This window comes from Diospyros lotus, chromosome 7, assembly GCF_014633365.1.
Source record: "Diospyros lotus cultivar Yz01 chromosome 7, ASM1463336v1, whole genome shotgun sequence".
Lineage (NCBI taxonomy): Eukaryota > Viridiplantae > Streptophyta > Magnoliopsida > Ericales > Ebenaceae > Diospyros > Diospyros lotus.
In genome coordinates this window covers 29,413,688-29,515,241 of record NC_068344.1, presented here as the reverse complement: position 1 = coordinate 29,515,241, position 101,554 = coordinate 29,413,688, and the positions used below count along the sequence as shown (strand labels likewise).

The following is a 101,554-nucleotide window of genomic DNA, read 5'->3' as shown; positions in this document are numbered from 1 at the left end:
AGAAAAGTCCAGTCAGAGCTACCAACCAAACCACCCTACACCCCAAACCACCCCGACGATCGCATCTACATTTGTAACTATGGCTGCTTTGATTACACAGAAAATAAAAAAAAAATTGCACAAAACAGTGAGTTCATATCAAAAACATATTTTTAACCACGATAATCTGTTGAGATACCTTAATATGTTCTCGGGCCATATCAAAAACAAAATTGCACAAAACATTGAGTTCATCATAAACAAAATTTCACAAAACAGTAAATAAAATCATCATCAATGAGTTCATAATAAACAAAATTGCACAAAACAGTTAATAAATAATGAAACAAGAAATTGAAACAAAACCAAAACAATACTCCCTGTTTCACTCCAATGAATCGTCGGCGATGGAGAAGACAAATGCGGAGCTTCAAGGCTCAGATCAATCGGTCCAAGACCCACTAAGGTGAAACCAAGAATCAGTCCCAATGCTTGGTTCTTGTTTGAGCAGTGATTAGTGGTTAATTTTATAAAAATTTTGTTATAATTATATCCTTCTTTTGATCTTAAAAATAGTTTAAATTAGATATTAATATATATTTTATGGTTATATGCAAGTTTAAATTGAAAAATGAATGAAATGAAATTTTAAAGTAAAATTTAATAATAATAATAATAATATATAAAATTATATATAATACATATACATCATTATATGCATTCATGTAATATATATAATATAATATAATATATATATATGTGCCATGTGTAATACATATATATAATATATAATTTATTAATAATATTAAATTATTTTTATTTTTTTTAGGCATGAAGAATTAAAGCCCATGAAGACTTAAAGTCCATGAAGAATTCAAGTCCATGAAGAAATCAAACCCATGGAGAAATCAAGCCCATGAAGAATTCAAGTCCATGAAGAAATCAAGCACATGAAAAATTAAAGTCCATGAAGAATTTAAGCCCATGAAGAATTAAGCCCAATTTGAGCAACCCATGGAAGATATTATTTGGAGAAGGCCCAAGGATTATTTTTAATCCTAATGAAGATTAAAAATCAATTTATAGAAATCTATTTTTATTTTTTATGTGAGAGCTTTATTAGGTGTGTTTTTTAGCTAAAATCCACTTAACTATTAGGTGGATATTATAGCTAAAATCCATTTAACTTTATGAATGCTTTATTAGGTATGTATTTTAGCTAAAATCCATTTAATATTAGGTGTGTATTATAGCTAAAATCCATTTAACTTTAAGTGTGTGAGTGCCCATTAGATATAATTATGTCTAGTTGAATAATTGAAATTGTGTGGTTTGTATTGCATCTTGTGGCCTATAAATAGATCACTTGATTGCATTTGTAAGTGTGATTATTATTCTTGAATCAAAGTTTAGTTGTTTCCTTATAATTCTCTCTTTGAGAATTGTTCTTGTTCTTTCCCCTTTTCTTTAGTATTCTCTCTTGTGATCTTACTTCCTTCCTTTCTTCTTTTAAATTCTTATGTCATTTATTATTACTTTATTATTCACCGCCTAAATGGCCGGTTAATTTGTGCCTTTAAATTTCTGCAATTTTCATTCTTGTCATTTAATTGTTCACCGCCTAAATGGACGGTTAGTTTCTTGCCTTTAAATTCTTGCAATTTTAATTCTTGTATTTTAATTATCTACCGCCTAAATGGCCGGTTAGTTTCTTCTATTTTAATTCTTGTCATTTAAATTCTGTTATTTAAATTATGTCATTTAAATTGTTGTCAATTAATTTAATAGAGATGAGTAGCTAAATCTAATCTTGGGTTAAGGCAAGGACAGTGTCTAACGCCAATGATTCCCAAAGAAAGCTACGCTTTAAATGAGTAACATTGGTTTAAACTTCAATATGAGTGTGTTTTGATTATTGAAAAATCACTAGGTTTGGATTGGAACGTAAGCCTAACTTAGAGCTTTCATGTCACGCATGAGAGTTACTAGAACTGGAAACGCTATCATACCCAAACCCGGATGATTAATTTAGTTGTTTTGTGTATTAATTGTAATTGAATTTATGGTAGTTTCTTAAATTAGAATCCCGCATATCATGTATGGGGATTGCTTAAACTAAAGCTATCATTATCTTTAATTGCATTTAATAACAAATCCTCATATCTGAAATTAAATTAATGTTGCTAATCTTTTATGCTAATATTTGAGAATCAACGGGTTGGCACTGAAATTGTCTTAACTCAAGTACTTTCCAATTTCATATTCTCACGTTTAGTATTTATTTCAACTTCTGTCTTGCTTTATTTTCTAGTATTTGTTATCTAAAAAAATCATAAAAAATCATGTTATCAATCCATCTAAATGCGTGTGCGTGTGTGTGACATTCTTTTTTTTCTTTTGCCATAAATAAATCTCTCAGTGGACGACCTGGACTTATCCAGAAAGTATAAATTTAAATTTGAACTACAACTGCACTCGTACACTGACGAGTATAAACCTCTCGCCTAAATAAATAAATAAAATATAAAATTTTTATTGTGTTTTGTTTTGTGTTTTAATTGCAGGGTGAGAGTGCAGTCAAGCAGCTGGGCGAAGCCCGCTTTCCTCAAAAACAAGATAAACTTACCTGGGCCATCTTCTTATCAGGCCACCAATTAGTGGATTTGGACCTCTCTTTAATCTATCAATCCTGGGCCGAAGCCTATGATAGTTTTAACTTACTCGATCTTCCATCATTGCCTAGCACCGATCCCAAATAAGCTAATTCCCGAACTTACTAAGACTGCAAAAAATATGGAACATTTTACTAAAGTCAAGTATAGAAGGAAATACCTTGGTTTACACCATTCAAGTTGACAAGGATTTGGATCTGAAATTATGATTAATCATTCTAGCAATCATCAAATTACTAAGGAATCAACAAAATTAGTAACATATCAAACAGAATACAAAGATTAGTAAAATGTTACTAAGCAACCTAGGAATCATCAACTTATTCAAGCAATCTTAACCACAATGTAATAGCAAAAACAATAAATATGATTAAGGACCAAACCGCTTCACTTACTCTTCAAGGCAGCCTCTCTTTGAGCAAATCAGGGTTCATCAGCTCTATGCCCACCTCGTCTTCCTGGGGTCGTCGAGGTGGCAAATAAGATGGCATAAATGGTTGACCCATTGTATAAGTCGGAACCCAATTCACTCCATACGCTGCATTCCAAGGTTGATAATTCGGCCCCACCTGCAAATAAGATAAGAAATTTTAGTTTAACTAAAATAAATGAAAAATATTTTAATATTGAAGTATATGATATAAGAAGCATGCACCATCAACTGTTGTGGTTGTGGGTATGTAAGTTGGGTCAACACAGGATTTAATACTTCTTGCGTTGCTTGTATTACGGCTTGTGCTGGTTGTGTATTATTTTCCATTGACCGCTTTCCTTTGCTCGCCTTCAAAGTGACATGTGCAAAAAAACAGTATAACCAATTATATGATACTACTAGTAGATAATAATAGATAACTAAAATAGAGTTGCAAACATACTTTCCGTTTAATGGTATTCGTTTCCAATGGGCCCTTTTGACGAAGTTTTCTAGGAGCTCCCTTTGTTTTTGCGCAATGCGGATCCAAAATGGGATTAGATGATGTCCTTGCAACTTCGCCACAATCAAATGCGATTTGAACACTGCCTTGGGAAAGGATATTATTGTCAGAACTTATGCTTCGTCTCGATATGCTCGTATTGTTCATTTGATTTTCAAGAAACTCCATTACCTCGCGGGTTCGTTCCTCATCATCCACTACTAAATTTGCAACCTTGGCAAATAAACTTTGCAATTTATCATATTTTACCTGCTCAGGAGTGCTAACCCAACCACTGTAATTGATCTTGACCCTTGTGTATGCTCTACACACATCTTTCCTCCATCTCCTCAAGATATAACTCTTAGGAATCATTTTGACATTGTTTCGAATTAATACAGAAATAACATGTCTGCAAAGTATTCCTCGAAACTCGAACAAGTGACAGCTACAAACAATGCGACCAATCTCTCCCTCAAACATCACCGTAAAAGTCTTCCTCTTTGTTGTTGCGTTAAATATTATATCTTCTTGGACTTCATACCTAGTTCCAAGACAAGTCAGCTCGGTAGAGATAATATCACAATACACTTTTCCAGTTAGCTCTTCTTGAAATTCTTTAAATTTGGAGATTGTGTAAACCTCTTGGAACTGTTTCTCTATACAATACTTAGTTGCACACGGTACCATATGTGAAAATGACTTAAAATCTGCCTGGAATTCCTTTTCAACTTTGCTCCTCAAGGCCCGCTCATACTGTTCAACGAATAGCTTCAACGAGGTTTTTGAGTTGACATATCCATCAAAAAATGCATTCATACTCTCACTCCGTTGCGTTGTTGACATCCCAGCCTAGAAACTTGTTCTCAAAAAACAAGGTACCCACCGACCTCTTTCTCTGAAAAGCCCGGACAACCAATCATTGTTGTGCAATGTGTACATATCAATCAATGAATGCCAACCCCGTTCAAATTCTTCCGGACTTTGCGACTCATAGACCACTTCGTGCACGGTCGAGAGTATTGAACCCTTATAAGGGTGGCCCCCAAATTTTTCAGGCAACTTCTTAAGTATGTGCCACAAACACCATCTATGTCTTGTGTTCGGAAAAACAATTTGAATGGCATTTTGCATAGCCCTATCCTGATCAGTAATTATACCAATAGGTGCCTGACCCTCCATGCACTGAAGCCAAGTCATAAACAACCAAACAAATGTCTCGGTATCCTCACTAGATACTAAACCACATCCAAATAACGTCGATTGCCCGTGATGATTCACACCAACAAAAGGGGCAAATGGCATGTCATACTTATTCGTCAAGTATGTGGTATCGAATGTGACAATATCACCAAATTCTTTATATGCCTCCCGACACCTATTATCAGCCCAAAACACATTCTTCAATCGGGACTCATCGTCCAAATCCAAACTATAGTAAAAACCAGGACACTGTGATTGCATTTTTGCAAAGTAGGCTTGTATTGCAGCTGCATCTCCCTCCCCAAGTCTTAATCGCCTAACTCTATCAATATAGTTTCTACAGTCCTGCTCAACAAATGATAGATTCTCGTAACCACCCGCTTCAACGACAGCTGAGTTGTAACTTTTGTGCATTGGAATACCAGCTAGGTCGTTTACTTCAAGCTTTCGTTTCACTTGTTCACTCAATTGTCGATTACATCGATACAACCTAGATTTTGATGGACTTGTTTTGTGATTATGCTCCAAGATTACCCTAGTAATTTTCCATATTCCTGTCACATCTGACGCAACTGTAATCCTAGCTAAACACCCTATTTTAATGGTTGGTGTAGGCTTCAAAGAGCTACTTGTTTCACTGCTTCTCTGACCTTCTCGACTACAAGCATATGTCACATATTTTAACAACCCATCATCACCCTTTTTTGAATTCCTTTTTCTGACAGGAAAACCCACAGTATAAGCATATGTTTTGTAAAATTCATAAATCTCGTTGTGGTCATTAAATTTCATCCCTACTGTAGGCACCATCTCATTGCCCTCTGATGTGCATTCATTGTCAGCCCCTACTTCAATCTCAATCTCATTATCAAAAACTACTACATTCTCTTCTTCATCATATGGACATTGAACTAAGAAAAAAATTCATCAGCCTATTGAATTTTAAATAAATAATTTAATTTCCCTAATTCAAAAACACAATTGTAATTATAATCAGAATTACAAAAACACAACTGTAATTACAAAAACACAATTGTAATTTCCCTAACTAATAATCAGAATTAATTATACTAAGCCACATTCTTTTGTAATAATGCTAAATCATTGATATAATAAAGGGCAGATTATAAAAACACAACTGTAATTGTAAAGATTAAAGACTAATACAATCAAATGAATGAAATTATTCCTTATCCATTTTAGCAAGAACTAAACCACAAACAAAATTGGTTTTTATTTTTTTCTCCTCTCAACCTCAAACGAATAATTGATGCAACTCATGATAAGTTCATAAACAACCTAACAAGCAACAAAAAGACTCGACCAGGTAAGCTTGAAGACAATAATTTTAATGCAAAAACATCAGGTCTCAAAAATCGACAGTTTTTTCCTCTTTTCAGTGAGTTCATCATAAACAAAATATCACAAAACAATAAATAACATCATCATCAATGAGTTCATCACAAAACAGTTTTTTCCTCTTTTCAGCAAGTAGACCTTTTATATCTAAATAAAATCGACAACAAATCTCTTTAAGCAAAAACCTCTAACTAGTTTAAGCAGTATCGAGTACAGCCCTTGACAAACTAAAATCAAAGATCAGTCCGAAGAAACCAACTAAAAGTCCTTGACAAACTAAAATCTGAAGGAAGAAACCGAAAGAAGAAACCTTCTGAGGATTATAATAGTCTAGCTTACCTTGCTCTGACATCGGCGAGGAAGAACGGTGACGAGACTGAAGATCAGTCTCCATCGCGGAAGATCGCAGAAGATCGGTCTCCATCGTTTGCTGGAAGTACTGGGAAGAACGCGGAAGATCGATTTCTATTGCGGAAGGTTGATCTCGATCATCGAATGAAGGTCTCGATCGCCGAAGGAAACGTCGCGGCTAGATTGAGATCGTCGTCGGTAAGGTAAGCGCTCTCTCATTCTTTTAGTGGGATATGTGCAAACGCAAGCTGAAGGAAGAAAAGTCGATCTCGGTAAGCCCTCAAAATTTACCCCAATATCTCGCGATATTTTGACAACCAAAATATGGCGAGATATCTCTTCTGTAAACCCGTCGGTAAACGCGTCTGGCTCTGTAGAGGGACTCTTTCACCTTTTAATTAAAAAATAAAAAAGACTCGTGAGCTTAATTGGCATAGCCCGTTTAGCTGATCCACGTGGCAATGAGTTGGCTATACGTGATTCTATTAATCCTGAGATAATTGGAGAAAATTGAAGTCCTTTTCCTCATGATGGCTGAGAGGGGCAGTCCTTTTCTGCAATGACTGCATCGCTTTTGTATTTTTTCGATATATATTTATATTTATTGAAACTATCATTTTTACAGGTTTTAATATTTTATGTAATGTTTAATATTAACAATAATTATTCATTAATTAATAAATAATCACTAATAATTTTCTAAACATTAATACAGAATGAATAATATTAGGAGTCATCAGTCATTGTGAGACATCTTTTCATTTAAAGAAATTACAAAAAAAATTTATATCATTATCTCTTTTTTATAATATTTTATTTAATAAAAATATGATATATATATATGTCAGTAATCGTAAAAATCAACATTATTCATATAAAATATGATATAACATATCAAAATTAGGTGCTGAAATAACGCGGGCGCTAAGGCTTCTTACTTTTTTATGTCATTAATGATGACACTCCAATGTGATTATCAACCATCCATTATGTCCCATAGACTACCCCACAGCGACCTCACCACTCTCACCTTCAAACATGGTTGCCTAATAGCCTCTCAATAATAACAGTATATTTTTCTTGATTTAAAAATATGGGTTCACATATAAAAATTTCACGCAGATTTAAGTTTATTAGGAATTATTCTAGTGATCAATAGAGAGTAATAGACAATTTGAGTTTTTAGATTTGATGATGGTATTTGGGATCGACCACCACGTGCCACTTCTGCGACTGAACCTCGGGAATGGTACCTCGGACTTGGTGATGTCGGACATCGGGTGTAGAACCTGCAAGACAATGGAGTGGCGGGGCTAGGATCCCCCGGGATGAACTCCGACACTCAAATCAGTAGAGTAAATGCAAATAGAAGTAAATGAGAGAACTATAAAGCTTGAATATACCTGGCGAGAGTTCTTGTCTTTTATAGGCGAACCCGTTTTGGGTACCCGAGATGAGCGGGCACGACTCCCGAGAATCCCGGTCAAGTTAGAACGGGTCTTGCGGTTCGGCCCGAATTTTCCGGGCTCCGCTCCGGAATGTTGACTTGCCACGTGTCGGTCTCTCAGGTGATTCGCGTGGCAGGTGAGACTATCAGCGCGTAGGGATATTCTAGTAATTTCAGTTGATGCCACATCAAGATTCAAATTCACTTTTTATGTATTAGATTTAGATTTATTTTTTATATCAAAGATTCAAATTTATTTTCTGTGTAATTATGTAAATTAGATTCAAATATATTTTTCATATAAAAAATTATGAGACCGAAAACTTCAGCAAGGAAGGCATCCCAAGTTCACGCATATTTAATTATATATTTATACTATCAATTTGATATTCCTTTTGCAATAATAAGACATAACATTATTATTATACATATACATGTGCGCGCCCGCCGAAAGTAAAGTTGCAAGTGGTGGCTGTTGAGTTGTCAGACTCAAGAAAAGTAGCCTCATCTTCTTTTTAGTTTGGTAAATTACACTTACAACCCAAGCGGTTTGACAAAATTATAATGACATTTTTTATATTTGAGAAATGATACAGTAATTTTTGTAATTTTATAACTTTAGTTATATTTTTTAATTATTATTAAAATTATTAATATAATAAAAATGTTATTATATTTATTTTCTTTTTTCTTTATCAAACAATTGATTAGAATTTAATTATATATCGATCTTTTACTCTCCATAACTTGATAATGATTTTATTTATCATATAAAGACATAAGAGTCAAAAAAATAAAATGTTAAAACATTTTAATCATATTAAAATTTTTAATTTTTGTAAAGTAACAACATAGAAAAAATTAGAGTTAAAATTGTAAAATTAAAAAAAGAATTGTTATTTATTAAATATTAAGAATTCACCTACTTCTTTTTTATCAAATCATAAGTGTGTTAAATGTAATTCACACTTTTAATTTAGATTTTCCAACTCATTAGGCAACAACTAGTTGCCTATAAAAAGAAATCCTCCATTTCCTTATTTTTTTTTTTTTATTTTGTCAACTTCCAATTGCACATTATATAAATGGTCAATTTGTTCTTATTTACTTTGTCTTTGCCTTGGTTCTTTAATACATTATTATTATTATATATATATAGTATAAAATATCATCACAACAATATTGTTTTAATAATTTTTTTATAACTAGCTAACGAATTTTCTTTTTCAACGTGTGAATGGACAATATATCACCACGTAGTTTAGTAGTTAAGTTGTTAAGATTGAAGAAATTTAATTTTAATAACATCATTTCAATATTTGATAAGGGTGTTCAAAAAAATCGGTGCATCGCGAAAATTGACAAAATCGAACCGAACCGATCGATTTTTTTTTTGACGGTCGAAAATGGTTTGGATTCTGTTCAAATCGCGCGGTTTGCGGTTTGGACAGTTGGCGGTTTGGTTTTAAACCGAACCGCCCAAGAAAATAAAAAAAAATTATAAAAAAATATTAATTATAAAAATATAATAATTGGCAGTCCCATCCTATTTATTTTTACCCTATTTTGTCTTTATTTTTTGTTCCTATTTATTTACATTTAATTGTCTTTATTTATCAATATTTGTGTCTTTATTTATCATTTTAAATATATTTTTTTAGTGATTTTAAGTAGCATCTCAAATCGCGGTAAACCGCACAAAATCAAATGCGGTCTGGTTTGGTGTGGTTTGGTCCAACCCAAACCAGAATGCGTTCTGGTTTGGTTGAAAAACCGCACTAGCGATTTTACGTGCTGAAAATGATTCAAATCGGTCAAACCGCATCGCGAACACCCTTACTATTTGGCAAGATTTGATAATCCATTCATTATATAAATCACAAATTTAATAAGATGAGATCACAGACTTAGATTTTTAGGTAAACACATAAATTCAGTCCTTAATTTTTATATTTTTTTTCTTTAATTGTAACACTCTTAATTTTGCTTGATTCTAATTACACCATTGAACTAACAAATTTCATGCCATATGAATATTTGTATAATTTGGAAACTACAATTGATATTTAATCGTTTCTAATAACTTGAAGTTTATTGTCTTGAGATTTGGATTAATCATACAATTTTATTGTCAATGTTAAATGAAGACATAATTTAAATATTTAATACTATTTTTGTTTCAGTTTTAAAACTTCTCAATCTTATCAAACTAAATAATATTACTTTTGTCTTGCTCCATCTTCTAACAAAGATGATGACGACAACGAATGTGCAATGATTGAATTAGGAATTGGGATACGGATTGACCCGATTCTTCTAGTTTTAGTGGATGAATTTTGGTATTATAGAAATATTTCGTTTTAAGAAAAATAAAAATAAAATAGAGAAATTAAATTTATCTCTTCTTATAATTTTGAATTTTTTAATATAAATAAAATCTATATTATTAATACTAATATCCCATCACTTTTTACTAGGTGAGGGCAATCACATATATTAACGTTGATTAAGTATTCATATAATATAAAATTAATTAATTTAAAAATATAACTTAGACTAAACAATGAGGGTGACATGATAAGACTTATAAACTGCAACCACCACGAAAAGAATCATTTTCTTTTGAATTAATAAACTTATAATTTGAAAGCCATAAGCTACAACCACCAGGAAGGCATTTCTGTAATTTACTTGAAATTTAGAATGCCAAATTGGGTTATTGATCGTTAATCAACATTATTGTATTAACTCCGCCGGAGAAGCGCCGCCGGCCCCATTCATTTGCGCCACTTCCAAGGGACGTCCCTTTCGACCTCTCTCTGTCTCTCATCTCTCTCTCTCTCTATTATATATATACACACACACATTACATACTCATTTCGATCGTCGATATATATTAGACATTTTAGAGTGAGATATAAAGAAAGAGAAAGGAAGCATGGACACGCCGGGCTCGGAAACGAGTCGGACGTCGGGTCGGTCGTCGGTGATCGAATCGATAAAGGGACGCGCCATGGCAGGTTTCCGGATCCCCAAGGAGGAACTGAGGCGGAAGATCACCATGCCCCAGTACCTGCGCCTCGCCATGCGCGACGCCATTCAATCCAAGGACCTCGACGCCGGCGACCGCCACTACGCCTCCATCGCCTCCGGCGGAGAGGCCGTCCCTCCCCCTGATTGCCCCCTCGTCGTCTTCATCAACTCCCGCAGCGGCGGTCGCCACGGCCCCGAGCTCAAGGCCCGCCTTGAGGACTTGATGGGCCCAGAACAGGTCCTCTCTCTCTCTCTCTCTCTATATATATATATATATATAGATATACATATTATATTGAATGTGTAGTTCTGCTTACAAAATTCCGTCTTTTATTAAGGTGTTCTGTGCAAGATGTCATATTTGCTTTTCTGTTTTCCTTTTGTTTCTGTTGGATATTAGTACTGATGACGTGGTTTATTTTTATATAACAGAAGCGAAACTGCTTCTATAAACTATCTGCGTGGAAAATTAAGAGTTAAAACTTTTTTGAATTTTCCTAAAACGTAAATAATATCATTGTTGTACTGTTAAGTTAATCTAAATCAATTCTGGGCTTGCCTAGTGGTCACATCTTAATAAGAAACTATTCCTGTTATCTTTTTTTAATTTTCCTCAAGTAAGTTATTTATCCAAATTTGGCTACAACTGAATCAAGATGCTGGGGGCCTTATCAGCTTCATGTTGTTGATCACCATAATGTATGAAATAATCTCCTAGATGGGAAGTGGGGACAGTATGTGGTGGAGCTCCGTACGCCAGCCTATTTATGTGGCATGAATACTGTAGAAATCGGTATAGATTGAATAGGAAGAGCAATGAAATTGTTCTCAATTGATTATTATAGACACTGAATACATTTCCTATTAATAGGGAGGAAGATTACACTATAGAAAAGTTATAGGAAAGGAAAAACAAATATATTGTACACTATACAAGGAAACTAAGGATACAATTATAGAATTAGGAAACTTCTTAAATCAGGATCTAATCTTGGAGAAGATATCTTCCTTGACTTTAGGAAAGTTAGCTCATGTTACTCTAATCTCTGTGAATCACCTAATCAATCATTCAACACCAATCTTCGTGAATCATTCAACACTCCCCCTCAAGCTGGTAAATGAATATCTATCATTCCTATCTTGTTTACAAGTTTTTCAAACCTCTTAAGAGGTAGGTCCTTTGTTAGTACATCAACAATCTGATTTGCTGAAGTAACAAAGGGTATACAAACCTCCTTAGCTTCCAACTTTTCTTTAATAAAGTGATGATCAATCTTAGCATGTTTGGTCTTGTCATGTTGGACAGGATTATGCGCAATGCTGATAGCGGATTGATTGTCACAACACAACTTCATTGGTCCATTGCTAGGGATTTTCAGGTCTTCCAGCACTATCCTTAGCCACAGTAGCTCACATAGACCAAGGGCCATTGCTCTAAACTCAGCCTCTGCACTAGACCGAGCCACCACACTTTGTTTTTTGCATCTCCAGGACACCAAGTTACCTCCAAGAAAGACATAGTACCCTATAGTTGACCTCCTATCCACCAATGAGCCCCCATAGTTAGCATCCGTATACCCTACAACTTCCACTTCCTTCTTTGGTCTAAATAACAAGCCTTTCCTGGGAGTTGTCTTAAGGTAGCATAGGAGTCTCCTCACTAGTTGCATATGTTCCTCGGTGGGATCATGCATGAACTGACTCACCAAGCTGACAATAAATGTAATGTCAGGTTTGGTGCGAGATAAGTAAATCAGACGTCCCACCAATCTTTGATACCTTCCTTTTTCCACAATCGGACTGTTAAAATCTCCTAGCTTTTGATTAGGCTCTAAAGAAGTGCTTGCTGTCCTGCCACCAAGCATCTCTGTTTCCTCCAGCAAGTCCATGGTATATTTCCTTTGGGAGAGAAAAATACCATCCTTAGAGCAGGCTACTTCTATTCCTAAGAAGTATCTAAGCTTACCAAGATCCTTGATGTCAAATTCACGAGCTAGGTCCTTCTTTAGTTGTTGTTGCTCCTCAATATCATCCCTTGTAACAATGATATCATGTACATATACCAACAAAGTTGTTAGACTTCCTTTCTTTGAGTGTTTGATAAATAGGGTATGGTCTTCCCTACTCTGCCAATACCCCATGGTCTTCATTGCTTTTGAAAATTTGTCAAACCAAGCCCTTGAGGACTGTTTTAATCCATAAAGGGCTTTCCTTAGCTTGTAACAATGTTCAAAAAGGTTGCCTAGGTGCCGCTGAGGCGTTAGGTGGTCCTTAGCCATTGCGAATACTCGCAAATCGGCACCCCTAGGTGCTGGGCTTGATTAATTGGGCCCAATCGGCGCATAACGTGCGTGTTTGGACTTATGCTGTTCGGTTGGCCACATGGCCAAGAAGACGCGACTCAACCGGTCGGCCACATCAAACCCACGACCACGGTGAATGCACGAGGAGAAAGCGGCCACGACGAACAGAAGGCAGAGGGCCGCGACCATGGCCAATGGCGACGGGGAAAGGTTTGCACCGATTAGCCATGGTAGATACCCACATCGAGATGTGAACCATAGCTTCGCCGACGGTTTGATTTAGACTCCCACTGGCTGCGATACTAATCAAATTTGGAACTATCGACCATGATAGATGTGAACAACGGCGATCATGGAGAACCACAATGGATCTATCCATCCCACCGATTGCCACAGATGCGAACGACCTCTATTGACCACTCTCCCTCTCTCTCTCTCTCTATATATATATATATATATATATATATAAGAAAATTCACAGTATATGAAAACAGGTTCTATATGAATATGTGTTTGGTTTGATACCACATGTTAGAGAAATACTTTTACAAAATATATGAAATCTGCATATCATATAGAACACCAAAAGATTAAGAAAGAAGAATACCTCTAAATCCATGATTAGTGATAAAATAACATCAAATTACATAAAAAAGTTAAAAAAAAAATAGTTTTCCTAGCTCCTAGGCGCTAGGCCCCAATCTGGCGCCTGACTAGCACCTAGCGTGATTTAGAACACTAGCTTGCAAACTTGCCCTGTAACACCATTATTAAAACCCGAAGATGGTTCCATAAAGACTTTCTCCTCTAGATCACCATGTAAGAAAGCATTTTTAACATCCAAGTGCATTAATTGCCAACCATAACATCTAGCTAAGGATAGAAGAACTCTTACTGTGGTCATTTTAGTCACTAGAGCAAAAGTTTCCAAGTAATAAATGCCATAGGTTTGTATATATCTCTTGGCAACCAATCGGGCTTTATACCTCTCCAAAGTAACCATCTGCATTGTACTTAACATTGAACACCCATCTATAGCCCACAAGTTGAACCCCTTTTGGTCTAGGCACCATTTCCTAGGTTTGATTTTTCTCTAGTGCTCTCATTTCCTCTTGCATAGCATATACCCAATTCTGATTCTGCAATGCCTCTTCCACAGACTTAGGAATGACTATAGAATCAAGGGAAGATAGAAAACACTTGTGCTTAGGTGACAAACGATGGTAGGAAATGAAATTGGTTATAGGATGCTGAGTGTAGCTCTTAACTCCCTTTCTAATAGCAATGGGCACGTCCAAATTAGTATGATTAGTGTGCAAAGGGTCATGAGACTCAGAGGATTCCATACCTGACCTTGAGGAGGAAGCTGGTCCTTGCCTAGCACATGGGATAGGTTTACTCCTTCTCTTGTACGCATAAGGTGATCCTTTGAACCTTAGGAGACATTGCTGAATCTGGTATAGGATCAGGAAATTCTTGGGATGTTACTTTGTTAGGATCTGGAATAGGAGGGATAGGCTGAGAAGAACCAGCAAGGTTGGGTGGAGTTTTGGACTGAGGTTCATAAGAGAGATTATGAGATGGCTGAAACACTAGTGATTCCAAACGTGGCAAAGACTGGTCACCACTTACGCTACTTTCCCCCTGGTGACCAGAAGTACAAGAAGGGTAAAAAGGCTGACTTTCAACAAAGGTAACATCTTTAGAAATAACAAATTTTTGAGCAAGAGGATAGTAGCATTTATAACCCTTATGAGTAGATGAATAACCAAGGAAGACATAGTGGAGAGCCCTAGGATCAAACTTGTCCCTATGTTGTTTATACACATGCACAAAGGCCACACACCCAAACACCTTAAGTGGAAGAGGAGAATGAAGATTGAGTTCTAGAAAGTGATTTGTAAGGCACTGAAAAGGACTAAGATGACCTAGCACCCAAGAAGGAACCCTATTAATCAAATATGTGGCAATTAACACAGCCTCACCCCAAAAGAATTTAGGCACAATTTTGATGCAAGAGAGCTCTAGTCACATTTAGGAGATGCCTCATTTTTCTCTCAGCAACTCCATTTTGCTGGGGGGTATCAACACAAGAGGATTCATGGAGAATCATTTTTTGTTGAAAAAACTGATTTAGGTTGTGATTGAAGTAGTCTCTTACATTATCAGTTCTGAATTTTCTAATGGATACCCCAAATTGGGTGAGAATCATCCTATGAAATGATTGTAGGATGTTACTAAGGGCTGATTTGTCTTTTAACAAATAAACCCAGGTCATTCTAGTGCAATCATCAATAAAAGAGACAAACCACTTAGCCGCAGAACAGTTGGGAACTTTAGAAGGCCCCCATATATCAGAATGCACCAATGAAAAAGGAAATAAGGATAATTTATTCCTGACAGCATATGGAACTCTATGATGTTTTGACAACACATCACAGTGAATATCACTAAGATTCAGACCATGGAAGAGATTTGGAAACATAGTTTTCAATAGGGAGAAAGGGGGATGTCCTAGTCTAAGGTGTTGAAGCCATACATCCTTTTTGGTAGAAGCTGGTTGGGAAGAACATGCCAGAATGGGTTGGTCTCCTGTAGATGATTCATAGGTCTTCTGTAAGTAGTACAACCCCTTGTGTGCTTTAGCAACACCAATCATTCTCCCCGTGGCCAGATCCTGAAACATACAGTCATAGGGAGAAAAAATCACACGACAATTAAGGTCTTGGATAAGTTTTTGCACTGAAAGAAGGCTGGTAGAAAGGCTAGGGACATAAAGAACATGCTGTATTTGAAAAACAGAGTTCAAACACACTTTTCCTTGCCCAATAATACGAACAGATTGACCATCGGCTACCGTAATGTTTCTGGAGCTATTTAGAGGTTCATAGGTCTAAAAAAATCTTAGGTTAGGGTTCATATGATTGGTAGCTCCAGAATTCAAAATCCATAATTCATTCCTAGTAGTTTGAGAGGCAATAGAGAGATTAGAATTAAAGCACATACCTGCTTGAGCTAGAGAGCATGAATCTCCTTGAAAAGATTTCAGGAAGGATTTTAACTTACTGATCTCCTTGGCATTTAACTCCCCTAGATCAGGAATGGCAGCAGCTTCACCTTTTTCAGCAATCTCTTCTCCTTCTTTGGTTGACAGGTAGACTTTTGAAGGATTTTTGGCTTGCAGGTTCTTAAATTCTCCCATTTTACTTAGGACAGCTTCTTTACCATGTAATTTGAAGCATCTTTCTTGTGTGTGTCTTGGCTTTTTGCAGTAGGAACACCACACTCCTTCCTTATTCTGTTTAGGGAAAGACTGATCCCTTCCTTGTACTGATTTTGACCATGTCTCCTGCACCCTATTAGAAACCATAGCAGATCCTTCCACATGATGATCATTAAACATTGCTACCCTTCTATGTTCCTTACTTTGAACTATGAAATAGACCTTGTTTAAAGATGGCATTTTCTCATGGCTAAGAATCTGTGCTCTTACTTGATCAAACTCAGGATTGAGCCGACCAAAAACTCCACTATTCTATCTCTTTCTAGCATAGAAGTTAGAATAATAGCATCCTCACTACATACCATCTTAATATCTTGATAGTGGTAACACTTGGGATCAAATTTAAATTGAGTAAAGTTAGAATTCCTTGATGGGCTTTATCACTATAAGGCTACTTGCAACATCTTTCTTGCATGAATCAAAGGTCTTCTCCCTTGCATCACTTGTTCATTGAGAGTGCATGTAACACTTCCTCGATTTTGCTAAAGGAACCTCCATATTATGTTACATGGACTTGTGTATACCCATTGGATCTGGCGATGTACCTAGAGGTTGGACTTGTCAATATTATAAATTTTAGGACAAGGAGATATGTGTCAAACATAGGATAGGAGTACTGATATATGGTAATGGTAACTAGTAAGTAGGTAATTTGAGTGATCTGATACAAACATATATTTTAAAAGGCTAAAAGCAGATTAATAGAAATAATAAATCGAAATAAATTGTTATTTTTTAAATTAAAAAGAGATTAAATACATAAAAACGAGAATTAACACAGACTTGAAAATGCAAGAGTCCGAAACATATCCCATACCAATGCCAATGTCATGTCGTGCCGACAGCAATACAATGCCTGAAAATTCAGAGTTCGTGTAACATAGCCTCCACATGAGCACTTTGCTATTGCTAGCTTACTTCAAGGGTGCTCATGGAAACTCTTGAGCTTAGGTGAAGGTTCTTACAAGGGAAGGCTCTTACTGATTTGCTTGTTATGGTAGTCCTCCTAATACCTTCTCGACTGCTTCTTAATGGATTGCTCGTCATAATGCTTGCAGATTCCTCAACTCAATAAGATAATCCCTCCACCTAAGTACTTTTCCTCCTCTGCCTCGCGGTCCACAAAGCCCTAAAGATTTTATTTTTTTCCTGATAAATAACAATATATGTGAAAAGAATGATCGAAGAAGGGGTGAATCCTATACAAAAGAAATAGAACAATCTACCTATAAAGGTAGATCATCAAACTTAAAAAGATTTTGGATGTAAAACTAAATGCTTCCTAAAAGAGGGCACCCGTAGTGTATGAGGCTCCCCACTTCGCAAGAGTGGAGAGATGGTTGTATTTGTTTGCAACCTTCTTCCTGCTTTTTTATTTTTTGCAAAGAGAGTATTTTCACAAGTCAAAAGCATGACCTTCGAGCTATAAAGGGGCAACTTTATCATTGCTACCAAAGTTCATTCCAAAAAAATGCTCCCTAAGCCATGAAAAACAAGAAATGAGAATGGTTCCTTTAAGATGGAAAACTGATTCTACAACATCAAGTGCTCTCAAATTCCTCCTTTGACAAATATACTAAAAACTCAAAAATGGATAATCTTCCTAGCTCAAGATTGTCACCTATTATGGCATGCAGAGGCACAACTTCAATACTCTAAAGAACTTAACAAAGAAGTTTGTGTCGCCCCCTACACTAAAAAGCGAGAGTACAAAAAAGCTTCACACATTGTAGCCCCCTTGCAGGAAGTAGAAAATTTTCCATTGAGTCCCTATGCTTTTTGTATAAAAGCACCACTTAATAAGACCTGACCTTCCATTATCAAGTTATCATAGCATTATTTTGGATGTACAATGCTAATTTGGTAGTAGTTTTCGTTTTAGTTTGAAATACAATAACATATATATATATTTCATTAGCAATAGAAACAACAATAACAACAATAATATATGGGGCTTTTATCCCACTATGTGGGGTCAACTACGTAAATTCTAGCATGCCAGTCATTTCTATTTTTGATCTTATCTTCTATAAGGTCCTTGTAATCAACATCATACTCAGGTATCTCTCACCAAGTTTTTTCTTGGTTTTCCTCTACTGATTTTGCTAGATACTTGTTTTATTTCATCAACTTTTCTCACAAGAGCCTCTATTGGTCTTCTTCTCATATGACTAAAGTATCTTAATTGTGTCTCATGCAGCTTATTTTCAATAGGAGCCACTTTGACTTTATTTATATTACGGATAACCGCATTTCTAATTTTATTTATTTTTTTGTATGGCTACACATCCATCTTAATATCTTCATCTGCATTATACAAATATTTTGCTCTTGTTGGTGTTTTACTGCCCCTAAAATTTAGTGCCATACAATAAAACAAGTCTTATAGATGTCTTATAAAATTTTTGTTGAAATAAAGAAAAGTTGAAGATTTGACAGTAAAGAAATTACAGCCCACTCGAGTAATCTGCCAGCTCATGCCAGCTCATTCCAATAGCTGGCAGATTTACTCGATTAGGTTGATTGAATATAGAAAATTCTGCAACAGCTCCTTGATTCCAATTTCCTATTGCAGAAACATTCATTGTACAGATAATGTTTCTTTTTTCTGTCAGTTTCCTTTTTTGTATAGTTTCCTTAGATGCTTGTTGACTTTGCAGTTAATTTCCTTATAGAGGTTCCGGGATTGACCTTAAAATCCCATTGTAAAGTTATTCTGAAGTGGAGAAAGAAAGAACCAGAAGATTCCCACAATTTTTCTTTAGTTTTACTGGAATTTTGGTTTCACATAAAATGTCAATTTTTTCCATTTTAACTTTCATGCCTTAATTCTATAGATAATATCCTCATATCTCCCTATCTTTTGGATGATTGATCCAAGAGCTTTGAATTGATCTTTTCTTGGTATGGCCTAATCTTCCAATTTTATCATAACATCATCCATAAATTATATTTTCACTAAAATAACATTCCATGTATATAGTTTTTCTCCTTATCTCAAGCTTACTATTCATGCCTTCTTTGGTGTCATCCACTAACATCCACCAACACTATGTCATCTACAAATAGCATAACACCAAGGCTCCTCTTCTTGTGTATGTTCAGTGAGTTCATCCATTATTTGGGCAAAGAGGCAAGGGCTTAGAGTAGATCCTTGATGTAATCCGATTGTAATTGAAAAAGCCTCAATACCTCCACATGTTTTGGTACCTGTTTCTACTTTATTATGGTAAATGTCTTAAATAAGCATACATAAGAATTTCAAATGCTTTTCTTCTCTAAAACCTTTCATAAGATTTCAGTAGGAACTTTTTCATAAGCTTTTTCTAAATCCATAAAGACCATATGTAAATTCCTTTTGTTTATCTCTTTACAGTTCCATTTATTTTTTCTTCTGTAAATAAGAATTATATAGAACAAACACAACTGGGGCATACCCCTAGTAGAGAACATAACTACATCACAAGCCAACGCAAGGAAAAAATAAGGACGGAAAATATCACCTCAAACACACGAGGCAGGAAAGAGTCACATAAGACAAAACACATGAAAGCAACAGGACCATGGAAAGCTGCACCATCGAAGCTACAAAGAAAAAACAACGAGACCTCCCAGGCACGACACGCCATGGAGAGAGAACACGACCAAAGGCATAAAGATGGGAGAGACGATCAAGCACCCAGACATGAGTGGAAACAGGAATGAGGAAGCCGCTAGAAATGAACTAGGGCAATGCTCTTAAGGGACTAAGAAAATTGCATGGAGGCCAGCCTCACCCAAACCGCCTGCTGGATCTGGTACGCAAGCTGGCCCGGAGGCCGCTCACTATCTCGAAAGCCACGGTTGTTATGCTCGCGCCATATAAAGTAAACAATTGCCTAAAGAGTAAGTCGGTGAGCCACCATCCACGGGGATCTACCGTGTAACCGGTAAGCTGCCTAGGAAACACCTCGCTCCCAACTCATCCAGGGCCTTCTTTACAGTTCCATTAGGTGCCTCAACAAGTATATATAGCTTCAATTTTTACCTACCAAGCACGAAACCAAATTGGTTTTCAAATACCTTGGTTTCTAGTCTTAATCTTTGCTCAATCACCTCTCCAATGTTTCATAGTGTGGCTCATTAGCTTGATTCTTGTATCAAGAATTATAAGATCATGAATAAAATTGTAAAAAGATCATACAAAAGGATGAATCCAGCTTCTACCATGAGAGAGGGAAATGAATTAATCTTTAAACCAAAAATAGAACTTTCTCTACCCTCAAAGCTCTCCTATTTCTTTCGATCCATATGCTCTAGGAAATAATAGAAGAAAACATGCTTATATTGTATGTTGCTTGAACCCTTTGCGAGTCTACCTCCAAAGTTGCAAACAATCAGAAACTAAGCTTATTGTCACCCATATATACAAAACTTCATACCTCTCTTGGCCATTGAGCAATTGAGGAAATGATCCATAAGTTCACCACGCTCCTTGCACATAAAGTACCAATCAATAGCTATCTTATTAAGTTGTCAGAAGTAAGAGTAGCATTTACTGCTTGCTTGGAATCCTAAAAAGCCTGGAATTGCAATTCCAATTCCAATTCTAAAGTTTTAATGATTCTTATGTTTGGAATAAAAAAATGTAGGAATTAGAATTCCATTTACCCCAAAACTTTGGAATTAAAATTCGGAATTGTTAAAAAAGAATTGGAGTTCTTAGGCCCCCACTTATTTATTTATTTTATTTCCAGAAATACCATTCCCCATTCTAGTTATATATATATATATATATGATTTTCTCATCGTCATAGGGGCATTTTTATATTCTCTCTCTCCCTTCTCTTTTTCATCTTTGTGATGTTAATCTTCTTATCTTAAAAGTTGTGAAAAAGGTACATGTCAAAATCATTTGTTTTGAGCATCATATTAGTTAACGTTTTGATTTAATTATTTTAATTTTAATGATGAAATGTCATGGTTATATATGTGATGGCTATGTAATATAATTTTTGGTCTTTTTTTTTTGACTGAGAAATCTTATTTTTGGTACTTAATTAATTTTTTTCTATAAAACAAGAGTATGTAATTCAGTGTTATTTATTTTGTAGTGAACAATTAAAAATAAAAATCAATTGTTTAATGTGGTATGTTAACTTTTTTTATTGGGTTGTTAAGGGTACTATGGTCAAACTACTAATTTGATTTTGTTTCCATCTTGTTCCAAACATAAGAATTGAAATTCAATTCTAATTTTTATTGTTTTGTTCCAAAGGAAATAATTAGAATTCCCATTATGTTGGAATCATTTAAACTATAGAATTAGAATTCTGATTCTATTGGAATTGGTTCCAAACAGGTTGTTAAGGTGTTTGTCCAAGTGAAGAAGGCAGAAGGAACATCTGTATTATAGATATCATTCTAAGGTAATTCAAGTCTCCCTTTGTCACAAAGAGTATCAAGAAGGAACAAATCACAAAGTTGCCCCTGTATTGGGCACATAGGCTCCAAATACGTCTGACCTCCCTTTAACTAACCAAGTAATAGTTATTAAGCAAACCATTTAAAAAGTTGTCATTGGGTTACCAAAAAAATAAAAAGTCATTGAAGCAAAATTTCTGTCCTAAATACTACCTCTAAAATGTGGGAACCAAACAAAATCCTTAGGCAAGGGGGAGAAACACTTACTAATAGGCATAGTGTAAGTGATCAAGGAGTAGTAACACATATAACTGGAGGAAACTTTGCAAAGAATTCTATTATATTAATGGGTTGCTAATTTCTTATGGACACAAGCCAAGAGAGGTTGTTCAAATGAAAAAAGATACCTTAGGAGATGCTCTATTTCTCTAGGAAAGCTTCCAATCCTTTGTCACAAATGGCCATATGCAAAGAGCAAAACATGCTCCATGACGTGATGGTTGTCAAACTCATAGTCCCTCTCCCTACCTTTCTTCACCTCCATTCTAGTTGAGGTTGGCTCATTATCAAAGAGTAAGACCATAAAACCTTGCCATGTATCCTTATATTGATGCTTGAAATGGGGTGGTAACCTCCCTGACATGACATTGTTTATAAATAGTGACCTCTTGAGTCTCAATTTTCTCCTTTGGCGAGTTCAAAGTTCAAACACTCTTTCCATTGCCTCTTTTGATTGCTTTAAATCTACCCTTCCTTGTGACCCATCCCAACTTAGCACTCACCACCAGCTCCTACTGTGATGCCTTGAAGAATTTAAACTTGAGATTTAGTGTAATTGGTTCTAAGGGATGAATTTGAGACTTGAGTATGAATTACAACTGATGAAGTAATAAAAAAAATAATCTAGTAGTAAAATAGTATTTTACACCTTGAGCTAGATGCCAAACCAAGATGCTCAAAGGAGGTTTGAAAGTATGCTAAGATGTCTCAAAAAAATTATGGGAATAAATGGGCAAAACTTAAAAAAATGTTCTTTTATAAATAAATTAGTGAGTGAGAACAACCTTAAATTGGACTTGTGGTTGTGGACTAAAGCAATGTGGGCCATCATTATCATATGGTTTGGAGGATCTCGATGGCCCAAAAAGAGCCCAAATGTTTAAATATGGACATGGCAAAATTGTTGCTGTTAGAAATCTAGAAATCTCTCCTATAATTGTTTCCTTCCTAGGAACATCTCTATTTCCTTATTTCTAGAGTTTCCTTTTTATTAGTATAAGATTATGTTTCATAATTTCATTATTGGTATTTTTTCCCTTATTTTTCCTCCTTGATTGAGTTAACTAAGCCCTAATTATTTGGGATTGGTTTCATAAATTGGAATCCACACTTGTAATAAATACCTAGTGTACCATTTCACAATATAATACAAAAAAGTATTTTTTTTCACATGGTATTAGAGCCACCATCTGTAGGCTCTTTCTTAATCAGCCTTCACTACTAATAATCGGCCTTATCGCCATCTTTTTTCTTTCTTTGCGTATTCTGCAACTTGCCAATAATTGGCCTTGCCTTCTGTGCGCTTGCCCTTTTTTCTCGGCTTGCCCAACATCTTTCTTCTCTATTCTTCTTGAACATCCATAATCGACCTTTTAGAATTTTTCTGACGATGGATGATTCAAGAAGCATTACCTCCACACCAACTTGGCTTGTTTCGTAGCCTTCAACTAATTCATTGAATGGAGAACTTTCGAGTATGAGAGAGTACTGACTTGATAGAAAGAATTATATTCAGTGGTCACAAATTGTGAAGACTTATCTTAAAGGGAGAGGAAAGCTTAGCCACCTGGAAGGAACTGGAACCAGCAAAGAGGATTCCAAGTTTCAAGCTTGGGCTGGGTGAAGAATATTCCATGATAATGTCATGGTTATAGGGCCTGATGGAACCTGAAATCAGCAAAGACAAAACGTACTCTAAAAGACAAAACGTAGCAGTCATATTTGAACTCAATACGAAGATTTCAATGACAAAAAAGATACTCTTTTAGTCATCAAGTACTACAATGTCATTAAGGGAATTTGACTTGAAATAGACCACTATCAAAACATACAGATGAAACGCCTAATATATGCCAATACTCTTCAAAGCCATATGGAGAGGGATCGGATATTTGAGTTTTTGGCAGGTTTGACCATGGACTTTGATTATGTTCGAATTCTAATACTAGGAAAGAAGCGGCTACCATCATTAACTAAAGTTTTTGCTATAAGAACTTAAGAGAGTTGATGAACAGTTATGCTTGAGACCCAACAAACAGAAGGGTTAGCCATGGTATCAAAAGGGGATGATGACAGTAGCGGTCTTGGACAAAATAAAAAGCTAGATTCAATGAAAACATCAAGTTGAGATGGGTTATGGTGTACTTATTGTAAGAAGCCATGACACACAAGAAAGAGCTGCAACAAACTCCATAGAAGGGCCCAAGTTCTCAATTGGACTAGGACCAACCTCAAGCCAATCTAACGAATGGAGAAGGAACTCCTTCTCAAGAGAAGCCAAACTTTGCTAACAAAGAACCTTGTCAAAGAGGTGGAAAAAATAATCCAATCTTATTGATTCAAAGGCTTAAACAACCATTATATACACGCCTATCACAATAGGCAGTTTCCTAAGTCTAATTAGGAACTTTCCTAATTAGATGATTCCTAGACTACCTTAGGAAATATATACAAAAGGAAAGTATGTACAATTGTGAAATTACAGAGCAAATACAAATCAAAACAAATCAATCAAATTCAATCAAATCAGTGTGCATATGCATGATACAATTAGATTAGATTAGGAAAGGCCTAAATTAGGAAAGTAGGGCATCTTCTCGTATTTCTAACAAACCTTTGCAAAGGGAAGAGCTTGATAAAATCAGAGCCTTTCTTGACTCTCTCTCTAAATCTTCTAATGTGTGTTCATTAGCTCAATTTGGTGAGTGCCTAATCTCTGAAAACTCCAAAGTTTCTGATTATCATGACTTGTGGGTTTTTGATTTAGGAGCAACTAATCATATGATTCAGGAGCAACTAATCATATGACACATAACTCAACCTGTTGTGACACTAACAAACCTTCCCTTGGTAACAGAAGAATCATTATTGTTGATGGTTCTTATATTACTATTGCTGGACAAGGACATATGTAAGTCCTTAACTCAACCTAAAAGATGTTCTCCATGTTCCTAAGCTCTCTGCCAACCTTCTCTCCATCACTAACTAACCAAAAATTTAAATTGCAACATTTTTTTTTCTTGCTAACCATTATGTTTTTTAGGACCTAAGAACGGGGAGGGATGATTGGATTTGCTAGGGAACGGAATGGGCTTTACTACCTTGAGGATTCAAGCAAAGTTCGGTTGGGATGATGCTCAGTTGGTGCTCTCTAAAGCTGTGTCTCCTTCTACTCATCCAATCTTTTGAACTCATCTGAAATTTAGGATGTCCTACTTTTAGTTTACTCAAGAACATGTTTCCTTTACTTTTCCAAAATGTTGCAATTGATGATTTTTATTGTGATATTTGTTAACCTGCTAGCATCATTGTGTCTCCTTTTCTTTGAATAATAAAAGAGCGTCTAAACCTTTCTTTTTAATCCATAGTGATATGTGGGGGCCATCAAAAGTTGCAAGTCTTACAGGTGCTAGATGGTTTGTGTCATTTATTGATGGTTGTGCTTGAACTATGTGGTTGTATGTTATGAAAGAAACATTGGAGGTTTGTTCGATCATTTAGAATTTCCATAAAATGATAACTACTTAGTTTGGGATATCAATCAAGAGGATTAGATTCGGATAATGGAAGAGAATATTTTAATTAGAATCTTGCAAATTTTCTCAAAAAAGAAGGAATTGTCCACGAATCCTCTTACGTTGATATACCCTAACAGAATGGGATACCTGAAAGGAAAAATAGACACATTCTAAATGTCACTTGTACCTTCCTATTCCACACTGATGTCCCCTACACACTTTTGTGGAGAAGCTCTTTTGACTATTGCCTACCTACTCAATCGGGGTTCCCTCTAAAGTCTTGAGTAACAAGAGCCCCATATAGGTATTATTTGAATTCTATCTTGATTTTTCACTTAGTCACGAAATACCTCCTAGTGTCTTTGGATGCATTGCCTTTGTGCATGTACACAATCAAAATTGAAGCAAACTTGACCCTAGAGCTCTAAGATGTATCTTCATTGGGTACTCCAACACTCAAAAAGGCTATAAATGTTATCACCCATTGATCCATAGAGTTGTTGCCACCATGGATGTCACATTCAATGAAAAAGAGTCTTATTTCCATTCCTCCAATCCCTATCTTTAGGGGGAAAATTCATCAGGTAATGAAATCACTCAACCTACTTCACTTGTTGATGAACCCGAATTTTGTGATTTAGATTTTCCTATTGCATTGAGAAGAGCTAGTAGGAAATGTACCCATCATGCCATCTCCTAGTTTGTTTCACTTCATAGACTAGCACCTCAACACAAATCTTTATCACTACTCTTGATTCAATTGCTATTCCCACCTCGGTAAGTGAGGCTTTAGAGAATATGGATTGTGTGCAAGCTATGAAAGAGGAGATGAATGCACTAAAGAAAAATAACACATGGGCAGTTGTGACTTTAGTTGTGAGGAAGAAACCAGTAGGATGCAAATGGGTCTACACCCTCAAGTATAAGGTAGATGGAACTCTTGAAAGGTATAAGGCAAGGCTGGTCACTAAAGGGTACACTTAGGGTGTGTTTGATTGCACACTTTTTCCATAGAAAATTGTCAATTTCCACACAAATTCTAGCTTTTGAGGTGTTTGATTGGCCAAAATTTTCAAGTAATTTATTTTCCCACTTTGAGTCACGTGATACCCAATTGCCACTTTTGCTGGAAAACATTTTCCCATGGGGAGGGGGGGGGGGGGGGGGTGGAATAGATTTTCCAGAGAAATGGAAAATCAACCCAACTAAAATCTTGAGCAAGAGAGAGGGCGATCGAATGAGAGGCAGGGGAAGCTATGTAGTGATGGCGACAGGGGAAGCTCGGCAGTGATGGCGATGGGGGAAGCTCGGCCAGTGACGGCGATGGCGATAGGGGAAGCTCGACAGCGATGGGGGAAGCTCGACGGCGATGGGGGAAGCTTGGTAGCGATGGTGACAGAGGAAGCCTGGTTGCGATGGCGATGGGGGAAGTGCGACAACGATGGCGATGGGGGAAGCTTGGCAGCGATGGTGATGGGGGAAGCTTGGCTAGTGATGGCGATGGCGATAGGGGAAGCTCGGCCAGTGACGGCGGCGATGACAGTGATGACAGCCCTTCCCCTTCGTCTTCTTCCTCATCACCGTCCTATTTGCAGCCATAATTATATATATACGTATATATATATCTATATGTATGAAAATCAAACACCGAAATTGAAAAAATTTAATAATTTCTAGCTAGAAATTTAAACCAATCAAACATGTTCAATTGACATTTTCCCTGGAATTTAAATCTAGGCAATTCAATTGCCTAGAAAATATTTTATTTCCACCCAAATTCCATGCTAGCAATCAAACGCACCCTTAGAAAAAATGAATACGGTATACGTATTGCTCTCCCTTATAGCTAATTTTAGTTGGTGTTTGTAGCAATTCGATGTGAAGAATGCATTCTTACATGGGAAGCTAGAAGAGGAAGTTTTTATGGAGCTTCCACTAGGCTTTGACAAGAACTTTGGAGTTAATCAAGTGTGCAAACCAAAAATGGCTTTGTGTGGTCTCAAACAATCCCTAAGAGCTTAGTTTGGAAGTTTCACAAAAGCAATGCTTGGAATGGGCTATAAGCAAAGTAGGGGAGGACCACACTTTGTTTATTAAGCATTCAAGTCAAGGTATGGTTATTGCCCTTTTGGTGTACATTGATGATATAATTGTGATTTGAGATGATAAAATAAGAGTCCCTCAAGAAGTGTTTAGCCCAAGCATTTGAGATCAAGATCCTCGGCAAGCTCAAATACCTTTTTGGTATTGAGGTGTCCTAATTTAAGAAGGGCATCTTTATATCTCAAAGAAAGTACATTTTGGATCTCCTCAAAGAAATTGGAAGTCTCAATAGCATGGTAGGAAGTACTCATTTCGATTCAAACTACAAAAACAATGGAAAGTGAGAGAGTAGTGTGATCGATAAAGGAAGATATCAGAGACTAATGGGTAGACTTATATATCTATCCCATACAAGGCTGGACATAGCTTATGCAGTTGGAGTGGTGAGTCAATTCATGTGTGACCTTAGAGAAGAGCATATGCAAGTGATCTTTAGAATCCTCCATTATCTTAAGGTATATCTAGTGTCAAGGCCCGCTTTCGGATATACCCGCTAGCATAGGACATCCGAAAGAAGGTCCTTCCAAAATGGAATACAGAAACCAACATAACGCAAAAGCTTCATATTATAAACGAGCTCACTCCTACTAGGAGTAATAATCATTCATACAACATTTCTTAAGGCTTTAAAAGCCATACACTTATCAGAATAAACAAGGGCGCCAACAACATACAAAAATAAGAAAAATGCTATTGGTACATCATTGTGTACACTTTGGACTACACAATGATGTACCAATGTCTAAAACGCCCTCATCCAAGGCGGTGAGGAGCAGTGAGACGCGGTGAGGCGAGGGATATTTATGTCATTTATGTACATTATGTAGCCCAAAATGTACATAAATGATGTACATGTCAAGAAAAGAAGAAAAACCCAACTTGTATTAAGATGCAGCACAGGCACAGCCTGCCTTATGTAGATTTAGGAAACTACACAGCCTACCTTATGCAGATTTAGGAAACTACCAAATCTAGGAAATACCAAATCTAGAAAGAAATAAAAGGAAGGTTACAACAACCGAATATAGAAAGAAATATACAAAAAAGATACAAGACATAATATACAATCAAATCACTTAAATAAGGAAAGCAAAGTAATTAAATAAATCTCCCACGGACTCCCGTGGATATGAAACAATATGAATTAGCCCCATAAGGAATATGAATCAGCCACATCTTCTAACACTCCCCCTCAAGATGGAGTGTGGATGTCATACATTCCCATCTTGTATAGAAGCTTGTGAAATATGCTACCCGAAACCCCTTTAGTAAATAGATCAGCAAGTTGTTCGCCGGTAGGAACAAATGGAGTACAAATCAAGCCACCTTCAAGTTGCGCTTTAATGAAATGTCGATCAACTTCAATATGTTTAGTCCTATCATGTTGGACAGGGTTATGGGCAATATTGATAGCAAACTTGTTGTCACAATATAACTGCATAGGAGCTGTCCAACGGATCTGTAAATCTGCCAAGATTATTTTGAGCCACAACAACTCACAAATCCCCAAAGCCATAGATCTAAATTCAGCCTCCGCACTAGATCTAGCCACCACATTTTGCTTCTTACTTCTCCATGTGATAAGATTACCACCAAGAAATGTACAATAACCCGAGGTTGACTGTCTATCAACAAGGGATCTAGCATAATCTGCATCAGTGTATGCTTCCACAGACATGTGACCACCTTTTTTAAATAAAATGCCTTTACCGGGACTACCTTTAAGATAATGAAGAATACGATGTACAGTCTTAAGATGACTTTCTTTGGGGTTTTGCATAAATTGACTAGCTACGCCCACGGGATAAACAATATCTGGCCTTGTATGAGAAAGATATATGAGCCTCCCCACTAACTGTTGGTAGGATGCTCAATCAACAGCCCCTTCTTCAAGGTCAGCACCAATACGATGATTTTGTTCAATTAGAGTATCAATTACTCTACAGCCCAACATACTAGTTTCCTGTAAAAGATCCAGCACATATTTTTGTTGTGAAATAAAGATACCCTCCTTAGATCGAGCCACCTCAATACCCAAAAAATATTTTAGATTGCCCACCTCTTTTATTTCAAACTCGTGAATCAAGCATCTTTTCAAGGCATCAATACCGTCTTTATCATCTCCTGTCACAATAATATCATCAACATATACTAATAGAGCAGTGAGTTTACCCGTTTTAGAATGATGAATAAAAAGAGTATGATCTCCTTGACTTTGTTTATAGCCCAAACCAAGCATCACCTTTGTAAACCTCCCAAGCCAAGCCCTGGGAGACTGTTTCAGCCCATATAGGGCTTTCTTCAATCGGCATACAACATTTTCTCCATGATTAGTCAATCCGAACCCAGGAGGAACTTCCATATAAATTTCTTCTTCTAAATCCCCATGTACAAAAACATTTTTAACATCAAATTGATACAATGGCCAGTCTAACATAGCTGCTAAAGACAACAAAATTCTGACAGTATTCATTTTTGCGACGAGAGCAAACGTCTCAATGTAGTCCACACCATATGTTTGTGTATAACCCTTGGCCACTAATCTAGCTTTGTACCTTTCAAGAGAGCCATCTGATTTATATTTCACTGTAAATACCCATCTACATCCAACAGTTTTCTTTCCTTTAGGTAGCTGGACCAAATCCCAGGTTTGATTCTTTTCAAGTGCAGTCATCTCCACCTTCATGGCCTCCTTCCAATTATCATTACTTAAAGCTTCAGATAGATTCTTTGGGATAGGGATGGAATTAAGGTTGGTCAAGAAGGCCTTGTGTGTCGAAGACAATTTAGAATAACTGAGGAATAGATGTAGGGGATATTGAGTGCAGGCTCGGGTTCCTTTTCTTAAGGCAATTGGGATGTCCAGGTCACCCAAAAATGGGTTAGATGGCTGAGTGTTGCTTGAAATAGGTTCTGGTATAGCAGTAGAGACTGTAGGTTGAAGTAAATTAGGACTCTTGGGTGAATCAGGTTGAGGGCTGTACTGATCTACACAAGGATTAGATGATTCAGCATGCTTAGAGATAAAATCGGGACCTTTTCTCCTTGAATAGACTTGCAGTGGGTGAGAAGAAGAGTGAACATTCTCTCTTGGAACTAGATTTAAGAAATCTTGAGGATGATTTGAAGGAGAAGAAGAAATTGGAAAATTTGAGAAATAGAATTCCCTTGACTGTTCATCCAATGAATTGGTCTCCCCTTTGATATCAGTCATATCAAAATATGATTGGTCCTCCACAAAGCTAACATCAGCCGAAACAAACAGCTTCTTGGATGGAGGATGGAAACACTTCTAACCTTTTTGAGTGGAGGAATATCCAACAAAGACACACTTAAGGGCTCTAGGATCCAATTTCCCTCTATGAGGAGAATGATTATGAACAAAAACCAAACAACCAAACACTCTTGGGCAAAGATTTGTTGGACTAAATTCTGCGAATGCCTTAGCTAGAAGCTGAAGAGGACTTTGGAGGTCAAGATTCCTAGAAGGAAGCCTATTGGTGAGATATGTAGTTGTCAAGACAGCTTTTCCCCAATAGCATTTAGGCACATTATTGTGGAATAACAAGGATCTTGTAACTGCCAACAAATGACCATTCTTCCTCTCAGCTACTCCATTTTGCTGAGGGGTATAAACACAAGAAGACTCGTGAATTATGCCCATCTCTTGAAAGAAAAGAGATAGAGTTTGGTTGGAAAAATCTTTGGCATTGTCAATTCTCATTCTTTTAATTCCAATACCAAATTGATTCTTAATCATGGTATAGAAATTAGGAAAAATGGTGCATATTTCTGATTTGTTCTTTAGTAGATACAACCACACAACCCGGGTACAATCATCCACAAACAACACAAACCATCGAGCACCTAAAATACTAGGAATAGAAGGACCCCAAATGTCACTGTGAATTAAGTTGAAAGGAAGAGCACATCGAGTATTATTAAGAGGAAATGAAACTCTTTTATGCTTAGCAAATTAACAAACATCACAGTGTAAATCACTATTATCTAATCCCTTGAACAAAGAGGGATATATAGACCGAAGAACTACAAAAGATGGATGTCCTAGGCGAAAATGATGAAGCCATAAAACATCTTTATTGGATTTAGCTAAAAAAGATATAGGAGAAAAATGTTTTCTATCACTCAACCCACTAGACTCTTCAAGGTAGTACAGCCCCTCTTTCACCTTACCATGCCCAATCTTCTTCCTCGTGTCCTTTTCCTGAAATTCACAAAAATTTGGATAGAAGATGACACGACAATTAGTGTCTTGGGTCAGTTTTTTAATAGAGATGAGATTGGTGTAGAGTTTTGGGACATGGAGAACATCTTTCAGAATTAGGTAATTGTTATCAAGGATATCCCCTATTCCAGCAACAGTAGTTAGAGATCCATCAGCCAACACAATCTTTTTAGTACTAGGGCATGGTTTGTAGTTTAGAAATTTGTGTGAAGAATGGGTCATGTGGTCGGTTGCACTGGAATCAAGTACCCAGTGTGATTTAAAACCTAAATCTGAAGCATTTAAGCAACAAGAATTGAAAGTAATACCTGTGAAGACAAGATTTGAAGCACTAACACCTTGTTCTTTTTCAAGAGACCCCAATAGGTTCCTTAACTTCTCAATCTCCTCCTGTTTGAGCCCCATCAATCCTATTTCTTTGCCTTCTGTATGCTCTTGGTCACTGTAGTTGGTCATATGAGATGGCTGTTGACCATTGGCAGTGTAGGCCTGAACCTTAGCCTTAAGTTGTTGTCCTCCTTTTGTTGGTTTCCCATAAAGCTTCCAACATTTATCAACTGTATGCCTTGGCTTCTTACAGAAAGTGCACCTCAAACTATCTTTGTTTGTGGTCCAACTTGTATCCATGAATCTTTTATCTTCTTTAGTCCCTCTTTCACGTCCAACTCCTTTTAGAGTTCAATAGAGCTGAATTCTCCAAGTGACCATGCTCAACATAACTCCTCTTCGACCTTCTTCTGCACGTATAATAGAAATTACTTCATTTAAGGAGGGTAGATCAGGCTTACCAAGAATCTGAATTCTAACAGCATCATATTCTAAATTTAGTCTAGCCAAGAAATCATATATTCGCTCCTTCTCTACAAATCTCTTTTGGACTGCTGCATCTTCACTGCATTTCATTTGGATGCTCTGATAGTGATCCAATTCTTGCTACAAGGTCTACAACAAGTTGGAATATTCGGTGATAGACCGATTCCCTTGCTTGGTTGCTGCTGCCTTGGTCCTAAGTTCATAAATCTGAGTGGCATCACGTACCTTCGAATAGGTAATCTTCACCGCCTCCCATATCTCCCTTGCCGTAGTTAAGAACATAACGGTATCACTAATCCCCGGATTCATGGAGTTCCATAGCCAAGACATGACTAATGAATCTTTTTCATCCCATGCACCATACATAGGATCATTCTCCTGCGGTCCAGATCCCTCCAAATGACTCAATTTTCCCTTGCCTTTCAAGAAAGTCTTGATAAGTTGGGACCACTTGAGGTAGTTCTTGCCATTCAACCTATAAGCTGCTTGGACAATTGGAAGTTCTCCTCCAATACTATGATTGATCGAAAGTTCCCTCCCAGTGCCTTGACTAGAACTTTCTGTAACATCAGTCATGCCTACTGATTTTTCAGTTTCGGTTGCCATGCTTTACAATCTCGACAAGTCTAGGACTAATCCTAAGGCTTTGATACCATGTCAAGAAAAGAAGAAAAACCTGACTTGTATTAAGATGCAGCACAAGCTGTAAATTTATACAGCATAGGCACAGCCTGCCTTATGCAGATTTAGGAAACTACACAGCCTACCTAATGCAGATTTAGGAAACTACCAAATCTAGAAAGAAATAAAAGGAAGGCTACAACAACCGAATATAAAAAGAAATATACAAAAAAGATACAAGACATAATATACAATCAAATCACTTAAATAAGGAAAGCAAAGTAATTAAATAAATCTCCCATGGACTCCCGTGGATATGAAACAATATGAATCAGCCCCATAAGGAATATGAATCAGCCACGTCTTCTAATAGTACAAATAGCATGACCCCAAAAATAAATAACCTTTGATACTAGCCCTCCACACAAATCCCAAAATTTCTAGGTCGGGAGAGATCTCTGTACATGTTTAAAATCAACTTCAAACCCCACTAGACTCCCCTTCTGCTATAGATTTTCCCTTATCTGGAATGACAACAAGCAAACAAGTGAGTTACAAGACTCAGCAAGTATAAATCTAGCAAAGGGAATAAGATAGATGGATCCCTGAAGGCATGCATAAGATAAGAGTCAAGGTAAGACTACTACCCGACATTTAAAAACAAATCTTTTGGTCATGCCTTCGTCATTAATAATACCTCAGAAATTGGTATTTCATCACTTAACAACAATGCACACATTTAATTTATAGAGTGATATTCGCACAATTTACACAATAGCATAACACTCTTTTTCCATACATGACTCATAGCAAGAAGTCATCAACCCATGCTCATGCAACATTATATAATGATAGAAATACATGTGCCACTCTGGCTCTCTAGGCCTCTACAACCATGAGACTATGTGAATACATATATAGCAAAATTCATCAACCACCCACAGTGGCAAGAGCATTGCCTACCGGGCTTATGACCACCTCACCCGCGTCAGACGCTCAATAGGATATCCCATCTCACACTTCCAGAACTTAGCCGCCGCGCCAAAATAATAATAAGAGGCACAAAGATAATGATAGCAATGCATCACACAAGAGAAGAGATTTTCGTGGACATGCCAACCAAAAACATTACTTAACAACTTCCCAAAACGTGATCGTTATGGTTAATATAGATTTAGGAAAGCCTTAACCGACTCAAACCATATCCAAAGTATATGATATTATATATCAAATTGAAGCTCTCGAAGTCTAGTTTATGACACTTCAAACGGATCGCAATTCCGAGTTCTACATCAAAAGTTATGGCCGAAATAGCGAAGCATGCATAGTGCAGTCAAGTCGCTGCCGAGTGGACTCGGGGGAAATCCGAGTCAACTTGAGCCAAGTTGACTCGCCCGAAAATGAGTCGACTTGACCTCCTGGATGAGTCGACTTGGCCGAAAACGGGGAAAAAAGGCCAAAAGAAACCAGCTTCGGCCAAGTCGACTTAACCCACCAACAAGTCGACTCGGCGCAACCTATGCACAAAATGAATACAAAACACTCAAAACCACCCATGGCTAATCCCCTAACCCCCAAGTTGCCATTCCATGCCATGGAGACCAAAAACAAGACTCCATGACCTCTTGAAGGAAACCCACATTTTTAGAAAAAGTTGGAAACAACCCACTCAACTCAAGCTTTAAAAACACCACTTAGAGATTTGAGAATATCAACTTGGTTACATATGAGGACATAATATTGCATTAAAAGATAGAAAAAGAGAAGATGGATGCTTGCCCTTAGATGGAGAGTCCAAGAAGATGAAGATCTTGCCCAAGGTTGAAGACCCTCCACTTGAAGCTTTATTCTCCACCAAGAGAAGAGAAGAACAAATGAAGAAGAAGAAGAAGAAGAAAAATTGAAGAAGAAGCAAGAGGGTATTTCCAGCCCTCTAAACCCACCAACCTTGCCCCACTTTCCACATTTACCCCTTACACAACACACACACAACACTACTTTATCAAGCCCCTTTTGGTCTTTTGGCTTTATTTACATTTTCTTATCCCTTTTTCTTTAATCACCCATTTACACACACAATATAACACACACACACATATATAATTTATGCCAAGGCCCACTTTTACTTAAGGCCCAAGCCTACTCAAAAGCCCATCCCATGCTAGGCCCATGGAATTATTCAACCCATCACTTCCTTTGGGGCTACAAACCCTTGGTCCAAGCCCACTTCATAACCACCATTTATACCTTAATTTTACACACTTTACTTTCAAGCAAAATTTTCCCCAAAAATACTATTTTAAATTAATTGCCTCCTAACCACAAGGAAACAATTTGCACCAAAAATATAATTATCAAAAAGACCCATTAAACGGGTCGTTACATCTAGGGAAAGGTATCCTTTTTAAAAAAGGTACCAAGTTAAATATTGAAGTCTATACTGATGCTAATTATGCTAGGTCTTTCACGGATAAAAGGTACATCAGGTTATTGCACTTTTCTAGGAGGGAACTTAGTAACTTGGAGGAGTAAGAAGCAAAGTGTGGTTGCTAGATCTAGTGGGGAAGTAGAATTTAGAGCAATGGCGAATGGAGTATGTGAATTTGTATGGCTCAGGATCATTGTTGAAGATCTGAAAGTTAAATCAAGAGGGACAATGAGACTATTAGCTCAATATTCATCACAATCCAGTTCAATATGATCAAACCAAACATATTAAAGTAGATAGGCATTTCATAAAGGGAAAGCTTGATTGTAGGTTGATTAGTACTTCTTATACTCCAACTAATGACCAGCTAGCTGATGTCTTAACTAAAGGACTATTGGTGTTATGATTTTAGGAGATCATCAGCAAGTTGGGAATGGATGATATCCACTCACCAACTTAAGAGGGAGTGATAGAAATCCAGAAATCTTTGCTATAATTGTTTCCTTCCTAGAATATCTCTATTTCCTTATTTCTAGAGGTTCCTTTTTTATTAGCATAAGATTATGTTTCCTTATTGGTATCGTTTCCCTTATTTTTCTTCCTTGATTGAGTTGACTAATCCCTAATTATTTGGGATTGGTTGCCTAATTCGGGATCTACAGTTGTAATAAATAAATACCAAGTGTACCGTTCCACAATATAATACAAAAAAATATTCTTTTCCATAGTTGCCTTAAGTGTGGGGCTAGGATTGCAAATGGGACAATCAAATGTGTTACACCATGGGTCTTCACCCAAAAGTGCTAGCTGAAGGTAACTTATGGGCTCATGGGAATAAATAATATACCCAAGGCCTCTTAATAGACTACTGATCTTGGATTAGCTTGTGACAGATTTCCCTCCTTTAATACCTGATGTCCTTGCCAGGCCAAAAATCTCATATCGATCAATCAAACCCAGGTCAGATTTAGAACACTCTTGGCTTCCTGACTGTAATTGGTTCAGTTATGAATTAGTTCATTGGGAATCTCATTTGTTATTGGAGAGATCATAAATTTCTTTTGATGCCAAGCTTGTAACAGAGAATTTTTATTTTCTTTCATGATAGGTTTTGGACCTTCAACTTGTAAGGCCTGATGAATTTGTTGATTATGGATTGGGTTGCCTGGAGAAGTTGACCGAACTTGGGGACTCATGTGCCAAAGAGACTCGGGAAAAGCTGAGGGTTGTGGTAAGCATAGGGGTAGATGAATAACTCAGCTTTTTGTTTACTGTGCAATGCTGTTTTGATGTTTTTATTCATCACACTGCAAATGAACACTGCCAATTCAAAACACTACAAAGAAATACAAAAAATCTTGAGGCTTTTGAATGGGAGATCATGGTCACAGGGTTCTCTTGACAGGTTGCAGGAGGTGATGGCACCGTGGGGTGGGTCCTAGGATGCCTTGGAGAGCTTAAGAAACAAGGGCGGCAAACAGTTCCAACAGCAATTATTCCTCTTGGTACAGGAAATGATTTATCTAGGAGTTTTGGTTGGGTAAGATTTTGTTTGTGGTAACTTTTCAGTTTTCTTTCTCTCCTGTGTTTTTGAGCAACTTCTGGAAACTTCCTTCCCCAGGGCGGCACATTTCCTTTTAACTGGAAATCAGCAATCAAAAGAACTCTTGACAGGGCTAGGACAGCTCCAATAACCCGTCTAGATAGGTGACTGTTCTTTTCTCTGATACTGAAAATATTAATGTTTTTGTTTCTTTGTGTTCTATTCTTTGATATTTTTTCAAAAGGTTGATTCTTTAAAGCCATTGGTTTTCCAGCATGTTTCTGTGTACATATTGAATGCCTAAGTAATATATATGTTTATTACATCAATTTTGACAAGTAAAGTCTCTAAAATTAGTTGTATGGTATGTTGAAGGTGGCATGAGGTCCACTGGTTGCTCCTTTGTCATTGGAATGTAATGGGTTTGAGTTGTGGAGACAGCTTCTTTGCAAAGTAAGGGTAAGGTTGCATGCAGTGATGACCTTCCCCCAACCCTTGTGTGTGCACACGAAATAGAAAAAGAAAAGAAAAAAGAAAGAAAGAAACACTAAGTGCTCTTAGTTCTATAATTTTTGAGTGCTCTCATAATTAGGTTCGTAATACATGTTCCTTTGGTTTCTACTTGGTCTGTTAACCAAAAAGTGTTAGTATTTGGACTCAGGTCCTTGTGTAGAGGACAACAAAAAGGAATTTGACCAATTGTTATCACCATCTTGATAGAGCTTAAATGACAGGTGAACCATCTGAGGGTTTTCTGAGAGATTTAATATACACTGGAAGTGGAAAACAAGGAGAAAGCTATGTGAAAATTTGCTGCTTACAGCAGTGGATGAGAACCTATTTAAGAGTTCCATATAATGATTACTATATTGGTTTGAATTTTTGAAAATGAAACTAGATTTTGTGATCGTCACATTTTGCTAAATAAATAAGCTTTGTTTGCTAATTTATTACAGAGATATGAAATACTATCATGTAACCTATCTCTTTTGAAATTCTTTAGGCAAGGAAAATTTTTAGGTAGCATGGTGGCTTGCCACATGTACTCTCATTTGACTATGTCACCCTCTCAATGTTACTTGAAAATATTGATGATTACTGTTAAGATATTATGATTTGTATATATTAAGCAACTGTATATGCACTACATCACTATGTTATAGTAACCACTTATCTTATATGATATGTAGAATATGTATAGAATATATACTTTGCTCACAGCATGACCCTTCATCTATAGCATCTTTTGCTCACATTGGTAACCCTACTACTTGTTTTACATAGTTCTCTTCTCTTGGTCCATGGATTTTTGGCTCTGATACCATGTAAAATAAGAGAATGTAAATTTTATATTGAATAAGATGTATGGAAATTATATACATGAGCCTATACTATCACAAAGGAAAGTATATATATTATACTCATATCATATAAGATATATGGTCACTATAGCATAGAGATGTCGTGTATATACAGTTGCCTAATATATAAATCATAATATCTTAACAATTATAAATTGGAATCTGTGTTCAGCGTAGTAAATTGGTGATTCATGTGTTTATTTATTTTCTTCTAGGAATTATTAAGAGGAAAACATCAAATATGATGAAATAAAACTTAGGGCAACTAGAGACTTGGTAGAACAAAATGTAGAAGAGTTGATTATCATATTCCAATGGAAGTGTTTCTATTGAAGAAAAAATAGACTATGTCTTCTAATGATATTATTTTTTTAAATATCTAATTTTTAAAGAAAATTACAAATAACTTGAAATTTTAATTAGGTAATTTATACACTTATTGTCACACATTATAGACATAGTGAACAACTTTCCTTTCCCATTTCCATCCAATGCTTCTCCAGGTAATATAGGATCCTCTACTTATCAGCAAAAGGAAAAGGAAAAGAAAAAGAAAAAGAAAAAGGTTTGTGTAATCCTCTTTTCTGATTCCAAGTTGTCTATGAAGTAGGACTAACCAATAACGAAATTAATGGAGTTTTTGAAGTTTATCCTAGTATAAAGTAACTATTGTCTTATGTTTCAAGATAGGATGTGTTATAAATGTATAGCAATGGCACTACAACCCAAGAGGGGGGTGAATTGGGTGTTTGAGAAATTTAAAAACTTTATAGAAGGTTTTGAAAACAAAATATAAAAACAATGAAACACAACCAAAATAAATGCAAGAGGGACAAAAGGATTTATAATGGTTCGGTTAACCCAAGCCTAATCCACTACCTTAGCTCCTCACTAAGGATTTGAAGCAATTCACTAAAACCTCCTACCACACCTGGTAAGCCCTCTAGCAACCTTGCTAGGAATTACAACCTCCTACTTCACAAGTAGGCCCTTTAGCTCAAAAGTTAGGAAATACAAACCTCCTACAAACAATGTAGACCCTTTAGCTATTCAAGCTAGGAAAACTGGGAATGATAAAAAAAAGAGGATCTAAGAGTAGACATTCTTAGTTACAAGATCTTTCAAAATAAACACAAGACTTGAACAAAATGATACAAATGATAATCAAGTCTTTTGAGAGAAAAATGAAGAACAAATGAGAATATAAAAGATTGAGCACTTGAAAGCTTGTAATGAATTCTCTTGGGATACTTGAATGAACCTCCATCCCTCTATTTATAGAGCTTCATGAGAGCTTTCAAAAAACTAGACGTTACTGTAGCAAACGGTCGGATCACTGTAGCACCTGTCAGATTACCAATGAACTAAAACGCGGCCTAGGCGGCGCCGAGGGCCTAGGCGGTCGCTGGCCGCCACGCTTATGGCCAAATCGGCCACCTTAGGCGCCGGCCCGGCTAATCGGTACTGGGCGGCGCCTAGGCGGCCAAGGTGGACGCCTAGCCGCGTGAACCGCCTGGCCGATTATGGCCTAATCGGCCGCCTGGGCCGCGTGAATCGATTTAGTATAAATTTATTAGAGTTTTTGTTTCCCCTTACCCGTTACCCCTTCTCTCTCGCGCGCACCGCCACCGTCTCTTGCAGTTGCAGTCGCCTCCGGTTCTTGCAGTTGCAGAGTTGCCTCGCCTCTCTCGTGCTCGCGCATTGCCACCGATTTCCCCTTCTCTCTCGTGCTCGCACACCGGTTGCAGAGTCGCCTCCGGTAAGCAGTAAGCAAGCAGCAGCATCGATTTCCCCTTCTCTCTCGTGCTCGCACACCAGTTGCAGAGTCGCCTCCGATTTCCCCTTCTCTCTCGTGCTGCTTGCTGTTGTGTGTTGCATCTTTGTTTTCTTTTTGTTTTTTTGGTTATTTAATTTAGTATTTATGTTAATATTTGATTATTTATTATTCACTTATTTAAATATTTATTAATTATTATTATTAATGTTTTAAAAAATTTAATGTCATTCCATTATTGTTGTATTATTATTGGTTTATGTTGCATTATTGATACTTTTCAACTTTGATTTAATTGAAAATAACATCAAATTACATCACAAAAAAAAAAAAAAATTAAAAAAAAAATAGTTTTCCTAGAAATCATCAATAGTTTTCCTAAAAAAAATAGTTTTCCTAAAAAAAAATTACATTTTTTTAATGAATGTAATTAAAAAAATTACATTCATTTCCAATCATTGCAATCATTGTCTTTGGCATTCCTCTTCAACCATCATTGACGCAACCATAGAAATCATCATATAAGCACTTTGAAGTCCTTGTTCGCCAACAACATCAACCATCAGAAGCAATAAACAACAATTTGGGGTTCCTCATCTCAGTATACAATCAGTCAGTTCTATCTATGGCCTTATCTTTTTGCAAGGCCCTTATAACTAATATTATACTTGAATCCCTCCCATGAAGTTTTTCTTGGTCTTCCTCTTCCTCTTTTGCTAAATACTTGTTTTGTTCCATCCATTCTTCTCACAAGAGCCTCTGTTAGTTTTTTTTTTCTCATATGTCCAAACTATTTTAATTTAATTTGTACTTTTATGATGATAATGATCAAGGATGGTTAGTATAATTTACTTTGTACTTTTATGCATGCAAATTAATAGTTTGCATTTGAGCTTTACAAATGAAGTAAGGGTTGCACTTACACTCTAGCATGGAGGATTTTTTTTTTTTTTCACTGCATTGGTTTGATGTGTATGATATTCTGAGTGTCAAAATTTTCTCAATTTTTTATTCTACCTAGGTTCTCGTGAAGGTTCATACATTTGGTTTCTAGATTTTAAGTATAGTGTTCTGCAACACCATTGCTTTCATGGTAAATATCAAATTTGGCTCTCTAAAGGAAAATATTGCCATTTTCCGTAGACTCATATGTATTCATGTCTACATATTTGTTATGTACATTTTGAATTCCATGTATGGGCATATTCCTGTTTGTTCATAGCTCTCAACTACAACTTCATTTTCTGCAGCTGGAATGTTTCAATATCAATGCCAAGTGGGGAAATTAATGATGGACCCCATTGTCTAAAGCGTGTGGACGAGTGTTTGCTTGATGAGGTGGTACTTATAGCTATTTTATTACTTCTTGTTTATCAGTTGGCTCCTATGATTTTATGAACAATTTATCTGCATCCTACTTAATTGGATTGCATCTCATCTTTTGAAATTGTGCGATGGTTATAAATGCTTATTCTGCATGGATTGTTCATCTTCATTTAGCAATTTGCTCTTACTTATGTTTTAGATCAATCACTCCTATTTAATATTCATCCCTCAGTTGCTTTATGTTTATGTGCCTTTTTTTTTTATTTTTTCAAATTCTTTTTCTTTGCTGATGGCAAGATTGCGTGAGAATGTTATTTGCAGAATCCTTACAGTCAATCTGACATTTTAAATAGCAACATGGATCAAACTGATTTTCCAATTCTTAACACAAATTAGAGCAGGTATAAAAGGCACCTTGGTAGTAAATATAATGTGATATAGAATGCAACTCAATCCCCTTTAGTGGACTCTAGCTGTAACATTATAGCTGGTCAAAATGAATTGTTCCTTTTCTTGGATTAGGAAATGCCCGCACCCTTACTTTATTTTACAATGCCACTATAGTGGTAAAGATGTTCATATTTTATGTAGAGACTAGATTGTACGAGTTACATGCAATGTTGCTCTCGTGCTCCATTGATTAAAGCAATGGGACATCTTCAATCTTTTCAACAATGAATAATCCTGGAAGATGTATAGAGGAATGCAGATTGGGTTTGTGAGAAAATAATTAGGAGAGAAAAACCTAAGAGACTAGCCTCTCTTAGTTTGTTATTTATAATTAGCATAATGGGTCTTAAACCTATGGGTTTAATCTAATTACAAAATAAAACACACATAATAATTATAATATATACTAATAATTCTAACACTCCCTCTCAAGCTGGAGCATAGATATCATATGCACCAAGTTTGTTACAAATATATTCCACTCGAGCACCCTTTAGAGACTTGGTGAAGATATCTGCAAGTTGATTATTGGAGTTAACAAACTCTGTAACAATAACACCTTCAACCAACTTTTCTTTAACAAAGTGACAGTTGATTTCAATATGCTTAGTCTGCTCATGGAACATTGGATTGGAAGCAATGTGTAAGGCAGCCTGATTATCACAAATAAGCTTCATGGGAGACACTTCACAAAACTTGAGTTCTTGCAGGAGTTGTTTAAGCCAGATGAGCTCACAAGTTGCATTAGCCATAGCCCGATACTCTGCCTTTGCACTAGATCTAGCTACTACATTATGTTTCTTACTTTTCAAGAAACTAGATTTCCTCCCACAAGAACACAATACCTAGAAGTTGACCGACGATCAGAAGGAGATCCTGCCCAATCTGCATCTGCATAACAATAAATATCTGTGTGACCCTTATCCTCATAAAGTAGCCCTTTACCTGGCGCTCTTTTGATATATCTCAGAATCCGGATAACAGCATTCCAGTAAGAATCACATGGTGAACTAAGGAACTGGCTAACTACACTCACAGCAAAAGCAATGTTAGGACTGTGAGAAAACAATTATGAGAGAAAAACCTAATAGATTAGTCTCTTAGTGTGTTATTTATAATAGGCACAACGGGCTTAATAACCTATGGGCTTAGTCTATGGGCTTAGCCTAATTACACATAGTTATAACAAATAAATAAATAAAACTCATACAACAATATGCAATATATCTAATTATACTAATATTCTAATACTCCCCCTCAAGTTGGAGCATAGATATCATATGCACCAAGCTTGTTACAGATATATTCTATCCGATGACCGTTTAGAGACTTGGTGAAGACATTGGCAAGTTGATTACTGGAGTTAACAAATTTTGTAACAATAATACCTTCAATCAGCTTTTCTCTAATAAAGTGATATTCAATTTCAATATGCTTAGTCCGCTCATGGAATACTGGATTGGAAGCAATGTGCAAGGTAGTTTGATTATCACAAACAAGCTTCATAGGGGACACTTCACAAAACTTGAGTTCCTCCAAGAGTTGTTTAAGCCAGATGAGCTCACAAGTTGCATTAGCCATAGCCCGATACTCCGCCTCTGCACTGGATCTAGCTACTACATTCTGTTTCTTACTTTTCCAAGAAATTAGATTTCCTCCCACAAGAACACAATATCCAGAGGTCGACCAGCGATATCTGTGTCCTTATCCTCATAGAGTAGCCCTTTACCCGATGCTCGTTTGATATATCTCAGAATCCGGATAACAGCATCCCAGTGAGAATCACATGGAGAATTGAGAAACTGACTCACCACACTCACAACAAAAGCAATGTCGGGACGAGTGATTGTGAGATAGTTCAGTTTGCCTACCAATCTTCTATACCTTCCAGGATCTGAGTAAGACTCCCCCTGTCCCGGCAAGAGTTTGACATTTGGGTCCATTGGGGTGTCAATCAGTTTGCAGTTCACCATACCAGTTTCTTCTAAGATGTCAAGTGCATACTTCCTCTGAGAGATTGAGATCCCATCTCTTGATTGAGCAACTTCAATACTAAGAAATATCGGAGTTTGCCTAGGTCTTTAGTCTGAAAGTGCTGATGGAGATGTTCCTTCAGATTTTGTATACCAACTTGATCGTTCCCTGTAATAACAATGTCATCTACATAAACAACGAGATAGATATATAAAGAAGAAGAATATCGATAGAAAACTGAATGATCAGCTTCGCTTTGAGTGAGACCAAAAGCTTGAACCACAGTGCTGAACCTGCCGAACCACGCTCGTGGAGATTGTTTCAGGCCATAGAGAGACTTCTTGAGTTTGCAGACTAAATTGTACTCCCCCTGAGCAACAAAACTAGGTGGTTGCTCCATATAAATCTCTTCTTGCAAATCACCGTAAAGAAATGCATTCTTAATGTCCAATTGATAGAGCGGCCAATGACGCGTGGCAGCCATAGAGAGAAATAGGCGAACAGAGGCCATTTTAGTAACTGGAGAGAAGGTATCACTATAATCCAACCCATAGATTTGTGTAAAGCCTTTGGCAACCAAGTGGGCTTTAAGATGATCCACCTGTCCGTCGGGGCCCACTTTAGGGGTGAACACCCATCGACAACCAACGGGAGTCTTTCCTGATGGCAAAGGCACCAAATCCCAAGTGCCAGTAGAATTCAAAGCACCCATCTCATCTAACATAGCCTGGCGCCAATCAGGATGGGACATGGCTTCACCAGTGGTTTTAGGAATAGAAATAGAAGAAAGGCTCGAAACAAAAGCACTATAAGCAGGTGACAAATGGTCATAACACAAAAAATTATAAAGAGGATGTGGATTGCGAGTAGACTGTGTACCTTTGCGGAGTGCAATAGGAAGGCTGTCGAGTTGAGGATCCATGGCAAGAGTGACCACTGACGGAGAGAGTGAGTCAGGAGAATCGCAGTCAAGAGGAATGCCGGTGCCATGAGCAGGATGAGGACAACAGTGATAAGTAAGAAGTGGAGGAGTCGGGGAGTGTGGACCGGAAGATGGAAGTGAAGGGTCCACCAAGGAGGAGATAGACGAATCTGATAAGGGCAACGAAAGAGAAGGAATAGGCAATACTTGGTCAAGACGCCGTGAATCAGGCTAAACAACAGAGAAGAAAGACTGTTGTTCAAAGAATGTGACATCAGCAGACATAAGATAGCAGTTCAACTCAGGAGAGTAACACTTATAGCCTTTCTGCAATCGGGAGTAACCGAGAAAAATACACTTGAGGGATTTGGTAGCAAGTTTATCCTGTCCCGGTGAAAAGGAATGTACAAAACAGATACATCCAAATACATGAAGGGGAACAGAATAAAGGGGCTGGGAGGGGAACAAAAAAGCGTGAGGAATGTTGTCCTTTAACACTGAAGATGGCATGCGATTGATCAGATAACACGCAATAAGAATAACATCTCCCCAGAATAAGTAAGTGAAGAGAAAAGAAGTTCATTACCACACATATGATCAATGGCGCCAAAATCTATAATCCAAGGACCAAGAGATGTGCTTTTAGCAACGCAAGCAACGAGATTAACAAGATGAGATTGTTGGGTGGCCTGAGACTTCAAAAAGACATCATACTCAACTGCAGACATAGGTATCAACTGTGAACCTGGTGCAGATTGGACATAACTAGGATCACTCTGGAATGCATGAGCTGCACTGGTAGATGATGTAGGCGGAGCAGCGGGCCGACCATGTTTCTTCCAACACCTGTCCTCAAGATAACCCAATTTCTTACAAAAGGTACACTGTGGACGTGTCCGATTATTATTACGACCTCTATTTCCTCCTGAGTGAGAAGCTTGAGTCACAAGGGCTGAAGATTCGGTTGGAGGAACAACATGAGAAGAAGAGGACATACCATGTGCACCGGTCATGTTCAACAACCTTTTAAAAGAGTCCTTCATAGTAGGATTAGTGGAGCTAGTTAAGATTTGATGCCTGATGGCGTCAAATTCTGATTTTAGATCGAAAAGAGCAATAACCATAAAAAACTTTTCTCTTTGAGCAACCTATTCAGTCTTGGTCATAGTAATGGGGAGAAGAGCATCAAATTCTTGCATGAAAGCCCGAACCTGTTCCAAATAAGATTCCATTGACGACTCTTGCTTCAGATTCTTGATATTAGAGACCACAGTGTACAAACGTTGGATATCATTCGTATAACATTCTTCAGCTTCCTTCCACACGTTAACACAAGTTTCAAATGGCCGAAAGAGCTGCATGATGGAGGGATCAATGGACTGCCATAGGAGACTGCATAACTGGCCATCAACTTGTTTCCATCTAGCCCGTTGGCTTCCAGCACACTTTCAGCCTTTGTGGTAAGATGATCGGCTTGGCCTTGCCCTTTGAACCACATTTTGACAGAGGCTGTCCATGAGAGATAATTGGTAGACCCTATCAACTTGATAGTGGTGATATTGGCTGTTTCGATATTGGAGACCGGAAAGGACTGAGAGGTAGCAGGGGCAACAGTTGCGGTTGCGGGAGTAGCATCAACAAAAATTGCGTCACTCAGGTTAGACATAACCAGGATTTGACACCAGGAATAGGCCTAGGGAAGGGAGGTGAGCTGATCTGGAGAAGCCGGGAGAAAACGGCTGGTGGATGCGCCTTCACGTGCCGACGCGTGGGAGCGGATGGCTGCATGTGGTGGTGGCGCGTGGCAGCTCCGATGGCTGCGATTTTCTGGCGGCAACTCAGCCTGAAGGCGACGAACCCTAGGGTGGGGTCGGTTCTAGCAAAAGATGGCCGGATAGTGATGTTCGACATGAATAGTGAAGAATAGAAAAAAAAACTAGGTTTTTTTTTTCGACGTGAACAGTGACGATGAAGAAAAAAAAAAAAAACTAGGTTTTTAGACCGTTGTAAAAAGATACACAGCGGTGGCTAGGGTTTTTCTCACCGGTGGTTCTGATACCATGTGAGAAAACAATTATGAGAGAAAAACCTGAGAGATTAGTCTCTTAGTGTGTTATTTATAATAGGCACAACAGGCCTAATAACTTACGGGCTTAGTCTATGGGCTTAGCCTAATTACACATAGTTATAACAAATAAATAAATAAAACTCATACAACAATATGTAATATATCTAATTATACTAATAATTCTAAGAAGGACGAGTGAATGTGAAATATTTCAACTTGCCTACCAGTCTCCTCCTATATCTTTCAGGATCTGAATAAAGCTCCCCCTGTCTCGGCAAGAGTCGGACATTCGGATCCATTGGGGTGTCAACTGGTTTGCAATTCACCATACTAGTTTCTTCTAAGATGTCCAGTGCATACTTCCTTTGAGAAATTGAGATACCATCTCCTGATTGAGCAACTTCAATACCCAAGAAATACCGAAGTCAGGCCTAGGTCTTTGGTCTGAAAGTGCTGATGTAGATGTTCCTTCAGCTTCTGTATTCCAACTTGATCACTCCCTGTGATAACAATGTCATCTACATAAACCACAAGGTAGACACATAAGAAAGAAGAATGGTGATAGAAAACCGAATGATCAGCCTCACTTCGAGTGAGACCAAAGGCTTGAACCACAGTGCTGAACCTGCCAAACCACGCCCGTGGAGATTGTTTTAGACCATAGAGAGATTTCCTGAGTTTGTAGACTACATTGGACTCCCCTTGAGCAACAAAACCAGGTGGTTGCTCCATATATACCTCTTCTTGCAAATCACCATGAAGAAATGCATTTTTAATATTAAGTTGATAGAGCGGCCAATGACGCGTAGCAGCCACAGAGAGAAAGAGGCGAACAGAGGCCATTTTCGCAACAAGAGAGAAAGTATCGTTGTTATCCAATCCATAGATCTGTGTAAAATCTTTGGCAACCAAGCGGGTCTTAAGACGTTCCACTTGGCCATCAGGATCCACTTTGGGTGTGAATACCCAACGACAACCAACGGGAGTCTTTCCTGGTGGTAAAGACACCAAATCCCAAGTACCATTTGAATGTAAGACGTCAATCTCATCTAACATAGCCTCGGGCCAACTAAGATGGGACAGAGCTTTACCTGTGGTTTTAGGAATAGAAATAGAGGAAAGACTCGAAACAAAGGCATTATAAGGAGACAAACAGTCATAGCATAAAAAGTTATAAATAGGATGGGGATTACGAGTAGACCATGTACCTTTGTGAAAGGCAACAGGGAGATTGTCGGGCTCAGGATCCGAGGCAAGAAGGACAACAGACGGAGAGAGCGAGTCAGGAGAGTCCTGGGCTGGAGGAATGCTGGCGCCAGTAGCGAGATGAGGACGACAGTGATATGTAAGAAATGGAGGAGCCGTGGCTGGTGGGCTAGAAAACAGTAGGGTAGGCGCCAAAGAGGAGGTAGACGGATCTGAGGAGGACAGCGGAAGAAAAGAAAAAGGAACAAGCAAAACCTGGTGAAGACTCTGTGAATCAGGCTGAGCAACCGAAAAAAAAGACTGATGTTCAAAGAATGTGACATCAGTAGAAAAAAAATAGCGATTCAGCTTAGGAGAGTAACACTTATAGCCTTTTTGCAACCGGGAATAGCCAAGGAAGATACACTTTAGATATTTTGCCGCAAGCTTATCCTGTCTAGGTGAAAAAGAATGCACAAAACAGATACATCCAAAAACACGAAGAGGAACAGAATAAAGTAGTTGTGTAGAGAATAAAAGGGAATGAGGAATTTGCTCCTGTAACGCTGAGGATGACATGCGATTGATGAGATAACATGCAGTTAGGATAGCATCGCCCCAAAATTTGGTGGGAAGATTGGCATGTAAAAGGAGCGTCCGTGCAGTCTCAATAAGATGGCGATTCTTACGCTTAGCAACACTATTTTGTTGAGGTGTATAAGGACAAGAGGATTGATGCAAGATGCCATTAGAAGTCATAAAGGTAGTAAATGGAGAAGAAAAATACTCAGGGGCATTATCACTACGTAAGGCACGTATAGAAACTCTAAACTGTGTTTTTATTTTAGCAGTAAATGTCTGAAAAATAGAAAACAACTCCGATTGACTCTTCATAAGAAACAACCAAGTGCAACGAGAAAAGTCATCAATGAAAGTAACGAAATATTAAAAACCAAGAGTAGAATGGACGTGGCTGGGCCCCCATACATCAGAGTGCACAAGGGAAAAGGGAGCCTTAGTCCTATTATTGACCCGACGAGAAAAAGAATGATGAGCATGTTTACCACGTTGGCATGACTCACAATTAAATATGGACAATGACGACAAACTAGGAACTAATTTCTTCAATTTGGAGAGACTGGGATGACTGAGACGATAATGGAGTGGATCTGGGGAAGCGACACTAGTGCAAGCTGCTGATGAACTAGGCACAGCAAGATGATAGTGACCCTGTGACTCACGCCCGATGCCAATCGTCCGCCCCATACCTTGGTCTTGAACACAAATAGAAGTAGGAGTAAAGAGAACATAATAGTTAAGGGTTTTGGTGAGTTGGCTAACTGAAATCAAATTAAAAGAACTACCAGGAACATATAAAACAAAATTTAATGAGAAAGAAAAGGTGGGTGTGATTTGGATGATCCCTTTAATTGCAGTTTTGGTACCATCAGCCAGGGTAACAGTAGGTAAAGTATCAAAATAGGTAAGTGAGAAGAAAAGAAGTTCATTACCACACATATGGTTAGTGGCGTCAGAATCTATAATCCAAGGACTAACAGATGAGCCTTGAGCAACACAAGCAATGGGATTATTAGGATGAGACAGTTGGGTGGCCTGGAACTTCAAGAAGGCATCATACTCAGTTGTAGACATAGGTACCAATTGTGAACTTGGTGGAGATTGAGTAAGGCTAGGATCACTCTGAAATACATGAGCTGCACTGGTAGATGATGCAGGTGGAGCAGTTGGCCGACCATGTTTCTTCTAGCATTTGTCCTCAAGATGACCCAGTTTCTTACAAAAGGTACACTGTGGACGTGAGCGATTATTATTGCGTCCTCTATTTCCTCCAACGGTGGAAGCCTGAGATACAAGAGCTGAAGATTCGGCTGGAGGAACAACATGAGAAGAAGAAGATATACCATGTGCACCTGTCATATTCAACAACCTTTTGAAAGAGTCCTTCATGGTAGGGTTAGCGGAGCTGGTCAAGATTTGATGTCTGATGGCGTTAAACTGTGGTTTCAGACCGGAGAGAGCAATAACCATAAAAAACTTCTCTTGTTGAGCAATCTGTTCGGTGCGGGTCGTAGTAAGAGGAAGAAGAGCATCAAATTCTTGCATGAGAGCCTGAACCTGCCCTAGATAAGATTTCATGGACGACTCCTGCTTGAGATTCTTGATATTAGAGACCACAGTGTACAAACGTTGGATGTCGTTTGTATAACACTCTTCAGCTTCCTTCCACACATCAACACAAGTTTCAAAGGGGCGAAAGAGTTGCATGATGGATGGATCAATAGACTGCCATAGGAGGCTACATAACTGGGCATCAACTTGTTCCCATCTCGCCCAATTAGCTTCTGGCACACTTTCAGCCTTTGTGGTAAGATGATACGCTTGACCTTGCCATTTGAACCACATTTTGACAGAGGCTGCCCATGAGAGATAATTGGCAAACCCGATCAACTTGATAGTGGTAATATTGGTTGTCCCAAGATTGGAGACAACAAAGGATTGAGAGACAATAGGGGCAGCGGCAGAAACCGAAGCGGGAGTAGCACTGGCAGAAATCGTCACTGAAGTCAGACATGATGAGGACTTTGACACCAGAAATAGCTTTAGGGGTTGTTGGTGGTCAGATTTGGAGAATCCGGTGAAAGAAGACCGGCGGACGCGCTGTCACACGTCGGCGCGTGGAGTCGAAGGCAGTGTGTGACGGCGGCGCATGGCTTGTCCGGCGGCTGCGATTCTTCGACAGTCGGCCGATCTGGAGGCGGCAAACTCGAGGGTGGTGGCGGTGTGGTGAGTTGGTGGCCGGACATCGGTGACTTCAGTATAGGCAGTGACGGTTAGGGTTTAAAGTATGCTGGAAAATGATACACAACTAGGGTTTCGACGGCTAGGGTTTTTTTTGTCTCACTGGTGGCTCTGATACCATGTGAGAAAATAATTAGGAGAGAAAAACCTAAGAGACTAGCCTCTCTTAGCTTGTTATTTATAATTAGCTTAATGGGCCTTAAACCTATGGGCTTAATCTAATTACAAAATAAAACACACATAATAATTATAATATATACTAATAATTCTAACAGGGTTTTTATCAATCAATGGAGTTCCTTGTAGGGTTCAAATTGGAGTTGATGCATTTGGAAACTCACAAAGAGTGTTTTGAAAATGGAAAGAACAAGAAATAGCACTTTTGGAACTGAAGGGACCTTTTTTATTTTTGGACAAGGGGATCTTGTTTGGGAGGCAAAAGAAATACAAAGCTATATTGAATTTACATGTCTTTCTCGTTTCTCATCTTTTTCCTATACTATCTTGCATGAATCAATTCTTTTGATACATAATATTTTTTCCTGCTAATCTTCATTATTTATCTCCCAGTGTAGTATGAGTAGGAAGTCTGATCCATGCATTCTTTTCTTTGCATCATGTGACTGCTATTACTACTACTGGGTTGGGAAGCAACAAATTTGATTATATGTTCAAATGCTTTCTCATCTTTAATTGAATATCATTATTACCTTTGAATTCTACACAAATTTGTCGCTCATGGCATGCATACATAAAACGCAGTTAAGTTGATAAAATAAATTGTTGTCACAATTCCCGCTTTCACACACTGTAGGATATCCCTCAAGAATTACACTCATTCGCACAAAGTAGGATAAAATCTTAAGAACCAAGAAAACAACACAGAACTCAAACACACACGTGACACAAGAAGATTTATCTTGGTTCGGATCTCCTTTTGAGAGATCCTACGTCCAGAATGATGAGGGTCTTGGCTTCACTATCTTGAAATCAGAAAAACAGATTATATGCACTGCACTCTCTCACAGCCCTATACACAAGCTGTCATAACTAGAGATTACAAAGCTATAACACAAACTTCTCTCTCCATACACATCACATACTCTTTATCTCAAGATAGAATGGAATCAGTAGTTGGAATGACCCTCTCTGCCCTTTATTTTTAAACCGTAGATGGCGGGAGTTACAAGGATTTAAACGGACTTTATACATGTGCCGGTTAACATTACAATATGTAACTAACGGACTTCCAGAAGCCTGCTGATACCCGCATTCTTCTCTGATTCTTTCCTCTCCTGAGTCTCAAGACTAATCTTAGGCAAATCTTTTTACATAAATATTATTAAAGAGAAAATATGGCATCCTTTCAAAACCTGAAATTTGTTTTTAAAATCAGCCGAGTGTTTTGAGAAAATGTACGACAGAGAAAATGATTGGCTTAGTGGGTATGTAATTGCTTTGGTTGCGTTTAAAAATTCTAAACATCTTCTCGTATCATTAAATTCTTAATGAAAATTGTTGCAGAACTTGAGCAAACAAAGTGGGTATGCTGGCTCTATGTAATAGTGTGTGTATATATATAATATGACAATTTGACTAGTATTTATTGTTCTTTCCTTTAATCTTTTATTATACCTTGATGGAGCTTGCAGGGACTGGAAATGGAAGGGGAATTGCCAGAAACACTGTCATACTACGAAGGAGTGTTTTATAATTACTTCAGCATAGGTATGGCATTTTATTCTTAAGAAATGTACATCATTCATGGTTCATCCCTTTTTATGCCATTAATAAATCTTCTTCTAAAATGTGTATGTGCACCCTTTTATCTTATCTGTATGGTTTGTTATTCAATTCTAAACATTGAACCTTCAAAGGTGGTGCAATAACTTAATTTCTATGGGATTGACCAAAATTAGGCTTATGCTTTTCGAACCATTACCTAACCTAAGGGTTTGTATTTCATGTTTATCTACTCGTTTTGTGTAGTAACTGTTTATGCAACATTAGTCTTATGTAAATATATCTGATTATTCATCTGGTGATCTTATTTTATTGTTCTGTTTGAGGTGTCAATTGGGCCCCAAAGTGGTGAAAGGAGATCCGTACTTTCAACCACCAAACATTAAATCTTAATGGTCTGTTAACTTAACCTTCTCCTACTGTTCAATCTGGAGGAGAGGTTTGTTTATCAAAAAACTACTCTTACAATAACTCAAAAAATATAGATGGAAAAAAGTGGAAATTAATGAAGAAAAGTTATTCATTTTTTAAGGTTTGTTTGTGAATCTAGTGCAACCTCTTATGCACTTGTTTATGATGAATTTGTTATCTTCCATATTTTGTTCAGTTTCTTCTTTTGGACTTGGATTCAGGAATGGATGCACAAGTTGCTTATGGATTCCACAACCTAAGGAATGAAAAGCCTTACCTTGCACAGGGTCCTATTTCTAACAAGGTCTGATTGCCACTCTCACTCTCTCTCTCTCTCCCCCCCCCCCCCCCCCCCCCCTCTCTTTCTCTCTCGGAGCACCTTTTCTCTAATAAAATGGCAATCAATCTCAATGTTCTTGGTTTTCCATGGGATTAGAAGCAATATGCATCATAGCCTCATTGTCACAAATGAACTGCATAAAATTTGATTTGAATGAATTTTAACTCCCCAACTGATTGGTTCAACTATATCAACTCACATGTTGTTCATGCCACTGCCCTATATTCAGCCTTTGGCACCTAGCAACAACACTATTTATTACTTTTTCACAAGACTAAGTTTCCACGAACAAATACACACTATCTAGACATGGATTGCCATCACTAGAGACCCTGTCCTGCTTAATTAGATATCTATATATCCCACAATCTGACCATGTCACTGATCTTGATATGATATGCCTCTGCTAGGGGCACCTACACCTTTGATATAAGGGTAAATCACTGTATCCCAATGATTATCACAAGGTGAATTTAGAAATTAACTTATCACACTCACACTAAATGAGATATCAAGATAGGTGACTGTGAAGTAGTTAAGTTTGCCAACCAATTGACAGTGGTGCCTATGGTTAAAAATAAGCTTCCCATGTCCCAGTAACAATTTGATATTTGGATCTATATGGGTAACTTTTGGCTTGCATCCAAACATCCTTGTCTCCTCTAACATATTCAAAGAATATATTCTTTGAGAAATGTAGATATCTTGCTTCGATCATGCCAACTTAATACCAAGGAAATATTTTAGTTGATCCAAATCCTTAGTTTGAAATTATAGATGAAGTTGTGCCTTTAACTTAGTAATACCAATATTATCATCTCTTATGATAAACAGATCATCAACATACACCACTAAAATAATGTGATGACCAAACTTAGAACGATAAAAGACTAAATGATCAGCCTGGCTTTGAGTTAACCGAAACTCTAGGGTAGCTGGATTGAATCTACAACACCAAGCCCGAGGGACTATTTTAGGCCATATAAGAATTTTTGAAGGTGAAATGCCAAACATGCCCTTTTATATGGACAAAAAGCTGGACCATCGGATCCATATGACTGGAAAATTAGAAATGTACTTATAAAGGTGGAATTAATACCTACATGTGAACTGATGTATGAAATATTAGAAAACACTCAACAGAATTATCAGAAACTAATTTATTCATGGAAGAAAATGTTCATGCCATTTTTCTTGTTTGAATTTCAAAGTGAACAAAGCTATTGAACTTTCCTTTTAATTCATCTATACTATGGCCTCAATTTTTTGGCTTTTGTGCCATCTTTGAACTTGGGCACTATTCATTTTTTCTGGGCAGGTTTAACTGCTCTATATTGTTTGTATATGGGAATCAACTACTTTGGTATTATATCTAATTTTAAGATGTTACCAGCTTAATTAGATATCAAGGATTTATTTACTGAGCATGCATTTTTTATGAGAGGTAATAGAACTGATAGCAAAGTCTTACTAAGATGAAATATTAGAGAACATTTAGCGGAAACAGATTTATTCATAGCTGTGAAAATACAGGCCATTCTTCCTGTTAGACTTCAGTATCCCAAAAGATATCCAAATTTCCTCAATTCATCCATACTTGAATTGGTACAATTCATTGGTTTTTTAATGTCTCTGATGACTGATGCTTGTATTTTGGATTGCGTTGCTTTTTTCTCTGTAGATTAAATTTAGATTCTCTGCATTGTCTAGATATGGGAATTAGCTACTTTGATTTGAAATTTTTTAAAGTTAAGATGCAGTCACTATGCTTAATTTGATATAGAGGATCTATTCTGGGGCATAAAGAAGAGTTAAAGTTGTCCTATTTTCACAGTTGATCTACTCTGGCTACAGTTGCAAACAAGGTTGGTTCTTCACACCATGCGTTAGTGATCCAAGTTTAAGGTCAGAAAAACTGCCCTGCTGAAGGATTTTTCTTGCTGTCAAATGTCTTTTGTCTAAAACTTACTGTGCTATTCTCTCCACAATTATCAACTTCTCTATGAGGTTCATGTAACAAGAATAGGTTTCTTTAATTTGTCACATTATTACATCTTAACTGGATGAAGCTTGAATGAAGTATGTCTATGCTTGGAAAACATATATACATGCAGGTATGATTGTATTTGTCAGCGTATTTAGCAAGCAAGGCTAGTCTTGAATTGTATAGGCATAAATGGAATTAAAACAGGCTAATGCTCAAATTCAGTCAACAGTTGATCATTTTTTAAAGTGTGAAGATTAGTGGATATTGGAAATGGAATAGATAATTCCTGAACAAACACTTGCTTTATCTCATTCTAAATTCCCGTTGGCAAACTTTCTTGATGTTTTCCTAGCTCCAGGTTTCGCTGTTGCTTTCCTAATAGAATTTTTTACTTCATTTCTTGTCTCAACTTTCCATTTACAAGCAATTCTATGGTAAACACTTGTGTAAGTTGCTCTGTCCCTGTGGTAGCACTCTCAAACCAAATATTGATTGAACTGTTGTGACCATGTCTGCATATCACCTTCTTATTAGTCATTAGTTTTGTTCTATTTTCTTTATTAGGTATCCCAGTATGCCCTTCTTACATCTAAGCGAGGTCTTAATATTACTTACATGAGTTGCTTGATCTGCTATTTTTTCTCTTTTTGCTAAATTATTACTATAAAATCTTTTGAGATAAAAGTGACAGGTTAGGAAGAATGCCAAAAAATTAGGGACTTGGGTTTAATTAGGATGTTTATTACAGATTTCATTTTCTGTTGATTTTTTTTTTTTTTTTAGTTTGATCAGTAGGATATAGTTCTATTTTTATTTGGTCACATGAATTGTTACTCCCATCTAACTTGTGTGATGTTTTGAGAGAAAAATGTTGTGTTCTCTTATTCACAATTGGTATATCTATATTTACCAATAAGGTACAACTAGATAAAGCACTAGGTACAACCCTATCTCTATTATATATATATATATTTATATATTACACATATATATATGTACCACACTGTATATAATATACTAATTCTAACACTTCCCCTCAAGCGGGTGCATATATATCATATGCGTCTAGTTTGGTACAAATATAGGCAAGTCGTGGACCCCGTAATGGCTTGGTAAAAAGATCAGCTAGCTTGTCATTAGAGCCAACAAATGGCGTGCTAATCTCTCCAGAAATCAATTTATGTCTCATAAAATGACATTCTATCTCTATGTGTTTGGTCCACTCATGAAAAATTGGATTAGAGGCAATATGAAGAGTTGCCTGATTATCACAAATAAATTGCATAGGTCCTGAATCTCTAGACTTCAACTCCATAAGAAGTTGCTTGGGCCAAATCAACTCACATGTGGCTAAAGCTATAGCCCGATATTTCGCTTTTGCACTAGATCTAGCTATCACATTCTGCTTCTTACTCTTCCAAGACACTAAATTTCCTCCAATCAGAATACAATAACTCGAGGTAGTGCGCCTATCTGTGGGACAATCAGCCCAATCTGCATTAGTATATCCAACAACCTCTTTGTGTCCTTTGTTCTCAAACAACAAGCCTTTACCAGGAGCACTTTTTAATATATCTCAAGATACGCACTAAAGCGTGCCAGTGACTATCACATGGAGAGTCCAAGAATTGACTTACCACACTAACAGCAAAAGAGATGTGTGGCTATGTGATGGTGAGATAGTTAAGCTTCTCAACCAGTCTCCTATACCGCCAAGAATCCTCCAATGGCTCCCCCTGTCCTGGTACAAGCTTAACATTAGGATCCATAAGAGTATCCATAGGCCGGAAATCAAGTATACCCGTCTCTTCCAAAATATCTAAGACATACTTCTTTTGAGAGATGCACGCACCATGGGCAGATTGAGCTACCTCAATGCCAAGAAAATACTTCAACTTGCCCAAATCTTTGGTCCGAAAATAAGAATGCAAGTGAGTCTTCAATTTCCCAATACCAATGTCTCCTGTGATAATAATGTCATTTACGTATACCACCAATAATATGACTCAATAAGGAGAATGGCGATAGAAAATAAAATGATCAGCTTCACTTCTACTCATACCAAAAGATTGGATGACCGAATTGAAGTGACCAAACCAGCACCAAGGAGATTATTTTAGACCATATAAGGACTTCTTCAAGCAACATACTAGTCGGGACTCCCCCTGAGCAACAAAACCAAGAGGTTGCTCCATATACATTTCCTCTTGAAGCTCGCCATGAAGAAAAACATTTTTAACATCTAGCTGATAAAGAGGCCATTGTTGAATAGCAGTTATAGCAGGAAAAACATGAACAAAAGCAATCTTAGCCACATGAGAGAATGTATCACCATAATCCAAGCCAAAAATTTGAGTATAGTCCTTAGCAACCAATTGAGCCTTTAGACGATCAATAGAACCATTCGGTCCAACCTTAATTGTATACCGACAACCAACAGTAGACTTCCCCGGAGGGAGAGGAACTAGATCCCATGTCTTGTTAGCCAACAAGGCAGACATCTCCTTATCCATAGCATGTCTCCACCTTGGGTGAGAAAGAGCTTCAGCATCTGTCTTAAGGATAGAAACAGACGAAAGAGCAGAGACAAAAGCAGAATAAATAGGTGATAAACGGTGATAGCTCACAAAGGTATAAATCGGATGAGGATTACAAGTGGAATGTGTACCATGGTGAACGGAAGCTTGGGCAGAGTTAAAGGGAGATGGAATAATGGAGATGGAATAATGGCACCATCTGGAGGAAGACATGAGTATGGAGAAATACCATCATCTGTAATAGGAGGAGCAGGAGTTCAAGGCACTGATGGAGGATGGAGGCTTAGAATGACGCTGATAAGTTTTAAGAGGAACAGAGGAACAAAAACAGATACTGGGACTAGAGAAGGAAAAGAAGGGACAAGTAGGACCTTATGAAGGGAGGAAGAAGACCCATTAGACGAAGAAGATAAAAAAGGTGTAGTCTCGAAGAATGTGACATCAGAAGAGAGAAAGTATCTACCAAGTTCAGGGGAGTAGCACTTATATCCCTTCTGATGACGAGAGTAGCCTAGGAACACACATTTGATTGAGCGAGGAGATAATTTATCATGACCAGGGGAAAGAAGATGGACAAAACAAGTTGATCCGAAGACATAAAGGGGGATAGGATAGATGGGATCACGAGGAAAAAGTAAAGTATGTGGAATGGCCCTATTCAGAATAGTAGATGGCATCCGGTTGATTAGATAACTAGAAGTGAGAAGAGCGGAATCCCAAAAGATAGGAGGAACATGCATGTGAAGGAGAAGTGTCTGAGCAATCTCAATGAGATGACGATTTTTACATTCAGCCACGCCATTTTGTTGCGGAGTATAAGGACAAGAGAACTGATGAACAATACCCCAAGATGAGAGAAAAGCCTAAAATGCACGAGAATAATATTCCTTGGCATTATCACTGCAAAGAATCCAAATGGAATGACTAAATTGAGTAGAAATTTCATTACAAAAGGAAGTGAATAAAGATTGCAATTTAGTATGATCTTTTATTAAGTAAAGCCAAGTACAACGAGAATGATCATCAACGAATGTAACAAAATAGGAGAAACCTTGTTTAGATTTGACTCTACTAGGACCCCAAATATCTGAATGGACAAGATCAAAGGGAGCATCAGCTCGTTTGTTAAGACGACTAGGATACAAAGAACGAACATGTTTTCCTAGTTGACAAGATTCGCATTCTAGAATAGTTAACGAAGCCAATGAAGGAATTTTCTATTGAAGAGTAGATAAGTGAGGATGACCAAGCCGCGAATGAATTTGAAGATGAGATGCCCTTGTAGTAGCACAAACAGATGTCATAGAGGACGACAGAGCAAGATGGTAAAGTCCCTCAAACTCACGTCCAGTGCCAATCGTTCGTCTTGTACCCCGATCCTACACAAGAATAGAATCAGAATCAAAGATAACACAACAGTTCAAAGAACAAGTGAGACGATGAATAGAAATGAGACTATATGGACAACTAGGGACATGTAAAACATAATTAAGAGAAATAGACAGAAATGGATTAGCCCTACCGATACTAATGGGAAGGGTTTTAGACCCATCAGCCACAGTGATAGGAGGAAGGGACGTAGAGGAATCAAAATGAGAGAATAAGGACTTATTACCAGAAATATGCTCTGAAGTGGTTGAATCAAGAATCTAAGGACTAAGCTGAGAATGAGTAACGTAAATATGAGTACCATTGGATGATTGTGCAGAAGAAGTAGATCCCTGGGTAATAGAAGCCATGGGAGATGAGGCCTGCCAAGTTGCTTGAAGCTGACGATACTCAACCAACTTCTCAGCAGAGATTGTATATGTAGAGGCTGGTCGTGCAGTGTGAGAGATATTAGGTACCACAGACTGTGTGTCTGTACTCTCAGGAATTGCAACATTGGCCTTAGGAGGGCGACCATGGAGTGCATAACATGTATCCTTATAATGATCAGGGAGATGACAGTAGTTACAATAAGGGCACCTACCACTACGACTACGCCCAGCACCTCGACCACGACCACCTCCATGTTTAATCATAGAAAAAGATCTATGATCCTGTCTGAGAGGTAAGTATCGATCACTCTCCAACTGAAGCCTTAGAAAATGCTTGTGTACTATGAAGGATCTAAGTAAACAACCTCTTCCATGTTAGGAATAGTGGACTACTTAGGATCTGAGTGCGAATGCCTTCCATATCGGGCCCAAGGCCTACCAAGGTGAGTACCATAAACAACTTGTCCCTCTGCTTCGTCTGCTCATTGAGATCGGCCATAACTGGGAGCATAGCTTTAAAATCTGTCACAACAGACTGGATACAACCCAACTAGGCACATTTGAGTCCCTCTTTTTAATACTGAATAAATTACTAATGATAGTGTATAAACATATGATATCATTAGTATATAGCTTGTTGTGTTGCCTCGAGATAGATGATAGGAGATCAGTGCAAGCTTTGTAGATTTATCGGTTGGATTTATTTTAGGCAGTTAGAGTTTTATTTCTCTAAGTGTAATTGCTGTATCTTTGGGGGTCTAACTGTAATATCCCATATTTGATTAGTTATATGGGGGATCTGCCTCTTCTATAAATAAGAGGGTAAGGTAGCAGTGTAGAGAGATCTAATATCCTTTCGAGCTCTCGGTTGCTATTGTGAGTACTTATCGTTATAGAGAAAGTGAGGCTTGTATGAGTTCTTGGGCTTTCTTAGAGTGAATGAGGGATTGTACTTGATCGATAGGATTGTATGAGAGCTTGGGTTTTGTACTGACCAATTTCTATTGAATAAAGGTTGCTCGATGGAAGGTGTTGGACTGCTGGATGTAGAGCCAATTCAATTAGCTTGAACCAAGATAAAAGGCTGCGTCTCATGTGGTTTGATGTTTCTTTCTTGTTTTGTTTTATGCCTTCAAATTCTGTTCTTTATTATCTGGTCTCTTGTGGTTTGTTGGCCAGTGAGTTGTGAGTGTGTTGAGTGGTGTTTGATTGGTTTCTTGGGTATGTTTAAAGGCTGCCAGTGCCTCCCAATTTATAACATAGCTGTTGTGCATGAGACCAAATATCAAAAAAGTTATCATAGACACAAAATAAGGGGATTAAATCAACATCTATAGATTGTTATAACAACGTAACCAACTGTGCATTGATGCGATCCCATACAGTCCTATCTGCTTAGCATTTAATTTGTCAGTAATAATGGCTGTAATACCGGATAAAGACGGTACATAGACATGAATAGACACAAGTGAAGAGGAACTCACAACATCAGGAGAGAGGGTGCTCTCAACAACTTCAGGATTTGAAGAGGCCATAGTGAAAACCAAGCTCAGCCAAACTAGATCTGAGATTGCAAAGAAAATTCAGATCTAAAACTATGAAACGAGACTGCAAATTAGATCTGAAACAGATCTAAAATTGTTGGAGCCCATATCTGAAATAAGAGAAAGTTGTTGCAAATCAGATTTGAAACTGTAAAACCCAAATCTGAGGCTAATGGTCTGATAGATTGCCACGAAAGCGAAGAATAAGATTGGCTAGAAGCAGATCTGGGGTCACCGTCGTAGGAGAAAGTAGATTAGGGCCGAATTTGAAAAATGATGGCCGGATCTGAGAGATTGATGGCCAGATCGGACTTGATCTGAGGGATTGGCGGTTGGATTTGAGAAATAATCGCCAGATCTAAAGACTAGCGGCTGGATTTGAGAAACTAGCCATGAAATCTGATAAATGGTTGCGAGATCTGGGATGGGAGTGGCTGGATCTGGACAGGAACAGCCAGATCTAAGAAACCAACCATGAGATTTGAGACAGGAGTCAGGATCTGAGAGAGTTAGGCACGGATCTTGGTGATGGAAGATGAAACGGCCACGAGATGTTCCAAATCTGAGAATCGAACAACCACAAGAGCGAGATATGAGAAGCGACCAATAGAGATAGCAGCGACGGTGATGGTGTGGAGAAGAGGCCGTCAATAGATGACGATGGAGAGCCCAATGACGACCGTAATGGAGAGAACTGAGTGATGGTGGAGATCTCACCGATGATGGAGAGCCCAACGGCGACCGCGGTGTTCGGTGGCAACGGCGGTGGCTGGGTCTAGAGAGTTTGTGGCTCTGATACTATGTGATGTTTGAGAGAAGAATGTTGTATTCTCTTAATCACAATTGGCATATCTATATATACCAATAAAGTACAACTAAGTAAAGCACTAGGTATAACCCTATCTCTGTTATATATATATTACACACATATACATATGTACAACACTGTAATATACTAATTCTAACAACTTGGATTTTGGATCTTGCAAACTTTTTCCCTATTTCTCTCTATTATATGATAATATCACCTGGTTTCTTCCCGCTGTTCTCTTCTCCTTGCCCCTTTTCTGGGGGAATTCTCTTGCTTCTCTGCTTTTTCATTGGTTCATCTACCTCAATTTCTATTCCTCTTCTCATCCTATTATAATACTTCGATATGTTATGCTGGAAATATGCTTAAATCAAGGGAGATTTGACTTTGATCCTAGAATATTCTAGGATTTATGTTTTATGTAAATATTATGTAAATATAGTAAGTAAAAGATGTAAATTAGGATGTTGTCTATATTTAGTTTATTTCTTTCCTTCTTTGTTCATAATCCTCTCTTTAAAAGAGGATGTTGTTCTTGCTTATTTGAATCAAATCAAGCTATATTATCCTTGATTAGTTCTAAGATGGTATCAGAGCCTCAGATTAAATCTCAGCCATCCATTACCTAGGCCCTTTGCCATACCTTACGACTGTCGGAGCCTCTCTATTGGCCGCTGAAGCTCGGAGCTGGCCACTTTCAGTCAATCGGTTGCGGCCACCTAGATCGCCTAGCCGTCACTGCTCTCGGGACTACTGGTCGCTGCTACCCAAGGTTGTCTTCTCTCCATTGTCAATCGCCAAGATCGTTTCTGCCTCCTACGAGTGCAAGTTCTCTTTGGGCGAGATCGTTTCAACCGCCAGATCGTTTCAGGAAGGAGACGCCCACTTTGATTGGGTCTGTTGGGTTTGCTTCAGCCACCGATTGCTTGCGGCCTCTCTGCCTTGACCGCCTACTGCTTGCTTCAGCCACCGATTGCTTGCGGTCTCTCTGCCTCAGCCACCTACTGCCTTGGCCATCGTCCAGATCTTGGTAACCCTATTGTTCCTTCTTGTTTTTTTTTCCACTCCCAAGTGATAAGCTATGTCGGAAGTTACTTCTGAAACTACCCTAAACCCTACTGCTGCCATCCAAACAAAAATTCCAGCAACCCAGCCAAACCATTCTAGCACCCATCCTGTCCAAATCATCACCATTCGTTTAAATGGTGATAATTTCTTCGCTGGTCTCAATCTGTCCGGATGTATATCTGCGGGCAAGGAAAAATTGGCTACATCATAGGAGACAAGAAGGAACCTGCAATGGATGACCCAGCACATTCCATTTGGGATGCTGAAAATTCTATGGTCATGACTTGACTGGTCAATTCTATGGATGAAGATATTAGTTCCAATTATATGTGTTATCCTACTGTTAAGGAATTGTGGGATAATGTAAATCAGATGTACTCTGACCTGGGTAACCAATCTCAGGTTTTTGAGTTAACTCTGAAGCTAGGAGAGATTTGGCAAGGAGATGATTCTATTACTAAGTACTTCCATTCTTTGAAGAGATTATGGCAAGATCTTGACCTCTTCAACACTTACGAGTGGAAATCGACTGAAGATTGCAATCATCACAAGAAAATGGTTGAAGATGGTCGTATTTACAAATTTCTTGCTGGTCTTAATATCGAATTTGATGAGGTGCGAGGGAGGATTATTGGCCGATCTCCCCTTCCTCCTATTGGTGAAGTATTTGCTGAGGTTAGAAGGGAAGAAAGCCGAAGAAGTGACATGCTTGGCAAAAAAACTGTTGGTGAGTCGATTGAAAATTCTGCGTTGTTTACTGATTCTACTGCCTTCAAGGCTACAAATTACCAGCGTAGGAGCAATGAACGGCCTTGGGTCTGGTGTGACCATTGCAACAAGCCATGCCATACTCGTGAGACCTGCTGGAAAATTCATGGCAAACCTGCAAATTGGAAGAGCAACAAGCAAGGAGACAAGGCCAGTAACCGTGGGGTCCCTACTGTGAATGAGGTTGACACAAGTCCCTTCAACAAAGAGCAGATTGATCAACTCTTGAAGCTGTTACAATCCAGTTCCTCATCTGGTATTCCTAGTGTTTCCTTGGCGCACACAGGTAGAAAACCTAAAGCTCTTCCTTGTTTACATTCCTCTCCATGGGTTATTGACTCTGGAGCCTCCGATCATATGACTAGTTCTCCTTATTTATTTAATACCTATCATCCTTGCTTTGGCAATGAAAAAATCAGAATTGTCGATGGAAGTTTTTCATCTATTGCAGGAAAAGGAATTATTAAACTAACCGAGAAAATTAATCTCAATTCTGTCCTTCATGTTCCTAACTTGGCGTGCAATCTTTTGTCTGTTAGTAAACTTTGCAAAGATTCTAACTATCGTGTTACATTTTTTGAATCCCATTGTGAATTTCAGGACTAGAAGTTGGGGACGATGATTGGGCGTGCTAGGATGATTGAAGGTCTTTACTACTTTGATGAAATTTCGTCTGGTAATAAAAAAGCTCAGGGATTTAGTAGTACTAATTCAATTCCTGTTCACGATACAATTGTGCTATGGCATCTTAGACTAGGACATCCTAGTTTTGCCTATTTGAAACGTTTGTTTCCTGAATTATTTAAAGGAATGAATTGTTCTTCTTTTCAATGTGAAAGTTGCATTTTAGCAAAAAATCATCGTTCTACATATTTACCAAAACCCTACCAAGCATCTAAATCTTTTTATATAATTCATAGTGATGTTTGGGGTCCATCTAAAATTTCTACTCTATCTGGAAAAAAATGGTATGTTTCCTTTATAGACGATCATACCCGTTTGTGTTGGGTTTATTTGATGCACAAAAAATCTGAAGTGGAATATTTATTCAAAAACTTTTACACTATGATTGAAAACCAATTTCAAACCAAAATTGACATTTTACACTCTGACAATAGCACCGAGTATTTCAATGAGCACTTGGGGGATTCTTTGAAAACCAAAGGTATTCACCACCAATCTACTCGTCGACATACTCCTCAACAAAATGGCATTGCTGAACGTAAAAATAAACATTTACTCGAAGTAGCACGTGCCATCATGTTTTCTATGCATATTCCAAAATACTTATGGGGTGAAGCTGTTTTAACGGCATCCTATTTGATAAACAGGATGCCTACTAAAGTATTAAAGTACCAAACACCCCTTGAGTGTCTAAAAGATTTTTTTCCCAACACCAGATTACATTTGGACCTCCCTGTCAAAGTTTTTGGATGTACTGTGTATGTTCATATCCCTGCTCAATTTCGCTCAAAACTTGATCATTGGGTTGTCAAATGTGTTTTCTTGGGCTATACCTCTTAAAAAAAGGGCTATAAGTGTTATGATCCTCTCACAAAAAAGATCTACGTGAGTATGGATGTCTCATTTGTTGAAAACAAACCCTATTTTTCCAAAAATTTCCTTCAGGGGGAGAAACATGAAGATGAAGACAATTTTTGGGATGTTTCTGTCCCTCTTCCAAACGCAATCTGTCCTACTCAGGAATCACATGTTTCTAATAATAGTCACGTAGGAGATTCTAGTTCCTTGATGCCAAGTAAAGGGGTTTCTCGGGCAGGGGGAGAATTACTACAAATTGATCATCATGATCTAAATTCTGAGCTTCAGGTTTATACCAGGAAGAGATTTCATCAAATGAATAAAGACTTGAATGTCAATCCTACACAAAATCAGTCTGAAAACCCGAGAAATGGCACTGTAAGTTCAGGAAATCCCACTTCAACATTTAGTCCACCTCCTTCCACTTTACCTAATAGTTCTCAAGTTGATTCTTTAACTATTTCCAATCATTTACCTACTATTTCTGATCTTGATGTTCCTATAGCAATTAGGAAAGGTGTCAGAAGTTGCACTAAATATCCTATTGCTAAATATCTCTCCTACCACAGACTATCAAAGAATCATAAGGCTTTCACATCTAGGATTTCACACTTGTTTGTGCCAAGGAATATACAGGAAGCTTTGGATGATCCAAACTGGAAATTAGCAGTTATAGAGGAGATGAATGCTCTAAGGAGAAGTGGTACTTGGGAGATAGTTAAGTTGCCCAAAGACAAAAAAGTAGTAGGGTGTAAATGGGTGTTTACAATAAAATGTAAGGCGGACGAGAGTGTTGATAGGTACAAAGCTAGACTAGTGGCTAAAGGCTTCACCCAGACTTATGTGATTGATTATCAAGAGACCTTTGCTCCTGTTGCAAAAATAAACTCTATTAGAGTCCTGTTGTCTCTTGCAGTAAATTCAGATTGGCCTCTACACCAACTTGATGTCAAAAATGCGATTCTTAATGGTGATCTTGAAGAGGAGGTCTTCATGAGCTTGCCACCTGGGATTCGAAAATAAACTTGGGAGTGACAAAGTATGTAGACTGAAGAAATCCCTGTATGGTCTCAAACAGTCCCCAAGAGCATGGTTCGAACGCTTTGGAAAGGCAGTTACCAGTTATGGCTTTCTTTAAAGTCAGGCAAATCACACTATATTTTATAAACACTCAAAAAATGGTAAAGTTGCAATTTTGATTGTTTATGTTGATGACATTATTTTAACTGGTAATGATGAGACAGAGTTAGCAGTCCTCAAGCAGAAACTTGCAAAGGAGTTCCAAATCAAGGACCTGGGGATCCTAAAATACTTCCTTAGAATGGAGTTTGCAAGATCCAAAGAAGGCATCTTTGTTAATCAAAGAAAATATGTTCTTGACCTTCTTGGAAAAACAGGTTTACTTGGTTGCAGGGTGTCAGAGACTCCCATCGAGCCTAATGTGAAACTATATGCTGCCAAAGCTGAAGAAGTAAAGGACATGGAACAATATCAGAGACTTGTGGGCAGATTAATCTACTTGTCTCATACGCGACCTGACATTGCTTTTGCAGTAAGTATGGTGAGTCAATTCATGCACTCACTAGGGCCAGAGCATTTTGAAGCAGTCTACAGAATCCTAAGATATTTGAAAGGGACTCCTGGAAGAGGCTTACTGTTCAAGAAACATGGCCACCTGCAAGTTGAGATCTACACTGATGCCAGATTGGGCAGGAAGTGTTAATGATAGGAGATCTATTTCAGGCTATTGTTCTTTTGTTGGGGGAAACCTAGTCACCTGGCAAAGCAAAAAATAAAATGTGGTGGCTAGAAGTAGTGCAGAAGCAGAGTTCAGAGCTATTGCTCATGGAATTTGTGAGGAAATGTGGATCAAAAAGATACTTGAAGAACTAAAGTTTCCTCAGTCGAAACCAATAAAAGTCTATTGTGACAACAAGGCTGCCATCTCTATATCTCATAATCCGGTGTTACATGATCGTACAAAACATATAGAAGTGGACAAACATTTCATCAAAGAGAAGCTCGATGCTAGAATAATATGCATGCCATATCTTCCAACAACTGAACAAATTGCTGATGTTCTAACTAAGGGTCTTCACAAGAAGCAATTTGATAAACTTATTGGCAAGCTAGCTATGGAAGACATCTACAAGCCAGCTTGAGGGGGAGTGCTGGAAATATGCTTAAATCAAGGGAGATTTGACTTTGATCCTAGAATATTCTAGGATTTATGTTTTATGTAAATATTATGTAAATATAGTAAGTAAAAGATGTAAATCAGGATGTTGTCTATATTTAGTTTATTTCTTTCCTTCTTTGTTCATAATCCTCTCTTTAAAAGAGGATGTTGTTCTTGCTTATTTGAATCAAATCAAGCTATATTATCCTTGATTAGTTCTAAGATGTTACTAGAAATTTAAGTATCAAAAAAGGTTAAACCTCATTACCTTTGAACTTATGCTTACTTGACTGGGTGTAAATGACCTTTATTTTAGGTTTTTTGCTTTGGAAATAGAGTTTCTTTTTTTGTTTTGTACTATATACTTGTGCTTACCCCACATACTTGGAATATTTATATTTGCCTAAACCATAAATGGCCATCTCAGAGAAAGTGCGACATGTCATATGCCTTTTTGACAATATATTGAACACTTAATCCTCTAGCCATAGCATATGCAAGACTTAAGCAGTTGATAAGGAATCTCCTAAGAAACACAAATAATTACAAGAAGTTGTCATATTGTGTTGTAAACTATGTCAGACCACTAAAACATATTGACACTGTATGTGACACCCTGAGTTCTCAGATCTGCCACTGACAATCCTTCTATCTCTAATTGCCATATTTTTAATTGTTTTTTCCTTCATTTGCATAACCCTATTTCAGTTACCCCCATCCTAATTTTGGATTTCTTGACCCGATTAGGATTTCCCTAACCCTGATAGGTTTATCCTATCTTACATGAAATATGATTAAAATACCTCCAGGTTACAACAAATTCATATCATAATGTGTCTAATACAGCCCAGGTTATAACATTCATAAGGTTATGTGAAGCCCCAAAAGATGGTTAAAATTACAATGTCAAAATACAATTCATCAATCACAACTTAGACCATAGGTGCAGGTTCTGATAAATTTTAGGCCACCATCTTCTTCCTGCCCTTGTTGGTACCTGGATCCAAGCGTGACACACAGAATGCACATGCTGAGACTTAAAAAAATAAAAACATATTTTTCATGTTTGATGCTCACATTACTTATCACTTATATATATATATATATATTTTAATACAATATTCAAGAGGTAATACCATGCAAACCACTGCTAATGGTCAATGCTCAGTGCACATTAGGTCCTAACTATTTTTACACAGTCCATGCATAAGCCATTCTAGGCGCTGTTGTGGATGAACCACTCTCCTGAATCACTTATGGCCACAGAGAATCATCCTCTTACATATATTTTCAGCAAGACATAAGTTTGTGCTTGAATATCAAAAACATGCATCAAGTTCACAAAAGTTTCAAGCTATATTCATTGATAGGAAGCTCATAATTTTAGCCAAAGCATGTGCAACAATGGGCACTTATATTTTCAAAGAAAAATCCCTTATCAAGACAAGCATCCAAATGTGTACTAATATTTTTGAACTTTTCTAAAATAACACTGTTGTGTTCTTGGCAAGCATGTGTCCATCATCTAAAGAATTTAGAAACACATTACAAGTTTAAAGAGGTTTGAAATTATTTATAAAACAAAAACAACATGAGTTTATGTTTATCAGTCCGCTATCCTTAAGACTTTAAGTTTTATGGAATTTGAACTCCTAAAACTTTAAATTTGAATATGGTTTTCTAGAATAGATATTTGATGTCTTTCCTAATATGTAAAATATTAACTTATGTAATTATTCATATGTCTTCTGTATTATCTCCTAATATTTTTGAAAATTGTCTTTGACATGTCCACATCATCACCTCTTTGTGTCTGCGTCCGTGTTAGTACTTGTGCTTCTGAAGGGATCTTTAGGATTGGTCAATGGATTAGTTATGCACTTAATGTTTGATTATTGCTTTCTCATTCTTTTGCGTTCTTCCATCTGCTTAGAATGTGGTAGCTATGTGTGACTTCATTTGAAAACTTATTTCCATGGCTGCCTGAATTTTGGAGGGTGCCAAATCCAGCTTTCATCTCTTTGCAGTGCTCAAAATCTTGGTACTTCTGTCCTGGCAGAGTGATACTGTTATGTGTACATATTTTGATTTCCTTCCCTGTAAGAATGACATTTTGTGTACTGTTCAGATTAATGGCTACCTCATCACTGCTATGCGCATTCTCAACTACTTTACAATTGCAGGGGACTGAAGAACATTGTAAGAATGTACGTCAAGAAGCTCAACAGCTCAGAATGGGAACAAGTTTATATACCTTCAAGGTTGATTTCAGTACCTATACAAGTATTCCTTGAGTTTTATGTATTACATTCAGATTGATGATTGCTACTGTATATGGCTATTAAGGTCCATAACTGGGTTGTAAGTCATATTTATGAAAATTTTATGAGTCTTATTTATTAGATTGGTTAAATTCAAATGTTTCTTATCCTGGGGTTTTCTTCAGAAGTTGTGATAGAATCAACACAATGTCTGCATTTGAGCTGATTACTATTACCTTTTTTTCTCTGCTTGTTTCAATCTTTTTCATCCAATAGTTTCTTTTTTCTTCAGTGTCAGGTCAATAGTTGCTCTAAATCTTAATAACTATGCAAGTGGAAGAAATCCATGGGGTAATTTGAAGCCAGAATATTTGGAGAAGGTATGATTTATAAAGCCACCTAAAATGGCACAGTGCTACGCTGTAACTATAATGCATTATAGTTTCTGTTTGGTGTTAGTTACCAAAGCAACGAAAAGTGTCCACATTAGCTGTTTGTGTTACATTAATTAAAGCTTATTCGATCTTTCTTATTGAGAATCTAATGACCTGAGTTGACATCAAATGCCATTTTGAACCTACATGAACAATCTGATTTATGGTCTCCTTCAGCATTCTTCTCAGATTAAATGATGATATTTTTGTCTACTTTAGGCATCTGTAGTGTAGTTCACATGCTGTAAAATGTATATGCTGGTAAGCATTTAGTTGACTGTATAAAAAGAAATTGGTAACAACCTGTCCACTCTCTCCCATCTACCCCCTCCTACTCCCACCATACACAGACAGGCAAACAGAGACATGGCGAGAAAAAAGAAAAGAATGAAGAGAAATTGAAAATCTCACAGCTGGCCTTTTCACACACACACACACACTCACACTCACACACATATATATACATACATACAGATTAGAGGGGAAGAACAGAGGTTATATTTATTTGCAAGGTGTATGGATATATATTTATCTGGTTATGATATTTCAGAAATATGCATGTGCATTAGCCTCTTCCAATTCTTTTCTACATTTTTCTCTTTAAGTTTGCATGCATATGTATGCATCACATTTCTTGTATAGGATCATACTTGCAGTTATTTTCTGTAAATTGGGAGGAACTCATATTTCTTGCTTGATATACTCTTTGCAAGAAACTCGTCGAATCTCAAACTGAAAATGCTGTTTCTCTCTCTTTTTCTTTTTTTTTGTATGCAGAGAGGCTTTGTTGAGGCACATGTTGATGACGGTCTTCTAGAAATTTTTGGCCTCAAACAAGGATGGCATGCTTCCTTTGTTATGACTGAACTTATTTCTGCCAAACACATTGCTCAGGTACTGCAGGATAAAGTATTCTCCCTTTCTAGCAAATTGCATATATACTGTGGCAGCAAATTTACCAAGTTCTTAAGGGTATATCAGAATGGCATTCTTTTATTTTTTGGCTTTCTTGAAGTTTATAGGGCTACATCCAAAGAGTACCAAGGATATTCTCATGCTTGTCATTGCGAACAAAATTGTTGGTTATGGGATTTTGTTATTGCTACTCTATGCTTTGATGCTCAAATGAGTTCTATCTGCATTTTGTAGGCTGCAGTTATACGATTTGAATTTAGAGGTGGAGAATGGAAAGAAGGTTATTTGCAGATGGATGGGGAACCATGGAAACAACCAATGCACAGGGACTACTCAACATATGTTGAAATTAAGCAAGTTCCATTTCAATCAGTTATGCTCAAAGGAGAGTAATTTCAATAGCTTTCTTCAATCGACCTCTTAACCCTGGATCGCTGAAATTCTTTGTATAGTGGAATTCATGCAAGTCGCATTCATCACCTGATAAGCCTCAAAAGTTATTTGCATCAGGATATTGTTGTGTCAGGCCCATTGTTAGTCCATCCATTGTAAACAACCAACTCAAAAAGCGGCATGATTTCTTGGGAATCGATCTTTGTCGAGTGGTTTATGCCTAGTATACCTTTCATGGCTTACTTGCAGGTCCTTATTATGTATGTAGATAAATATGCATAAGCTGTGCAGCAGTTACTTTTGAAGGATTCATTTACCTTGTTCTGATTATGCTCAGATATTGTGGATTTCCGTCTATTCAAACAGGGCTTGCACTGTCTTATTGACTTCGATCCAACATTCACCATTTTCTTTGAATTTTCAAATTTGCAATGTGGTTCCCATACTTTCACTTTCTATGAGTTTTGTTTCTGTCATCTGATTCAGGATGAATGGGAAAGTTGTCTGCTCAAGAGTTGCATATTTGCACAAGCCGTTAAAGCAAAATTTCACGTAACATTATGTGTGTGATTCAATTTTTGAAAGCTACAATGCTCTTGTATGGGAGTTTTTCCATCAGCTTTGATGCTTGGAAAAAGCCAAAATTTAGCTGGAGATGATTCATAATGTGGCCAACCATGGGAAATGCAATTCGATTGGAGGCAGGTATTGAGTTTTAGTGCGGTGAAACTGAGTGGAACTGCACGGTGAAGGGAGGATCTAACGGGTTCGGATCAATATTTAAATGGATTTAACGAATTCGGTACCAGTGAGGTCCGGACTGGATCCGACCCATTGGCACGGCTGCTGTGGTGATGGTGGTGGTGGACAACCCTTTACTTGTACAATCATTGTCCACGCATTGGGAAGCAAGTGCCTCTTGTCCTTTTCTTCTTTTTCTCTAATCACTTATATTGATTAATGACTCACACTCCACAACTACTCTCTCTCTCTCTCTCTCTCACTCTCATATTGGAATTAAATGGGAAGGGAATAAGTTACTTGGAACAAGCACCACATAGACAAAAACAGGGGCTGCTTGGTTTGTGCAGTGAAAGTGCTGATAAAGAGTTTATGGAATATACAAGGTACTAACAAGCAGCACAAATAGAAAACTACAAGGTTCGGTTTCTCACTGCAGGAGAGCTTTTCTATGTGACATTGTATTGAAAAATTAGCAGTTTCTTCTATACAGAGCCTCTGCCTGTAACATTTATGATTGCCTATCACATTTAATGGTATTTACAAAAGATAAGATCTTAAATTAAAATGACTAATAATATTAAAATTTATGTAATTAATTTTACATAAATAAAATAAAAACTTGATATGTTATTCATAGAAATAACAAGATGAATGACTAGTGCTCCTAGTAAGTGCAACCCTGCATTACTACTTTAGAGTGAAAGTGAGGCCATTTGCCCCATTTGAAACCATGGTTTGGCCTGGCTAGTCATTGGATGGCATGGCCATTCCAATTTGAAACCAAATTTGAAATCACATCACAGGTGACTTACGAGATTAAAGTGCGTAAATAACTACTAAATTCTATACTAAAATATAAAAAGATCATTAAATTTTAATTTTTAGGTGAAAGGTCATTGAAATTCAATGTAATATATAATTTCATAACTATCGTCAATTATTGTTAAAAGAAATTAATAAAATGTTGATATTTTTATATTTTAATATAAAGTTCAGTAATCCTTTTATATTTTTGTACAAAATTCAGTGATCATTTGTGTCATTTAGTCATCTATATTGTTAGTCACATCAACATCCCGATATAGACTTTTTTAATGGCAATTAACAGTAATTATGAAACTATATATTAAATTAAAATTTAATAATATTTTTATATCTTATATATAAAATTTAGTCATCATTTATACATACCTGATTTATGATGATGGAACTCGAAAACTTTGGACCTCCAACTCCATGATTAGGATGGGAAGCAAGATAGATATGCTGCTGTCATGTCGGGATATATATGCCATTATGTCGACATGAAAATGCTTCATGTGATCATCAAGAACGAAATTATGAAGGGTGGGAACGGCAATTTGTCAAGTGGTCTTTGTAGGATTACGCTTAAACTTATTCTGATTGGTTTATTGCACCACTAAGCCCTGCTCTTTTCAGCCACCACTGCAAATAATATAGTTACATGTCACTGCCTTTTAATTAGGCTTAGTGTACATAAGCGTATATATAGAGATGATAATAATTTTGATACCCTTCGCCAACCTTCTTAATGACGAGAGTTTTGGATTCCGCATGATTAATTTGTCGAAATTATAATAGCACAAACTCGTTATGATTATAAAATAAAATATCTTCACCAGTGTCTTTATTATTATGGTATTAGTTATAAGACTTTATACAAATATATATTAAGGCCTTCACTAGAAATGACTAGTTAATTAATTATATATGAAAGAATTATATTTTCGTTTATTATTTGGTGAGTTTTATATGGTTTAAATTATTCAAACTTGCTTAACTTCATCTCTTTTGACTCACAAAATCAATGAGGATGAGAGAAAATATTCAATATAACTAAGATATATCATATTATAGTAATGACATGATATCACAAGTTAATTATATCTTATCGTGCCTAAATTAAAAGTTAGATATAAGAGACATAAGAAGAGTAATTTTATTTATTAAAGTCAAGATCAAATTTATGTAAGCCTAAACCCTCTAACACCATTTTTGTACTGACCCATTTCCTTCTCTAAATACATAATTATATATACCATCATCTATTTGATGCTATTTACTTACAGTACTCTGGCATGTCAAACACTGAGAAAATATCACAATATTAGTGAATCTTATAGCTTACTTCATCTTGGTCCCTTCCCTTTTGGCTGTGAGCTTTATTTCGGAACCTTTTGATGGACCGAGCCAAAATGCTTTATGTTGGTTGCTATTCAAAGGCAAGCCACAGGGTAATAATGTGGAGCCATCTTGTCACATGAGCACATCAATATCATACCTGAACAGTGGGTAACATTTAGTTGAAATCTAGATGTAAAAGTTACATCTTTCATAATTGCCTGTCTGTCAGCCTGTCTATTGCCTCAATATCTTCTACCTCGTCCTCTGTATCTCCTTCTTTCTTGAGTGGATATATGTGCCTTGCCACTTAATTAATCTATAGATTCCATTTACAAAGAGGTTAGTAATATTCGATGTCTGGGTTCTCACTCAAAATTTCATATCAAAGAGGGCTTTGGCTTCCTCCAAGAGGTGTTGTTTCCCATTTTCTCTAATTATACTTTCACATTCTTTTTCATTTTTCCTTGTTCTTTGCTGAAGCCAAGAACTCGTCATTTCTTTCTTTGTTTTCTTGTTTCATTAATTCATTATCTTCAAAACCCAAAATCTGGTACTGTGGTCCTCTTTGAAGAAAGTCTCCAGAAATTCACCACAATTTCAGTTCTTCAGTTTGTGTTTTCATGAAAGTTTATGACGATGACAATGATTATTTTACTGAAAAAAATGTATGCTGAACATGTGTCGAAGGAGTAAGATTTTAATTTTACCCCTCAGCACAATATTTTTTATTTAACAAAATAATCATTATCCTCCTATTCCCAATGTAAATAACACATATATGAGGATTATGCAACTGAGTAATTAAACTTCTTCTGGATATGTTTAGGTAAGAAAACACTTCTTACTTTGCTGTCAGATTTAATTAATAAAAGAGTAGCTAAATAATTTTCATTCAACTAAACAACTTTGTCACTCAAAGTCAAAAGCAGTCCGCTGGCATGTTTTGCTTTCTTCCAACCTTCATCTTCAGTGTGAAAGAGTCGCTTGTCAAAGTATGTGGAATTCTTCACCCAGAAATTGTCATAAACAATTGTGCTTTTTTATTTTATTACTTGAGCTTCTTCTTCAAGCTTTCTCATTAATGGACGTGAGATGGACTTTTTTAGGGTTTCTGGGACCTCATTATTCAACTTTTGAATATCATAATCAACGTCTGCTTAACGGGGCCAATGCCTAATAAGCATGCAGTGGACATGTCTGGGTTATGGATAATGAAGAAAAGCCATATCCACATCTATTTTAGTTGAGTATCTAAGTTGATCACTACTCCATGATTAATTGCCATCTTGCTTTTGAGAGAATGAGAGTTGCTCTACCAGATACCTGAAAGTCTTCAACTTCATGTAGAAAGGAAGGCTTTGCAGCGTTTCAAGAGGACCAACTTAATTAAGATATTCATTCTGATACTAATTACAACTATTCCAACCCTTTTAAACATGTTTCTATATGTTAGTTTCACAACATCAATGTGATAAAATACAATTAATCATAATTTTTTTATATGAAGATGGTGTTGAAACTTTTATATCATATTTCTCTCACCATGGGATTGCATCAAGAAAAAAATTTACTACATGAATTTGTATTATCGATATGATTTAAAAAATAATTAACATTATGAATATTGTGCTATTAATCTTAAATTAATTAAGATAAGGAGGAGTTTATGATAACAAAATATTGCAATTTAACCTTTTAGTGACAATGACATTATAAACTCTGGAGAGGAACCGAATTACTAGCGTATGCCATATTGATGGCAAGAACATTAAATGCTTTTATCAAGCTTAGACATATTACATCAAATTAGCTGGAGCATTAAACATTGACTTTTCCTGGATAAAGGTCCATAGACACCAAAAGGATAATCTAGAGCATTAAACACTTTTTTTTTTCCTGGATAAAGGTACATAGGCACCAAAAGGATAATCTAGCAATTAACCTAATAATTACAGTACTGATAAAATTAAGAGGAAGAAGAAGAAGAATGAAAATCATTTTCTGGCCTCAAAAGGGCTTCAGTTCATATATTCTTGCACTGTTTGAACTGAACAACAAATTTAATCAGTGGTTTGCTTAGGATTGCTTTCTCAAGATGAGGTACCATTTTATTGATTAATTTTTCATGAACCTGTTATAATTTTATACTTAAACTAAGCAAAAATAAGCTTCAAGAATGTATAACATTTACTTACTACCATCAATTTCTTCACAATATGTTGACTCTGAAATGTACCTACTCAACTATTAATCAAATATGTACTTTATTTTATGTATTCATTCAATTATAAAGTAGCCAGGCTCCACTCCTACCCAAAATTACTAACTCCGCAACCAAAAGAACAGAGTAAGTAAATTTTCGCAGCATCCAATACAGAGGGAGAAAATGGCTGCCAAATGGAGCCCCATGGCTACCAAAACGTTCAAGTTTGAAAGTTTAAAACCGCTATCTCATTTAAAAGTAGCGCGATCGGTTGACAATTACATTGAACGTAAAATTTTTGTTTGCTTCAGTGTCCTATTGAACTATTGTTACCATTTCATCCAAAGGAAAAAAAAATGGTAGTTCATAGTTCAATATGATAATTACCATTTGAATGGTTTGTGCTCGAGGGAATCACCCTATCTTCAGTGAGAACGAAAAAAAAAAAAAAGACCTACCATTTCATTAAAAAAACAAAAAAACGCAAGCTTATGTAGAGAGGTGTCAAATGAATTTAGATAGAACTTGCTCCTAAAAATTAACTTAGAGGAGGAGAGTACTCAAATCACATATAAATAATATAACAGTTCAATAATTTAGCAATGTGGGATTGATACAACTTTAAGACTCGCTCACATATAGGGTACAAATACATATAGATAGGGTTCAAGCCTAACACCGCAAACAAAAGTCTGCTCTAATACTATGTCAAATGGGATTAGGTAAAACTCGCTCCTAAAAAATAGCTTAAAGGAGAAGAGTGTCCAAATCACATATAAACAATATAATAGCACAGTAACTTAGCGATATGAGACAAATGCAACTTCAACAAGAACAAGACACTATATTTTTTATATTATTTTTAATCTCAAACAAATGCAATATTTACCCAAACCCTAATCATGGTCCAATGAAATTCTTTATGTCTACCCTTTGCTCCTTGAGTAAAGGTGGAGAGTTTGATTTATCACATGTTAGTTCCAATCTGGGTTTCTTGGCAATTTAACTAAAATTCAAGAATGATTATAAAAAAAAAAAAATCTATTGTACAAAATTGTGTTAACAAAGTATTTTTTGAGAGACAAAAAGTGCTTATATAAGATAGTGTGTGTATATATATATATATATATATATCCTTTGAAAGCTTAAGGGTGTCCTCTGCATCATCGGACCATTGATCTCCAGAGAAAAAAACGTTATATCAAACCGACAAAATCAAGATACATTACCCGATTCTTGCTCCTAATTTCGCGGATTTGTGGGGTAGTGAAGTCATCTTGATGTTCTTTGGCCATGTCCCATCATTTATCTTTTACATTTATTATGTGACAGAAAAATTCCTATAGCTTGTTTAATTCGTAGCTTTCTAGATTCTTCGAGTTGTTTTAGGTGTTAAGTAATCCTGATGTCTTTGGCAGTGGTTCATATAAATAATATATATACATATCTTTGCTTCACAACTATCAAATATGTTAACCGCGAGATAATATATATGCAAATTAAACCCTTTGTTATCTGGCTCATAGTGCATCGATCATCACATTCTATATTCTATTAGAACTTTTATAGTCGCAACAAGAAATGAATATTACTACATACGTACGTGTATGCAGAAAAGGTATAGCCTAGAGGTAATTCATTAAAGCAAGGACATGTGCTTATCCTTTCTCCAATCAATCTTCCTATTCTTTTCTTTCCTTGACGATATTATATGTGGCTGTGCCAATAGATTCCAACATTATCTCACTTACCTACTTAGATTACTAGTTCCATTAATAAAGTGGAGTTAATTATTTTCAAATCACCTAATTATCCTAGAACCTTAAAACCCTTCAACTCGAGTGCCTTCTCCACCATATCCAATCTCTATACGCAACAAGGAAAATTTGTTGTTTTATATTAACTGTTAACGTTGAGATAATGATACCATTTTGATCCTAATCAAAATTTTGACGAATGATTATGCTAGTAATATTATAATGGCCTGTGATTGAGGAGGAAGAACATACAGCTGCTTGAGAAATGAGAACAGCCAAAATCAAAGCAATTATGCTTATCTATAGTGGTAACCCACTTTGAAATCAATTAGTTAGAAGCCAACAGATTAACAAGGTGGTGGTAATCCCACTTTAGCAAATTAAGTGATTATTTTAATTTGCAGTGCAGTTACGTTTATATAACGTACATGAATCTATATAGATATGTATGTATAGAGAAAGAGAGATGTCAAATCAATGTAGTTTGATACCTATTCCAACTGAAGTCATTCTTTAAATTATCTCTGCATATGTATATCATTTTACATTCTGTTAACGTGATGATCTAGAAGATGCAAAACATTGAATAGAGATCATAAAGTGAATACGAATTTTAACCTAATATTTATTCTTCCCAACTAAAAGTTTAATTTATTGGGGATTGGTTGCATTCGGAATCGCAAACCTTTTAATTTGGCCATAGTTTTAGTTTAATTTAAATTTAATTATCTCTATGGATTTGCTACATTACTTTAAAACGAGTATCAACAAATATTTTAACTATCAAACCCGTGCACACGCTTAGAATCTCTTGAAATTTTTCATGCAACTTTTCTAAATAACCAATCTTGATCAAACTAATCTTATTATCATCAACCCAAAAGATATATAAGATAAACCACCAACTAAAAGATTAAGAGATATGAGCGAATAAAAAAAGAAAAGATTAAGAGATAAAGGAAATGTGTTTATGGAAAGCGTATACATGGCTACAAGAAGAGAGAGAGAGAAAAGTGAAACCTAGCTAGTGCAAAATTGTTGTATATATGAAAGCCATCAGTGGGATTTGGTTTGATTTCTTTGTCACTCTTATTCTATTCAATTGGTGGGGCTGATTATACTTTGTTTTACTGTCAAAGCTAAAAGGAAGTGGAGTTCATAATAATAGGAGGATGGGCGTATGTATTGGGATGAAAATGAATATCCAGTTGTCCTTGGCGTGTACTTATGTTGGTGGAAACTGACCTATGTGTGGGACTCTTCACTCATTTGGAGAGAGAGAGATAGAGAGAGGGTGAGTCATAATTAATTTTTATTTTTCAAATAGAAAAAAAACAAGATACAAATGGGTCCTAAGAACTCACATTTTTGCATTTTTAACAAAGAAATATTGTTAAAATAATATAATAATATTTTCATAATCTCTCAAAAAATAGGGTAAAAGGTAGCCAAAATGTGACATTCTTTCAAATATTTACATGAACATATTATTAAAATAGTATAAATAATGATATTTTATAATTACAATTACAATTATAATTGTAATTATAAATTATTTCAATATATATATTTTTAATGTATGAATCATGAATAAGTTACATTATAAAAAATTTGAATTATTACATAATATATATATATATATGATACTATGTTGATGGGGTACGGTGGCAGGCAAGGCATATACTAGTGGAAGGGTCCCAAAGCTTTATTGGGTCCCAACCCCACCCTCAGTTCTCATGTTATATGATATAATGATGCCAAAGATTGTAATCCCACTTGAGCGCATTGATTTTTTTTAGAGGATTTTTGCTTCTTTTATAGTTGGTAGCTGTTAGATTATACATGATCATTAAAAATGTATTGATATAAAATAAGGATATATATTAATTCATATATATATATATGTAAAGTTTATTTAATTTTTATTCTACATATTATTATCTTCTTCTTCTTCTTACTTTTCAAATTAGCCCTCTATACGTACAAACATAGAAAAGATTCATCGAAAACACAGATTCTCTCCCTCATTTCCTTCATTATTAACTTGAGAAAATAAAGTAAACCCATTTGAGTATTGAGCGAATTTTTATATTTTGTTACTCCTTTTCATTCCCCCCCAAATTTACTTCTTTTAGTTATTTGTGCAAGGTAAAGGGCAGTTCCCTCAAAGCAATCAAAGCTGCCCTTCAGAAAAAGGCAGAGCCTTTGTAGACCTGCCAATAATGGCGGACTGGGGTCCAAAAACGCCAGAAGAACATCAGCTTTTAAGCCATTTAATTGAATATTATTGTATTTTAGTAGTTTATATATATTTATATATTCTATAACGATATTATTTTCCTTTTGAGATACTAAAAGCACTCAAAGCCTAATCCGATCAAAATATATACAGTTGCATTAATCACTTCAACTAAAGTTTCATATGTCAACTTGTAGTTGCAAGTGATACATATGGTGCGCACATAGTGTCATGCAATCTTGACAATGACAGTATTTTTAAGGAGATAATGCCCATGTTGTGTTTGTCCATTAGAATTTATATTCATTAAATTTGTTTCAATCGATTATTATAATCCTTATTAGGTATTACATTTTGATTTTGATTGTACACTGAGTTAATTTAAAAAACGCGTTCAAAAATTATATGAATAAACTAAATGCATAAACAATCTCTATACATGAGTTTAATTTGTCGTCTAAAATTATTTAAACACTACTTATAAAAAATATCATTATAATTTTTTATCTCTAAATCTCCTTGAGTGCTACAATAATATCCTTGTTGAGTATTTAGACAAAATCATACTTGTTAGAATCGCATGATTCACTATTCAAATAATAAGACAGTACAAATTTAAACTAAATTGATTAAAATCTATAAGAGAATTGAGAAATTTAGAAATAAAAAAAAAAAAAAAGTTTCAACACTCATCCATTTTCTAATAATATTTATACTTTTTATCAGTCTGTTTGGAATTAATAAACTTAAGATTTAGAATTCATTTATAAATGAATTCTTTTATTTAGAATTATACAACTTAAAATATGAAATTTAATTAAATTCCATGCATGAATTCAGAATTTAGGTTTCATTAATTTGCTCTTATTATACAAAATATACTTAGTATAATAACCCTGTTAAAGTTGAAAAAACTATTAAGCATATAGTCAAATATCCAGAATTCTTTCACATCAAAATTTTATACAACTATGCGTATATATACATATATGCATATATGAACTGTGTATATATAAATTGTGTATGTGTATATATAAACTGGGCGTGATAGAATTCATTCTACCAAATTGATTAAACCCAAATTATTACATTGTATAGCAAGAAAATATCTTTTACGATTTTTAAGATATATATATATCGTGGAGTCGATAGTTCTTAAGACGATAAAGAGAGAAGATACTGATACGTGCAAAATGTTAACAAAGCACATGAAATAAAATTAGACTAAGTGGGTTGATGAGGATCAACAGCAAGACTTGGTTAATTTCTCTTATTTTTCTTTTATTTTTATATAAAATTATTTAGTTATTCTTTTAATAGTGTTTTTCTATATTTTAATTTAGTGAGTTTGGTTGTTCTTATGCTAGTGTTTTCCTATTTTTCTAATTTAGTGGATTTGTGTACAGTTTATTTAATAGAAGTTTGGATTTGTATTGATTATCATGAAAAAAATTGTTATCCCTTTGCCTCTTGACTGCATTTCATCTTCTTCTTTTTGGTAGTTTTACAGAATTTCTCATTCCCATAAATTTCTATCCTTATTAGTTAGTATCAAAGTGCGATTCTGACTATGGACACTTGCGACAAAACTAATCTTAAATTTCGTAGTAAAGTTAGTGAAATCTTAGCCAGATAACACGAGTTAAGTATTGACTAGATTCACGTTATATTGCAAACGATGTTAACTGAGTTTCAAGTTTTCCAACACTTTCACTATGCAATCCCAAAAAGTGGGATAAGTTTGATGATGATAGTACCTATGACGATTATCTAATCTTTGACGATCAACCTGTTGTCACAACCCATGAGTTAGTAAAAAATTAGTTAGATGGAATTGTTGTCTACAAGCCAATACGGGGTAGCAACATTTCATCAATTTCTCTTTGTTGGAAATAATTCATTTTTGTTGAAGATAGAACGGGTTTGAAAGTGGACGTACCAAACTTCCATTGTAATCTCTTGGACAAACAAATTAGAAATAGATTGGTACAACGACAGGACTATAGAAGACAATTATTTTATTATCAAATTGTCAAAATTACTTTGAACATGATAAAATAATCCTTGCAGACAAAGATTCTTAGGGGGAGAAGAATGATACATGCAAAATGCCAACAAGCACATGAAATAAAATTAAGCTATGGAGGTTGATGAGCATTAGCAGCAAGACTTGATCAATTTCTTTTTTCTTTTGGTTTTAGATAAGATCAATTAGTTATTCTTCAAGTAATATTTTCCTATTTTCTAGTTTAGTGGATTTGGTTATTCTTCTTATAGTGTTTTCCTATTTTCTAGTTTAATAAATTTGTGTACAATTTATTTAATAGAAGTTTGAACTTGTATTGATTATCATAAAGAAGATTATTATGTCTTTGTCTCTTGACCACCTTTCATCTCCTTTTTGTTTGTAATTTTATAGAATTTTTCCTCTCCATAAATTTCTATCCCTATCGGATACGAAGGGAGAAGATTAAGACAATGGTTCCTAAGATATACATACACCCTTGGGGTAGATAGAATGAAAGAGATTGAAAGTAAACCCCCCATATTCATTAACTGGATCCGGCAAGCATCCATCAAATTAAGCGGCAGAGGATGGGGCCCATTCATTAACTGTGAATTAATTGGACACTAATATGATTACAGTTAGGGAGAATCATTCACCATTTTCCAACTCAAATCTTGCTGTTCACATAACACCCCAAATCATGGATGTATAGAGAAGTAGACCAGTGGGAGTCGTAGTCGTCGTCGTCATCACTTAATCAATTGCTTCGGGTGTGAGACACTCACATGCAAGCCCCAGCTGATCTGCTTGGATCGTAGGTGGGCAGGCGTTCAGTTTGCGCTTGACGTAAACGCGATGGAGCTGATAAGGCCTTGTTTGGGGGCTGAAGTCCCTGATTGATTAATTAATTAATAATTTATTCAACAGCCAGCCTGGCCCACCTCCTGCCATGCAAGTGAGGGTTTTAACCCTGTACATGGTTGGGCATAGGGAACGGTATATTTCCGTGGGTCCCCCTTCCCATTAAATTAAATAAATTAAATCACCAAAATCTAGCCACTCTCCATTATTTTTACTGTTTATTTTTGTCTTTTATCTAATTTTTATTCAAACATGACTCTAATTTTTGGGTAATCTTAGTTTATGATTCGGGCTTTTTCTGAACAAAAATTACACTTGAAAATTATTAAAAATGCTAACGTTCAGATTCTTTATATATGGAGTTAACCTCAATGTAATTAATGATTTACGTAATTCTGATATTATTTATTAAGATTAGATCACAATATAAGAAAAAAAATAAAAAATTTAACCTTATTCAATCCAAACAATCCTATAATTTTCAAAAGAAATGGGCTTAGAAATTGTTTTCTCGGGTGTCCACTGTTCGATTTCCTATTCCAATCTTTTGATATGGTATCCTTATACCAACTCGTCCAAACAAAGCCTGAAAATGCCAATGCCACGCTTCGTCTCTTGCTATAAATACCACCTTCAAGTTGGCATTCGCTTCTCATCTCAATCCACTCTCCTCTCCCCGTCTCTCTCTCTAAGCCAAAACAACGTTCTATATTCCAACAGAGCAGTCGCCTTTTTAATCAAGATGATGACTGCGGTGAATTCCAATTCCCACCCACCAACGGCGTCGCCGCCGGTGCCACGGTCGCCTTGGCACTCGCCGGTGCCGTACCTCTTCGGGGGGCTGGCCGCTATGCTCGGCCTCATCGCCTTCGCCCTCCTCATCCTCGCCTGCTCCTACTGGCGCCTCTCCGGCTTCCTCGATGGCGACTCCTCCTCTTCCTCCGCAGAACGCGACGTCGAGCTCGGCGAAGCTGGTTCCGATGTCAAGCCAATAACGCCCCCGGTTTTCGAAGAGAAGATTCTGGTCATAATGGCCGGCCAAGAGAAGCCAACGTTCTTGGCCACGCCCATTTCGAGTCGAGCCTCTTCCTTCGCAAGTAACAGCTCCGGCGGCGGTGAAATGGCCGGGAAAGACGAGGCTCCACCGGAGAAACCAAAGCTGGGGAGCGGTGATCAAGAACAAGCTCGGGGTATGGAGAATCAGATCAGGTGCCGTGATTAGTTTTTTTTTTTTACCTCTTTCCTAATTTCATGATTGGGATTTTGGCCTTCACGGCCGTGGGGCGTTGGTGTTCGATTCATCGTAGAAGATTTTTCTTTTTTTTTTTCTTCTTCTTATTTTCACCTTTTCTCTCTTTATTTCTGAATTCCGGAAATGTAAATATTATTTTTGAGAACGAAATGGAAAGAGTTTCTTCGTCACAATTTGTCTCAATCTCATGATCATGATAGCATATTTTCTTCTAAATCTGTGGACGGTATACTTTCTGTATGAGAAAAAAGTGATCTTTTTCCTTAATTCTGGTTTTAGTCCATTTACAATGACAAGCATAAACACATGAGAAGTAAACCAAACCATTAATTAACTTTTCCTGAAATAATGAGATTCCTGGTTCACCCAATTTAATTTGCTTAGTTACACTTTCCAGTACTATAAAGTAATTGCAGGCATTCAAAGCCAAAGCACAATAAGCAAACACACAACCTTTACAGAATCTTTTCTTTGTACAAAAAATTCTTAAGATAATTAGTGATATACTAGCGATATTATTCTAAATACAAATTATTTCTCATCTTATAACAAATAAATTAAAAAATATATATAATTTTAACTACAATTAATTACAAACATATGTGTGAAGCGTTCATATATATATAAATCGTGATGATGTAAGTGGTTTTTTGTGTCTTATATGCGGCAACTCAAAACTGTGCAAGCGGAGCAGATATCCCCATTCCCAAGGTCTCTGACCTCCATTGGAGTCTATACATTTCCCTTGGCATTCTGCAGTGGCCACTCCAGACATGGAATTCAATAACAAAAACCTTTAATTTACATTTTTAACCTTGCATGCCCACTTATACATATATATATATATATTATAATGTCTGTCAAGAAACGTGAATATTTGATATATTATACTGTGATTGTTTATATTACATATTAAAAAGTAGTATTGATAAAGTGATAGTTTGATAATTGAATGTAATAATAAGTTTATTAATATTAAAAATGAATAATAAATATTTATAGAATTTTTTTTAATGTGTTATCTAGTTTCATGAACTTAAATGAAGAGAACTTTTATAAAAATGTAGAGCTAAAAATATATTCTGATAATAATTTTTTTTTTACAACTACTATATATAGAGATGGATCACCAACTTTAATTGCCTTATGGCTAGTGATTACGTGGCAGGTGTTGTTACCAATACCAACTGCAGTCGATTTGTATCCAGGTCTTAATTAATTCATTTGCTTTAGAAGTGGTACACACCAGCAAGCATTATTGTTGCCGTGCAATGAGTGGTACATGAACGATGAATATTGTTTTTGAGCACGGTGCCATGCCATAGGCTAATGGGAATTTCCCATCAGTGGAGTGCATTAATTAATTCAAAATCACTACCAATAAGTAATATTAATTATTTCCTAAAGTGATCCATGATGCTTTCATTTTCTTAATTAACTGCCTTTCTCTTACTTTAAGAAGCATAAATTATTAATTGGTATTTGGTTCTCGCAGGACTCATTGTCTTATCTTATCCAAACATACACAATATAAGTAATATTGGTTATGAAGATTTTGCTAATGTACGGACCAAAATTTGTAACTTCGTAGTTAGATTCTGAAATTACGTATACATGTGTGTGTGTGTGTGTATAGAGTGTCAATAAGGTTAACTATTCAACAACACTTGTGTACATAAAGAGTAAGTAAACTTTTTACACTGTTTATTAAATTAACTTCGCTACCGTCGATCTGTACAAATTTTCTCTCGCCACACTTACATGTTGTTCATGATACTAATAGTGCGTACCTCTAACAGCAGTATTACTTTTTTTAATAAACATATATCCATGCATGTATGCATTTAGAGAGAGGTGGGGGGGGGGGGATGCGGCAGGCCGAGAATGACGATACATCAAGAACAGCGGGGAGGTAAATAATTTGCATTAAACAGTGAAGCCCTGTGCGGGGCATCCAGGAAGTGTCTTAAGAAATCAAAAAAGGAGGAGCAAATAGTTCTGCTTTTACTTTTGCTGCTCGACGCCAAGTGTATGTAATGTAACTGTCTGTTTCCCTCTCCTCTTCCTTTAATTTCTCCACCTCTATCTTCTTCTTCGCTTTGTGTTTTTATTTTTTTATTTTTTTAAACCCTCCATCCCTTTTCAGACGGAATAGTGATATTAAATAACTAGTTCTTTAATTTGTTTCTTGTATTTCTGTGCAAATTCCTTCCCTTGAAAAGTTAAAGTTAATGAATAAAATTTATCTTTAATTTTTTTTATAGAATTAAATATGTGGGATTAAATTGAGATTTTTTATATAGAATTAAACATGTTGAATTAAATTGAGGTTCTTTTAGAATAGATTATACAATTAATATCAAAATTAATAAGAGTTCAAAAACAACAAAAAGAATATCTAATTGAATTCATCATTTAAGAGAAAATAAGGATAAATTAAATTACTATCCTTATTTTAAATAAAATTAAATATCAGATAGAGTGATATTAATCTTATTGAAAATAGGTGTGATATATGCAATAATAAAACTACTCAAAGTTCAAGAAAATTTTCATTAGGTAGATGTCAATATTCTGCAGGATATATAGGTATTGAACCAATAATTCATGCAAAGAACAAAATATTTTTGTCAATTGAACTAAATATGTTGTAAACAAATGACAAAAATACCTGAAGATTATTTTTTTATATGCTTCAAAACTGTTTCCTGCAACTTTGGTTATTATTAATATTAAGATTTCTTATGGTAAAATAGAGAAATGGGGGTGTGTTTTCTTTGTAATCATTTTGTTAAATTAACATGAAATTATTGCTTTATTATATTCTCTCTCTCTCTCTCTCTCTATATATATATATATTATTTTCGCATTATGTTCATTGTTATTGTTTAAGTGTATTAATTTTTAGGGTATTCTAATAGGTTTTTCATTAATATTTTCATGAATTTTTTCCACAGCTTATATGTTTTTATATAAATAAGTATTTAAATACACTGAATTATTCTATTAATATATTAATAACGCTCTTTTTCTTTTTGAAACCAATTACAATTTGTATATGATGAGTTAATTATGATTATGGTGAACAGGAAACAAATCAAATTATAAATTGACTGCTTATAGTTTTAGTGCATTGCACAATGTTGACTAGTAAAAAAGAGAATAAAAGAGCCATAAAGCCAGACAAAAAACAAAGAGGTGCATATCTTTTTCTCTAAAAAAGAAAAAGATTGGAATTGAAATGAAAAATTAACAAATCATTAAAAACTATTCACATCATTCATTATGGTTATCATCAAGAAGGGCCCAAGCAAATTTATGCAAATTGATAAAAAAATGCTTCACAAAACAAAGCAAAAGAAAACGTAAGAAACTACAAAAACAAAAAGTCAAACATGCAATCATCGAGTCTCAAATTATAATTGTAGTGAATTTGACAAACCTATAACCCAACAACCAAATGCCAAGTGTTAAAAGGCAAAACCAACAAAAGAATTTTCAATCTTCAACATAATAGATAATAAATAAATAGATAGACATTATAATATATATACTTATTTGCCCAGAGACATGTCTTTTGATTTAAATTTAAAAGACATGTTTTGTTAAATTTAAAGAGATATATATATATATATATACTTTAGTTTTAAAAATTATGTTATTTTTAAAAGGTTATAACCGTTCTTAATTAAGACACATTCATCCTAAAAGATACAACTTTCTTGATGAGTGTGGTTTTTTCAAATAAACAATTAGAGAATATGAACCCTTTTCAATTTCTTACTAATTAAGTCACACTAATTAGATTAATAGGAAAAATGAGAAACTCATTCTCCTATTTCTCACTCATTAGTTTACAAACTTTTTCTCCAGCTTCTTTATATATAATAAATAGATAGATAAATAGATAATAGAACGGAAGCTTAATCTTGGTTAATTTTCGAAAATAATATAAGGGTAAATAGATTATATATATAAAATAAAATGATGCTAAGAAGAAATTATATATATGCAAAGTGAGTGCAGTTTGAATATGAAGTGAGCAGCATTCTTTGCATCACTTCCTCTTCGTCTTGCATTTGCGGACACATTTTGTGGCCATCTCTTCTTCCATGGAAGAAGATTCGGTTTCAGGGAGCAAATTAACAGTCTGCTTACAAATGAACAGGTCCAAGCATGCCAAAAAAGTGGCCAACCAACTACAGAAACCTCCATTAACGTCATCATCAAACCTTCATTCCCTCGATCGATCTGTAAATTTTGCACTTTCGAGAGCTACAATTCATGCTTTCCTCAGCCTGGCCTACAACAGTGCTGAATTGGTAGACCCTCTCTTTGAATCCCTAATGGCGTTGAACGAATGGCTATCCGATCTCCCATATATGTGCTTTGTGTGCACATATATAGACACATATACATGGAGATGAAGCCATATCCATTTTCTTGTGGTTGAACTTGAAGATTAGTTCGTCAGGTGGAACAAACTTGTAGCACCGATGAAGACAACAAGGGCTCGATGATGACGACGCGCATTATATGCAATCATAGGGTGAGCTCCAATAATTCCTCCCATAAAAGGTTTTAAAAATCACAACTTATACTGGCCTTCATATATATATATATATATATATATATATGTACACACACCCCACTGATATTTTTCTTTTCTTTTCTTTTATAAAATTTTCGGAGAAAATGAAGATGATGATGATGGGCATTGCAAGCAAACTGTGGATGATGCAATAAGGTTTTGAGTGTGGTGGATTGATTTGGAACGTACGTATTACTATGGTAATTTGCAAATTTTAAGGATAGAAATGAAAGGCCAAGAAATCGTCATCAAATCAAAATGGGATATAATTACGGTGGCTGCAATTATTTCTATCGAGTCAAAATGCTGGGCACTACTGACGGGAAAACGAGAAGCACTAATCAAAGGAATCAGATCACTTGAAAATCCTTTCAATTTACCGAGTCTTTAAGAACAGGGCATGCAACAACTAACAAGTTATGTCGATTGCCTTAACTTCTACCAAGGAAACCTTTAAGTAATTAAAATGGTTCAGTCTAAGGCCTAGTAGACTATTTCGAGGTGTTCAGGATTGGCAAGAGTTGGGTTTTGCTTAATTCATCGCTGAACTCTATGTTGGAATAGTAGTACAGTTTTGTAACAAGAATTACACAGCAAAACCAAAATCCCAAAACATCTACTAGCAACAGTATGACCACAAATTGCAACAGCAGCAAAGGAATTCCACGGGTTGCAGTAAACTCCTCATAACAAATAACCACAGCAATATACACTATAAAAAATCAGAGTTTTAGTGATGAAAATTTCGATTGCTAAAACATCAAAATCTGTCACTAAATTTTTTAGCAACGGATTTAACGACGGAGGCTTTTTGCGACGAAATTAGCGACGGATAAGTGTGCAAATCAAGATCTGAAGAAGCCAAGAAACCAGACATCATGTTAACAGAGAAAAGAAGGAATGAATAACTTCTTTATTATTCATCAATCTGGTAAAAAAAACACTATCAAGCCTATTTACATTATATACAACTTGTCCCTGATCCTCTACAACCATTCTCATTTTATATACATACTACCACTATGCAAATATAAGCATTTAGCTGTTCTACTCTGCCTACTACATTGCTCTGCCTAATATAACCAAGAGCCCCCCCTTAAGTTGGAGATCGTGGAGAACACAAGCCCAACTTGGCAACCATAGAATAATGATGAACTGCAGTAAAAGGTTTAGTGAATAAATCTGCCAGCTGCAAATGAGAGGGAACAGACTGATGAGCAATAAAGCCTCGTTTAAGATGATCACGTACAAGATGACAATCGATATCAAGATGCTTCGTACGTTCATGGAAAATAGGGTTAGCGGCAATATGTAAGGCAGCTTTGTTGTCACAATGAAGAGGAATAGGCAGAGGGATAGAAATACCAAAATCCATGAGAATATTAGAAATCCAAACAAGTTCAAAAGTAGTAGAGGCCATACTCCGATATTCAGCCTCAGCAGAGGATCTTGAGATTGTAGGTTGCTTCTTAGTTTTCCAAGAAATCAAAGCACCACCAAGGAAAACACAAAACCTGTTAAAGACCGGCGTGTAAACTTACAAGTGGCCAAATCAGCATCACAATAGGCTGAAAGAGAAAGTTCAACTGTAACTGGATAAAAGAGGCCATGAGATGCTGTACCTTTAAGATATTTAACAACCCGAAGAGCAGCATCGAAATGAGGTTGACAAGGAGAGGACATAAATTGGTTAAGATGCTGCACTGCATGACTGATATTAGGCTGGGTAAGATTGACATATAATAATTGGCCAATTAATCTTCTGTACTGATCAGGATTGGAAAGATGTGGTCCCTGATTTGGTTCCAAAACCAGACCCTTTGACATAGGGAAGGAAGAACTCTTAGCATCTTGCAAGCCAGTTTCTAGAATAAGGTCCTTAATAAACTTGTGTTGTGACAAAAACGTTTCATTAGAGGACCTAGCAACCTCCAACCCAAGAAAATATTTGAGATAACCAAGATCCTTAATAGTAAACTTGGCATCAAGGGCAGCCTTGGAAGAATCAATAACATCAATATTATCTCCAGCAATAAGAACATCATCAACATAGACCAAAAGAGCCACAAAATGAGAATTGGTCTTGTGGGTAAACAAACAGTGATCATAGGAAGACTGAACAAATCCTAACTGAATTAGAAAACCACTAAATTCCAAGTTCCATTGACGTGAGGCCTATTTTAAGCCATAGAGAGACCGTTTCAGCAAACATACTTTACCCGGATCCACAGAATAACCAGCAGGTGGGGTCATGTACACTTCCTCATCTAGATGACATGAAGAAAGGCATTATTGATGTCAATTTGATAGATAGGCCAATTTCTGGAAGTAGCAACAGTTATGAATAATCTGACAGTAACCAATTTTGCCACATGAGAAAACCTATCCTTGTAATCAAGACCCTCTATTTGATTATATCCTTTGGCTACCAAACGTGCCTTGTATCTATCAATCTCACCACTAGGCTTATACTTCACACGATACACCCATTTAGAACCAATAGGCTTCTTACCCTTAGGTAAATTAACAATTTTGCAAGTATGATTAAGTTCCAAAGCATGCAACTCATTCTCCATTGCGGTAACCCAATTATGATCTTGAGAGGCTTGATGAAAGTTACAAAGCTCGAGAGTGAAAGAAATATTATTTAAGAAAGAAGCATGAGTAGAAGAAAAGAAAAATGAGTCAGAAATGTTACCTGATGACGTAGAAGTAGCAGCAGTGACAGGTGAAGCTTGAACCAAACTGACAAAGTCATTAAGCCAAATGGGCCTTTGTGGAACACGGGTACTCCGGCAAGGATTAAGTAAAGGTGAGATTTGGTTTTGAGAAGTAGCTATTGGTAAACTTGGAGAAGTAAAAGATATATCAAAGGTCCTATCAGCCAAAGGAGATGAAGTAGATATAGGTGCATAAACAAAATCTGGGGTAGACAAGCTGATAGGAATTTGAGGTAATGGTGTGTTAATGGAAAGATCAGTAGAAACATTATCTTGGAAAGGAAACGTGGATTCAAAGAAGGTAACGTCCTTGCTAACAAAAATCATCCTAGCTGAAAGATCAAACAACTTGTATCCTTTTTGACAGTAAGAGTAGCCAATAAAGACAGATTTAATGGCTCTTAGAGAAAATTTATCTTTGTGAGGAAAGGTATTTGTGGCATAACAGAGACATCCAAATGTTCTCAATGAGGTATAATTAGGGTGTTTATGAAATAGGCAAAAATAAGGGGTTTCCCATTTGAGAATGGAAAAAGGCATTCGGTTAATGAGATATGTGGCTGTCAATACACATTTGGACCAAAATGATTTAGGTAAATGGGAATGTAACTGTAAAGCTCTGGCCACTTCAAGCAAATGCCTATGTTTACACTCAACAACTCCATTTTGTTGAGGGGTATATGTACATGTTCGTTGGTGAAAAATACCTTTGGATTGCAAAAAAGTAGAGACTGAATGATTGACAAATTCAGACCCATTGTCAGTTCAAATTGTCTTGACTGGAGTTTAGAATTGGTTTTCAACTAGCCGAAGAAAGGCTTGAAGAAGAGAAAGACTTTGACTCTTATGTTGAGCTATATATGTCCAAGTAGCTTTGGAATAATCATCCACAATAGTAAGGAAAAATTTTGCTCCAGTCAAAGAAGGAATTGAATATGGCCCCCAAAAATCAACATGTAAAAGTTCCAAAGGACTAGTGACTTTAGGTTCATGAATAGGAAATGGCAACCTAGTTTACTTTGCTAAGAGACAAGTTTCACAAAAATAAGTATCACTAAACAAATGCCTCAATGCTGGTATATGTTTCAAGTTTCTAATAGGCATATGCCCCAATCTATTATGCCACAAACTAGAATTAGAAATTGCAGCAAAAGAAGTATTTTGATATTGCAAAGTAATAGGAACAGTACAAGAAGAGATATCAACAGTTGCAGTTTTATTCTTGGAAAGGAAAAAATCAGATACAAAACGTAGATTGAGAGACTTTAGCTGGGAAAAGAATTTGGTAATAGTGTCCACATGAAAACTTGACTTGTCCAGCTTGTACAATCTCCCTTCAACCTTTCCCACAGCCAACACTTTATGCGTCTTCAGGTCCTGAATAAAGCAGCCCATAGGAAGAAAGTGATATTTTACTCTTGAGTAATGAAATGGTTTTGATGAATGTCTATATGAAAATCAATATATGAAAATCAATCTATATGGATTTTGTGAATGAGAAAATGAATTTTTTAATATATGAGTTTTGAAGCAAGGTATGAAAACCTATAGAAGAAATATTGAGTATGGTTGAGTGTGATTTGTTTCAAAATATACTTTTGATAATCTCAACTTGCTTTCAAGATAATCAAAATGAGGTTTTAAAAGAATCGAATAAGGATGTATTGAAAATTCAAGATTTTCTATAGAATAGTCGACTATCAGGATCATTCTGTCGACTATGCTTCAAAATAGTCGACTATTTTTGATGTTCTGTCGACTATTTAAGTATCTGTCGACTATTTTAGCATCTGTCGACTATCGAGTAAAAATAGTCGACTATGCCTTTTGATCTGTCGACTATTTTTGTTCATGAAATTCAAAAATTTCTTCACATTTCAGCAACTGTCGACTATTCAAGTATGTCTGTCGACTATTGGATTTTTGTATTAAAAATAGTCGACTATCAGTATATGTCTGTCGACTATTCTTAGTTTTACTTGTAAAAATAGTTGACTAATCTTTTCTTCTGTCGACTATTATGTTTCACAGATTTTATAACGGCTAGTTTTTCAACTCCAACGGTCACAAAAACGGCTAGTTTCTTCTTCAATCTTTATGGATGCTTATATATACAACTCATGGATGATCAAGGAGAGGCTAATGGACTGAAATGGGATGATCTAGCAATTGCAAACAATTTTATTCGAGCTTACAGTGTTTGGGCTTTCATTGTTTTATTTTTTCTCTCCAAGGCTTTGCTGTTCTATCATTGAAAATTTATTGTTAAGCCTTATTTTTCATTGTGAGAGAACTTGTAACTAAGAGTGTTAACTCTTAGCTTATCTCTTTCATTTGTATTGTTTCTATTTTCCTAGCTTGTGTAGCTAGAGGGCCCATTAAATTGGGAGGTTGTATTTCCTAGCTTGTGTAGCTAGAGGGCCTACTTGTGTAAGTAGGAGGTTTTAGTGAATTGGTTTAAAATCCTTAGTGGGAGCTAAGGTAGTGGATTAGGCTTGGTTTAAGCCGAACCACTATAATTTCTTTGTGTCTTTTATTCTTCTTGCTTTACATTTGTCATTTCATATGTTCTATATTTTAAATCACTAAAACCTCAATTGGGTTAAAAAGTTTTTTCAAGTTTTATCAAGATTTTTTTAAATATCCAATTCACCCCCCCTCTTGGTGTGTGCCATAGCATCTCCCATTCTAACAGAAAGGTTAGTAGCAGTTGATGATCAAAAAGCAACTTGCTAACTGACAAGAGATTAAATTGAAATGAAGGTATGAACAAAACGTCCTGAAGCTCAATAACAGGATTTAAACAAACTGATCCTGCTTGTGAAACAAAAGTGGTTGTGTTATTTGGCAAGTGAATTGAAACACGGTGTGATAAGATATGTAGGGAACGAAACGACCTTTTATGATAGGTAATGTGGTCAGTGGCACCACTATCAAGTATCCATGTACCTTCATCAAGCATACCAAAATAACAAGAATTGATATAATTTGGGTTACCAGCAAAGTCAATCAAGGCTGTGTTAAGACTAGTATTTCCAACTCTAGGAGTTTGCTTGAGCATTTTGAGAAGAGCAGCTACAATCGAACTCCCCAAGTCTTGATTCGCTATTATTGTTGCATCAAGTGGTGTTTCTGAAATTGAATCAACTTGATTTGTACATTTGCAACTATCCTTTGTGTTGAATCCTTATTTATCCTCTCCTTATACGAGTCAAGATATCCAACTAATTTGAAGCAAGATTCCTTCAAATGTCCATTCTTTTTTGCAATACTCACAAAAACCTTTATTCTTAAACTTCTTCGAAACCTTTCTATTATTCACATTCTGCTTAGAAAATAATGCAGCTCCTTCATTTGTTTCATTTAGAGCTGAAGTTACCTGCCTTTGTGACTCTACTCTTAAAATCATCGAGTAGGCCTTGTTAACACTCAGCAGTGGTTCAAGCAATAAAATTTGGCTTCTCACCTGATCATAACCATCATGCAATCCCATAAGAAACTGCATCAACTTATTTTCTTCAGCAAACTCTGTTACGGCCTTAGAGGCACCACAACTACAATTTGGTAATGGCCTAACTGCCGCTAACTCATCCCACAATCGTTTCAACTGAGTGTAGTACACAGACACAGAAAAATTTTCTTGACTAACGGAACTAATCCGACGTTGGAGCTGGTATACAAGAGCTCCATTACTCTCCCCAAATCTCTCCTCTAATTCACACCAAAGTTGTCTAGAATTCGTAGTGTATATAAAAGCATCTACGAGTTCCTTAGAAATGGAATTTAACAACCAAGAAGTGACCATGTAGTCACATCTTTTCCAAATGTGAAACTCCTCGCTGTTCTCATTCGAAACTGAAATTTCACCATTTATAAACCCTAGTTTATTCTTAGCTCCTAGGACAATTTGAATCCCGTTACTCCAAGATCTGTAATTGAGTCCAGTTAATGGAGTAGAAACTAGGATCATACCTGGATGATTCGAAGGATGCAGTTGCAGCGAATCTCCTGTTGTTGTGTTGTTTCCGATCGAAGCCATAAGAAACTGATTCAACGAAGAAAAATGGAATCGAGAACTTACGATTGCTTCGACGATTAATCCGACAATACTGATGAAAAATCAGCCTTCAGATCGATAAAGTCCATGGATCTCCGCTCTGATACCATGTGCAAAATCAAGATCTAAAGAAGCCAAGAAACCAAACATCATGTTAACAGAGAAAAGAAGGAATGAATAACTTCTTTATTATTCATCAATTTGGTAAAAAAAACACTATCAAGCCTATTTACATTATATACAACTTATTCCTGATCGTCTACAACCGTTCTCATTTTATATACATACTACCACTATGCAAATATAACCATTTAGCTATTTTGCTCTGCCTACTACACTGCTCTGCCTAATATAACCAAGAATAAGGGACCCGTAGCTGATCAGCAATAGGTCATTTCCCCATCGCTGATCAACGATAGGTCTCCTATTTGTCGCTCATCAGTGATGGATCGTTTACCTGTCGCTGACCAGGCCCGTCGCTCATCATAGTTGCAATGGATGCTTCACGTCGATTCAAAGCATCAACCACTACATTGGCCTTTCTTGGATGATATAAAATTTTACAATCATAATCCTTAAATAACTCTATCCATCGACGTTGCCTCATATTCAATTCCTTCTGGGAGAAAAGATACTTTAAGCTTTTATGGTCCGTATAAATCTCCATCTTTTCACCATATAGGTAATGCCTCCAAATTTTTAGTGCGAATACCACAACTGGCATTTCCAAGTCGTGTGTTGGGTAGTTCGTTTCGTGCTTTTTCAATTGTCGTGAGGCATAGGCAATTACACGACCATCCTGCATCAGCACACATCCCAATCCTAAATATAAGGCATCACTATATATGGTAAAGATTAGTCTTCATTAAATCTAGACTTAAACCCTGTTTAAATCTTGAACCCCACCCATTCATTATTAAAAAATTAAAAAATATATATTTAATATTTTTAATTTATAATATATAATTAATAAAATTAAAAAATTAAGTTCTTTTAATTTCTAATAAGAGATTTAATAAAAAAATTAAGTTAAAAAATGAGGTTATATTCTTAACAACATAACTAATACACAAGTTTTTATTTTGTGAATATTTATTTTAATTAAAATTAAAGTCAAAATATCTAAATTAATAGTCAAAAATATTAATTTGGCCCTACAAAAATTATTTAACAACCAGCTTTATTGTAATATTAATAACATAATAAAAATTATTTTACAAATTTAAATTTTATTCTAGATTTACAATTAACCAAATCCCAAGTGTGAACCAAAGCCTCCGCCACACCACAATTAAAACCCTAATTGTGATTATTATTAATTTAATTTTAATTATATATTATTATCTAATTTTATTAAGATTATACATTTAAAACCCCCATTGTGCAAATTAATTTTATTTTTACCTACTAAAATTATTTAATGGCTATATTACTAATATTAATAAGATGAAAAATTTATAATTAATGCTAAATACAAAAATAAAATTTTATTTAAAATTTATTATTAATTTATTATTAAAACACTCCCCTACCCATCCACCCACCCATTGAACTGCCTAAACGGCCCCTTTTATTATTTAATTATAATTTTTTATAATTTAAATTTAACATTAATTAAATCCCATATATCTTATATATCCCAAAACATGAGACATGTAAGAAAATTATATAACTCTTCAAAGTTTGCCATTAAGTTTTGGTCTCGCAATTCATTAGCATTTGAAAATGTTGAGTATGAGATAAATTAATTTGATGCCTCATGACTCCACATAAATGCCAAACATAAATTATATATATATGAATTTTGTGCAGGCAATTGCAATTATAGTGGGATCAACATGGAATATTCCATAATGTAATACCTGGGAATAGTTTGAAGTTATAAATAATATTTGATGAAGGAGATAAATGGAATTTGCGAAAAAAACGAGACTATAGGGTACATTAACGCAACTTTAGACGACCGAATTAGTCAGAGGGAGTACCTTGGACCCTAGATTTTTAAGGAAAATAGTTTGGTAATGACGAGTAATACGAGTTATAATTTTAGGCATCAAAAGAAGTTAGATTGGGAACAATTTCCAATACAGCTATCAACTAGGTTGAGAAAATCGAATGATCGTAAGGGATGTAATACTCGAGGTTTTTAGATTCAAAACTTTGAGAAAATATGATATTTTAAGGGATTGTGGATGTTTGGAGACAAAAGTTCAATTTCTGAGCTAGGGGCAAAATAGTAATTTTTGAGGTTCGGGTAAAAGTGTAATTTACTTAAAAATTAGGGGCATTAGCGTAATTAGTCCATTTTTAGGGACTAAAATGCAATTAAAAATTAGTCCGAGGACCATGTTGAAAAGGGTCAAAGTGCAATTACCCAAAAATTCGAGCCAAAGTGTAATTCTTGAAACCTTTTTACTAGAGGCATTTGGGAGATTCAGGAAAAATCTCATAAATGACTTTAGAGATAAGGATGAAGGCTCATGATGACGTTAAAGATAAGATGAAGGCTCGGGATGACTTTAAGGATAAGATTTGATAAGATTTTGTTGGATATGATTTGATTTGGATAAATATTTGATTTGAATAAGATTTGATTCGGATAACCATGATTGCATAAAATCTTAGAAGATTTTGGAATGATTATATAAAATCTTAGAAGATTTAGAATGATTGCATAAGATCTTAAAAGATTTATAATGATTGTAGAAAATCTTACAAGATTTTAGAATGATTGCAAAAGATATTAGAAGATTTGGAATGATTATAGAAAATCTTAGAAGATTTACAATGATTGCAGAAAATCTTAGAAGATTTGGAATGATTGGAAAAGATTTTGGAAGATTTGAAATGATTACAGAATATATGTTTCTTGGTGGCTAAGTTTCCAAAACCTATAAATAGGGGTTCATGGCTAAGGATTCTCTTATTCGAAATTGTGAGAAGTTCGTGCTAGACAAGATTGCTTCGGGTTTAGTGGATAGAGGGCTTTTTAAGCATACGCAAAGCATCACACGTGCAGAGCACTTGGGTAGCACGTGAGGGCGTGTAAGGAGGTGGTTTGGTCAAAATACTTGAAGAGTTGCACAAAAGTCGAGATTCAACACAAGATTTGAGGCATTTGAGTTTCGTTCAAGGTGAATGTTCGCCCCCAAAACTTGATTATTGTGCTTGTTCTATCTGAACATGTGTGTGATTTCAGGCAAAATGGTTTTGTGCATTGAAATGGTAACCGGTGACGGTTGGTTTTTATGAGAGAGGTTCGTCCCTAAACATTTTGAACTTATGCATTGCATTTTATAAATATTGTTTATATGATGCATTAAATTGTGAAATGTGGCATTGTCTTGCGTTTTATGTGTACGTATGGAATGTCAGCCTAAGATGTTGTCTGGATAGTATAGCCATAATTCTCCAAGGGCGTGACGGAATAATAGGGGTATCTGATGCTGGTGTGCATGTCAGTATAACCACCTTGGTTTTCGTGCCAGACCGTTTGGTCAGGGAAGTTGCACTAGGACGACTAGGTGGTCCATACTGTGTTGTTCATGTGGGATGTCAGCCTAGGATGTTGTCTGGATAGTGTAACCGTAATTCTCCAAGGACGTGACGGAATAATAAGGGTATCTAATGCTTGTGTGCATGTCAAGATAGCCACCTTGGTTTTCGTACCAAGCCGTTTGGCCAGGGAAGTTGCACTAGGATAACTAGGTGGTCCATATGAAATTTCGAAGTTGAGATTGTATGGCGGTTCCTAGATGCTTAAGGTGAGAAGGTATTCTGGTGAGATGCGTTGGCAGCCCCATTTAAGCTAGAATCGCGTCGTGTTGTCGAGTGGGTATGGTGGCATAGCTTTTAGAGAAATTGCTCTTTTCCCGTGGTAGGGTTAAGCGCGTGGGATTCTCTTGGGTTAGGGCTTACCGGGTGTATTGGTTTATTTCATGTCTTGCGTTCATTCATGAAAATATAATTTTGAACTCTCACTTAGATGATTCATTATCTAATTTGGACTATGTCCCTATAATATTCAAATGTTCCAGGTGAAGGTAGCGGTGCGAAAGGAAAGAGGATTGTCGAGAAATGACGGCAATTAGTGGATAGTTTACTTTATGTCGTTTTCGATTATGTTGTTTATTTTGAAAACATCATGTAAGCGTTGACTCAGCTTTATATTATAAATAAAGTGGTTTCAGTTATGACCTGTTAAGGTTTCGGTCTAGCTTCCGCATTTGTGTTGGTGAACCTGTCTTAGTTATTGATGGTTCATAATTGATATACTGAGAAGGTGTAACGGGATTTTCGGGAAACAGTTTATGTTGAGTTTCTGTTGTTTGTTGGAAAAAAAAAAAAATTCCCGAAATCTTACGTTACGTAACGCCCTCTTGGAAGAGCGGGGTGTTACAATATTTGATTCCAGTACTTGCCATGCTAGAGGCTAGAGCATTAAATTGAACGATCACATCACAAATTAAATCATTTTTGAGCTACTTACATAATACTTGACAGCTTGAGGATAGTGCCAGTAACATTCAAGAATCCACCTCAATTAAGTTAACTGGATTGGACGTGTTTAATGTTTTGATTTTTTTTAAATTCTAATTTACCCAATTAATATTGGTTAAACTTTCAAGCTTAATCAAGGACTTAAAAACTAAACAAAATCACCTAATATACATATATTATTAAAAATTAAAACTCCTATTCTTCATTCTCTGTGTCAATATATACATATATTATTTATAAAAAAATTTATTTAGATGATATATATAAATATATGTGCATATTTTTTTAAAAAAATAATTTGGACTAATTAGGATCAAATTGGTCAGATATTTGATCTAAAATTTTTAAATTTTTTATCTCAGTCTAATCCCCTCACCCAACCCCCCTAACGGCCGCCCCTCCCCCT

At 36.2% G+C, this 101,554-nt stretch overlaps 3 protein-coding genes across 4 annotated transcripts; 2 read left to right on the top strand and 1 right to left on the bottom strand.

Moving 5' to 3' along the window:
- Positions 1-3,049: 3,049 nt before the first annotated feature.
- LOC127805655 (protein FAR1-RELATED SEQUENCE 5-like) lies at positions 3,050-6,551 on the bottom strand. The gene is made up of 5 exons (XM_052342408.1): positions 6,467-6,551; positions 4,448-5,679; positions 3,527-4,336; positions 3,382-3,432; positions 3,050-3,220 (listed from the first exon to the last, which is right to left on the bottom strand). Exons 1-5 carry the CDS (start codon positions 6,549-6,551, stop codon positions 3,050-3,052), a joined length of 2,349 nt encoding a protein of 782 aa, XP_052198368.1.
- Positions 6,552-10,696: 4,145 nt separating this feature from the next.
- LOC127806337 (diacylglycerol kinase 4-like) lies at positions 10,697-72,529 on the top strand. Of its 2 annotated transcripts, XM_052343562.1 has the most exons (13): positions 10,697-11,196; positions 37,064-37,186; positions 37,361-37,495; positions 37,577-37,662; positions 41,884-41,971; positions 53,031-53,106; positions 53,754-53,836; positions 55,707-55,777; positions 61,171-61,254; positions 70,252-70,329; positions 70,622-70,709; positions 71,541-71,657; positions 71,913-72,529. In XM_052343562.1, exons 1-13 carry the CDS (start codon positions 10,864-10,866, stop codon positions 72,069-72,071), a joined length of 1,521 nt encoding a protein of 506 aa, XP_052199522.1. In that variant the 5' UTR covers positions 10,697-10,863; the 3' UTR covers positions 72,072-72,529. The 2 variants fall into 2 exon arrangements, with proteins under 2 accessions (XP_052199522.1, XP_052199523.1); XM_052343563.1 differs by lacking the exon at positions 61,171-61,254 and having other exon boundaries at positions 10,703-11,196.
- Positions 72,530-84,670: 12,141 nt separating this feature from the next.
- Positions 84,671-85,453, top strand: LOC127806487 (protein GLUTAMINE DUMPER 3). Its single transcript, XM_052343827.1, has one exon. It carries the CDS (start codon positions 84,771-84,773, stop codon positions 85,248-85,250), a length of 480 nt encoding a protein of 159 aa, XP_052199787.1. The 5' UTR covers positions 84,671-84,770; the 3' UTR covers positions 85,251-85,453.
- Positions 85,454-101,554: the final 16,101 nt, after the last annotated feature.

Excerpts from the sequence above, each read along its gene's own strand:
- LOC127806337 (XM_052343562.1), top strand. The coding sequence starts at position 10,864 with ATGGACACGCCGGGCTCGGAAACGAGTCGGACGTCGGGTCGGTCGTCG. Across the intron at positions 37,187-37,360 it reads GGGAAAAGCTGAGGGTTGTG|GTTGCAGGAGGTGATGGCAC; the intron begins GTAAGCATAGGG and ends TTCTCTTGACAG. Across the intron at positions 37,496-37,576 it reads TATCTAGGAGTTTTGGTTGG|GGCGGCACATTTCCTTTTAA; the intron begins GTAAGATTTTGT and ends TTCCTTCCCCAG.
- LOC127805655 (XM_052342408.1), bottom strand. The coding sequence starts at position 6,551 with ATGGAGACCGATCTTCTGCGATCTTCCGCGATGGAGACTGATCTTCAG. Across the intron at positions 5,680-6,466 it reads CTCGCCGATGTCAGAGCAAG|TTCAATGTCCATATGATGAA; the intron begins GTAAGCTAGACT and ends TTTTTTTCTTAG. Across the intron at positions 4,337-4,447 it reads TCAGAGAAAGAGGTCGGTGG|CTATTCGTTGAACAGTATGA; the intron begins GTACCTTGTTTT and ends ACCTCGTTGAAG.
- LOC127806487 (XM_052343827.1), top strand. The coding sequence starts at position 84,771 with ATGATGACTGCGGTGAATTCCAATTCCCACCCACCAACGGCGTCGCCG.